Genomic DNA, 144,179 nt, shown 5'->3' on the forward strand with positions numbered 1-144,179 from the left:
TCTTTATTTGAGGTACAAGAATCATCACAAAAGCCTGGGCTGTGATTGAATGTCAGGTTTTTTCACAGGTCAGTTTCAGATGTTAGACTCTACCCAAACCCGACATGCATATATTAATTATTCAGAGAGAGAGAGACCCGATCCTCAGGGGACCCCACGCAGAACCAGACCCGACCACCTGAGCAGACCAAGGCCTAATCCCACCCTCACACACTCACAGACTTTGAAGTGTGCTACCGCTAAGTCTCCGAGGACTTAGGGCTATCCCACTGTTTGATTTGATTTTTTTTTAAAAGCATATATTAATTAACATAAACAAAACAACATAAATAACAAGAATATGCAAGAGAGACTTAAAGCCTAGAAGGCTTATCACGGATTTCTCCCAGTTATAAATTGGAGCAAATCAAAAAGTCCCTGCTTATGGATAATATAAAATTATATACACAGAAAAAAAACTAAGAAAACAAAGACAAAATATAAATATATATATGTATCCACACAAAACAATCACACTAAAATACACAAATATCTCAAAAAACATTAACCTCAATGTCAGTTCTAGGTTTTCACGTTTTTTAAACACAGAGAGGTACTGTCTTGGAAGCTGATTTACATAATCCCACAATATGGGTCCTTTACATTTTATGGAAAATTGACTGAGACATGTTTTGACACGGGGAACGTGAAGGTGACTCGACTGTCTGGATTCATATGAATGACGATCTGAATTAAAATGAAAATAATCCCAGAGAAATTTAGGCAATCTGGCAATCTCTGATGAACGGCTTTGTAAATAAACACACGTTTGAAGTCTGTTAATGTTAAATATGGACAAAATATTTCAGCTGTCGAAGTCTATGAGGGCTCTCTCATAGACTTTATCAGCTCTTAATGCACACTCTGCAGACATTTGCCTGAGGGAATTACCCACAGCTCAGAGCGTTGTGACGTTAAACACCGGGTTACCAGGGGAACCCCAGAAGCATTTTTCAAAAAAAAGGTCCACAGATCATTATTCTATATGTAAAGTTTTTTTTTTATTTTAATCACAAAGAGAAATTTATTAAATCACTACCCAAGAGCTCACATGTTCCTCTTGAACTAAATCATTAAACACACATAAAGGTACTATGGTTTTAAAACGTTAGGGAATATTTTTTCCTGAAACCTCTGATTGGACATATTTATGTTTATATTATTATTTTTCATATGTATTTGTGTCACGTTGATATGTCACAAAGTGCTGTCCCAATCCTGTTTTTACCAATCCGACCCCTTGCAGCCTCTCACACTCAAGCACTGCAGTTCACGTCAGCTCAAGTCTGCAAGGGTTCAGGGCTTAAGGCTTTAGGCGGGACATTGGGATTCATCCCAGTGTGTAGATCCACAATGTGGTCAGCCTGAACAGACCCTAATAGAGACAGAACACCGTCACCTGCAGCATCATGATGCTCTATCAGTTAATAAGCAGTAATGGTTGAAAAAAGCAGCAACATAGTTATTAAAAAGGCTAATTTATAGAAATAATTGAATGTCACGTTTGCTTGCATCAACAGTTAAATATTCTGTATCCAGTTGGGTGATTTTTCATCCATCCTTGCTTAAATATAAAGTGCTTGGGCACTAGATTCTGGTGTTGCTCATTTTTTAAGCAATATTCTGCTTTTATCAAACAAACTTTATCCTTACAGCTGCAGAGTATATTTACAATTGTTAGTTCTAATTCCTTCACCTGCAGTTATTTGTATTCATGACAAAGACGCTAACTTACCCACACCTTTCATGGATTTAAACTTGCTCCATGGGGAAGCGTTTGCTTGGGGCTTGTGCCCCAAAACTTTTTTTGTTTTAATGTCTGGCAACGCCTCTGGGTGTCTTTCCAGATTTCTTTAGCTCAGCCTCAGGCTAGACGCCTCAGGTAGACACCTCATCAAGATGAGTGACGGGGACTTGACCAACCAACAGGGAGCAGCGTGGGACTACACTCTGCTGACTAATGTCGCTGTTATAACAGAATTTTAAACTTCGACACAATACTTCTAGAAAAAAACAATACTCAATACCTCTTTCGATACCAAGACAAAAGAAAAACAGTCCTAAACACAAAATATAATTTTTTCTTGACATCCTGCTCACAGTGCTCTTACAGGAAAAGTCACTGAACACTGTCTGATTTTGTTGCAAGCCAAATTTCAGGCATGGCAACAAAGAGCGAACTGACTTGAATGAGCAAGTTTTTTGTACAGCTTTGGTACTTTGAATACTAATATTAATGGATATTGTATTTTTTTTTTTTTTTTTTTTTAAATACATGGCATTGAAAAAGTTTGTAATTATCCATGCTTTTGATGAGGGATGTTCCTGATGACTAATATTCCTGCTGATTAAACGGACATTTTAATTTAGACTAGTGGACACGTCTAAAAGTAAGAAGACACTCAGAAATTGTGCACAGTTTATTATTTGATGAGTTTAAACATTGCCTGAAAAAATCTTACGTGTATTAAGAGCCATTTGATCACATTCTTAATCGTATTTAAAATGCGGCTGGAGTGTGTGGCACTTTGCAGGGAAAATATGCATGATGCACAAGTCGATGTCAAACCTTTAATGCCAACTGTTGCATACTGGTTATGGCCTGGTGATACATAAATTATTCATGCATATTAATACAGTTTTATTCAGCGATTTTTCACAGGTACAAGTACTGCTGCAGCACCAATTAGGTGGTAACAGGTGGAGATTTGAAGTACTGCACAGTTTCATATAAACACAGTTTCAGTTACTCCAGTTGCACTTAACTTCACCTTCCACATCTCCTGTTTCCTTGTGATTGCAAATAAACAAGTAGGATTCTGGAGGTGAATTTTTTTTTAGGGGATATATTGTTGATAGTTCTTCTTATTTCCAGTTCAAAAACGGAAGAGAGCACACGGGTAATTGTTCTTGAGAAGTTATGCTGTCTGTGTGTAAAGGATTTTCTCCAGAGTGACAGCTGACGGTATAAGCCAAGACAGTATCCACATCAGGAGAGTCTATTTCATGTAGATGAAAATATTTCCTCCCTGTCATCAGCACTGATATACTTTTCTAGTTCTGTGCAATACAAGTTATCAGATCAGTGTACCAGAATACTGATTATAACTGTACTGTATTACTGGGCCTTAAGCCTCTCAAAAACTGATGCACCTTGCGCCCACAGTGGCCTTGATGCCCCACCCACACTCCCCCATCTGATTTCACTGCTTCCTCTTCTGTCTCTTTCCTGTTTTTCCCCTCTGTTGGCCTGTAGTGCTGTTATCTGTCAAGATGTTTTTGTGGTGTAAGTTGGTGCGTTTTGGAGATGCCGGTTGTAGAGATTTCATTTAATTTATTATTATACAAAAAAGTAACATTACGGATGATAAAATCACAGTTAAACAGGCCTGAATCAGTTAAAACTGGTGTACAGCAGGTTCTTAACTTCTGCAGCACATAAAAGAGAAAATCACATCATAAAATAGAGACAGATCAACAAGAAATAAAAAAGACAAACAGCAACACAGACATTAAAAGAGGAGAGGACTTATATGGTGGTTGCAAGTGTGTCCTTCCATCATATAGTGTTTATATGAAATGTGTAACAGAGGTTATTATTTCATTATAATGTGGGATCTCATTCCAGGGTTTGTAGTAAATATGAATATAGATGGGCCTTTAATCTTTTAAATTATTTTTTAGGTTGTAGAAAATCTGTAATGCTGACAAGAATAAGAATAATTGATGTTTTAAGCCTTCAGTATCTTCAACTTCAGTGTTGTGTGTTCAGTTATATAGTTTGCTCTTTTTTTTAACAGCACTTTTCAGGGCTGAACAAAAAGGACCGCTCGCTTTTGTTGAAATAATTTCTCATGTAAAATGGCAGAAAATGCTTTCTTCAGCCTCTCAAATCTGGAGATTTCCTGCTTTTCTTTATGATCATATGAAAGTAAATATTTTTGGATTGTAGACGGTTTAAGACATCACCTTGGACTTGAAAATCTTGGATGGAGATTCCTCACTATGTTCTGACATGTTATAGATGTGACGGCCATAGATTAAATATGTCCACTATCTATGTTTTTAAAGTCCCCAGTAAACAAGAACAACCTCCAAGATGCAGCCTACACACTGAAAACAGCAAATTAGCGCCTGGGACGCTAATGGTACAAATGTAAACAAGCTAACAGCTGTTACCTTTCCTTTTGCAGTGATGTAATCATTTTAATGCCAAAGTCCCGATGAATAAATGCGTCACCACACTGTTTTGCAGCAGCACCATCACGGCATCCTGGATGTTAGCCAAGATGTTTATGATTGGTTTAAAGAACTGCAAACAAGGCAGGGCGTTTTTTTCCCCTATAGTAGGATGTATATGCGTGAAGCCGAACCTTTCTCCAACGCTGAGCGCGGCGTGAAGAGAGGTCTGACTATGCAAGACTAGACTGTGCATTAATACATGTATGCAGTATCTCACACTGTTCCCTCTAATCCATCAGTAATGATGTTTATTCATGCTGGCAGCTGTGATGTTGCCTCCAGAAGTGAGCTGTGAACTGTGGATGAAGTCCAGAGCAGGAGCGACAGCGTCAGTATGTCCCATGTCTGTCAAGAGGAGGGAGTGAGGTAGATCAAGGCCAGCTGTAAACAGAAACCTACATGTTCATGATTAAAACACTGCAAATATAAATTGAAGCATGTAAGATTGAACACATTTTCCCAAAGACTGTTAATAATCAGCAGTGTAGCCATCCATTAGACAACCTGTACTCAGGTGCATTAAGTTGAAGGAGTAATAACTGTGTGTTTAAATGTAAGCTTAATATAGCATAGAGTAATGATTTTTATCTAGGGATAAGCCAATCCTTCAGATAAGTATAGGCTCAGAACTGACCTTTTATTGCATAGACAAATTAATGATAGATTTTATTGTGCATTTTATTAGGCTTGGAGCAAAAGAGAAACACTGCAGAGTAGATTTGTAAAATGCTAGTTTAGTAGGTTGGTTTTGGCTCATGAGGCAAAAGAAGTACAAGTGCAGAGCCATGCACAGAAGGATGCAATGAATCTGAACAATGCCCTTTGTCTCAGCTGTCGACGCACAGAGGATAGCAAGCACTGCATCGGATCTGATCACCGTTACTTCAGTATTACAGTTTACTCACTGTAGCTCAGCACTGTTTGTGACACAACACCAGTAATCTGACAGCCAAACTGTATGTGCCACATGTACTAGACAAGTTGAACCAACAAGCCCTCCAAATTAAACAACAAAATATGTGCTTTGTCCAAGCCCCCTAGAACTGACTCCACTGAAAAAGTGATGTTTTGTTATGTGACAACACTGTAGTTAATGTTTGGTAAGGGTTGAGCACAAGTCTGTCTTGGTTAGGTTTGGGAAACAACTTGGACTTGAGGGGGTCGGGGTAACTGGTATCGGATGAGTCCTCAGTGGGAGTTTCACATCAACCTTGGTTGGTTTGGAGTCTTGGACTTTAAAGTTAAATGCGAAACAAAATTACATCCAAAACCTTGGTCCAGCGAAAAAAGAGGTGGTCTTGGTCCAGATCAAATTGGACCATGGTTTGGTTTATTTCTAGTGTGAAAAGAAAAGATTGTTCAGACTTTCAGATCAATCACAGGAAGTTCTGGCAGGCTATTGCCAGTCCTGGAAAAAACAAAAAAAGAAAAACAGTGCAAGAAAACAAAATGAGCTGCGTTTGTACATGAGGAGTGGAGGAGACCAAATGTTTTATTGATATGTCTCCTGACATCTTTATGAAAGAATCATTATTTCACAAAAATACAGACACTTTTCGTTTAATTTCTGAGAGGATGAAAGAGAGAGGCATTGACCTGACAACACGCTGATGTCAGATGCACACCCGTCTACAAACCAATCAATTGCATGGGAGGCTATAAGGAGATGCAGCTCACGTAGGTGATGATGACGTGAGAATGTCCTGTATACGGGGCTAAAATGATTCATCAAACTAAAAATCATCAAAGCAATTTTTTTGCATCAAAGCTTGATTTAATCCATTTAACTGCATACAGTGCAGTAATAATGATCCGTGCACCACAGACTAAACCATCAGAGTGAAATAGTTTTACTGCCGCTGTTACTTTTTAAAGTAATAATTCCCATGATGCAGAGCTGCAGTGAAAAGACAAGACAGATATATGCTGTTTTACTCTGAAGCACACAAAAAGAAAAAAATATAAAAGGGAAAAAACAAGGAAAAGCAACTGATTTAAAAGCCATTGCTTTTGTCCCCATTGTGCGAAATCCAGTCGGCTGTGACTTTGGGCATTTTTCAGTGGTGTAACTGGGAAACTGGGCAAGCCTGTTGTCATAGATCGTAAGATTGCGATGTTTATTGTAACTTTGAAAGGAGCAGCAGATATCACCACTCACCAGAGCAGCTCTGTGTCTCTGCCTGTCTGTGACCTTCAGTGTTGATTTATTACCAATCTGATAGTGTTGTGGGCATTGATACTACAGAGTATAATATTATTATACTGTATGGTGTTTAATTAGCAATTATGATGTATATTTTTGTATTTTAGAATATGACAAATTTTTACACCACCTCAGAAAATATTAGTATCTCCAAGATCACAACTCTGACTGAAGTTAAAATCCAGAAGCAGAGGCTTAAATTACTCAGCTACAGAAGATTCATACTGTAGTTTAGCTTATAACTAATCTAAAAGATGATGTATGCTTGCACTGTGTGCATGGACTTGACTATGTGGCAGGCTGATACTGAAACAAAAATATTACAGGAAAGACAAAACTTGTTCCATTTTTTTTTTTTAGCATTTTGAGTATACTGTTTTATGTTAATTTATTTGATTTTTAAAATTTTAGGAGGTTCCTCATTTCACCACTAGAAGGAGCTCAAGTACCACAGTTTGAGCACCGAGGCAGAAGAGTACAGTATTGTGAAAAGTTGTACAAAAATTTTTGTAAAAAGGAAATCTATTAGCTGTACAGACTTGTCTTTATTTTATATATTTACTATTGCTCTTTAAACAAAGCAAAAGTATATGTGTGCATGTATGCATGTCTTTCTTTAGTGCACTCGCTTAACTGCAGTGTGAAAACAGTAACCTTGCCAACCCACCATCCCAATGTCAACGGATACACTACACCTTTGTATGGGAATTGATATCGGGAGAGAAGAAGTTAGATTTGCATCCCCAGTTTGTCTTTTTTAAATAGTTACATCCTTAAGAAGAATTACGCAGATCTGTCAGTCAGTCAGGAACTGATGTTGCCTGATCTGACTTTTTGATGCAAAGTAGGAGATGACTGACGAGGGGATGTCACTGTACAAATAGAGTGGGACTTCAGATGTGAATTATATGAGGTTTTATGTCCAGATCGTGATGCGTTCATGCTATCCTCTCAGAAAACATGAGCTGCCTTGGCAGGCCTCTTCCAGATGGATTTGTCTAGCAAAGGTCCTCTGTACCTCTGACTCTACATGTTTTTACGAAAGATGATGAAACATGAGATCGGCTCCAGTGAAACCCCAGAGAAACACGTGGCCCTAGAAGAGAAATCAGGTCATGTACAAGAAATGGTAGAGCTGCGCAGAGTATGACTGGCGGAGACCCATGGGCACGACATGGGGAAGGTAACTGGCATGCGTATCCTCAAAACAAAGGATGTCTGAAAAAGGGAATTTTAGGGCAATCAAGACGTGGAAGCCTCAAGGACCCATGTGAAATCCACAGCCGAAAATAATCCAGACAGGAGGCAGTGGTGCAGCTGGGAAAACAGTACAGGGATGACAGGGACAAATAGAGACATTTTTCACCAAACTCTGAGTCACATTCAGGAGACCAAAGACAAACTTATTCAGCCGCTCTTCTCCCACGTCTCTGATCTCTTACACACACACCAGAGCTGGCAAGTGCTACAGTCTACCTTTATAAGTAAATTCAAATTAAAGATCAAATTATAAGTGTTATGATCATGGTATAGCCGTGACATTATGTACTTACTTCTGAATCAGCGGTACTCTGTCCTGCTGTCCATCTCTTTATCTTATGTTTGGTTTGTCTTGCTGTATAATTCCGACCACTTTCAGCACACTTTAAACACCCACTCATTCTGTAAAGACGTATTAAAGATAAAACATAAATTGAAACACGCTTATTATTCAGCTATTCAGAGGTGAAATGAAAATGAGCAGCTTCCTGTTGTTCAGAGAGTTGACTCTCATTTATTTTTTATATATCTTTGGGTTCATCTCAAAGCAGTGTTGCTCCAGTTTAATTTAATTAGGTAGGTTGATATGAATATTCATTTATTGCTATAATAAACCCTAATGATAAAATTATTCACCGTTTTGTCTTGAAAAAAGGGATCATTTGGCAGTTCCTGTCGTATTTGTCAGATTTCATTGAGGGAAAAAATAACAGCATGTTTTTTTTTTTGTCTTGATTAACAGTGTATAAATGGACTATGCCTAATTTGTTAAACTTCAGCACGATTGTTTTGTACATGAAGCCAATGAATAGAGCAATGGGTGCTGTTGTAAAGAGGGGTGACAGAATTTCAATATTAAATTGAAAAATGATTTAAATGAGCTTTCAGTTTCCATAATCAAAATCAAAGGCAGAATCTGTGTTGCTCCCAGTATCTACTTTTGGTATCCTGGGTGTGTCCGATCTTTTTAAAGAAGAATTTGAAAATGTAAATGACAGTTGTCGTTGCAAAAACGATCAAGACTTCATAGTCTAACAATAGCATAAAAAAAGGAAGGAAATGGAAGTGTTTTTGATTGGCAGTGTCGAGGTATGATATCTAGGGATGCATGATAATATTGAAATGGCCGATAAAAGTTTTAAAATGAAATAGTATGTCTGCGGTGTGGAGGTAGAGGAAGTGTCAAAAACTGAGACAACGCTGCTATTTGCAATGATCGCTCAGTGCTGATCGTGTCAGGAGGAGCCAAGTTACGTTCCTTCATCTCTTCAAAATTAGTTCACCACCTTCAGGCCTGTCATTTCAATCATTGCGACAAATAACGGGCATCAGTGAAAACGATCCGCACTTGTTTTTTAAAAAGAAAACAATTGCCCAGTAAATGTGTACATTTTGAAAAGCTCTGTAATGTCTGCATCTACTAGTGGGTCACCCCAATAAGAGAAGGTATAATGTTAATGTAAATATAATTAACATGTTAATTACACTATAGGAGAGATCTGATGTTGATCAAGAAACACATTTCCAGAAATGTTAAACTATTCCTTTAAGTTGCAGTGCATTGAGCTCTCTCAGTCAGCATTAACTCGTCATAATTTAAGTATTTAACAAAAAACAATTGATTTATTATTCTAGTAGCTAAAACTTGAATTTGCATTTGCAATATTAATAATTTCTATAATAAAATACTGATACTTGGCGTCTATGTATCGATGCAATATTGCTACGCAAAATTTTGTGATTCTTTATTGTATTGATTTACCCCTAAACATTGTAGTAGAGTCAGTCATTGTATACCGCAAAACGCATTGTTCTGGCTACAAGCGTTACCCACCCTTTGTTCCACAATGAAATGTGTTCCTTTACATCATTTCTCAATGTTCTACATTCATAAACTATTCCCTCCCAAGTCTCAGTTCTTGACACCATTCAGGCTCAGAGGGGATGAGCCCTACACACAGAATAGCTAATACAGCTACTACCAGCTCAGAAATAGAGGAGTAATACCAGAATCCCTGTCTTGTCATTTCTCACAGGCTTAGTCTGGCTTTTATCTTTGATGTACACTGTATCCTGGTGTAATGCAGCATTCATGTCTCTTTATCCACTGTGTACCTGGGCTGACTCAGCAACAGAACATTTCTCAGTGAGATGAGGTTGTAGTTTTGATAAGGAAAAGAACCTGAAGGACATTTTTTGCCAAACACTACGTGTCCCAGGAACGGCCTTGCAAACAGTGATCGGCGACCTCAAGGCGAGTCGAGGATGAAGAGAGAGAAAACCTGGCCTCGGGGTCGGTCGTGCCTCCTCTCAGGCCCATCAGGAGTCAGTATCTCCACCGCTTGTACCACGGAAAATGTTTCTTAGCAGCCCATCGCTTTCAAATACAAAAGCTCTTTGCAACTTTTATCAGAATAAAATAATTTATATTCTCTTGACAGGAAAGCAATTCTGTGTGATTGTCAGACAGACTGTTGTATTTCAAACTGGAATAATCTGTTTGTAATAATGAGCATTCAACACCATGTCCAAAATGAATGACATAGATCAAATGAATGAACTGGAGTGATGGCTCTCTTCTCTCGACTGGCTCTGTTTTCTTCACCCCCCTGAAAAAAAGATGTTAAAGGGATAGTTTTGATTATTTCATGTGGGGTTGTATGACGTACGTGTCAGTGTGTTACCTACAGTACATGGTAATCATGGTACGGCCCCGGTTAGGAGAAGCAGAGAGGGGAACCAGCATGGAAGCTAAGCAAAAGTCCACCTAAAAAAAATCACTTTAAGCATATGCTATAATAAGATGACTTTGCCGTCAGACTGCCTTTTCTGACAGGAAACCGCCGTTATACAAGCCAAACATCGCTCTCTCAAAACCAAACTCCATAGACAAAATCAGTCATTTCACCTTGCAGACCACAGGAGTTGGTGGGCTACCGCTGCCTCCATCAGTCGGCTTCTCACACAATAACACAAACAAAGTGACTCATTTAGGCAGCGGTGGTCGAGGATCCTCTGCAGTGAAATGAGTGATTTCGCATATGGAGTTTGATTGGTTTGGAGACAGCGATATTTGACATATTTAACGCAATTTCCCATCAGAAAACTATGTTTGACTGCAAAATAAAGCAGCGAAAGTATTCCAAATAAATTGTACACTTAAACTGATATGATTTTTTTTAGGTGGACCCCTTTTAGGTGGATAAAATATATTTTCTGCTGATGCTGCACAGCAGGACGTTGCTTAGCTTAGCTGGTACTCATCTCTGCAGTGTACTTACTGCCATCTTATGTAGTTAATACACTTAGTATAGATAAGTACCTCATACAACCCACTTCAGAAAGTCCGAACTATCCCTTTCACAGGATATAATCATGGACACTTAATTGAATGAAAAAAGTACAAACAAGAAGGCAAATAACAGTCATATTTACTGCAAGGTTTACACTCAGTGTAATAAAATGCTCATTTGGAATAGTTGTAAATGTAATTTTTTATAATTTATTGTAACTCCAAACAAAAATAATTTCTACAAAAAATATTCAAATAATGTCATATAATATTGATACGTGGATGATATCTTTTCTCTCTCTCTCTTTTTAGATTTCTCATAAGTTAAATTCTGTTAAATTCTGCTTCCTGAATACTGTGTGAAGATTAAATCTCGCTAAGTGTGGCAACAATCACTCATTCCTATAACAACCATAATAGTGACTATTTTTTTTTTAAATAATTTGTAACCCCCTTGATATTATATAATATGTATAATCTCAGCGACTGTTAGTGGGCACATTAGATACAATGACTGAAGATATAATTTTAAAAAAATGCAGCAGAAATAGAATAAATGTCAAATCAAGTCTCATCTTTTGAGAAGAAATGAAACCTGGTTAATACACTATTTAGGCCTCAGCAGCAGGATCAAAACGCGCACCTCGCCTCCCGACCCGTCCGTCGTCGTGCCGACATGTCTGAGTCTGACCACAGTCACACGTCGGCCTTCAGTCTAACGGAGGCGAGATCCTTAACTCAAGAAAAAACAAAAAAAGAAAACAAAAAAAGAAAAGGTCCTTGTGGTTACAACAGCCATTCCCTTTGAAGTGAAACAGTGGTGATTTAAGTGTTTTATGCTTTTTGGTTTGATGCACATTGCTCCAGCCCAGGAATAAAGGGAACAGTGGTTGGTATGATTTTTTTTTCCCCCTTCGTCTGCATCTCCATTCTTTGAGGTCGTTCCCCTTGTTTTCTTGGGTTTGTCCTTCTCACACCTGAGCACACACTCAGTATCGTAACAGTCCTGTGAGGTGTGTGTGTGTATGTGTGTTTGGGGCTAGTTAGTGTTATGTGAGTGTGTGCGCTTTTGTGCAGCCGTGTGTGTTCGTCGGGTCCATGACTGGGGTCGGCCCCTCTCCTGCTCTGGGTCACCCGTCGCCTCACGCACACACACATATACACACACTCCTTGGTCTGAGGGGGGGGGGGTATTTCGTGGCTCAGTGGGGAGTTAACGTGGCCAGCAGGTGGGCTAGCAGAGTGCAGAGCAGCAGGGTGGCCGTGGTGGGGTGCAGGGAAGAGGCGGCGTTGCAGTCCTTGCCCGCCTCGCAGCGGGAGTGTTGGCACAGTACCCCCTTAAACTCTGGAGGACAGATGCACTTCTGGTTCTGGTAGCATGTTCCTCCGTTCTGGCACAGGAGCATCTCCTCGTCACAAACGTTGGCTGCGAGAAAGAGTGGCAAAGGGAGAAGCAGAGGGAAAGAGTGAGAGTGATGGAATTGCAGAGGTAAGGCGAACGAGAGATGGAGGAGTTGTGAATAAAGAGGGCACAGCAAAGTGACAGAGTGACAGGCGGTAAAAGGATAGTGGGGGAGTAAAGTGCACAAAGAGGGAAGAAAGACGTATTGGCAAAGAGAAAGACAGGTGAGGCGAGATAAGGGGGGGGCGATGTTAGAAAAAGCATGATGGGAAACAGAGATATGGGGTGAGGAGAAGAATTCAGGGCAGAAAGAACAAAGTAGAAAAGAAAGCAGGAGGAAGGAAAGAGGAAAGATAAATTCTCTACGCTTTGCCTCAGGGACAACAACAGGTAACACCTGCCTTTTTTTGTTTCTGCAGCCCCTTTCTCTGTCTGTTTTTCTTAAGCCTGCACTTTCTCGGGGTCAAGTTTAAACCATTGTCTCAAACACAGCAGAAAATACTCATCGTGTGTGATATTTCTTAAGTAATGATCGGAGGAACAAATAGCATAATTAAAATGCTATAAAAGGCATTAGGAGAAACATGGAGGTAGTTGTAGTGCACAAGATTCTTGACCTAAAAATGTTCTGAGAGGAAATAGAGAGGATCAGGCTTCCATGACAGGAAATAATTACACAAGGTAATGTTCTTTATCACACCAATAATATTGGCGTAGTTGCATGTGAATATTTGGAGTAAAATGTCAAATTTAAAACATATTGTGCTACTATTTACTACGATATGTCCCGTATAATAAATAAACCCACCGTCAAAATGCATGCCTGTGGAGGTTTAATAGATGTATGTGTGTGTTCGTGTAGGTGGGGCCCCTGACTAGATGTTAGATGGTAGAGGAAGGCGATTCCCTGTAATGGGGTTAAGGAGTGACAGGGTCATCAATTAAAGGAGCAGCTGATGCCGCTAATGAGCTACATGATCTATTCCCATGGGAGTAAAGAAAACGTCGGGGGATGCAGAAGCTAAGTGGCACGGTGCACTCACAAAGGTCATAGAAGGCTACATTTGTTCACCGCTGGATTTTTTGACACGAATCCACCAAAACATCAGTCTCCTCGTACTCACCGAAACAACCTTGTTTCCAGTAGTATCCCGGCAGACAGTCGTCACACTTGGGCCCTGTGGCGCCGTCTTTACACTGGCAGAAGCCCGTGCCGTTACACCGGTCGTGAACGGAACCCATCTGGTTGCAGTTGCACTCTGAAAGACAAGAGTGGTGGAGGAAAAAGAGATGTTATTTTAAAATGTCTTAATAATTTTGGGGGGATTTGACCAGTTTTTAGAGTTTTATAAAGGAAATTACAAATTATTTCACAGTTTTACTTTGCTGTCAGATGGCCTTTTCGGACAGGAAACTGCTGTTGTATGAGGCAAATATAACTCTCTCCAAACTCTATAGGCGAAATCAGTGATTTTACCTTACAGAACACCGGAGTTGCAGGTCTGCTGTTGACTCGATGTGTTAGTTTGATTAAGTTTTGGTCTGATTTCTGTGTTTTAAAAGGTTAGTTCAGATTCATCAAAGTCACCTAATAACACGCAGGTCAAGGCAGCGGTAGACCATCAGCTGCCATGTTTTGGAAGTAACATTAGCGATTTTGCCTCTAGTGTGGTTGCTTTGGAGAGAGTGATACTTGGCGTGTATATATAAGTGTTTTTCTGTTAGAAAAGGCCGTCTGACGGCAAAGTAAAGTGGTGAAAATATCATTAATGTAGCGTACGCTTGAACTGATAATGATTTTTGTGGTTGACATTTTTAAGTGGCTAAAATACTTTTGTTTCTCACTCTCGTCCACAGCAGTACATTGCTGTAGCTACTCCTCTCTGCTTCTCTAAACTGGTGGTGTGCCGACTATTGATAAGTACCAAATAATAAAATAATCTGAACTCTCCCGTTTAGTTTAGCCAAAAATGTGTGCTTTTGTATTTAAACCACTCTTTTTGTTATTGAAGCCCTGCTACAATACTGTGCCTGTAAGGTGGCGTTTCTCCAAACTACAGAGATGTTCCAAGATGCTGCAAAAATTCAGACCTGCAATTTCAAGCCTTTTCAGCCTAAATTATTTTTTTGTTTTGCCCATCATGTACCCTCATGGTGAAAATTTAGATGCAAAGGCCCTCCTGCCTATTTTTTTTTCATGTAAAACTCACAGATGCTGTTCAAACTAAAAGCTACTGCACATTTTTATCATGTTAGAAGAGCCATTGTATTCCAGTCATTTTTCTCTTGTACGTTTTGTTTTTAAAACAATCTTTCAATAAATTCACTGTCAACGATATAAAAAAACCCACCTACAGTATCATACAGTACTGGGAAAACAGTGGCCCTTCTGCCATCTAAACAGAACAATACAATGACAGATGTCCCGTGTCAGAAAGTACTGTATATATCAGATGTTGTTTGGGAAACTAATCCCGTCTAAATAGGACTGGAAGTTCTTTGATCACAGAGTATCTCCTTTCACAGGCAGGTAGAATAAGCGCAGGGAACATTGTGGTGATTCGAACAATGAGGGTGATACAGAAGTGTTTTTGTTGTGCTGCATAAAGAAACAAACTTAAGTTTACTCTGTTTAAATGAGGGATAAACAATATGCATGTGTATAATATCTTTAGCACCACAGTGACACGCTCTCCCTTTATCGAAAAACATTTTAGCTCATGCAGTTTTGATATTGCACTTGATCATTTTGCAATATTATTTGAAATCTTCATCATTCAGATGGTCGCAAACTCATGTTTATTCTCAGAAACAGCCTGAACTCTGCCTTCCTAACAATAACTTGTTGATATGCTCAAACATATTTTGGTCGTGTTGAAAGGCTAACTGCTTACTGAGTCAGTCTGAGATAGATTTACCTCCCTAGAGTTTTCCTCTTTCACACAAGATGACATTCACTTTGTAATTTTTTTTTTCCACATAAATTACTCTCATTTCTGCAAGTAATTATCATTACAAATACACATATTTATAGAAGCTGACTGATATCCAGATCAGTGATGGTTGGTAGCAGATCAGAGATGGTAAGAAACTGCGTATTTGCATCGCATTTGTCAGTCAGTTGATGATGAACCAAAGTTTCTCTAGTGATTTGATGCAAGCCGAGAGCTCGTCTTTCACTTTAACCCAAGATCAAATTAACTCATTTACTAAAAAATGCATGATAAAAAATTCATAGCAGTGAACAAGCCAAGAGGCCGAGATGACACAAGCACAGCAATGCGGTTGGTATCCGTGTGTTTGTGGGTCATGTGCATTAATAATACTGGGATTGTGTGTGAGCTGCTGAGATTGAATGTTTGTGAAGAACACATAACTGTGTAAAATGTGTGCGCAGATGCATTAGTGTTTGGTCTCTCGCTCCGGAGACGCTGGCGTGAACTGATTTCTGTTGCCATGCTCGGTGTGCCAGTGTGCTGGCAGACGAGCTAATGGGGCCTTATTTGTGCTGACTCCAAGGCCTGGCCCCGTGTGCGCCCCAACCGTGGTGAGTTTACCCTCCAACCCCCTGCAGTCCACCTACAGATGGATCCAAATAAACACCATATTTTAGCTCCACAGCTATGCAAATGGAGTGACCTCTTATTAGGACGCGCCCTTAATAAGACTGAGTTTAAAAAGAGAAGATACTCTTCGCGAGCAGACAAACTATGTATGTCACTGTCCATAAAGAGTGTCTATTTACAGTAGAGTCAGAAAATACGAGACCCGCGGTATGTTTTTCTTTTTTTGGCTCTGTGATACAGCATATTGGATTTGAAATGAAGTGTTGACTTTCAGCTTTAAGGGTGCTTGAGGGTGTTTGCATCAGTATTAGGTGAACAGTGTTGGACTTCTAAACCCTTTTATCACGCTCAATGATACCCCTGGATTGAGGACAATGCAGCACGGCAGTAACCATTCAAAGTGTTATTATCAAGGGTGCTGCGATCAGGATTTTTGATCACTGATCACTGGAAGCAGTATTGGTCGATACTGATAGCTGATTATAGGGTTTGTTTAAGGCTTTCTATTGTGGAGATTATTTATGTATTTAAATGAACAATATGTAACAAAGATGAGTACAATCTGAAGCCATAGACTTTATATTAAATCATATGAAATCCCACACAATCCCACACTACAGGTTGATCAGCTGTTTGTAAATGTCAGTTGTCTATCAGTGTAAAGTTAGGCTCTTTATCCCGAAAAGAAAAGCCCACTGCTCTGAAAATACACACTCTGGAGTCTGAGTTCAGTGGCTGCTCTGTTAGCATACTGCTCAGTTTAACCGTTAAAATCATCCTCTTAAAAGATTTTTAATGATTTATTACAACTCATAAACAGAAACGCACTAATTCGGTGAACATTCGGCATTAATTTGAACTCTGAACGGGGAAATGAATCAATAACACAAGTATTTCAAGTGTTTCCTCAATCTCTAATGGCATATCATCATGATCATTTTATATTTTATTACAGTAAATACAGTAAATATATCTTAGATTCCTCCTTTAACTATTCTTAACAGCATTGTATGTGAAGTGTATGAGCATAAAACGACTTGAGAAATTACAGATGCACTTGTGGGACCTGTTTTACAGGAACATCTCTGAGCTGTTAACAATTTGTTAAGTTGTTTTTTTTTAATCTATGTAGAAGTCTTTTGTAGCACTGAATGTGTTATTGGTATCTTTTTAGGATCAAAATATTCAAATTACTGTAGCGAAAAACAAGAAAGTAATGGCAGATGTATGTCTATGTATTTCAAACAAGGAAAACAAGGAACATAAGGTGCACCTGAATGCACCATGCAGTCCTGTCCCTGTGTGTGTGTGTGTGTGTGTGTGTGTGTGTGTGTGTGTGTGTGTGTGTGTGTGTGTGTGTTAATCTCTGACACAGACAGCAGAGGACAGAGCGAGCGTCACCAAAACCTGGACTCTCAGCATAGTTGTTTACGACATGACTATTTTATTGCAGACATTCATCCAGCAGTGTGTGGAGCAGCCCTCTGAGAATTTACACACCAAACAGAAAATTCACCTGCATTTGGCGCTTGGTCGGTATTAATTCTTCGGACCACGCTGTTTTGTCATCTGATCGGCTTTTCTGATTAGCATAATTATGTACAAACAATTTAAATTCCATAGATCGACGCACTGAAGCCAAAAAGTTCCCCGAACAAATGAGAGGTGAAGATTGCCAAAAAATAAAATAAAATATTGATTAGAGCAGCTTTAAACTTAGGTCAACATGTCCAATTTCTTTCTGTTACCTTAAGTTATGGGATAGTGGATAAATAGAGCCACGATTAATTACTTCACTGTTCAGCAGATGAAGTTAAAAACAGTCGACTTTACTCTCATAGTCATCGTTTCATTTCAAATCCCATTTGCTGGAGTCCAGAGCCAACAAAACAAATGTGTTTTATAAAAGTGCCTGGAAAGTAGCTCTGTAGTTGAAGAAACATTTGGTAAAAATTACGCTTGGGAAATAAAACAATGCTTCTATGTATCGACATGAGAAACTTTATCAATAGCAATAAGAAAGTTGTTAAATAAAATGTTTGATAGTTTCGCTTAAACACATTTTAATTCTATTACCTGTGTGCTTTGATAAGTTAAGTAGTGAAATTAAAAATAAAGTTCATAAATTTCATATCTTAATTAAATATTATCAATACTTAACTGTGATAATATAAATTTTTTTTATTGTATGCATGTATTTGAGTTTCAACTTTCATTCATAGACTATGTTAATTTGGTCACTTCAACATCTGAGTAGTAGTAAGCGTGAATTTTAAAAGCATTAACAACTCCAGCACCTCCTTGTCAATCATACATGACCCACACACACACACACACACACACACACACCGTCCCCCTCCTCACACTCTCTTCACCCCCCTGTAGACTGACCGATGCAGACGCTCTCATCATCCAGTTCGGCCGAGGCGTTGCGGAAGTATCCCAGTCTGCAGTGTTGGCAGTTCTGGCCCCTGGTGTTGTGCTTGCAGCTGACGCACGTGACGATGTTCAGGTAGTCGATGTAGCTGCAGCGGTTGGAGTGGCCATAGCACTCACAGTCTGAAAGAAAAGAGACACATTTAAGTTTCTTTGAATAGACGGGGGGCGTAGTTAAAGTTGAAATCTAAAATGTTGGATAGGATGTTTTTTTTTTTTTTAAGCATCCTCACAGGATTCCTCAGTGACAGCAGGAAATGATAAACGACTTGCACTAACAGATACATCTTAAAGTTTTAGTCTCGCACGTCAGTGAACAAATGAATGACTCTGAGTGTGTTTTATGACTCGCCTTTCTGACTCTATATTGGTTCAATAAAGACAAACCACTCCCTCTCCGTTCCTGCACTCACAGGGTTGCTGAGTCTGCTTCACTGGGCTTCACTGATTGCTGATGGGAATTCCACTATCCTGTGTGTAGGTGCGTGCGTACGTGTGTGTGTGTGTGTATACATGCTTGTTAGTGTATATGCGCGAGTGCAGGCATGTTAATTGTGTCTGGGAATTTAATTTTATTACAGCGTGAGTAGATTATAAGCTACAGAATCATAACCAAGGGAGTTCTAGATGAGTGATACAGTCCTGTAGGTGTTTCCAGGCTGCACCTGACACCATAAAATCCATCCGACCCTGCTTAACCCCACAGAAAACCTCTAATGCCTCTCCTCTCTTCGCTCTGTTTGCTCTTCATTTCCACAGCCTTAAATTCTCTTTCATAAAGCGCTGCACAATCAGAGCTCTTAATTAAATTTTCTCTTTGTAATTCATGAATTATCTGAGAGGATTTGATTGCAGGTTTTACTCTACACGCTTGGTACGCTTGATAAATTAAGACCTCTTCCAAATTTCACACCCTAAAACCCTAAGCTGAAAAAAAAGAAGAAGAAAAAAACAGAGAATGGCAGAAGACCTTTGTATAATTTTCCCACAGAGAGAGAAATGAAAGCCTGATATCATTTACTGTAGGACCTGCATTGTGCGGAGGGGTGCAGTGAGAGGTGGAGGGGTGTTGCTCTACATTCTCGCTACGATTATCTTGGCTGAGGCTGGTACCTAATTAAGGTTTTATTAAGCTTTAGAAGTTGGCTGCAATAGTGTGCTGCAAGGCATCACTGTCCTCTAAAGAGGCGTTTACCAGGCATGTTTATGCAAATACACATTTAAATGCACATTAAAAAGTCGGAGTTTAGCTGTTTAATCAGCCGTCACATTATTATTTTATTATTGTTTGGTTGATGATGCCAGCTGAAATATTAATGAGCTGGTTTAAAGGAAGCCAGCACGAGGAGCACCGTAAAGTGCCTCTCTCAGCACTGAGGGAACCATGCTAGCAGTGGGGGAAGAACTGCCTAATTAAATATAAATGGCCAATTACTCCACAGACTAGAGAGGCAATGGGACATTGTTTCACAAATTAACGTTACGAGTCAAGATGCTGCTTTATTGGTGTTTATCAATTGTGAATTGTTAACGGTGAAAGGCGGTTACATTGAGAGAGAAAGCTTCAGAGAGCCTGTGAGGTTGGATGAAATAATGGTATATTTTGCTAACAAGCCTCCTTTCTAAAACCGATGAACAGGAGTGTCAGTCGTTTGATGGTTTAATATGAATTTAAAGTCCAAACCCTTACCTTGATCGTGCACATAAAGCAAACACAACCACGAGGGAGGCGGGGATGCATCGGGAAAGAATGAGCAGAATGGAAAAACATAAAACATGCAGCAGGAGGAAATTTTCCACAGGTTTTCTACTTGAATAAAACAGCATCCAAATGACAGAAAGAGTTTGCAATCCACTGAATCTGAACCAAAGAATCCAGAGGATTTAACCAAGCCCGAGTCTCTCGCCTGTACATTCACACAGCGTGCCGCTCGTGTTGATCTCTTACCTTTGAAATCATCATATATGATCCCAAACAACTGTCTGGCCTGGGGCTCTCCTGAGATCAAGAGTTTCAGAAGTCCTTGGGGGATGAAGGAATCTCTGTTTAAGATTTGTCTACCACATCATTCACTGCTCTACATTCACCTACAGCACTATACCTTCACAGAGCTAGAGCAGGTACAGCCTATACATGTAGGTCACTATTAGAACTACAGAGGCGGATGGGATTCCCGCTAGAGTCTACCTTAAAGACGGGGGTTGCTTTGTTCTATAAAGCTGGCATAATCTCCACCTAGTGCAGTGTTTCTTAACTGGTTGAACAGAATCCAAAAGTCATCCTCAAGATTTTATGAGAGTCTGTTTGCACAGAACTACTGTTGTGCTGCACCTGACTCAGAGTTTTCAAGTGAAATCTGATTTGACAGCTTGATATTTTTTACTATTTTTTAAAGCACAATAATACATTTTAGGATTAATACACAGAATAATTGTGAAAACACACCAAAAAGATGAAATTGAAAGTTAATTCTTGACCTCAGGAAGAGCAGCAGCCGTCGTGGTGAGATTAGAAGCTGTTCTGGAGCTTTTGATCTTCTGAGAAGAAGATCACCAACTGCTGTTTCCAAGGTCAAGAATTAACTCTCACTCTCAACTTTTAAGCCAACATGGAACGAGAAGTCCTCAGAGTAGTCAGAAAAACACAAGGGATGCCGCCGTGAGGATTTTCTCGCTGGTTAATAAACTTCTGACAACACCAGTGTCACCGGTTACACTGGACAGATGTTAAAGTAGCTACTGTGATCTTTAACTTAGACCTGTAGATCTTCCCCTTACTTTAAACAAAATGCTAAGAGCGTTGGTTCATTATTTTGTGTCGAGTTGCCAGGTCTCCCAAACATCTTGTTTGTCTTGAAGATACCCCAAGTGGACCCGAACTTTAGACTTAGAAAAAGCATTGAAAACTGTTAAACTCTGCAGCCTGAGGAGAAGAAATGTCAGTTTGAAGATTCAAAAAAGAAAATGACTCAACTGTGGGCTCAAATGATTCAAATCACCACATTTAATGGAGCTATAAACGCAATACTGTGTTACCCATTAACCTCACCATGATAAATGTTGGGTCCCACTGCGCAACCAGTTATGAATCACTGTGCTATTATACCGCATGTTCAGATTTTTACCTTTCTTTTTCTCTCTTTCTCTTTCTCTCTCTTCTTCATCCTCTTTCCCAAGAGTGTGCTTCGGGGTCTCATGTCTCCCTCTTTCCCACTCAGGTTTTTCAAAGACGTGGTTGACTACAAAGGAGGAACAACTCGCAAATCAATCCATATTGACGTTTCGCAGATTATCTCAGGCTGTTTTACCAAACAGCAACTACTGACAAGACAACAACATCCAGCCTTTGGTGAGTTAGATCCTATTCACGTATATTCTAATGTAATTGACTTGTATAAAATGCGCAAGGGTACTTAAAAGACTAAAGACCTAGATTTAAAATCAGTTGTCCGGTTAAAACTCATATTCTGAACACAGCAAATAACATCGTGTTTAGTTCAAGAGCATTTTCAATGTCAAATTAATCTTTTTACAGTCTGTTTTTTTATTTCTTGCCCTACGGTGTCAGTTGTTTTCTCATCTAAACACAAGGCGCAACAGTTGGTACCAAATTAAGATGTAGCCTTATAGCGTATGTTGACTGACAAGCTATCATGTAGTTAGAGATAAATTTAGATACATTTGTTGTTCCCACTTTCCATTTTTCACTGCGTGCAGCAAACTTTAAATACGTGGTGAGAGTTTATCTGCTGCATATTTACAGCACCACAAATAATCTACTGTATATAGCAACTGTAACACTGCCGCTACAAAAGAGACGCTCCTCTCGCTGTGTGCTCACCTCCGTGTCCATGTGAGGTCGTTGTTCTGTGGCCGTGGGTCTCATGTCCGTGTCCCTCAAAATGATGGGAGACTGAAACACCACAATTGTCAGTGACCATAAGAAGCAGTAATCTGAGGTCTATTTTATGAGAAGATTGCCGCCACTTTGTGCAGAGCTTTCAGCTGTTCTTTCTGTGTGCTCCTCCCCGTGCACAGACGAGGTTGTTCTGTGTCCATGGGTCTCGTGTCTCTGTCCCTCAGACTTGTGGAGGACTGTCACAGCACAATTGCCATTTGCCGATCAAGCGAATACATTCTCTATGCTCTTTTTCTCAGCAGTCTAAGCAATAGTGAGTGATACAGTTACAGAACTGGTCGGGGAGTGTAGAAGTGACTATCTCTAAATGAGTAGGCGAGTTAAATACTACATTCTCCAGATTCTCTGCAGGGCGTGGATGTATAGATAGATAAAGAGGAATTGTCGGAGGCAAGGGCCCTCTTCTTACCTATGAAGGTCGCTCAATGGCGCATGAAGCCAAAAAAGCCAGTCCCCACGTTAAAGAAACTACTCCGATGAATCCATTTACCAGAGACTTCTTTTGACTAATTTATTGGCTGTCTTCTGGTAATCATGCTGCTCCTCTAGACTTTCCAAATGTTATAAAACTGAATAGATCAAATGCTGATAGTGAAATTAGATGTTAGCTAGGGTTGTGACATTCAAAAAACTTGCCCAAAGCAAGCAAAATGTTGATATAGTAAATCCAGCAACTCACTTTCCTGACTGGGCAAGTATGGAAAAAAATTAGCCATAGAATTTTTCTGATAATTAATTGATGGTTTAAGTAATTTTTCATTTCCTGCCTTTCTCCATGCATTATCATATTATACTTAAAATTTGATTTTTTGTAGAGGAGCAAGTAAAAACTGACATTGGGCAACTACATTTCTGACCCACTTGCCTGACTGAACAAGTGCAAAAACCAGAAGCTTAGCAAGCATGTGGGAGAAAGTAGCAGATACCTTTTCTTTCTGTATGCCCGTGTTCCCCGTGCCCCGATGAGGATGTTGTTTTGTGGCCATGAGTCTCGTGGCCATGAGCCCCATGTCCATGAGTTTCATGTCCATGTCCCTCAGACTTGTGGGAGACTGAAACACCACAATTGTCATCAACATAAGAATCAAAGATATTTCTCTGCTGTTTCTGGTTTTCAGTGGGCATTTTGTGCTGTACAGTGAATTACAAAGTTTAAACTGTGGTGGAAGTTTGTCTATCACTACAGTAGGACTATAAAACTACAAGGATGTACCTTTATGCCCCTCCTCCCCTCTTTTCTGCCCGTGTCCAGATGAGTGGCCATGAGTCTCATGTCCATGTCCCTCGAAATTGTGGGAGACTAACAAACCACAACCGTGAATGACATAAGTGCAAATATGAGGTATATTTTATGATACTATATATGACGACAACAAGATACCTGTCCTTTCAGCTTTTCTTTCCTCCCCATGTGCAGATGAAGTTGTGTGGCCATGTGTCTCATGTCCATGTCCCTCAGACTTGTGGGAGACTGAAACACCACAATCATCATGAACATAAACAGCAAAAATATCTTCTGAGGTGTATTGTTTCCTCAACTACCCAAACAATGACGCTGTGATGCCTAGTGCCAAATTATGGTTTGGCTTTACAGCCTCGACTGACTGAAAGGCCATCATGTCACTGAGGAGACAAATTTAAATACACTTCTCCTTTTTTCAGTTTTTAGGGGCCCGTTTTTTCACTACAAGCTGTCAAGTTCAAGTTGCCGTAAAAGTTTAGCGCTGCATCATAAACTTAAGTATCTACAAGAACATTGGCAGGATACCTCTCCCCTCCCTATGCTCCTCCTTGTGCTTTTCCACCTCATGCCCAGAGGTTGTTTTGTGGCCGTTAGTCTCATGTCTATGTCCCTCTGACTTATGGGAGACTGAAACACCATAATTAAGGTTGACATAGCAATAGTAATAATCTTTATAAGCCAACTGGAAAGTTGTACTACATATTTCCATCACTACATGTTAACTACGGTTAGCCACAGCTATACTACGGTACATATAAGGATATACCTGCATGCTGCTCCCCGTGCCCAGATGATGATGTTGTTTTGTGGCCGTGAGTCTCATGTCCGTGTCCGCCAAGATTATGGGAGACTGAAACACCACGGTATTATTATCACAACAATCTAAAAGCTGTTTTGAAGGGCCCGTCTTTGCTACAAGTTGCTATGTTTTTTCTCTGTAATCTTTCAAGTTTAGCACATGGTTAAAGTTTATCTACCGCACATTTCCACCACTGCAGGTTAACTACCGTCAGCCACAGCTACCAGTACAATACACATAATGATATACCTGTATGCTCCCCGTGCCCAGATGATGTTGTTGTTTTGTGGCCGTGAGTCTCATGTCCGTGTCCGCCAAGATTATGGGAGACTGAAATACCACAGTTGTCATTATCACGGGAATCTAAAATGTATATATGTTATCTGCTGTTTCCACTTTTTAGAAGCTCATGTTTTATTCTCTGTAATCTTCCAAGTTTAACACATGGTGAAAGCTTATCTGCCGTATATTTTCACCACTACAGGTTAACTACAGTTAGCCAAAGCTATCAGTACAATGCATATAATGATATACCTGTATGCTCCCCGTGCCCAGATGATGTTGTTGTTTTGTGGCCGTGAGTGTCATGTCCGTGTCCGCCAAAATTATGGGAGACTGAAACACCACAACTGTCATTATCACAACAATCAGAAATTTAGGTACATTTTCTGCTGTTTGCAGTTTTCAGAGGCTTTTTTCACTTTTTGCACTACGCTGCCGAGTGTAACTTGTGGAAGTACTGCACCTTCCCAACACCACAACGTAACTACAGTTAGCCTACAACCACAGTACATATAAGGATATACCTGCATGCTCCCCGTGCCCAGATGAGGATGCCGCTCTGTGGCCGTGACTCTCATGCCCGTGTCCGTGTCCCTCAGAATTATGGGAGACTGAAACACCACAGCTGTCATTGTCACAGCAACCAAAATCTTTGATGATTTTCTGCTGTTTTCAGTTTTTTACGCGTGGTAAACACCGTCCAGCATCAACTAAAGTCAGCAGCAGTCTTCCTCTTTGCATCACTGACAACAGTGACATCACAAAGGACATGATGCCATTTCAAATATGATAATATGATTCATCTTTACCACCACTGCAGGTTAACTACAGTTGGGCTACGTGCTTGGAAGGGGAGAGTGATGCAAAGAAGTTTTTGTAATTTGCACACTCACCACTAGATGTCACTAAATGCTACACACTTGTTCCCTTAAGTTGCCAAGTTTAATTCATTGTTAAAGTTTACCGACTACATATTTCCATCACTACATGTCAACTACCCACTACATGCATATAATGTTATACCTTTATGCTCATGCTGCCTTTCCTCCCCATGTCCAGATGAGGTTGCTGTTTTGTGGCCATGAGTCTCATGTCCGTGTCCGTCAAAATTATGGGACACTGAAACACCACGATATTATTATCACAACAATTTAAAAGCTGTTTTGAAGGGCCCGTCTTTGCTACAAGTTGCTAAGTTTAACTCAAAGTGAAAGTTTAATCTACTGCATTTTTCCATCACTGCATGTCACCTACAGTTATCAGCAGCTACCACTACAGTACATATAAGGATATACCTTTGTGCTCCTCCTGCCTTTCCTCTCCATGTCCTGATGAGGTTGTTTTGTGGCCATGAAGCTCATGTCCATGTCCATGTCCGTGTCCATTAAGATCATGGGACACTGAAACACCACGATCATCAATGATGTAAATAATAAAACTTGCAGTAACACTATGTCACTGATATTGCTGTCAAATTAAAATAGACTATTTTGCTACTGAAAAGACAAATTTATTGTCTTTTTCTGTTTCATATTGTCAGTTTTCAGTGGCCCATTTCTCACTCTAAGTTGCCATGTTTAACTTGTGTCAGTACATGTTAACTACAGTCACCCACAGCCACCACTACAGTATGGATATACCTTGATGCTCCTGCTTGTCCTCACTGTGTCCAGATGAGGTTGTTGTTTTGTGACTGTCGTGTCCATGACTCTCATGTCCATGACTCCCATGTCCATGACTTTCATGTCCGTGACTCACATGACCATGACTCTCGTGTCCATGACTCTCATGTCCATGACTTTGATGTCCATGACTCTCATGTCCATGACTCTCATGTCCCTGACTTAAATGTCCGTGACTCCCTTGTCCATGACTCCCTTGTCCGTGACTCTCATGTCCCTGACTTAAATGTCCGTGACTCTCATGTCCATGACTTTCATGTCCTTGACTCTCATGTCCCTGGCTTAAATGTCCATGACTTTGATGTCCATGACTCTCATGTCCATTAGTTGCATGTCCATTACTTTGATGTCCATGACTCTCATGTCCGTGACTCTCATGTCCATGAGTTTCATGTCCATGAGTTTCATGTCCATGACTTTGATGTCCATGACTCTCATGTCCTTGACTTAAATGTCCGTGACTCTCATGTCCATGACTTTGCTGTCCATGATTCTCATGTCCCTGACTTAACTGTCCGTGACTCTCATGTCCATGACTTTGATGCCCATGACTCTCATGTCCTTGACTTTGATGTCCATGACTCTCATGTCCTTGACTTTGATGTCCATGACTCTCATGTCCCTGACTTAAATGTCCATGGTTCTCATGTCCATGACTTTGATGTCCATGACTCTCATGTCCATGACTTTGATGTCCATGACTCTCATGTCCTTGACTTAAATGTCCATGACTCTCATGTCCATGACTCTCATGTCCTTGACTTAAATGTCCATGACTCTCATGTCCATGCCCCTCAGACTTGTGGGAGACTGAAACACCACAATTATCAATATATTTCTGCACATCTGTGAAGTAAACTACTGTACATAAATCTACATATATTACAAAAGAAGACTATACTCTCCTCGACTACAGACAGAAGTTGTACCTGTGTCCTCAGTTTTTCTCTCTTTATGCTCCTCCTCTCTTTTCTCCCCGTGTTCAGATGAGGCTTTGTGGCCATGAGTCTCATGTCCGTGTCCCTCAGACTTGTGGGAGACTGTCACACCACAATCATCATTGACATTTCAAGCAAAAGCACCTAGGAAGTTTAATTTTATAAGTACTTTTCTCAGCAATCTAAGCAACATGCTTATTGTTTTTCTCACTTGATACATTACGTTTGTGGGCGACTGACACACCACAGTATAATCCCTGTCAAAAGCAAAGGCAGCAAGCAAGCAAAAACTTACATTTTTCTATAATTTTTATTTTTCTAATTTTCAAAGGCACGCATCTTGCGGTCACTTGCTAAGTTTATCTACTGCATACAGGCAAACTACAGTAAGCCGCAGCCACCACTACAGCACAGTCTATAAGGATATACCTTTATGCTCCTCCTGCCTTTCCTCTCCGTGGCCAGATAAGGTTGTTTTGTGGCCATGACTCTCATGACCATGACTCTCATGTCCGTGTCCCTCAGACTTGTGGGAGACTGAAACACCATAATTGTTATTGAATAATAAAACAACAAAAATATCTCATGGTCTATATTTTATATGCAATTTTTTAAAAATTGTGTATTATGCTACAAAAGAGACCAATTTAGATACAATTTGTGTTTCACATTTTTAGGCGCCAGTTTTTGGTGCAAGTAGCCATATTTAAACACTACAGTAAAGATATACCTGTATGTTTCTCCTCCTCCCCTTTCTGCTCATGCTCAGATGAGATTGTTGTTTTGTGGCCGTGTGTTTCATGTACGTGTCCCTCAGATGTGTGGGAAACTGCAACACCACAATTGCGATTGAAAAAACAAGCAAAAACTTCCATTTATATTTTCAAACATGCTTCTCCTGTCTTTGTCCTTTTCTTTAGTCACTCTATACCAAATTTAGATTCAGCTTTATAATTTTCAGACAAAACAAGGTACATTTCTGTTGTTTCTGGTCAAGCTAACTTACTTACATACAAGGTCAGGTAAACCTTTATGCTCCTCCTCATGTCTTTCTGCCCCGTGCCCAGATGAGGTTGTTGTTTTGTGACCATGAGTCTCATGTCCATGTCCCTCAGGCATGTGGGAGACTGACACACCGCGTATTTCATTGACACAGCAAGCAAAAATTTAGATAATTTTTTTCAGCTTTTCATGGGACAACTGCTGTGAGTTTGCAATTTCCAACACTACTGTACATGATAGCTACACTTAGCTACAACTACAGTAGATATACCTTTATGCTCCTCGTGCTCAGATGAGCTTGGTGTTTTGTGGCCATGGGTCTCATGTCCATGTCCCTCAGACATGTGGGGGACTAAAACACCACAATCTTTATTAACATTTACAAGCAAAACTGTTGACACATTTCTGCTATTTCTGGCCTTTCTGCACTGTGAGCTGCAAAGTTTAGCTCGAGGAAAGTGTACCTACTACATATTTATTGTGCCACAAGTAAACCACAGAATGTAAATCTTGGAGAACATTGTCTCCACTACATATAAATAGATACCTTTGCTTTCAGCTTTTCTTTCCTCCCCGTGTTCAGATGAGGTTGTTGTTATGTGGCCGTGGGACTCATGTCCGTGTCCATCAGACTTGTGGGAGACTGAAATTGACATTAAAATATCAAGCAAAAGACTATTTATATTTCTGACGTGTTTTAATTTCTGTCTACTGCATCTGCAGAAGTAAACTACTGTATATAAATCTACATATATCGTTGCAGATTTTCTCTCCACCACTACGCATACAAGAAATACCTGTGTGCTCAGATAAAGTTGCTGTCTTGTGGCCATGCGTCTCATGTCCGTGTCCCTCAGAGTTGTGGGAAACTGAAACGCCACAATTTCATTAAATTAACAAGCAAAAATCAGTATATATATCTGCCATGTTTTCCTGTGAGCTGCCAAGATTACTTGTGCAAGTAAACGTCAGTATTTAAATCTACACTGTAGTGCTCAGTTTATCCTTCTTCTCCTTCCTTTTCTCTCTGCTCAGATGAGGATCTGTGGCCTTTGCTTTCAAGAGCTAATTTTTGCTATGAGCTACCAGGTTTAACTTACTCTGAAAGTTCATAGTGCATATTTCTATCACTACAGTTAAATACAGTTGCCACTACAGCACACACAAGTAGGGATGTAACAGTAAAAGTCTGCATTGAAAATTAAATTGCGACCTTAAACTTAAAAAGTTAAATTGAATTGTGGATTCAGAGGATTGTGACAACCTTAATTAAAAAAAAACAAAAAAAAAAAAACACTTGAAAATGTTCTTAATTAAATAATAAATCTGAGTGCAGCATTTGTTGTTAGTATAAAATTTGTTTTTCCTTGTAACTTCTTCCATGATTTAGGCATGTGCAAAAAAATGCCAATGAATGCTTATATTATGAACATCATATGTAAAACAAAAACAATGCAACAGTTTGTATAGTCTTAATTGCTATTTGTGATATTCAATATATTGTTACATCCCTACATATAAGGATATACCTTTATGCTCCTCCCTTTTCTCCCCGTGCCCAGATGAGGTTGCTGTTGTGTGGCCATGACTCTCATGCCCGTGCCCCTCAGACTTGTGGGAAACTGTCACACCGCAATCATTATTGACACATCAAGCCAAAACATCTTATGGTATACATGTTTATATTTTTTTATATTTTTTTATTTTTTCCCCTTCAGCTTCAGTCATTGTCTGAGATAAAAATACGACACTGCTGTCGGTGCCAAAATTATGATTTAGTTGTGTCGCTTATGTTGACTGACAGACTATCATGTCAGTGAAGAGATAAATTTAGATAGACTTCTGCTGTTTTAAATTTTTAAGATTTCACTGTGAGCTGTCAGGTTTAACTCATAATAAGTTTAGTAAGTGTATCTACCACTGCATATTTACTGCACCAAAAGTAAACTACAGTGTATAAATCTACATCTATCTCTCTTGCCACTACTACTACTAAAAAAATACCTGTTTCCTCAGTTATTCTTTCTTTTTCCTCCTCCTCCACCCTTTTCTTCCCGTGCTCGGATGAGGTTTGGCGGCCATGATCGCCATGTATGTGTCCCTCAGAGTTGTGGGAAACTGTCACACCGCAGTCGTTGTTAACACAACAAAAACACACATCATTTGAAGAATATTACATGCTCTCCCCTCCGCAACCTGAACAATGAGAACTTTATAATTAGGCTGATACTGCAGTGGGTAAAGTAAAGATTACTGATATCGTCTGCCTTTCTCTCCCTTCTCCCCCCGTCTTCCTCCGGGACCTTGTTTTCCTTTCCTCTTCCTTTTTCTGCTCTCTGTCAGATAGTGGATTGCCCCATCAGGGGCCTCAGCCCTGGGCTTGGGAAAAAGCTGTGAGAGTCAGAGAGGCTTGAGAAACTCCTTCATCGCTACACTTCCACTCTGGATGTGAAAGAAATGACATGCACTTCCTTTTATCTGAATGTCATGAAGTTTTCTCACTGACACTGCGTATGTGCTTCCTCCTTTGTTCCCTCCCATAATAGAGAAAGATGTGCGCTGATTTTTGTTCTGTATTTACTGGTGTTGTCACAATACCAAAATTCTGACTTTGATACCAATACCAAGTTTAGTAGAATGATACTTGATACCAGAACAATACCGAAGACAGAAACAATGCTAGTGCGATACTCGTTACCTAACAGATCAGACACTACATGACCGCCGCTGTTTTAAAGTGGCGTATCTTTCACTGGTAGCCCTACAACCTGACATGCCACATGGTTTGTTACACAGAACCGTTGGGGAAGTAGTCCTTAAAAACTGTTAGGAAAAGTAGAGGCATATTCAAAAAACACTTGACAGGTCACTGGATGAACCATCTGTCTATTACGTCTAACGCAGCCAATCATATAAACGCTTCCATGGACGATTCTTGCAGTTTTCACACCTAGAATCACGCCCATAGTTGCCAGTAATTCCTTCTAGGATGCTGATTAGCTGCACTTCAGGTGCGGACGCAAACGGATAACTTGAAGCCTGGCAAGACGGATTCTCGTGTGATCTTATGATCTCATGAATCCAGCTGCCTTACAAGATACGCCTGCATATATATACATGAAGTTTGTGCAGGTCCTCAGCTGCAAAAATGCTATTTAATAAAAAAAAAATTAATCACTAGTAGATTGGCCTGTTACAAGGTATAATAGCCAAGAGTTTGAATTTTTTAAAATATATTTTCCAACTGTGGTTGAAGAGTAAAAATCCCCTCAAAATATGGCGTTGTTCCACTTCTCAAGAATGAGTGAATAATAATAATAAATAATCGTAGCGGAATAGTATTGTATTTGCAGATATCCAAATTCAGATATCAGAATGAGATTGGAACTGAGAAAAAGTGGATCAGTACATCTCCAGTATTTACCAAAAATATCAATATTCATAGGATACTATATTCTGTCTTGTGTTATAGTAACATCTTCTCATGGGTTTTGGGATTTAATGTTCTCTCTGGTGCTGCTCTCACACAAAACATGCCGAATCAATATAGGTACTAGAGACAGCTTAGCACACACACATCCTGCTTTTACTGCATTTTTAATTGTCTCTTGCTCAAATTTTCCCTTTTTCTCTGCGTGTTCCACTTTCCCAGAGGGCATTATGCCATTCCCAAGATCCTTTGCTTCAAGTTTTTAGGGCTACATGAAAGAGGAGAGATGTGAAACTAGTTCAGTTTATGGATCAAGCCTCCACTTTCTTTTTTACCTTTCCGTTTACTGCAACACAGGCACAATTCAATAAATCAAGACTCCACAATCGTCCTCATAGAGATCCTTACTAAAAATACAGATAACCAATCACATGAAGCGACCACACCGCGCACGTCATTGAGGGACTAATGATCACCAACACCGCTAGAGAATACAGTGCTGCATGCCTCCATCTGTGTTTTCCCTTGAGGGGTTTTTGTACAGGCGATGTACGTCTCCAGTTATTCTTCTTCAGAGAGGGGCATCCTGCAAGCATCCTGCTCCCCTGCGGAGCGTCCCCCTCCAGGCTATCTCCCGCCCACTCGCTCCCCCCCCTCCATCCCTCCTCCCCCCTCCCCTCCCTGGGGCTCCAGTGAGACAGGACGCCGGCAGCTGTTCTCACAGCACCCTGGACCATTTCACACTACTGGCATCATGCCATCATTACATCTCATCAAAGTAACCCCTGCCTACCTCTACTCGTGTCCGACTCTGGCCCCACTAGACCTGCTCTCTCACACATCTGTCACGGCTGCACACACACACACACACGTGCATGCACATGCTGGCTGGAACAAAAAAAAAGGGCTCTCTTGTGGGAAAAGCAGGATTCTGAATCATGGTTGTTTCAGAGGCTGATGTAGCACAGCAGTGAGCATAAATGCATTTAATCTCAGTAACCCATGCTGCCTTGGGGGTAGGAGTGATTCGAACTGTTCTTGGCATTAATCTCAATCAGTTCAGCCCGAACCATCAGACGCTGGCAGCCAGAGCGTTCGGGGTTCCCGCCTGCTCTACGCTGACTGAAAGAAGGGACCTCAAAGACCACGTGATCCTTTTAGTATCTTGACACTTCTGACACAGTGAGTCAGCTGAGGCTAATGTTAGGGGATGTTTTGGGCTTAGTCCTGATTCTGTCTCTCCTGTCACCTCCTCATATCTTTTACTTCACCCTCATTCTGTGGCTGATGCTCCGCAGTCCTCTTAATGTCTCTAAATGATGCAAAGACAATGTCAGCTGAACTCTCACAAACCTACTGTCAGTGCTCACACACACACGTGTTCTTTTTTTAATCTCTCTAATAGGGCTGCACAATTAATCAAATAATAATCAGGATTTTATCTTCCCACATTAAATTAACATGATCGACTGCGATACTTGAAATGCAGGCTCTGCTCATAGAAAACTCTGCTACCATATCAGATCCAGTGCTTCCTAAACTAACAGCCAGCCGCCCTGCAGAAGCAGCCAGTGCAAGGTTGACTGTTGCTAGAAGCCACAATAACTAGGTTTAGAGTTGATGTTTAGCTGTCAGCTGTCAAAAGTAAATGCCGAGAAATGCACAGGAAAACTCAAAGGATGCAGAGAGGAGAGCAAAAACAGCAGAGGCCTCACTCCAAACCAGTCTGTTCTGCTTGAGCTCGGTAACCGGAACCAGAACCATTATTGGTGAATGTTATAGGCCGAATAACTATGTTAGAGACAGTTAGGTCATGGAAAAACAGTATTGGATGTTTTTAAAACTTAACAGAATTTTAATTATTTAGGAAAATTTACCGCCCCCCCCCCCCCCCCCCCCCCCCGCACACAAATCACACATTGTGTACAACAGAGAGCAGAAGAGCCAGTCCCTCAACACGTATCATCATGCGTTATTTTGAATTATTTCAGATTTAGGGCAAGTGATGTTAAGCAAGAACAAATCATACGTAAAGAGTATATGAGACTTGTGTCCGTGCTGTAAAGCAACACAGCTAACTTGTTCAGCCACCTGAAAAAAAACACAGCACAAACTGCAGTAAGGTGAATGCACGAATGCCAAGAAGAATAAAGCTGCTAATGTTACATCACTGAATCCCCATCCTTTTCAGACATCCACAACAGCACCCATCTAAAGCATATGAATGTCACACAGCATGACAGTGAGAGCAGTGCTCTGGTGATTTAATTATGGGTATGAAGCTTTGGTGCAATTTTATTTATATTTTGCTTCTCAGAGATGAACTCTGAATAAAGGCAGTCTTATTTTGATGCACAGATTTTTACATTAGCAGGAATGCAGCTCAACATGGAAGCGAAAGTAGTGCTTTGTTTATTTAAAAGTTAAAGTTCAATAAAAAAAAGTTTGCCCATATAATCGTGATCTCAGTATTGATCAAATAATCGTGAATATCATCTCGGCTTTGATCGTGCAGCCCTGCTCTCTACCCCTTCAGAACTGCTTCCCACTCACTCACTCCACATTAACTAGATTTCACTGCCACTACCTAAATCGAATAAGCGTCTCTGACATGTGATATGATGCTGAACAACATAAGATTATGATAGCTTGTGTATATGACCATGTTAGTGACTTTCACCTCCTGAAAATTGCCCATTTCAGAGGGGTTCCGCACCATAAAAACCATCACGCTGGCTGGAAATGAAAATGATCTCCTGATTCTAAATTAGATTATTCTATTTTCTGGCAGCTACTCTACTCTATATCTACTGTCATCTAGAGCTATGGGTGTGCCTTACCTCCTGTCTCACTATGCCTCAGCTCTGAGTGTTTCTCCTCAGTTTCGACCAGGTTTGTGTGATGGTGACCGTGAGTCTGCTGATGGAGGACAGACTCTACCGTGATTGAGTTGTGATGATGATGATGATGATGATGATCAACAGCCAAATGATGTGTGGGCTCCTTGTGAGACAGATGTGAATGTTCAGGGATTGTTTCTGAGGGTGTCAGGGAAAGTCTGTGCTCCTCTGATGGAGAGGATGCAGAAGGAAGGAGAACCTTTGCTGTATCAGGAAGTGTGTCAGGTGCTCCCATGGGTGCCGGCGGATGCTCAGACAAAGGGCTGGTGGGTAACACATTGTCTGTTAGCGAGGTCGAGCTGGTTTCTGCTGGTGGAGCTCTGGTGTCTGTTGCATCAGGTGCATGAGGACAGAGAATGTAAATGCAATGAGGAATGAGCAGGCTAAGACATTAGCATAAGAGATGCTGCCTCAGATTGTTTATCCAAAGAAAGCTTTCCTCTCCGAGCTTTCCTTTTTTTCCATCAAATGTGCACATAGACACACACAGGCGTGCACGCTGATACCCGCAGAAGTGAGAACGCACAATGAAAGTGTGATTTCACACTGCTGAGATAGGCTAAACTCAAAAGCTGTTCCACAACCCTTTCAGTGCTGGAGAATTGTGTTTTTTCTGCAAAACACAGTGACTGTTAAAGGTGTGACTATTGTTAATATGCTTGTGCAAATGAAATCACACACTGTTTGTCAAAGTGTATTACTCTGTTTTACACTTACAATGTTGTGTATGGACGTGTCCATATGTGTTTGCACATACTCAATTTTGTCATCTCTAAATCTGAGAGATGAAACGAACGCTGAAACGTGATGGAAATGTTCATCTCTCACCCTCACAATGGCAATGAATCAATTACTGCTCTATAGAGAGAGTACTATACAGTGGGAGTATATACCGAGTTTATGTATTCAGACATAATATGAATACATAAAAACCCCTGGTATAAATTTCCCGGTTTAAAATGTTCTGATGTCCTGCCTAATCATCACACTATTCCCCCTAATGTGAATCTAAAATGGTTCGGTGGCTACATTTTTATTCAACAGTTAGTTAATGAGAGAAAATAACATAATTGTAATGCTAGACATCCAGCTTTGTGGCTGCAGCACTCTTCTTTGTGAGGTTTTTATGCACTGCACAAGACAGTGTGTCGCACAGTGTGCATTCACTCCATTCACTTGTCCGATAATAACTGATGATAAAGATTCACAGGCAGTTACAACGGGTATCTGACCATCTGATTTGTTTTGGTCATTGATCTACGATTGTTACTGAAAGAAATAGTTCAGATTAATTGATGTGGGGTCCAAGCATGGAACCTAACCAATACAAGCTGCAAAATGTATTTTAGTAACCCAAAAAAATCAATATCATGTTAAGTCTATGCTGTATTTAGAATATTTTCACTGCTTTACCTTGCCGTCAGGCATCCTTTTCTGATCAGAAACTGCCTTTAAATGAACCAAATATCATTCTTTCTTTCATTCATTCTTTCCCTCAACCAAACTGCTTTTATAAAAACTTTTACCTCGCAGAACATGGAAGTTGCTGATCTACCACTGCCTCGATCTGTTGGTTTGTTTGTGTTATTGTGTGACTTCAGTTAATCCGAAGTAACCCTTTTAAATAGCAGTAAGTAAAACAATAACACAAACAAACTAACCCTTGTTCTGAAAGGAGTTTGGTTGGTTTGTCAGTAAGCTTAAGTGTGAATCTCCAAACTCTGGACGTGTCGACTGCCATCTACTGTACTGTGACTACTGATAGGTACATCATACAACCCTGCATCAAATAATCTTGAACTATCCCTTTAAAGCATATGATGTGAACAAGACCAACTACATAAAAGTGTCCTGTAAAACATTGTTGGTGTTATTTATTTATTTTTTTAGATCTTTTTGACAAAAAGCGTATCATAAAACTCATTCCACATCCGAATGACTGTGTAATAAAACTAGTTGAAATCATTCTGCTCCCTGAAGGACAGTGGGTTGTCCGCCTCCATAGTAAAGTATATATTTTTTATTAAACTAGACAGTTGGAAAGCAGAGATGGAGAAAGTGTCCACCGTGCAGGGGAAAGAGGGATCTGGCAGGCTTTAATCTCAGGCTAGCAGGGGATTTGGGGTCCTGGGTTTTTGTAAGCTCTAACATCATCAATAAAAGCAGGAGTTTACATAACTTTTATACCATCCTACTCATCTTTTCTAGTATAATCACACTGCAGTCATGACTAAATCACATTGCACACAAAAAGTCTCACACTACCTCGTTTGCAAGTGCCTACCTTCACTTAGATCATAATGATGAGGGTGTATAAAGTTGAAATGTGAGTTTCCAACCTCAGAAACAGAACCGCTGGAGGGAATGGACTCTGTGTGTGAAAATAAAAAGCGGGGGCAAGGTCTTTAGTGTCATTTTCAGCCATGAAACAGCGCCATCGCTCCCTCATGCAATGCATCTAAGCTGATTCATTACATAATCCCGTGACATGTGCCTGTCTATCTGTACAGATGGACCCGCTAACTGTCCCATGACACACTCTCCGGCACACACACACGCTCACCCACTTTAGCGAGCGCACACAGTGTTGGTTCATGTGCATTCCCAGCTCGGACACATTTTCAGGTGTCTTCCACACAAATGCATTTGCATTTAATGAGATCATTTGTCACTTGCATTAATGTTAGCCTGAGAAATGATAACAATAATGTTTAATGCCACCTGTCAGTCTTAGCATTCTCATCATTTATTACCGGAGTGCTAGACATTGATTTAGCTCCACACTAATGAAGCCATTGTGATTCAGGACCAGTTAACGTTTGCCAGAACACCTAATGGCGGCGGAGCGAGTGACAGCATGGACGTTATTAATATGTCACATGATTTTCCAGACATGATCCAATCTCTCTCAGTCCAAGTTCAGTCTTCATAAAAATGCAAGCACTGTGAAAAATCATACAGGAATTTAGTGGAATCAACTAATCCTCTCTAATTCACTTAAAGTAAATACACACATCTTTTTTTTTATCAAGTTAATTAAACTTAAAATTTCTAGGATTTACATTCAGAACACCTGTAAACACTTAGAAACATGAGTTCTTCTAACTTCTAAGTCTTATGGCTTGAAATGAGTCGAATGAATGTACTGTTCAGAGTTCAATCAACTCATTAAATTACCTTCCTTTAGAAACACGATCAGCTTATTAGTAGACTTCCCAGCATACATTGCTCGAGAATCGCACAATATGTAAATTTTAGGTCTCTCACATTAAAACTAGGGCTGAAAAATTAATCGAAAAGTAATTGGATTTGAAATATAAGCCTACTGCACTTTTAAATTGTTGAAGGCGAACTGTAGGTGGAAATACCACTTTGAATTACATGTTGTACTGCAGAGATATCCTGGCCCAAACATCATATTCTACAGACTTAAATAAACACCGCTGTTTGGTACAGGTCCCCACCAAAATCACACCATAATCATTTTAACAAGTTATTCAATGAAAATGAGAATAATGACTTAGAAAACATCATTCTCTCAAAATAATAACAGACATAGTTTGGTGAAGTCTTGAAGTGTTGCGGGATCATCAGAGCTGTTAAACAACCATCATAGCTTATGAAAATCTCTCAGACATGACTCAGGCAGAGATGATGTTCATGGGTGAAGTAATGTATTAAAGTTTTATTCCTGCTACATTCATGCTGGCTTCTTTCCTTCCTCACTCTCTGACGCATCGACACATCCGGACACATCCTGTTTTTTCCTTGAAGTTATAGCAGATAGCTGCTATCTAGCGGTGGCTAGCAGGAAACACACTGTTACCTTCAATAAATCACAGATTTCTTCACTGTGTTAGAAATAAAAAATATTCTTCAATACATATCAGTTCTGAATATTTGAAATAATTTCACTACTCTTTTTTTTCCCACAATATCAATACACCAGGACCAGCCAGTCCCTCTTCCCTCCGACTGCAGCAGAAGCTTTTCGCAAGCGGCATTAACTAAAAACACTTAAGTCAAGGACTGTAAAATCAGTCACACTCTCTGTGACTGTGTGAATATTAAATGTCAACTACTGCAGTAACTACTGCCACTGTAATAACACACTAAAATCACACCAACTGTGTGTTCACAGTAATACAAGGCAAGCCTGCAAAGGAAAACTGGAACAAACCCCTAAGTTGAGAATACAACATAAATAAATTTTTTGATTTTCTAATTGTAGGGTTCTAACAGTTTGTGGTATCAAAAATTGTAATGAATATCAATATTTTTCAAAGTATTATATCACAGTTAGAAATTCTAGTACCATGACAACACTATAACATATTTTGAGGCAACTCGTACACTAACTTTTTTTTAGTTAAACAAGATAAACTATTTTTCTTACAGTGAGGATTTCAATAGAGTTGAGGGTTGTGCACAGTAGGGCTGAACAATTAATCGCAAGATTATTGAAATTGCAGTATAGCCAAGTGCAGTTACCAAATCACAGAACCCTGCGGTTATTTGATAAAGGAAAAATATGCAACAAAACAGCATTATAATGAAGTACTGAAGTGGTGCAGAGATGCTCTGGCCTAAAAATCTTGTTCTGCAGATGTAAGAAAACATGTTTATTTGGTACAGACCCCAACATTTTTTTGTCTCAGTGAAAATGAAAATTGTATCACGTATCACAACCACAATTTTAGTCAACATAATCACAATATGACTTTTTTTTTTTACCACATCACGCAGCCATCATGCACAGATAGGATTGTACTTGGGCCACTGGATGATCCAGTGTAGTACATCCCCAGTGTGTGTCTGCATGTGTCTGCTAGCACTGTATCTCTATCTGTGTGCAGCCCTGGGATCTGATGTTGAATGAAGAGATGAGGTAGGGTCACGTGGGGTCACGCTGGCCGGTAGATGTATGACTGGGTTTTAGGATTTAGGTTCCTCTGACCCTCCTCTTCCCCTCCCCCCTCCGCCAAACGCCCATCTGTCCAGCTGACCAATGGGCTGCGCGCTCTCTGGATCAGACTCTCTCACCAATAGATCGCTAATCCTCATCTGAGCATGCTCAGTGACTTAACTGGGGCAGGGACATGACAAAGGGTGCAACTACTCTGATGTGCTGTCCAACCTATAGGTCCACTGTGATGTTTGTAAGGATGTTTGCTTCAGGAGCACAGACTACAGTCAAAAACTTATTATTGATCTTAATATAAAATCCCATAATACATACCTAAGATGGGATTTACATTTTTCAAACTCCTGGAAAAAGTAATAATACTGAAAACACGGTTTATATAATCAACTTGTATGTGGATGAAAAATGGAGAAATAAAATCCCAGGCTGCTTTAACACTTTTCTGCACAGTTCACAGATAAAGTGAACATTTTCTGTATATGTACTGCTGCTATTAATATCTAAAAATAACGTACAGGCTTTGAATGCATCTTTCTATGCGGCTGAGAGTCAGAGGAGATAACCGAGATTACAGATAACTAACATGGTAAAGTGATCTAGTTATTAATGTCACAGGACCTTCAGCCACACGATACGATAAAACCTGTGTGTGTGTGTGTGTGTGTGTGTGTGTGTGTGTGTGTGTGTGTGTGTGTGTGTGTGTCACCGTGTGCACGTACTAACAGTAGTGGCGGCCGCTCTGTGAGAACGGAACCTAAGACCTCAGATCCCCGGGAGGAAAAGGAGGGGATGAAGATGATTTATGGGTTTCACTGAACTGCACCATATGCCCACCATAAATCTACACATACACACATGCGCACATACCCAAACACACACACGCACACATGCACACACACACACACACACACACAGATAACAAGGGTTTGCTCACATCAGGGTCAGGTTCAAGCCAAATACACTTCTCTAAACCTGAGGTAAAAAAAGACAGGAAGACTCTACAGTGGTATGATTTTTCTTTCTCGTGTCCCAGAAGTGCAACTGAGCCGTCGATATGTCTGCACTGTTTTTTTTTTATGTAATATATATATTTCACAAATTATGTGAATTAATAGTAAATAATTTCATAATTTAGAAGTAGGGGAATCCGTGAATTAAATGTTAATAGTTTTGTCAATGGACGTTCCAACACCATTTTTTACTTCCCGGTACTGATTCCTATACCCGAACCTTTGGCCGATAGCAAGAACTGATCCTATATATTGTTATTATTTTTTAACAGCTGTGAACTACTAACCCTGTATGGATTTAACATGATTGATATTATTGTTCTGCAGCCTGGTTCAGGTTAGAAAGTTCTGGCATATGAGACGATGCTGCAGGGTCCCGTTTCGAGGCTCAGTATCAGATTGGTGCATGTACTCACTGATACCCGTTTCAGCATTTTAGGGAGCATCAGAGGTATTCTTGATACTGTTATCTTAACAAGAAACAGGTTATATCAGAATTAATGATGAATGATTTAAAAAATATGTCTAATTGTGATTATTTTGACTGATATGGTAATTGTGATATGATTTGCGATATGAGGGAATGATAATTTTAACATAATTATTCTCATTTTCATTGAAAAGCTTAATAAAATGATTATAAGGTTGGATTTTCCTTGAGCTCTAATCTCAATAACACTTTTTTTTTTAATTATTTGATTAAATCTGCAATGATTATTCAATTAATCCATTAGCTGATTGTCAGAAAATGAATCAGCGACAATTTGTGTGATAAAATAATTCATTTTTCACATTAAATAGATGAAAATTCACTGGTTTCAGCTGCTTAAATGTCATTTTTTCTGGTTTTCTTAGTTGAATATCTTTAGGTCTTTGGGGCTGTTGATGAGACGAACCAAAAACTGGACACCAAAAAAAAAAAAAAAGAAGAAGAAGAAAAATCTGTAGATTATTCAGGGGTTCCCAAACTTTTTCATGTCAAGGACTTCCACATTGGAGGCACATTAGACTACAGATCCCACACATTTTGTCTTAAGGTTTCCTCTCTGAGTATTTTTTTCTCTTAATTTTAATGTTTAAACATAATAACATCTTCATACTCATGCAATGATCAAACTAGGATCACTATAAATTACAATAAATTTCTTCTTTTGGTGCAACTTGCAAAAAATGTTACTTCTCTGTTGCTGAGGTTTGAAATTTCCTGGATAAACTGACAATAATTGTGAGTTGCAGCCTCATTACAGAATTTAAATGATCTGTTTACTGTAAAGTTAAACTAAATGTCTACATGTGATGTTCTGTGACGTTTTTGTCCTTTGCAGCAGTGGAAACAAAGGACTGTAACTCTGTTTATACAACGTTAAAGCTCCTGTCAGCTCCTCCTAAATCACAGATAATCAGTGAATTCTTTGACTTCCCCACTGATGTAAGCCAAACAACAAAAGTGCTGCGCTGTTCAACAAAAGCTCTTAATGGATTTCCTTCAGACGAAAAAAAAAGTCTGACGACATCACAGCGGTGCCGAAATCCCAGCTCCTCCCACGTCCTAAGTGCTTTTCTGGTGGAACATGAGAGGTCCGCTGCCTACCAAGATGGCAGGTTTAAATTTAGCATGAGGGCGAGCCGAGGTTTGAGGTCCACTTTACTGTACATTCAAGAGGCTGACAGAATCTGTTCGCATCCGTCCTGGGTTGTTTAAAGTCAGTCAGTCAGAACAAATAAAGTCTGACTGTCCATATAGTTTGACACGCTCTCACTCAGGACAGGACAGCCCACGTCTGACATTAACGTCAGAGACACGTACGGCCGCGGAAACAGTCAATGTACATCTGAAGACCTCCAGTAAGCTGCAGGATGAATTATGTATGATATATACACACACAGAGAGACACAAACACACTGCTTGTCGGTCCCTATGAGCGCATCCACATCCACACACTTTCACTATGCGACTAGTCTCCACTAGACTGCTGCTGTATCGTTTGATCAGCTGTGAAAGAAGTGGTGAGAGAAGTATTCAGATCCTTTACTCAAGTAAAAGTAACCATACAAATGCACCAGTACAAGCATTCAAAAGTTTACTACTACAGGGAGTTTTTTAACTAGTTATGAAACAGTTTCAATTTAATACCGATGCTTCTATAAGAACTACATAAGTAGACGACACCGTCAGCGATGAGATTATTTATTTCTATGTAGTTATTCTTCATGTCACCCGATCAGACTCTATGAAATATTATAAAACATTGGCTATGGGAGTGGAAACACTATCACTTTTGTCCACAGAGATCTCCAAAATCAACAAAATATGAACATTTCTTGTGGTAGGTAGCATCGAAACTATGAGTTGGCAAATTATTACTAAGGAATTTCCCTATAAGCAGTGTTTTATTGTTACATTGCTGGTCAAGGTGGAGATAATTTATCTTCCTCATTATCATATTAACTTTTTCACTACAAAAGTTTTTTTCTAATATCACATTTTTTCTCAAAATAGTAAGTCAAATAGTCAGTCCTGTAAAAAAAAACTTTTAATGTGTTTACTACAAAAATCAACGGTCTGAAATGTGCTTATAGGCTGAGGGGACTGATATCACTTTCACATCTGTCTATGTGAAGCTAAAGCCAGCAGTCGCTTAGCTTAACTTTGCTGGAACTAGACTGGCAGCAGCTAGCCTGGCTCTGTTCAACAGTAACAAAAACACCCTACCAGTACCTCTAAAATTAACAAATCAATATGTAGTTTTTGGGGGGTTTTTTGAGTGTAAAAATCAGCAATTAGTTACTCTGTTTTTTGCGCTGCATATCTTGGCTTAGAGTGGAGACACATGATTTTTGTATGGATTAAACAAACAAAATATAACATGTAATTAGTGAGTTTTAGAGGGGCTGGCAGGGGGATTTTGCTACCTTTGGACGGAGCCAGGCTAGCGGTTTTCTCCTTGTTTCCAGTCTTTGTGTTAATCCAAGCTAAACAGCTGCTGGCTGTAGTTTCATATTTGATGTGCAGACACGAGAGCAGTATCAATCTTCTCATCTAACTCTCAGCAGGAAAGCTGAAACTATTCCCCAAACATTTTTTTGAAGAAATTTTCTAGAAATAGTGGTGAGAATCTAGGAAGGAGACAGAATGAGGGCAAAAGGACACCTTATTCTTTAAAATTCATGAAACCAGTTGACTTCTATTGAAATCATGTCACTCAGGGACGGGTGTCCTTTAAGAAATTACGATATTAGCACCTTTAAAATGATACCAAGTGCCCTTTTTCTCCTACATTTTCTACATGACTGGAATCATTCCTGAAATAATTCTACTGCATTTTATGCATTTATTTTTATCAGATGTCACAGGTGTGTAGTATGTCTGTACTTTACAATATTGTGACGGCATCTTGGCACGCTGCACTGCCAACTGTGTCAAATGCACCACGCTCAGCTCCACCATACCACAGACTATATGGTTCGTAGCCGCTGCGGCAGCGGGCCAATCACATGTCATATTAAAGTGAGGAACGCTTGTGGTGATTGGCTGTAAGCAAAACCATAGAAATAGCTATTTTTATTTCTAGATCTTGGTGCAAAAAAGGATCAAATGCGGGTTTGACTGTAGGATGCTACTTGAGACTGGGTTATCTCAACCCTAATGTCACTGCAGTGGCAGATGTTTTGACATGTGTCAAGAAAATAAGACTTTGAGGACAAAATCTACTCCGTAAGATGGATATTTCTGCAGTGTTGACACATGTAGGACATTTATCTAGTAACTACAGCTAACTGGTTTATCTAGTAACTACAGCACATACAGAGCAGTGGAGTAAATAGATCTCAAGAGCGTACAGTATTCAGCAAATCTACTTAGTTACTTTCTACCTCTGGCTATGGCTAAATCTACTTTTCCGCACCTTCCTGTGGGGCTCTGGAGCGCTCATGGGTAACAGCCGGAGGCCGTTCAGCTTCTGAAATGGTTGTGGCGCCCTCTGCTTCACCTTCAGGTTCACCCTGTGTTTCACCTTCACCTTCAGTTTCACCCTCAGCTCCGCCCCCTGTCTCATCCTTTCTCATCGTGTCAGTTGATGTTGAGGCTATTCAGCGAGACAGGTAAAAAAAAAAAATCTTGATCAACAAACAGAAGCTGAGTCGTGAGAACCTGAAACTGAACCTCTAAACTCATTATCACCCCATTAGCAATCGTGATTCTTTTCTTTGGTGAATCATACCCATTATTTTTCCACACAATTGTATCTAATTGTGAGAGGAGACCTTTTAAGAGCAGACTTCTGCAGTGCAGTCCAATTGCTCAGTCTATCCATGCATCAGCCTTTTACTGTCCGGCCATGTGGAGAAAAGCCCAGTGCTGTCAGGGTTGATGTTGCCACTTTGCCGATCGTTTCTGTCTAACAGCTCGGAGGCTGAGAGCCTCTCCACAGAGAGAATCCCTAATCAAATTCCCTTTTATTCCTGCCTCCCTGAGCTCCTCACCCAGAATCACACTGCATTACAACACACTAACATATGCCAACAGCCTTCTCCCCCATTCCTCTCGCTTTCTGTCTCTTTTCTTTCCCTCTCCCTCAGCTCAGCTTTGGTACTCCCATCCACCGCCCATCCTCACCCTCATTCCTCCCTTTCTTCAATCCATCAGCAGCGCTGTCTTTAGTCTAAATAAGAAAAGCAGAACTGTGGAAGAATTCCTCCTGTGCAGGTTAGTGTGATGTGCTGTGATGAAAGGACATGGCGACAGAGAGGCCTATTAATAATGAAGCACACAGGGCCCAAGCTGCCGCACCGCGAGAGGAGACGCAGGAAAAAGAGAGATGACTGACTAGAGAGCCGACCGAACATCACAGGAGAGAGAGGAGAGTTTAGGAGACGTACAGAAGGCGAGATATGGGGTTGAAACTTAAAATTTCAAAAAACAATGCAACAGAAAGGGAAGGGGAGACAATATAGGAAGAGGGAGTGGAAAACCACCTCTTCTGCTTTGCTTTGCATTATTACTTACTAGAACCGGAGTTTGCTCCAGCAATGGTACCTGAAAGAGAATGAGAAAAGGAAGAGGAGATGAGAACTTGTTTATTTATGTATTCAATTTGCCTAAAGACTTGACTCTGCCTCATTCATCAGACTCAGGTGGCAGAGAGATCTTAAGAGCTGCTCTGCAGAAATAAGGGCTTGTTGTGGACCACCTCTCAATGTCCTGGAGTAATTACTGGCTCTGAACTGCCTCCCCCATCTTAATCTGACCTGAGAGGTGGAGGTGAACCAGTACTTTGTAACTGTACTTGAGTTTTAAGGTATCTGTACTTTACCTGAGTATTTATTTTTCTGACAACTTTTTACTATTACTTCCTTTATTTTAACGCAAATATCTGTGCTTTCTGCTTCTTACATTTTCAGGCTCGTTACTTTAGTTTTTTTTTCTGGCATTTAATTGCAACTATTAATTATTTTTAGTTTGTATCACTGTGTGCTGCAACACAAAAAATGTAACAGGATGAAAACGACATAAAACACGCAACAAAACGAAACTGACTTAAAAGATGTAACAAGAACAAAATGATGTAACAAATAAGTGTGAGATGTAACAAGACAAAAAGATGTTAACATGACAAAACAGACTTAACAAAACAGAAAAGCAAAAAACGATGCAAAAGACGCAAGACGAAAACGGCGTCAAAGATGTAACGAGACGAAAACGATGTAAAAGATGTAACAACATCAAAACAACACAACAGACATAACAATGTAACAAAAAAGCACGACTAAAAAGATGTAACAAGACAAAAATGACATAAAACACATAACAAGATGTAAAAGATGAAAAAAGAAGTTAATACGACAAAAATGACATAAAAGGTGTAACAATACAAAACCGACGTGAAAAACATGAACTACGTAAAAGACATAATGTGATGTTATAACAAAAAGGATGTAACAAGACAAAACAGCCATAGAAGACTGCTTTTTACTTACTACTTACTTTAAATACATTTCAGAGCCTCTGCTTTTACTTGAGTGAAGAATTTGAATCAGTACCTTTACTTTTACCTTTTATTTTTATACAACTATCTGTATTTCTACTTGAGTAAATAATGTGTGTACTTTGACCACCTCTGTACTCTTCCCAAATTCAGAGGTCCTCATCATATATGCACGTTTTAAGAGAGCGCTACCACTTCGCCACACTCGGATCAAAAACTTTTTGCCTTTCTTGCATATTTCCTGAGATTGTATTTATAGTTAGCCTAGCTCGGCATGCATAATGCAATCTGCAGAGACCGAACTGTTTCGTGAGCCCTGGCCATTTTGTGTAGCATTTCAACCAAGCAAGTTGCAAACATTTTAATTTTTAAATTCCACTAATGGGATTCAGGGGTTTAAAAGGGTGGTAATGGGCTCTGAAGGTGTGTGTCAGTACCATTAGAACTGGGTCAGAAACAACAGCATGTTTTTAAAAAAAAGGGCTGACAATAGAGCCATTCACTGCGATGTGTGTGCAGGTACAGGTGTGTGTGAGTTTGTGTCTCTCCCACTCTGTGCATGTAAGTGCGCGTGTGTTTGTTTGAAAGGAGAAAAACTCGGGAGGGGCTGCCCTAGATTATTATTTTATCATAGCTAGCTACTGTAGCTGGCTACACTCTCCAAGAGGATTTCCCCCCCACGCACTCCCTCGTCGTTACACCGCTCTGATCTGCTCTCTGCACCCAGGTGACGGCAAGTCAGAGAGCTCAGCCTCGCCATCGCGTTCGCTCAACTCGCTCCCTTGATCCTGCTTTACATTCAGGACCTCAGTGTGATGAGAAAAGCTTTACGTTCATCAATCAAGAATGCTGGAGATTGAAATAAACTGCATTGACGCCGCAGGAGAGTCTGGGATCATTACAGTAGCAAAAATGAGAGTAGAATGAGGGAGCAAAAGGGAATAAAGAGAATATGAACAATTAAGAAATAAAAATGTTACTGTCAGAATAAAGTTGACGAATCTTTGCTACTGTGTCGTGACCAGAGAGGTGCAGACCAGCTTACAGGACCAGTTTACTGGCCGTGAACAGAGGTTAAGGTAGGATTTAATCCCATTCTATGCTCTCTTGTTAGCTTTTGTTGTGCACTTTAGTGGAGCTATCAGCTGACAGGACACAGAGCTAGCACAACATTCACTGGGTTAAATTACCAGAAATAACAGCTAACAAAACACTATAGTAAGACAAAAGTAGCTGGATGAACACATCAACAACAACGTCAGCTAACAGGGAAAGCAGTAAATGGGAACAAGACAGCTCATTTAACTGAGTATCTTACATGTTCACAAATAAATATTATTTATATTAATGAAGTGAAAAGCATCACTCATCTCTATGAAGCGTTTTAGCATCATTCAGATCATTGTTTTGGTTTTATGACTCACAACTTTACTGTTTTGGTTCACTCTAACTGCTCTCAACATTGTTCCGGCTTATTTCAGTAACACAAATTTCACTGACAACAACAGACAAAGTTAGCAACTAGCAGGCTAATGTAGCCAACGATTTAGCAGCAAAAGAGACAGATATTTCTGGCGATGGTGGAGACCAAAACATAAAAGGTGGACAGAGACACAACTTCAAATCAGCACTAATGTTCCTCCGTATCTGATGTGTAAATAAATAACTTTTAACCTAACAGGTTTGCCACAAACACTTTAAAAGGTGATAATATATTACAGTTGTGTTTGCAGCTTGTTGGGTTACCCCCAAGTGACCAAAAAAGTAATTAAGGCATAAGGCTCTGTTTTAAAAGCAGGGACTCGTTTCAATTATTCGCTTTCTTGCCAAGGGTTGGATGAAAAGAGATTCCACTTTCATGTCTTCATGTTAAATATTAAGCAGCTGAGCAGCTGGTTAGCTTATCTTAGCATAAAGACTGGAAACAGGGTGAAAGGCTAGCCTGGTTCTTCTCAACACAAACAAAATCTGTCTACCAGCACCTCTAAAACTCCCTAATTAATACAATTTATCTGATTTGTTTAATCCAGTGGCTCTCAAACTGTGGGGCATAGAGCCACTGCAGGTATGGATGACAAGGGGAGTAAAACTACGCTGAATGAATATGATTTATGTAGGGAAAATAAACAAGAGTTTGATGGTGGTACTGAACTTTATTTCACAAAAATTCAACTTGTAGTCTATTTTTATTAGTTTCTTCCCCTACCATGTTTAATGAAACATGGGGCATGACAGAAAAGTCAGAGAGCCACTGGTTTAATCCCGACTAAAACCTAAGTGTAAAAATGGAAATTTGCCTTTTTAAATGGGGTTGTGCGCTGGACTATTTCAGGGTTTTAATCAGTTGTCAGACAGCCAGAAAAGAATGCAAGGAGACACGAGATATAAGATGCTAATTAATTAGCTTCATAGGTGCTGGCAGTCGAATTTTGTCACCTTTTGACAGAGGCAGGCCAGCTGTTTCCCCCTGTTTACAGTGTTTGTTTTAACCTGAGGTAACCAGCTGTTGGCATCTTCTAAACTGATCGTACAAACATGAGAGTGATATCAATCTTTTAATCTAAGTCTCAACAAGAAGGCAGAGAAAAAAAGCTTTTATTTTAAAGGCAGAATAAATCCTCCTAAATGTGCAGCAGTGTCTGGGGATTTATGCCCCTCCCGGGACTCATCTCCTGTCTGTAGTATTTCGTGGCAACAATTGTAACTTAGATCAATTAATATTCAAAGTCAAGCATAATACAGTAAAACAAACCGACAGACGTCCGTAGCTAAAGCATATGAAAGATGTCAGCAGCATTGGCTCTAACTGTGTGTCAGATTGATGGGTTGGATCATCACATTAGGAACAGATAAACATGTTCTGGCTACGTACAGGTGTTGGGGGTTCCGTTGGGTGTTGGCAGGTAGGAACCAGCCTTCCAGGACTTGGCTTTGAAGCCCTTCCTGCAGCGCTGGCAGTCCTGGCCCGTGGTGTTGTGTTCACACTGGCACTGGAGGTTCCCATCCTGCAGCAGGCACTGGGAGGCGTGGAGGTTACACTTACACCTTTAAAACAAATGAGAACAGACAGATGACATAGGTGAGATGCGATGATGTGAAGCGGGAAGTGAAAGTTGTAATCACCTACTGGTTGTCAGCGTTGTGTTAATTATCCTAGATATTATAGAACTTTTTTTACACCAAGAAAAAAAGAGACAAGTGAAAGTACTGACTGTTGAAAGACTGGTGCAGAGATGGGACATGGTGAATTGCGTTATAGCAATAAATGTAAAATAAGATGAAACAAGATTAAGGTCTTAGAAATCATGCATTGTACTTTGTTCTTTACTGAGCAGGTGCTGTAATTTACACCGACAAAGAGGGAGTAAAAGTAAGAGAACCTTTTGCAAAAATGTTTCGGAGAACAGAAATGAGAGTTGAAACATACTCAGAAAGACGGATGTGATGCATTCAAAATTAATTGGCTGAAAAGACGTTTAGATAAAGAAAAATATCACAGTTACTATGTTAAGTTTACTATGTTGAGTGTAATTTTTTTGGTCTCGAATTCAGTTCTCTCTCAGAAGTCACTGGCAGAGCTACAGCAGGCATTTCTATTTTGATGTTTGCCAATGCAGTTTGTACAGTTGCCAGTCCATCTGATTCTGTCTCATTTCATTTCACCAGCAGCTTTACAATCTACACCCTAACTGATTAAAATGTCAAAACTGAACCGAAGTGTCTTCACAAAATGCGAAAAGATTTACTGAATGTAGAACGCTGAAACTGTTAATCTATTTATCAAGTTGTCAATTCACAGAAAATTATTTGGCTGCTATTTTAATCAGCTGATAAATTCATAAAGAAAATAATCAGTAGTTGCAGGCCTTACTTGATTTTTAATATTATTGCAACCAAATAGTGTTAGTAGTTTTGGTGTCATTTTTGATTTTTGAGTTTATTCCATCATTCATTAAAGAGGAATTTCATTTTCATACAAAATATAAATGACATCTGAATATTGCATGTTGCTTTTCCTCTATCTAAATGATTCTTGAGCACTGGAAAAAATACATCAGGATGCAAAAAAAAACCCTGCAGATCTGCAAATCTATTTATCCACTTTCCATCCAAAACCACCATTTGGGAACAAATTGTTGTTTACAATTACTGCCTGTGAAATTCAAGTGTCTGAGTGTGTGTGTGTGTGTGTGTGTGTGTGTGTGCATAAACATAATATGTGCAAATGCATGTGCACAGTGCGACCTCAGCAGAGGGCAGGGCCCAGGTGGGCTGATCCAGAGGTTGAAGTTCTGCCGGGAAGGAAATGAGGATCTTAAGGACACTCCGCAGCTACAACTTCAAATTACAGCCTTTTCCAGATGAGCGACTGGACTCCAATCCAGTTTGTTCCACTGGAGTGAACAGCTATCCGTCTGCATCAAATATTCAAAGAATGGCCCCTGTATTCTGGCGAGATGACTGCTTCAATCTTCTTTCCTCACACTAATCTGCACTTTCTCATCAGTTTTTTTGTTTGTTTTTTTTTTTTTTTTTGGTTTATGCTGTCAGCCTATCAACCTCAACCCTCGTTTCACATTACTTTACATACAGAATAACGATGACTGAAACTTAGGAACACGCGGTAAGTTTCACGGGGAAAAAAATGGAGACACTCAATCATGTTGAGTTGTGTCTTATATCACATTGTTGCTATCAGTCCTATAAATTACCCACGTTTCCCTCTGATCACCTGGACGAGCTGACAGGACGTACCAGGGAGAATCCATCCACCGACAAGGCCTTGTTTCCTGCATGCTTTCTGAAGGACACGAGCTGTCCACTTAGCGAAGAGGGAAATTGAACATCTCTTTTTCATGGAGAAAATAGAGAGTGAGTGTGTGTGAAATGAGACAGGTGTGTGTGTATACGTGTGTGTGTGTGTGTGTGTGTGTATTTCTGCTCCGTGTGATTGTGATGCATTTGTCTGAGCGCGGCGATGACAGACAACAGATCAGAGAAGCAGAGGCACGGTGACTAATGCCTGTGTTGAGTGACTGACAGCGCCGAACGTATCACTGCTTCTCATCTCCTGCATCTTCGGTGATAAATCTCATCTGTCTCATCTTAAAAGTGGAAGCGCCGCTGAGTGCAGGATCTAAAAGTTGTAGTTTAAAATCAATACTGAGGAACGGAGTGATTTTCGAGGTATGCTGCCGTGGAGTTTGTGTCTCGCAGGCCTAATGGCTGCAGCGCACAAGAGGAAATGGCCTCCCTCTTGTCAATTATCTGGACAGTTGACATACACTGAGGTTAAAGCCTGAATGAGTAGATGCGTCTGGATCCATTGATTGAATGTCACTTATTTCCTAATATCATGGGGATAGTTTGGATTATTTGAAGTAGGATTGTATGAAGTAGTTACTGATAGTCAGTGTATCTACAGTAGATGGTGGTCGGCACGCCCCACTTTGAAGGTGAAGCAGGAGTACCTGTGTAGCGCCAATGACAGGGTCAGCAGCCAAACGTAATTTAGCGACTTAAAGAACTTCAAATCATGCCAAGTGTGCGCTATATTTAGAATCTGTCTCTGCTTCACCTCTCTGTGAGGCAGCCTTTTCTGACAGGAAACTGTCATTATATAAGCCAAATCTCTCCTTTCTCTCTCTCTCTCTCTCTCTCTCTCTCTCTCTCTCTCTCTCTCTCTCTCTCTCTCTCTCTCTCTCTCTCTCTCTCCCTCCAAACCAAACAAGCTCCATCGGAAAAATCTGTAATTTTATCTCGCAGAGCAAATTCACTAACAAACTGCCAGGGGTAGACCAGCAACTCTAATGCTCTGCAGGGTAAAATTATCGTTTTGGCCAATGGAGTCTGGTGGCTTTGGAGATATTTTTTGGCACATAGAATAGCGGTTTGACAATAAGGTAAGGTGCTGATAATATTGGAAATTAGCATAGACTTAAACTGATATTGATTTTTTTAGGTGGGTCTTTTTAGGTGACTGAAGCTCCTTTTCCATACACGTGCTGGCTTGGTTCAATTCAGTTTGACTCGCCTGGCAGGGATTTGAATCTCCATTACAACAGGGCTTGAAGGTGTCTTTTAACCAATATGTGCTTCTCTTGAGTCAAGCTTTTGTAAATATATTTTGTGGATTATTTCATCTCATTTTCAGTAAAGTCGCCACAATAAAGGTTGTTATTTCAAATCTTCATTATTAAGCAGCAAAACATTGTGGTTTTCATCAGAAGTGATTTAACACGATTCCTGAAAGTGAACATGGAACAGTAAAATAAAGCAGATACCTGAAAGTGCAAACAGCGACGCAGGAGAGAAACTAAATATCAGTCCACATAGATTAAGTTAGAAGCTGCAAGAGTACTGAGAGTTGGATACAGAGACTTTTAGTGTCTTTTTGTCTGCTGTCCTGCACAGACATGAGTTGTCTCTGGAATGGAAATGGGAATGCAAATTTGTCTCTGCGGCCAAAAGTGACAATGGAAAAAGCCCATGAGCCTGTCCACAGTAGCACATAGCAGTAGCTTCTGTGGTGGCACTCTTCTTCTCCAAACTGGGGGTGAATCGGCTGCCATTTACTGTCAGTTACACACTGACTATCGATAAGCATCTTATACAACCCCACTTCAAATAGCCTGAACTATTCTATTCACTAGATCTGGTGCTAATTTATTCATTAAAGCTAAATTTTGAGTCGCACAGCCTTGCAAGTTAAAACTTTATGGACGCTCTATCCCCTTGACCTGCTTTTTTGACTCCTGCCACATAGTACAGCCCAGGAAGACCATGAGTACTTCTTGCCTTGCACTCCTTCCGCACGAATGATGTGACACTCCGACTTTTCAAGTGCCGTGTCTCTTTAGCTATCTCTCTTACGGATGACAGCTTGCACTGGGATTTCTCCCGATCCCTTTCTTCAGTCCCTCCACACACAAATAATACATGGGCACAGTCATATGTTAATGTGCAAGATGTCTGCCTTCACTGCAAAGTCATCAAAGTGGGAGTAGCTGCTCTGAGCTGAAGGAAGTTAAGACGGGACAGCTGGATCCATCACAACCCTGTCTATTTACTCAGAGAGAGAGAGAGAGAGAGGAATGATGAAATGAGAGAAGGTGAGTGGAGAGAAAGACAAAGAAGGGCAAGAGAAAGCTGGGTGAGACAGAGAGTCTAGCAGCAGAAGGGAATAAGTGATTCAAATGTATTCCAGTCTACATTAGAAACCACACACCCAAGGTGGTGTTTTAATTAGCTGGTGTAATTATGGGTCAATACTTCTGTTTATCAGTCTGTTGAGGACTGTCCTCTCAAGAAAACACAGAGTCTCAGTCGTTTCAGCAAATGTTTAGTTTGTACAATCAAGCTACAAAGTCCTCTAGTGGCCAATGGGTTATGATTCCTGTCTTTTGGGAGCAGAAGAGAAAGCTGAGAGATGTTATTGTAGAGCCACAGAGGTAAAAGGTCTGGTTGGACACATGGATATTATATCAATACTGTGATATGAGACTAGATGCTGTTATACCCTAATACTGTGTAAGAGTAATTTTCTGAACTTACCAGCCTGTTCCAGCTCTTCCCACACTCAGCCATTATATCCACATTACTGATGATTATTTACCAAAAGTTTCATTGTGTTGATTTTTTGTGAATGCACCATTTTTTTTTTACCCCCTGCCCTAACTACTTTATATATTGTTGGGAAACTCTACAGGAATGCACCATATTCTTTAAGATCATCATACAGTTTGCACTATTGAGAAGTTACAGTATGTTGTTTTAGAGAAAATATCTACATCAAGATATATATCATATAATGTGGAATAGCTTAAAAATGTTGAGATATTATTTATAAGACGTATTGTCCAGCCCTAGTTGGATTGATGGATCAACAAAACATCTGATTTTAACACTGGTGACTGCAGTTTGTTTCCAGTTTCCTACCGACAGTCAGTTTTTCTTTCCTGAACCATAACAAAGCAGTTATTTTGACCAAAAACATAATCTTCTGTAGCCAAGTAGTTTTGGCACAAAAACCTAACTGAACCTTACCCATAACAGTGTATCCATTTGAAAAATAACATAACATAATAATATAACAGCCTAAAAACTGCCTACATTTGTGTCAAGGGCGTGGACCAGACCTGGGAAAAATATGATCCGGCCCATTGAAAGGTTCCATGTGGCCCACAAGGCCATCACGAGCACTTGGAAATATTGCAACTAAAATCAAATAGGGACAGACAATATTTTATTATTGGGCCTTTATTCTGAAAGGGGTCAGTACTGTGTTCATTGGTGATGATAATGGACTGTATCTTTGCTCAGTCAATGCCGTAGGTCCATGTTGTGGGACAAAACATGAGAGCTCCTTAAACGTAAAGCCAAAGCATCTTTATCGCAGGCTGGCTGCAGTATAGGTCATAGATCCTGCCTCCCCAATAAGTAGGACGTGGGCCAAAATAAAACATCAAAGCACACGTCAAATAGATTTTTCACAAACATCGTTTTGGTCATTTTAGGTAGTTCTTATTGTGCTTATGTTTGTTCAAGTGTTCAGTGTCCTGTTATTTGATGATATAAAAATGATTTTCATGTCGTGACAGCTGAGTAAACTCTCATGGCTCCAACGCTGATCACTACTGCACAGACTCTGGCTCCACATTATGTCACCAGCGCAAGATGGCAGCGCTTATATCTGGGATATTTTGGTTTCAGTTTTGTACAGTGGGAGGAAGTGGAGCCATGGAGTTTATCTTTTATTTATGTCAGTGCTTGCAGCCTGTAACCAGTTTTTCATGGCATACAATAATACTTCAACTTCTTTATTCTGCCAACAAAAATAATAAGCCTATGATTCCATCACATGGCAATTTGGAAACAATGACCAACATTAAAAGAGCAACATTGTGCCCCATGCCCAACAGTTCTGACTAGTTCATTATTAGAGATTCAGGTATTATTAGAACCTTATATCACAGTTGTGTCTGCCCCCCTCAATTTATCATATGGCCCTCTGTGAAAAATAATTGCCCATCCCTGACATGGACCAACATTGTATTTTGTTTAATTTGGAGGACTTGTCTTGGAGAAGCAGCAGTAGTACTGGTTTAGGAAGCTAAACAATGTCCTGGTGTGGACAGAGTCAGCAGCAAAACGTGTTTTAGCCACTGAAAAAAAGGTCCACCCATGTCAGACAACCTTTTCTAACAGGAAACCAAATATAAGCCAAATATCGCTCTCTTCTAAACAACCAGACACCACTGGCAACAACAGTAAATTTACATTACACAGCATGGGAGCTGCTGGTCTACCGCTGCCTCGACCTGTTAGTTTGTTTGTGTTATTGTGTGATTTCAGTGAATCCTAACTAATCCTTTAAAATACCAAAGTCACACTGTGTGGTACAAGAAGTCACACTTTGTGGACTGAAAAAAAAACCCCTGCAACAATTATGTTTCCTCCAAAACGTATGGCAAAACCATTTAGTAGGACATGAAAGGAACTTTTTGAGACATCAGATCATGCAACATCAAATATGTATTACCTACACATCTGCATGCTCATGCTAGGTTTTGCATCAGTCGGTGATCTGTAGTAATTATTTGATAGTTAGAAGTCCATCTGTGTCTGCGTGTTTCTCTGTCCACTTTCCTCACAGTCTGCCTCTGTGAAGTCATGTCGACTCTGTGTATTTAATGATACGAGGGCTGCCTGTTTTAGACAGCCGAGACGCAGCAATTAGGGGAATAAATAATAAGAAAGATAAACAAACATCAAGGGGGAGTCATGTGGTGGCAGAGCCTGAGAAAGCAGCTGGAAGCAGCAGTTAATGGGGCTTTATCTGTCTCTTTACTGTAGTCGACGCCTATTCCTCTATTCCCCTCCGGGGACACAGCTATCACTGCCTCTCTTTTATTCTCTGTTTTGCTCTCTCCTCCCACTGTATTTTTTACTTTTGCTCCCAAATTTCATCCACTGTAACCGTTCCAGTCCTTCAGTCTTATTCTTTCACTCGTCCTCTCTGATTTCCCATTTTATCCTCCATCTCTTTCTGTCTTTTCTTTCCCCTTTCTGTGTTTCACCCTCTTAGCTCCTTTGCTACTGCCCGCTGCACCAGTGCTCACTGAGGAGTGCATTGGGTAAATTGGGTTGTGGACATGTGTTTGAGAGGAGTGGGTGGAGGGGAAAATAGGGGGATACGCACGATGCGGGGGGCTGAGCAGTCAGTACAGCGGGGAGTAGGGCAGTTGTGTCAAAGCCCTGACAGTCCGCCTGCCTCTCCGACTACGGTGGTGAGGCTCGGGGAGGAGGAGCAGGAGGAGGGTCCGCATTGACGTGCTCTAACCTGTGATGACAGACCGCATCGATGCGGCTCTGACCCAGCAGGAGATCTCCCTCCTCCTCTGCTCTGTGTTCGATCAGCCGTCACTGAGAAGGCCCACTCGCTACTCGCAACAGCTTCCTCCCCTGATACCACAAAACACACAACCTGCTGGAGTAATAGTGGAGTGAGAGCCTAATGGGCGATGAGTGTCAGTGCTTTAGTCAGGGAGAGAAAGACTTAACACCCAAACCGGGGCTGACTGATGACAGGGAGGTCCACGCACAAATGCTGGAGACAAATAGCAGGAAAATGGACAGGAAATTACAGCATGATCCAATAAAATACATTAGCCCCACCTTTGTGAAGTGCATAATAAAAAAAGTTTTGAGGCTGTACTTTGTGATGGACACAGTCCTTTTTCATTCATTCTTCATTTTCAGGCCAAGAGGAGCAATTCCTCAAAATTCAAAAATGAGTACGGCAGTCCAAATAGTGAGTTGGAGCCATAAACTGTATATTAAATAGATTGAAATCCTATTTAATGTATGATCTATGGTTGAAGCGAGTTGTTTCGCGGGGTGGAGGGGTGGGGATATATCGGCAATTGCTGGTTGATGAGCTGACGTGTCCAGTAGGGAAACTTTAACTAATCGGCCCCAACTGAAAAATGTATTTTGCTTACTGTTACTTCACTTGGATGCTTGACCTTCACTGTGCAGAAGGATGTATGCGCAGACCAGTACTCATGTGTAGTGTTGCCAGATTGGACTGTTTTGAGCTGCATTATCTGGGTTAAAATGGGCTTGGACAGTTAGACAGAATTTGGACTGTTTTTTAAATACATTGAGCATTACAGTACATTTAAAAACATATACATGAGATCTAGCGCTGCCTCAACCTGCATTAATTAATGTTAAAACACAGAAGTCAAACAATAACACACTATCAAACACAAACTCAATTCCTAAAACTTGAAAAATGGTCTAAACAGCAAAACTAGCTGTTTTTGAACCATTCCTCCAAATGTTGGATGATGATGTTTCCAGATGTGTACTTATAGGAGCATGATTTCCTGACACCACAACTAATTAGAAAACCACTCATGTTCCAGTTTGCAACACAAGTGTGGAAACTGGAAAACTTCAGTGCACATACACTGAGGATGGAAATTGCAGTGAATTCAAACTTTTAAAATGAACATTTCTGCATATTCTGTGTTTTTCAATGAGGGAGAAGGTGTAGATTTTGTACTTTTTTGAGGAAGAACTATATCAGACATAAATTATTAATCAAAGCAGAGTGTTTTTTATGTCTTAAAACATGTCTGGAAGTAATATTTAACTGTGTTCATAAATTAACATCTGATTGGTGGAGGGCTGCCCGCAGAAAAGCAGAGCCATCCAACACTGGCGAAACGGGAAGCGATCAAGCGAGGAGTGGGTGTAGCGTGAAGCCGGGATCATTGATCAGCAGCACGCCTTATTGGCTTCTTCTGAAGTCTTTATCACCACGTCCCCTCCCACTTCCTCCCCCGCCTCGCCTCGTAAATTCAGAGCAGCTAATTGGACATGACTGCGTTTATGTTCCAGCTTCATAAATTTCTTTCTCTGAAAGGAGAGGATCGATTTTCCTCGAGCGCAGCCTCCCATAGCAGAGGAGTCTCTTCAAATATTCCCTCCACCTTTTTTTCCCCCTCCTCCCCTCCACCATCCGTCCTTTCCCTCACATGTGTGCTCCCTCTCACTCCCCCCAGACTAAACAGGTAATCTATAACCGACCTCCCCTGCAATCATGTGGTGAGCCGGGACTACAGCACGCCTCTCTTCATAACCACAATGGTTCCTTCACACATTTCTATCAACGCCTCTCACTCTCCTCTCATTAACAACACAACTGATGACACTTTTCAAATAAATCACTCCACCCAGGCTCACTATCTGTCATTATGTAACTGAAGTTGTTGACAGGAAAATATTTTAGATACATTTCCTGCCTCGGCCCTCTCATCCCGTCTCTCCCTCCTCCTTGTAGGCACATCCCAAAAGCCACTTTCTACTGGAGCATCTGAGGGAGCTGAGGGGACTGTGTGTAAAACTGTAGTTTACCAAACTACTAACCACCTCACAATGAGAAATAGTTAAACTACATCTTAACTATTCTAAAAAATATTTAGTTTGTCAAACTAAAATGTCTTTCAGAAAGTAGTCCGAGTACATCGCAGGAAATGATCACAGTCTGAGTCTAGAATCTCAGGAAAGTGTAGGCGTGTTTGATTTAGGGACAAGGACAGGCCAATCCCCCCTTAGGCAGCCCGAGGATGTGTTTTAAACGTATAATCTGCATCATTTTGTTGGTATTTGACGTTGTGATGTGTTTATGTACAGCTTGGACAAATCCTACTGAGCTACCTTTGGAATCAGGAAAATGCTAAATTTCTCAGAAACTCATAGTATTTGATCACAGACATCTTGAGCACAAATCACAGGTGATTTTAATCAAATGGCAGGTAATTGTCATTAAATGACAACCACCTCAGCCAATGAGCTGTGGCATTGTGCCATATTGTGTGGCAAACTAAAATGACTTTTTAAAATGACTATTTTTGAAGAATTTAATAAAAAGTATTAACTGTATTTTTGGCAAAATGGAACGTATCACTATGACACATATGATTCCAATGAATAATGTCCATTGAGAAACATGCATTTACAGAGGAGTACAAAGGACTGATAGAGAGCTGAACATGTTGTCAATTCACCATTTTATCCACATTATACATCTGTGTAAAATTTCCTCACAATCACCGTATCAATTAGTTATGGCCAAAAACATGTTTTGTTTGAGTTTGAAGAAATTCCATCCAGGCGTTCTTGAGATATTGCGTTACAGGAACAACTTGACTGTGAAGTCACAGTGACCTTGACCTTTGACCTAATCAATTTATGCTTGAGTCCAAGTTTGAAGAAATTCTGTCAAGGTCTTCATGAGATATCACATTCACAAGAAAAGCATGGATGGACAGATGCATGGACAGCCTAAAGACATACGGTGCAGAGGCATGAAAATGTCAACAACACACAAACACAATGGGAATTCCCATCACTAACAGAAATTAGCATTTCGAATTTTATCTTAACAAATGGATCCAAACTCAAAATACTGCTACCACCTGGAAGATACACTGTGTAACAGGAGAGAGCTGCTCATTTATATTTAATTTACTGTTCAATACATGAGGAGCAGGAACAGTTAGATACAACACTCTACTTCAAAAAGTAGATACTTTTTATACATTCTGTTGTACATTTTATTTAACACTTTTATGTGTAGTTATGCTCCGGGTTTTGAAAGGTTTTCAAATTCAATTTCACAACTGAAGAATGTTAATTTAATTGCTCACATTTGTGTTATGTGGGGCTTTCAGGGGCTCTATTAAATTTGACCTAACATATTATTTATTATTTTCTTTTGGCACCGGCTTGATGAGCAGAAAAACTGTTTTAAAAAGTATTTAATTTGCTTTTCTTGTATGCAGTATGGCAACGATAGTACTGAAACAGATCTCAAAAAATGACTGAAGTGATGTGCATCGTTTCTGGGAATATATATGAATCATGACATACAGTTTATCAAAGTGAATGATTCACAACATTCCCGTGGTCTAGTGTTAAAAAAAACATCGAATCAGCACCCAAGTATCGCGATAGTATTGAGATAAGTGTATCATCCCAGCCCTAGTTTGTAATTAGGGATTTAAATGTAGTTAAACTACCATGCAGCCACTGTAAATTGCACTAGTTATTTAACTACACCCCGACACAGTTTTTTGTTGTCTCCCATTCTTTCTAACAAACACACGTACATGCATACTGTACATGCACTGATACGTTCAATGTCAAGAGGTCACTGTATATTTTTAGCCTCAAAAAAAAAGAAAAAAAAAGATGAGTGAAATGTCCAGCAAAAAGACATCTTAAATTATTCACAGCGCGAGAATGACCTTGATTGTCTTTGCAATCCACACCCTGTGTGTGTTTGTAGTGTGTGTGTGTGTGTGTGTGTGTGTCTCTGTACTATGCGGTGTGTGAGGATGTGTGACCTCCCTGGTGTGTATGTGGGATGATTCATTATATTACCACAGTTTGCTCTGTTTGAGTTAAAAAGTGTCTTTTAGTTTGTGATTTTTGTACTAGATAGAGAGAGAGACATCGAGGGAGAGAGATATTGTGTGTGACTAAGCGTATGAGTAAATTATTTACACAGGATACAGTAAATGGCTATTGCGTGCATGCCCAGCCGGCGCTCAGGCCCGAGAGCCGCTCTCTGATTGGTTGGTTGTGGTCGTGTCAAAAGCAGCAGGCACAGGCAGGCCCACTTTGAGCTACCTGCTCTCTCAAGTATGTACTGTATGCACAGAGGCAAATAACTAAATAATGGAGCCTGGGCACATCCTGTTCTGCAGTCCAGACCTCAGAGGAATGCTCTCATGAGCACAGCAGAGAGACTGTGTGTGTGTGAGAGAGAGAGAGAGAGAGAGAGAGAGAGCTATATATTGGAGCAGTTCAGGTGTGGGTTACATGCCAGCTGTGTAACAGTTTTTGCTGGCCTTTCAAACTGTGGGAGTAATTAATGTTCAGCTTTCATAGGATTTTGTCACCCTGGCTGTTTCCAGTGATACTTTGTTTATGAGGATAAGACCCCATTTGTAAATAACTTCCTTCCTCAGTTAACTGGTTTTAAAAAGTGGGTTGATGATGGTTACTTGTCTTTATTTGAAGGGGATTAGGAACTCCACACCTGATTTATACTGTAAATGTGTTAAGATTTGAGGCCCCATTATTGATTATATCAGTAAGCAAATCAATTTGGCTGCAACAAAGTTGTGTATCTTCATTTATGCCTACAGTGTGGCTTTATTTACACTTTATTAAAACAAAGTGTCTATTTGCACTGGGGTTGGGTGATTGAACAAATATATCGCCTATAGGTGATGGGGTGAATAAATCGTCAGCTGGTTTCATTGGGTGATTTTATTTTTTTTTCACTCTCATCCAGCGGTACAGTACACAGCTCAACCAGAGCCGAATGCTTTGAGCTGGGTGAGGACTGAGAGGAAAACAGCCTCCAGAACCAGACTCTTGAAACATCTAACACACTGAATTAAGGATTTATTTCCACCAAACCAGAGGTAGTGAGATTTCAGTAGGTGCAGGGTTGTATTTTTCTGTTAAATAAGGAAAATAAGTGTGAGAACGTTTAATTTCTTGACACTTGGACAAGGTGAGCTTACATAGGTTAAGTCACATAGTGAACTCGCCTCTCATACACATTTCTCAGCTGAGACCAGCCAGCTGCCAATCTCTCCAGTCGTCAGCCAATCGTTGACGGTGGCCAGCAGGACTCCAGTGAGAATAGTTGTCAGCTATTTACACCTGGTCCAATGATTTAGCAATGAAAAGTCCATATAGAAGAGGGTTGTAGTTGATGAATGGGTCAAACACTTTCGCCCAGGAGACTGGGGTTCAAGTTCTGTGTGACTCCTGGACTCTAATAGTGTCTGCCTGATTTAAAAAAATCATACTCACTGTACATCCACACACTGTGACAAAGTACACGTCCAGCTTGAGTGAACATTTGCATCACAGCAGCTACGGAGACGATGCATGGATTGTTATTTGCTACTCGCCTTTTTTTTTAAATTTAGTTTCAGGCCTGTACATATGGTGTGTCTTGTTTGTATTTTTGAATATTCTTGCTCTAAAAGTTAAAAACAAAGCAAAAAAACAAACAAAAAAAAACAAAAAAAAAACAGTGTTTCTAAAATTTTGTCTGATTATTACAAGCAGCTGTTTTGATATCTGATCAGCTTGTTTTGTTTCACTGGCATCTGAATAAACATCCCCATTAACTAAACCCTGTATATTTTTTTGAAAGCAAGACTATCTGATCTGAACACCCACTAAGCTGTCCTGATGTTGCTGAAATCCATTTTTTTAGGTTTTATTTTTCATATGTATTCATTTTTTCCCTTTGTTTAGAATAAAGAACTGTTTCCAAATATATGGAAACTGTTTGCCAGAACAAACTGGCAAAACACAATCCTGACTTATGACTTAGTCATAAGAAATTAAAGCTGACAGAAACTAAAACAAAATACAGAATAGTTATACACATGTAAAAATCTCTACTGATCATTGCTAAAAATATGAATGTAGAACTCTGCTGGTTAAACAACCACAAACAAAGCATACAATTACACAAAATTAAATGCAATTCAATGTATTTGCATGTAAACTTGTTTTTAAACTAGCAACTGCCTCTTATTGAACAGTGTTTTATTCTGTTTTTCTGTTTGATTGATTCTGTCAGAAAAATTTTGCCTTCAATGTAAAATCAAATTCTCGTATAATATAACTGTCATTCTTTCTTCGCGAAACAAGACTTTATGTATAAACACAGTTTCATGCAGACAAGTAGTGAAGTATAAGTCCGTGCTTAGTATGCAGGTGTAAATGAAATACCCCGTGAAAGTGCCACATCAGCAGTTTCCCCTGGTTTTCTCAGCTTGTCTCTACATGATACTAATGAAATGTTATTGTCTTATGACTAACATATGCTGAATGTTATCACCCATGACTAGATGCACGCTCAAAAGTCACTGACCACTGTGATGGGTGACCCTTATTAATTCGTCCACACTAGACATATTTTACTGGCATTTGGCACTTGGCGGGTGGTAATTTAAGACTCTGCACGCCAGCATTGTAATATTCATGCCGCATGATGCAGCTTGAATGATGCAGAATGGCTGACATTGTTCTTCCTGAAGCGGCCATGTCACCGCATCTTAAGGCTCCGTCCGGCCTCACTCCATCCTGCCCTGATTGTCCTGAGATCACTATGCTGGATATTAGAGCGTAATCTCCCTGCAGAGTCTTTACTGCGGCTGAATGTGTTTTAATGAACACTACAGCAAAGAGTAACACCTGGGGAGGGAGGAAATTGGGCGTGAGTTGGAGGGGAGGACGTTATTATACATCCTCCTCTTATTTAAGATACGAGCGAGGAAGAAGAAGAAGAAGTAAAGGGAGTTCGGAGGCGATGGGAGGAATGAAAAAGTGATGAAGAGACAGAAACTCTGGGACGACATGGGGTTTGGTGGGAGGTTCTTCCTGTTGTGCAGTCCCCCACTGAGTCTCTGGACCCCCAGGGGCGATGTGGATCTTTGTAGGGTCTTTTGTGTGTGTGTGTACGTGTGTGTATATATCAGAATAAAAACTCTGGAGCGGGGAACAGAATGCACTTCTCACTGAGACAATATGCCCGCCACACGAACTGTTGAACCTCCAGACAGTCCCTCCAGGAAGTTGTGATGCTGTGATCCCAACAATTAACGCAAATTCAACCAATCCCTGTGAACTCTGAACAACCTTGCAATTTTGTCCAATCAATGCAACTTTTCTGAAAATGTGACCAATCACTGGAGCGAATTCCACCAATCAAAACATTCTTCAAACAAACGTTTTACATGCTGACTCAATGTTTTATTCTTTACTCTTTTTTTTGTATTTATATTTCTATTATCACTGTTTTGGCTGAGTTTGAGTTTCAAAAAGATTTAGCTTCTTTGTGGAGTTTGAGGAAGTTTCACTTCTTCATTTACAAATAAAGCATATTTTGTTAAACTTTTTGTAATCCTGAGCCTTTATGCTTCAGTTAATGAGAACAGTGGTTTTGTTCTCCCAGGAAGAAGTTGGCTTTGATTTTTAATGAATTATGCCAGAGGTGCCTGAATTCTTTCCTATGAAGGGCCAAAAATTAATCTTCATGGAGGGCCACGGGCAAAAAACAAATGTTAATGTTACGTAAAATTACATTATGTTAAAATGTATAATGTTTTTTAGAAAATTTTAATCTGAGATCAAAATTTAAAAAATGTAAACAACTTTTTAATCTGCTTAACTGTAGTTGTGTTTATTTGCAGAGATGATTGTTGAAAAACATTCTGGGGGCAGAAAGGAATGACAGAAAGTGCATGAAGAGAATGAAAGCAATCATTTTGCTTAATGTCATGGCAGACCAAAACAACGGGAACACAGGCCCCAAATTGGGCACCTCTGAATTACAGACAAAGAAAAAAGCAACTGTTTGTGCAGTTTTCACTTCCTCCTGCAATTTCATTGCAACAAAAAAGGAAAATGCATCACAACTTTTTAGAAAAGGTGCCGTGAAATGAGGCATTTTCAGCTGAAACAAAAGCCTGAGGAATCCTGAAGGGACTGTCTAACGTGTGAAGGCACGTTATTATGAATTAGCACGGCAACACATTTGCAAACCTGCATCTGTGGGCCTCCACCCGTCTTCACACATGCACCTAATTTTTCACACAATTACTTTACATACTGTCTCTCATTTTCTTAGCTGCAATCTAATTGCACAAAGTCTCCTAAAAGTCACTAAAGCTTACACAGGCACACACACATCTACAGCCATATATACACATACAAAAATACACATACAGCTGTTCCCGTATAGCCATGTGTGTGTATTAGTGTCTAATTCCGGTGAGAGTGTGGAGGGGAGGATGCCTGGGGAAGAAGAGTTGAGCTGGGATCAGCCAGAGGACAGGGGTTAATATAATTATCCTGCTAAAACCTTGAGACTGAAAGAACATCATTAGTCATAGCGAGAAGAGAGCCGCCCGAGGAGAGGAGGTGAGGAGAGAGGAACAGAGGAGGAGAAGGAGGGGAAGGAGGAAAGGAAAGCTTCAAAACACAACAGTGCAGTTAGTAAGACAATTAGTACAAGGACTAAAACATGGGGGTCTGTTAAAAAAAAAAACACAAAAAATTCCACAAAAAACAGAAGGGACAGTGTTTACCAGTGCTCTGAGCTGTGGCAGAAACTGCTTCGCTTATTCAGTAATTAGAATATTTTGCTTAATAACCTCACATAAATTAATTACTTCTGGTGGAATCTGATTCGTATCTGATGATACTCTTGTGCAGCAGAGGCCCAGAACTATTTTGCAATTAATGAAATGACCTCTGGTTTGTGCTTCAGTTATTGAACTTGATAGTTTTTACAAACTTTGAGTGCAGTTAGCGGCCAGCAAATGAGTTCAAGGAATATACAGCAAAAGTCTTGAAATGTGTGCCATGAGGGTGGTGAGAAAACTATATACAGCTTTGTGCCAGATTTTGGGAAGTTTGGGGAACTGTGACTGGTGACTTTGTATGATGTAAACACAACTGCCTAATTAAGATACTGTTTGGTTTATAAAATATTCAAAAAATAGTAAAAAAAAAAAAAGCAAACTTTTGTCGGCCCAAAGTGATACCTCTAAGTCACTCATTAAACCTTAAGATATTCAGTTTGCTATCGTGAAAGACAAAAGCAGCAAAACCTCATAATTGATAAGATGGAGTAAATTAATATTTGACATACTTACTGTAACAAAAAAAAAAATCAACAATTGATCGATTATCAAAATAGTAATCCATTAATTGAGTAATTATTTCAGCTCCTAATAAAACACAAATATATTTTAATTCTGGGACTCCACTGAAGTAGCTTTGCATGATTTACAGCTGAAAAAGAATCCTTATTTATCTTGCATAGTTCATCCTCAAAACAAGCTGTTTAAGCTCCTGTCTCTTGTAACTTCCCATCCTTCAAAGCCCACTTTCCTCTGATTGGCCAGCCTCTGGAAGTGTAACTTCCTCTTGCCGGTGTTCTTGACGGCATATTATGGCTAAGCTACGGCTATATGGGCCACTTAGTTTCATGTGTCCTGGCCTTGCTGTTTATAGAAACACAACTTTATAACTTAATTCACAGATTTTGGTGAAACTGTATCATATTTTATTGACAAAATAATTTAATAATTTACTCATGGACAGAAAGCTTTAGTTGTTGCTAAAGCAACTGCTAATGGCTCAGTTAGCCGAGCAGCTAGCAGTCCTCTCAGCTGATTCTGCTCTGACTTGGAGTTGTTGGAATATGGTATAAAAGTGCTTAGCTCCACCTACTGAAGAGCATGGGATGCAATCAAAAGCTCCAGAACAAGCAAGAGTTGAGATTGTTTTGTTGATTACAGTACCGTAGTAAAAGGGTTCCCAAACATTTCCCTGTCAAGGACCCCCACAATAGATGCACATTATACCATGGATAAAGATAGTACAGTCTTCATAGTCAATCGATTATCTTGTTGCTCCAACTTCCAAAAAATAGAGTAAAAGATTCACACTACAACCACTGAAGGGCCCCTTTTACTCCCTGGACCCCAGTTTGAAATCAGTCCTGGAGTCATTAATTCTCAAGTCAATATTTATTAATATAAAGTCCTTTGAGAGTTAATCTCTACGTGTAAGTTGCTCATTAATTAGCACATCCTGCTTTTTGTTCCTTGCTCATTATGTGATTCCAACTCAAAAGTTTGTGTCTTAATTCAAAGTCTCGTCAAACTGAATGATGTTCACCTTGACATCACCTGCTGTCTTGTTTAGCTGGACTGAAAACTTTCAGACTCTTGACCCTTCACACCCCACGTTGAGACGCCACTGTGGTAAAAAGTGAAGGTCCCCGACATCAAAAACTGACTGATCACAGTGTGAGCTGGTGTGTTTTCTCATTTACAGACTTATTTTTTCTGCCTCTCGCACTCAGACTCCAATCAGCGAGCTGCTTCTCCGCTCCCGTCTACATGCTAATAATGACAGGGACAGTCCCGCAGTAAAGACGCCGGTGTGTTTTTGAACACACCATGCCTGTAATAATGCTATGCTAATTAATGTGGCTGACTGAGAACAAACCATCTTTCCAAGGACACCCTCCCTCTACCTCATGTTCTCCCACTTACAATTCCCAGCATGCTTTTCAGCTTTAAAGCACGCTTGCGGTATCAAGAGATTCCCCCCTCACCAGATGCTGTGTAAGGCACAGTGCAGGCGCTGGTGGGGAGAATTCTTTATTGTATTTGTGAATTTAAAAGGATATTTATGGGATGAGTAAGAGGAGGGGGGCGGCAAGGTGGAGGAAGAAAAGAAAAAATCTATTGAAGAGAGAGGAGATGAAAAAAAGACGTTTGTCTGTGAAACAAAAGACGGGGGAATGAAAGGAAAACAGGCGAAATCGCTGACTTTAACTTTCCTCCCTTCTGAGGGGAAATAAACTGTGATTATCAAATCAGTTACAACCATTGTGTCATAAATCATCGCATATGAGAGGAACAATGACACATTCCTCATTGCGGTCCCTCAGCTTTCTGCATGCCTTTCTTTTCTGGGGAGTGCTCATGAATGATTTAAAAAGTGATCTGTTTCCGAGCCTCGGCTGCCTCGCAGGGAGATAGCTCAAGAGGGGGAGGAGTCTGAGACGGGGGTGGGAGGATCCACGCGTGAAGGTTTCCCGTCTTCCGCTTCCATGTCCTCCTCATCACACATCAAACATGGATCGTATATTTCATTCATGAGCGAAAGCGCAAAGCGTTTTTTTCTCATGAAACAGAATAGTTTTGGGGGGATACGTACGGGGAGACTACGTTGCTCTGTGCTCTGCGGTGGCCGTGTGAACTGGAGAATAATATTTACAGAGCATCGCACCTCACATCATTCATCACAAAATCACACACCCCAGCTAGTCCCATGAAACTAGGAGTTAATCCATCATCTGCCTCCCTCTTTTCTTTCTCTCCCTCTCCCCCTGATCCAGGCTTATACACCTCCCATCCTCTCACCTTCACTCCGCAAAGGACGCCAAAGAGAAAACTTTGGTGTAATTCAGAAAGAGTGGTGACAGTTTCCGACGTCAAAGTCACCCTACGTGGATAATAAAAGACACAAAAAAGACTGGAGGGGGAACAGAGGAGAAGCATCTGTTCCTCCTTGTTCTCCGGCTGAGAAGATGGACAAGCCTCGAGGCCGCAGAGATTCCTCTCTATCTGCCCTGTCATCCTCATTCATGCTTCCAGTACAACAAAAAGCCTTCAGTCAGACTTTGCCGCTGTAAGAGCCTAATTAGTCGATCCCTCAGGAGGCAAAAGTACAGATCAGGGTTACTGAAGAGACGTGTTTTCCAAGTTTAAATTAGTAAGTTGCAGTTACATTTTAAATTGTAGTTGTTGTTTCTTTTGCATAAAAATCAGTAGAGTGCTTTCTCCTCCCCTATTCTCTTAAGAGTACTCCACAGATTTAGCATTGCACTTAACTTCATTGTCAAAATCGTTGCAAAAAAAAACTAAACAGAAACAGAGATATCATTTAATTTATTCCATGCATTCTTCCTCCTTGCAAAAACCTGGTGCCTACATTACCCACAGTGCAACTCTTAAGTGTGCATTCAGGCAAAAAAAAAAAAAAAAAAACAGCCTCTGCTGCGCTGGTGGGGGCATGTTGTTTAAGGTACCGGTGAGACAATGAAATAAGATCCAGGAGGTCCAGCTGGAGTAACACAGTAATACATTTAAAGGCTTATCAGACACCCAAACATCGCTCTGTTCGTAGTACTCACAAACAGGATCTTACAACCCCAGACAGCTACAGCGGTGACGTGTGAAAGCAGCGGCGTTTCCCTCGGAGTTATCTGTTTTAGATGATGTGAGACGAGCCATAATGGCAGGAGTTGTTTCATTTAATTTTGGAGGGTATAAATTTGTTGTGCTTCACATTTACTTGCGTTTCCTTAAAGCCACTGCTTTTAAATCATTATTTAACAGTCTCAATTTAATACTGAAGCCTTTATACGTACCTACATAACAAAACAAGACCCTCCACAAGGAGACTGGCTATTTCTGTATAGTTATTGTAATTGGTTGCCACCGGGTTGGATTCTCAGTGAAAATATTTTCCCAGCCGAGGTTAAAGTCAGCAGTACGTTGACAAAAACAAAATACAACAATATATCAAAGTCTTCTGGAAATTACATTTATATACAACTAATTTGCAACAGCAAGCACATTTTGAGGGAAATGTTATGCCGACTGAAATATGTTTTCTGTTAACATAATGAGGAAATGTTGTTAATTAACATACAGTAATTGACTAGTCTCAAAAATGTTGATACTGAATGATTCAATAAATTGTTTACTGACAGCATATTTCAATTTTGCAACACACTATCCACTTGCTACTTGACACATGAGATTTATTTAGTAATATTTAACTAAAAATGGTGATCTTTCCCCACCTTAACCCGGGTGTTTTGTTGCAGGAGCCTGAAAGCAAAACCCGGACTGTGGTCTTAAATTCCTGTATCATACGTCTGCCATCCACCCCAACCACCTCTGCAAATCCATTTTGTTATATAAATGCAGTGTGTCAAGGAAACATCTGTGAATATAATCCTGGCAGGAATTGCGCTGTGACCCCAACATAATTATGAAAACAATTTTGTCCTGTATGAAAACCACTGCTTGGAGACAGGGTTGAAATATTGTCTGGTGGTTTTTGGTTTAATTTAATTAATCATAATAAGCCTGATCCAGATGTGACCCACATGGGTCAACAACAACTCACCCGTGTTTCCCATTTACATCTGTATCTGGATATACTATGTGGTTAAGGTGTAAATGTGTAGAGAACACATTGTGATTGGAGTGTGACTGGGTCCCATCTGAATTTGAAATATTGCCATCTGTGCAGATATGAGAGAAGAAGAAAGTTTACTTAGACCAGGTGTAAATGCAAAAGCCAGTGAATGTTGATATCAGGGGTAAATGGAGCTTTTCAGTAGCATCACGTCATCCAGAATTGGCCTCACCTTTTTGTTACTTTCATCGTATTCCCTAAATCAGATTTCGGAGTTTTTAGGCTTCTGGTATGATCTGACTTCCGTATAATCTCCACACATACAAGCCACAGAGCATTTATGGCGTAAACGCATGGCGATGCATTCACGTAAAACACATGACCACATTCTCAAGACAAAACTCCATCCAGCAAGTTGAAAGATCACTTAACTCTGCCTCTTCCTGCTCGGATAGGCACGTCCAGGAAGAGCCGAAAGTAGCAGCAGTAGTTAATAAGCCTCCCCTCGCTAAAAGGGATTTAAAAGTGAATGACACCTGACCACGGCATTGTTTCCACTGACCTGAGACGCACCCTGTTTGTCTTCAGCTCTGCCTAAGTCATTTATATACCCTGATCTGATCACAGTGCGGGCAGAGCCGAGATAACAGGAACGCTTATTAAAACCAGGTGTAAATGCAAAGGCCCTCAGATCAGACCAGATGCCATTATCCAGATGATGTATTCATGACTACAGTTGTGAAATTTGTGAAGCAGAAATATTCCCATTTGATGGAGAATTACAAAAGACTTCTGCTGCTCCAGCTGTCGTGATGTAACCACAAACAGACAAATAACAGCAGCTACAGAAACATGAAAGAAGCCATAAAAACCGCTTTGACTGTCCTCTCTCTGCAACATGTTAACAGACACCAGTAAAGTTTTTTTTTTTTCTGTGCCAGTCTGTTCCAGTCTGTGAGGAGCTGGAGAGCTTAAACCTCTCAGCACATTAGCAGTGTCAGCGGGGGGCCAGGATGGCTCTGAGAGGAACACAGACACACGACGGATAAATGAGTCAAGCAGGCATGAAATAACATGACCATGTAAAAACACTCTGAATATCATTAGCATTCATATGGCCTGTTATTCTGGCAGGTCTGCTCTTAACTAATTTTCACTACTGGAAAATAATTAGTTGTTGGAAAGAGACAGACAAGACTGGGCCTATCAGATGTAATGAGGGGTTAAAGCCCACACAGCTGAAGCCCTTCACTGTGTTGTACTGCGAGTAGCAGTAGTATTAGTGGTGGTATTAATACTCTACACTTTTTTTAGCCAGGCTAGAGACTGGTGGTCGAGACCACTGGCTGTATGAAGATGGATGATGTGTCTCCACTTCTTCCAACTGTACAAAAATGAAGCCAAAATGTCTATAATTTGAGCACTGCCATCTTGTGCTGGTAACGCAAGTCTGCGCAGTAGTGATCAGGGTTTCGAGCTGCAGAATCAAGGAATCCGTCCATACATGCAACTGATTCAGTTGCAAGCAGGGCTCAGCTGTCGATCATGACACAGAACTCTTTTTTTTATAGCATCAAATAACTACTTAAACTCAAACTGATCAGCAAAGTGAATTCTTCATCAGCGTGATGAGATTTACCCCAAATGACAGAAGCCATATTTGGGAAAAATTTATTTGACACATACTGTGGCTTTCATTTTGATCCATGTCCCATCCTCTAACATGGAAGGGGCGGGATTTATGACCTATACTGCAGCCAGCCACCAGGTGGTGATCAAGATGTTTTGACCTCACTGTCAGGGAGCTGTCATGTTGCCCTTCTCTACATATGTCAACGGTACAGATGTTCATGCTTCTCAGATTACGAATCCTGATGACTTCAATCATCCCATAACTTTGCCTGAAGCACCACCATGAGTGTGAAATTTGCATTTTTGTGTGAAATGTCTCAACATTTTTAATTTGAGAAATACTTTACTTCTGCTTAATGATTATCACCAAATACCTGAAAAACTAATGAAAACGCCTTAGCATGCTAGCACACTAAACATATGCATGCTATTGTCATTGTGGGCATGTTAGCAGGTGAATGTTAGCTTTTATGTCAAAGCACCATACAGAGTTGCTAGCATGGCTGTAGATTCTGAATAGGGTTTCCACCCGTGTACTGGAAGCCCGGCGGCTCCCTGCTGGGTTTGGTCATTAAGGAATATTTTGCAAATGTATTTCTAACATGAAGCAAACTCCTTTAAGTTGTGTGCCTAACATTAGTGAGTGTGCGGTCAAGAGAGCGTGTGTGAAAGTCAGTATGAATTTCTATTTGTAGGTGAATAAATGCTACAACTCCTGAAGACCCATGATAAGTTCTTATGATCAAGGTGAAGGTCGTTAGCTCCAAACTTAGCAACAACTTTGGCCCAGACTCATTTTAGGTGGACCTTTAAATTAGTCTTATTACAATTTACAATAGATATTAACTATAGAACACACTCAATTCACTTGTATGTTATTCCTCAAGAAATATATCCATAATCTGCTAAACAGTGGCACTATTGTCCAATAAATTCCCTCCAGTTTGCTCAGAAATTAATTCATACTGCTGGTACCACTAGGCTGCTACCATGGTTCATTATGTAGTCCTTTTTTTTCAAATTCTCGCTCAGTAGTTTGCAGAGGCCAATTAGGAAAAACTAACTTTCAAAAAATCAATACTTAGAGTTTTATTTAAAAGGTATTGATTGCCTAAAATGCCAATAAAGGGTTCATTTTTAATAAAGATTTAACAAACACTAATATAAATTCTGTGTGCGCAATTGTTAGTCAACATGTGAATTTTGTTTTTCACGGGGTGCATACTGGCACGTGGTTAACTTTATCAGCGGCGGTGACATCAGTGCTGTAATGTTGTACATGTGCTGAACTTTCCCTCACTTGCTCCGCTGACTGACGTAGGGGACTAAGAGGCGCTCAGACTGCATACTTGGCTTCTCTTAAATGTCATTCTCCCCCCCATCAGCCAATCAAATCAAATTGAGATGTCGGGGAGAAGAGGGCCCGATGCTGCAGCGATTACCAGCGAGGAGAGAAAAACGATGCAGACTTCGCCTTCCTCCTCATCCTGCTCCATCTCCTCCTTTCCGTCTTGGCCCTAATCCACTTAGTTGGCTCTTCCTGAGCTTACAGCCTTTCCTTTATTCCATTATAAAGACCCAACGTACGACCTGCTGCTTATTCCATTAAAAAGGCCCAAACCATGACCCCACGTCTAATCCATAATGCAGACTACAGGCTGGCCACGGCCCGCTATAGTCCACGCCACAGTCCCGTCCAGCGGGGCTGCTGACAGATAGGACAGAGGGAGCTGGCATGGAGAGATGGACGTCCAATGAATGAGGGGGAATTTGAGAGCTCCGCTTATGAGTAAAGCTTCCCGGTGAATATGATTTCACTGATGTAAATGATGATAGAGCTGAGGCTTTGCTACTCTATCTTTGATGGTTGGAGATGGCTTTCACATGGCCCATCAGTGATATGGAAATGGCCACATCTAAGAGTTGAATAGAGCCTGTAAAATGAGCATAAAGCCGGAGGCTTTCCAAACCCCAAACACCTTGGCTTAGAGTTTATATTGTAGTCAGTACTGTAGCTCATTACAGTTAACCTTGAGAGAACTTTGCAACACAAAGTGAGTGATGCTGAATCATATAAAAATATTCTATCAACTCGATCCAATTTGACTTTGCCTCTTCTCCCTCTGTTTGACCCCCCCCCCCCCCCCCCCCCAATCCTAGCTCCACCTCTGGCTGCCCTCCACTCTGAATGCCCTCTCCCAACTTGCTCAAGATCCAGTCTGCTGAGTGTTTTCATTGTGTCCGCAAATCTAAATTTACAGCCTCCCTTCCATCAAACCTAGCTTCCCTGCGTTTGCACTTAATGGCCTATCAGGTTACGTATTTATTGATAAAGCAGCACTATTTAGCCCTGAGTACCTGGCTTCCCGCATACACCTGCGCCAGCTCTTTAGAGGCCGGCCAGTCGCTCTGACAATGCAGCGTCAGATAAAAGAGACACGTCCCATGGAGATAACATCTTACACTGGTTGACGGGAAAAAAGGGGCTTGTTTTGCTGTCTCCGTCCAGGCTGAACCCACGTCATTAAGAACAGTTAACTAATAATAATTACTTTTAGCTGAGTTCAGCCAGAGGGCCACAGCTAGAGGCCTGCTGGGGACATACAATACGGCCAGGAAGTGACTACAACCCTCTCTCCATCGATAACACCAGCATATCTCATTACCGTGGCGACCTGCGGTACACTGCCACTCGGTCTTGATCATATAAAACCCATTTCAGTGCGCCGTCCCCGCTGGAGCACCAGCGGAGAGGAATATTCATTATTCAAATTTTAAGCATTGGAAATCCCAATATGTTACTAAGGCCAGATGAGATGAGATGAAATAGCTTAGCCTTTTGTCCAGGGAACATTGACTAATCGTCTCGCTCCCCCAAAATCAATTTCCCAGCCGTAAGCATCAGACACTCCTGATTGTACTGTACTGTTGAAGACCCCCCACCACTATCACCTAATACTCCTGCTGGCTGCCCAGAATAACTTATTGATTAGTGATTATGTTACGGGAGGCGTGGGTGCCCGGGGGCGGAAGACGGACTGGCCTCAGTCATCTCCACAGGGCTAAATTTGGGTCCTCTTGTTACCAGATCCAGCACATACTGACACTATCACCAGCTGTCACCAAGCCTGCTCTCTGGAGGAGGAGAGAGATTAAAGGGATAGTTTGCGTTATTTGTTGTGGGGTTGTATGTGGTACTTGATAGTCAGTGTGTCACCTACAAAAGATGCTTCCAGTTTGGAGAAGCAGAGAGGAGTATCAGTATGGAAGCTAAGCAATGAACTGTTGTGGACAGGGTCAACAACAAAACTTTGCCATTTAAGGTTCACCCACTTAAAAAAAAAAAATCTGTTTAAGTGTACACTATATTTTGTGGGAGTGTGACAGTTTAAGACAAGTCAAGACTGAAATGAGCTAAATCGCAAAAAGTGAAATCTAAAGCAGGATAGGAGATTCCCCCTATAAAAGCTATAAGAGCTTTCATTGAGCCTCAATTGCTACAGTTACCTATCAGGTATCTCAATGTTTCCATGGGTAACGTTTTATCTGTGGAAAGTAACGTTTCACATAGCTGCACATAATTTTTCACAAGTCAATGCGATGGTAGCAAAATGTTTTATCACACTTGACAGAATGTAGCTTATCTTTTTAAAATAAAGTTCAAATCAAAAAATGTATTCAAATCCTTAAAATCAAAAGTCTAATTGGATTGTGGATTTTGAGAATCTTGAAACCCCTACCATTTAGAATTATTTAATTGCTTTACCATGCCGTCGGACGACCTTTTCCGACACTTCTGGAAATTTAAGTTTTATTACTTGTTCACTCACTCGCTCCCTGCCACCGGACTCCGTTTGTAAAAACAGTCATTTTACCTTGCTGAACATGGGCATTGCTGGTCCACTGCTGCCTTAATTGGTTAGTTTCTTTGTGTTGTTATGTGACCTTTAAAACACTAAAGTCACAAAATAACACAAACTAACAAACAGATTGTGGTAGCAGTAGTCCAGCAACTCCTGTGGTCTGCAAGGTAAAATGTCTGATTTTGTCCATGGAGTTTGGTTTGTTTAGAGAGAGTGGTATTTGGCTTTTATAACAGGGGTTTCCCATCAGAAAAGGCTGTCCGACACCAAAGTGAAAGTATTCTAAATATAGCAAACACTTAAAAAGCTCCACCTAAAAAATAAATATAATTTTAAGTGACTAAAAGATGTTTTGTTGCTGACCCTGTCCACATCAGTACCTCGCTTAGTTTCCATGCTGGTTCTCCTCTCTGCTTCACCAAACTGGGGGTGTGCCGACCATGCCGATCTACTGTGGGCAGACATACACTGACTATCAATAAGTACAACCCTACATCAGATAATCTGAACTATTACTTTAAGAATATGTTCTGGAAGTATAAATATGAGGAGAAATTTTTGAGAACTCACAGTGTTTCGAGCAAAGCGGCACAGCAGGGAATTTGAGACGGATGATAAATTCTTAGATGTAGTGCACTCGTGGACTACTAAATAAAGAAATAAGCACAAATATTTCAAAACATGGATGGCTGATTATTAAATTTGCTGGTTGTGTTGGAGGTTCTGGCGTGGTGATGGACTGTTTCACCCCCGGGGCATTGGGCTGATCTCTGCCTCGCTCTCTGATTCTGTGCTGAGCCTGAAAAGTGGCTGTGATCAATACCTGCAGGCCCTTTCCACAGTGCCAGAGGGCTGTTTGTGTGTGTGTGCGCGTGTGGTGTGTGTGTGTGCTGTGTGCTGTGTCAGCATCCACTCAGGACTTCATCAAACACCCCCTCATACCTCGACTAGTACACACATAAAACGCCCACATCGGCCAACGGCCCTCACAAACAGTCGCTCATTTTCACTTTCCCCCATCTCACCCTCCACTACCCCCATCGCACACACTCACAAACACACACACACACACACACACACACATAAATTCATGCCTCCTTCCTCACATTCCACGCCATCCCGACGAGGATGTTAAATACCATTCAAATGTCAGCCTGCCGTATTGATTGGAATGATAATTCTGAAAGGTAGGAGAGATGGCTTGTTGATGCTAAGCAGGCGCGTGACGGCGCGAGCATCCTTCACTGTCACAAAGTTGCCATGTAAGGGTTCCCGGCTCCCCCAGCAGAATGTGGATGGCGGTTTACGTTAGACCACCGAGGCCGCGTGTTTCTGTCATTAATCATTGTCCTCACAGGCCGCTGACAGGCAGACCGGGATTCATGTCGAGAGAGATAGGGTCATTTTGAAACGCCCTCGGATCACAGTGAGCGAGTGTGTGAGTCCAGAGGGGATGTTTGTTCATCACCAGGTGGTTTTCCTTTAAATACAGTGTGCCACGTTTGAGGAAAGACATGATTAATAGCATGAATCGCTAAGCATGTCTCTTCATATTGATTTGTTTTGACAGATTGAATGTTATCGTGCAGCACCTGATTCTATCAACAACCGACACGTTAATAACGCTTACTCAATTTGGACAAACTGGTAGCATTTTGTCTTTTATGTGTAAAAAGGCATTATTTTAAGGTAGATTATTATCAGCCTACCTAGTCTATAAAAAGACATGCTTTACACTTTTCCACCCAGTGGTACCTATTTTACCCATGGACATAGTTTCAGTTTTATCTGCTGATGTTTTCAGATATCCAATTCTGCTGCTACTGTAATATAAGAAGGTGACTAGAATCGGAAGAGCGTTATATCTGGAAAAAAAATGACACTTGGAAATTGTGATAAAGACTATTCACTAAGCACTAAGTCCTGCTGAAAAAAATAGCTCCTATGAGCTCCAGAATAAGCCTTAATGTGGGGAACATTTTAGTTTTGTTGGCTTTAAAGAGCCTTTATATTGTGTGATAATAATGTCCATTCATTGCATGTCACAATATGTAAGATGGGTCTATAAAAGGTCTAATAAAATCTGTTTGCCTGTATTTTATCAATCCGAGGCATGCCAGATTGTGTGATGAATGTGTGGAGAATCATTCTTAAGGTTGTGAAAAGTATTGATACTTCATACTCTGTCAATGCCATGCATTTAAAATGATGCACAAATCAAATGTATCGTACATAAAGCAAAAGTGCTCATTGAAGACCTCTGTTCAGTTCAGTCTTTACTGTCTGGCCTCAGATTGGCTTGCCACATTGCAAAAGCAGACAGTGTTCAGTGACTTCATATATCAGCAGTGTGTGGAAGTTGTTATTGAAGTTTAAAATGTATAGAGAGCAGAGTCATCAGGTCACATGCTTTATGTTTTGAAAATGCAGTGAAAGTATCATCAAGCTTTCACACCACTGTAAGGTTTTCTTTGCCAGAGTCACACGAACTTCTCGTTTGTTTCGCCTTTATCGTTTTTGTTTGTGTTGAGCCTAGACGTGATTCAGAAACAGTGCTTTCCACAGTGTAGGCAGCCAGTGCATTCAGCGTAATTTCATTAAGGATTCTGATGGGTTGGTTTGTAGACGTGGGTCGTAGCAGCAGTCACACTGTGGGAATTTGGTCCTAATTTTCTAAAACTTTTTCTCTGTCTTTGGTTGCCAAAACTCTAAGTCTGCCGTTGGTGTATTAGTCTCATAGTGGGATCTAAGGCAACTGTTTTGGCTTGATTTTTACCATGTTTCTCTCATGATCGTCAGCTTTTGTCTCAATATCCCAAAATCAAACAGTGTAAATGGGTCTTTGGGGAAAATGTGGGAGATTCAAGAATGCAGTGAGATTTTCACACAACATGATTATAATTTAGCTGAATAAGATATCTCTCATTTCTTCATTGTGTTTGGTAATAATTATTTTATCTTGTCCAGACCAGTTAATCAGGCCTCTACATTATGAAATATAATGTTTTCTATTTTGAAATAAATTTTCTATCGATCAGAAAATTGTTAGTTAGCTGGAGATCATTCACAGTGATCCTGCTACTCATGAATGTGGTTTTAATGTGGTTTATTTCTCAATCAGTGACATTTAAAAGTTATTCGGTAGTTTATTAAATGTCATTTTGTCATTGCCAATCATTCTGAACCTCTGACCTTAAATGAAAAAATCAGATACAGACATTTTGAGTTAAAGATTATACAGTCCATTTTGTCCCAGGTGAATTCTTTTTTTTTATGTTAAAATGAGTAAACGTATAAATGCATCCATTTAAAAATGTGCATCCTTAATAAAGTCAACATAGACCCTCACCTGGCAGGTACCTCGATGTTGGAGATGGCGTAGAAGTACTTGAGCAGGTTGTCTCTCTGGACGTAGGTTCCTCCGAGGGCAGGCCTGAGAAGCCTCAACCTAAGGTTGGTGAAGGTGAAGAAGTCCCTCAATCCCTTCATACTTTCCATGCGAGTGTACAGGCTGTCCATGTTCTGTAGCCGCAGTCCCGCAAACACAGCAAAGCGCGCCCGCACCTCGAACTTGACGTTCTTGTCGTTCTTGGAGCCGACCCAGCGTGAGTACTGCTCGGTGCAGATGACCCGCGTGATGTTGGTGGGTGAAAGGTCACGTACGCGCTTTGGCGGCATGTTGAATGCGTCCATGCAGTCGTCAGCGTAGAACTGGTATGGCTGCCAGGAGCGTCCGTGGTCCATGGACTTATCCATTACCATGATGGTGGGACGGCCATACTCAAAGGTAATCTGGATGTCGTCTGTGAGCTCTAGACTCTTGTTCCATGACATGGTGATGTTGGCCAACAGGGGCTCCGGGTGGCGTCTCCATGTGACCGTCTGCCAGTACGTGATTAGGCCATTACGTTCACGGTCCTGCATCAGCTGAGGAGGGTGAGCCAAGTCTGGGTTAGAGGCGTCACACTCATCGCTGCACAGGTACGGGTTCTCCTAAAAGAGAAAAAAAGAGACGCAGCAGCAAAACATCAGTCAGGGTTTGAGAATGAATCATCTGACAGTAGCCTTTAGATCGGGGGTTCCCAATCTTTTTCAGCTCGAGACCCAAAATAGAAATTTGCTGTCTTCCTGTAACCCAAAATACATCATGAATAGCCTTAACAGCAGTAATAGACTAACAAGGGGCCACAGAGCACAGTTCAGCTTTGGGCTTCAACTCTCAGGTTCCCCTCAGGGTTCAATGATATTTTTTTTTTCTTGACCATTTCGGCAAATGTGTCAGAAATCTACTTGCCTTAAGTCAATTTTAACTTGTCCATCTGACAACAAACTGTTACACCTTACTGTTGAGCCCTGCCTCTACTTATTGTGTACGTGTCCTGTTGTGTTTAGTAGCCGTCAGGTGCAGAGAAATCAAAGTACTTCAATGCCAGAATATGAGCTGGCCTCAGGCTTGCTTATTAGTTTGTGGTAGTTTTAGTGAACACAATGCAAACTGATAATAATTGAAGCAGAGCCTCAAGATTGGTTGACAGAGCAGGAGTCGGCTTAATGCCCTAACTATTTCAGTTTATAATGTGTTTTGAGGGTGCATAGTCCCCCACAGAAATTGCAATTAATCAAATTACTACAAAGTAATTGCCACACAGTAATCATGGGGCCTTTGTGGTCCCTGGGGCAGTTGCCTGATTTGCCCATTTGGTAATCCAGCCTGACACAGACTTCGTCAAAATGTAAATTCAGCTAAAATGTCTCAATTGATGAGAAAGCAAATTGTCTTGCAGCCAGTTATTTTGCTCGGTTTCTCAGTCAAGGCAACTGAAAAATCTCCTCCTAATCTTCCTCCAGGTAAAGTATGGATGTTCCCCTTTATGTGATCATATATCAGGACTGATACTTTTTCTTCTGTGCCTGTGACTCCACAAAAAAACGTCCATATTGTTCCCACAAAGGCTGGTGTGCCTCTAAAGGAGGAGTGCCTTCAACTCCTCGCCAAGAGGGACAGCCTGCTTAAAAGTAAACTTGCCAAACAACACACAACAGGAAGTGTGAAGGTCAAGAGGATCGTGCATCATCACTGTCTTTGCATAGACAGCAGAGTGCCGCTGCACTTTTAACTCCAGAGAATTGATCCTCCTCTTCTAGCGATGCCAAGACTTTCAAGCCGCGGTCTCTCTACAGAACTCAGAAGTCAACGGGATTATTCACACTCCCTCACAGAGGAGTGCGGGCCTCTTTTTACCTGCCTTTCACTCTCTGTTAGGAGATTTCAGGCCGCTCGTCGTCCTTTTCTCCCAAGAAGACAGTTTCATTATCTGCTTATTCAGGTTTCTGCATTTCCATGATCCCAAAAAATGCCTGGTCCTGTACTTCCCCCTGACCTACATCGAGAGTTTTCACAGCCCTCCACCAAACTTCAGATCAACTTTCAAAATATCCAGATCCCAGAATCTCTAATTCCACAGTCGCAGGCTCGTCATATGGAGACATTTGCAGACATTTCAGTCAAATTGATGTAGTTTACTGTTGTAAGCCAGTTGTCTGACATCCACATCACCACAGAAGTTAAATATTTGCACAGAGAAATCCCAGAGATCCTCGCAGTCGTCTCTCCTGGTGCTTAATTTGCAAAATGCAGCTGTAACGCTGTTTAGATTGTATCACGTTCAGAAGGCTCCGCATGCCCCCAGGATGTACTAATTAGACTGATAAAGGGTTATTATTTTCTCCCATACTTAGTCACAGTCATCCAATTTATCAAAAGGGTCATTATTTGTATTATTTAAGCAAGTATTCATCATACACAGCCACTGGCTTGTTTTATGATTCTTTACTGTAAATATCTGGAGCATTACTTTGACTCCATCAAGTCTTCTGCTGTAAAACACAAGACATACATTTTCAGGGCTGCAATGAACAGTTATTTTCAACAATATATATCTCAACATGCAAATGTTCTCTAAAATAACAAACCATAAATTCTCAAATAGTGATGAGCTTATAGAATATGATGTATTGCTGTAGATTAAAGTACACCACAGTGTATTAAGTAGGGATATGTTACCTTGCGAGGCAACTAGATTCAAGTTATCTGTTTGTGTCTACACCAAAAGTAGTGCGGCCAATCAGAGCCTAGAAGGGATAACTGGCAGGGACAGCCGTGGTTTTAGGTGTGACGACAGCGAGAAGCGTACATTGAAGCGACTCGTCTCAAACAAAGAATGGCAGCTCCTGAAGAGGTTAGTGTAGATACTGCGATAGCATCAGTTGTGTATTATGATCTGATTGGTTGAAGTTGGCCCATGTTGGACATGACAGACAGATGGTTCATCCCATCACCTGCCAAGTGTTTTTTGAAAGTGCGTGCCCTTTTCCAAACAAACCATCTGGCATGATACGAGATATTTGGGACATGGACAAAATCAAATATTTGTCTCTTATGTTCATATGTTCATCCCATTTTTGTGAATATCTCAAGAACGCTTCAGCAGAATTTCTCAAAATTCGGCACAAACGTTCAGTTGGACTCAAGGACGAAATGATAATTGGAGGACAAAGATCAAGGTATCAGTGACCTCATGTCCAGCTCCATTCTTGTGAATGCAAAATCACAGGAACACATGGATGGAGTTAACTTTAGATTTGATACCAACGTCCACTCAAGGATGAACAGATTAGGTCAAAGGTCAAGGTCAGTGTGACCTCATACAACATGTTTTTAGCAAAACAAACAAACAAAAAAAAAAACATGTTACCCTAAAAGAAGACAGCATGTTTCTCACTGGACATTATTCACTCCAGTCAGATATCTAATATTGTGATAACTTCCATTTTGCCAAAAAATACCCTTAATGACTTTTATTAATTTACTTTAAAGACATGGATGTAAACAGCAGCTTGACTGGCTGGCAGAGACATACAACTGTCAGTTTCTTAAAAAAAAGACTCAAAATGATTAACCGATTATCAAAATAGTTGGTGATTAATTTAATAGCTGACAAATAATTGATTAATTGTATAATCTTTGCAGCTCAGTGCATTTTATTTAGCTGCAGACTGCATTTCAAACCTCCTTCCCTGTTTTCTCCACTTGTGGTAACTGATTAAATTTTATAGCCGATGTTATCTTTCTTTTATTTAATGGAAATCCAATAGTCTTTCTGAATTTTACTGCATTCTGCTTAACAAGCTCTTGATGGAGTGCAGAGCATGTCTTAAAATATCCTTCTTTTTTTCTCCCACCTCCACCTCCTCTTCCTCTCCTCCTTCCTCTCTCCTTTCTTTCTTCTTTGTTGTGTTCCTTTATAGTTTTTGCTCTTAGTGTTATTACCACTTCTAATTGCAGTGTTTAAGACTGCGACCAGCTCATCTTGAAATGCTGTTTGGTAAGGTAATTATGGAAATTATGTTGACAACAATAACTACAGAAGCAGATTTACTTCAGTGATTATTTTTGGAATATTTTTAGATATTTGAATAATATATGACAAAGAACAAATGACAAACAGTAGGACATTAGACAAGAAGCAAAGTAGGCGAAGTGAGAACTCAAATCTAAGCCCCAGTGACATGTGACAAACAAATGAATAACAGGAGCAAATTATAGAGTTTACATACTCCTCTTTTTCTCTGTTAGTCATATAAACACATTCTGCAGTACATTTTTACATAAAACAAATCCTGTTGAACTTTGTAGTTAGTTTGGTGTGCCACTGACTTTAACAGAGCACTGAGGGCCCTTTATTTTTTATTTATCAAACTATATAAAAAAAAAAAAAATTACGCTCAAGGATGCTTGAAACAGCCAATTTAGGAATAAAAAAGTTCTTGCCTGAAAGTGAAAAATAAGACATTTATAAAGTGAGTCACTCCTCACAGCAAAGATTCATAGTAGCATTTAAGAGTTACTATGAGTTTAAGTGATCACATGACTGATCACATGTAAAATACTCTTTCAATACCATGTTTGAAACGATAGTATCCATTAATTATAGTATTGTACCAAAGCTATACAAAAAAAAAAAAAGCTCTTTCAAGGCCTCTGTTCAGTTCAGTTTTTATTGCCCTGCCTGAAATTTGGCTTGCAGCAAAACCAGACAGTGTTCAGTGACTTTTGTGCAAGTTGTTCATCAATAAAAAGAAAAAGAGTAATCCTATTTTGTGTGCCCAGGACTTTTTTTTTCTTTTTTCCATGGTATTGAAAGATGCATCAAGTATGACTTTTTTTTAATACCTTTATTCTATCATAGTTTAAAATTCAGTTTCAATCAGGACAAATCTAATCACATGTACGCTCAGAGAGGAAACAGGATGATAAGGATTTACCTTACATCTGCCCCTTACAAGTTACTCTATCAATATCTTAATGTGTTTTTAATTTCAGTTCATCAGTAGCAATGAGCATAAATCTAATATTTTTATAATATATAAACAGGGATTCATAAAAAGGGATTAAATAATAGGAAATTATTTGAAATAGACAGGAAATAAACTTAAGTGGGAGAGAAATATGGGGTACCACATTTATGAATAAAACAACAGTTAAAGGAATAGTATGCAACATTTTCCTAATAAAAAACAACGTACAGACTCATGTAAACATAATCCCTTTCAGTCATCACTTATGACCCAGTAGAAGTGTGAGGTGGTGGCTGTATCTGCAGACACTTTGTCCTCTGCCTGTATTTTCTTATTCTCTTATTATAAAATCAACATCAGCTTTATTCTTGTTGTTTGCGCTCCTTATAAACACAAAACTAAATAAAAGTTTTGTAACATTATACAGTTAACACGCTAACATCTGTCTCATCTGGGTTCTTATCCAATCTAAGTGGTCTCTGTAGCTCTGTAGCATTTTAAAGTCCAACGGAGTTTGATAAATAGCTCTTAGTTACTTTTACCTTTCACTTATGTCCCACATTAAGCAGTTCGATAAATATAGATAATTTTAAAACATCTAACTGATGTGCCTGTTCCTTTTTATCTATCATTAAAATCACAGAATGTCTTAATGGGGCGGGTAAATTGACAAAAATCCTGGCATCATAGAATGAAATGTGTTATGCAAATTTATAGTTACTCTGATGAGTGTGATGCATAAAATTAACTCTCCAAAATTGCAGCCTACTTTGGCATTTATCAAATTATAGCTACTGAATGACTAAGATGAATTACACAAATATAAAATAGTAATATAATGGTATGTTGCAACTGTTTTAAGTTCAGGACAGCAGAGTTTGATTGCATGATGACTTTTATGCGATATTCCCTAAAATCTGCAGTAGCTTTCAAGGATCAAACACTTACCCCCTGTAGACTTTAAATATGGCTGTAAATAGTTTGTAGTTTTATCCTAGTAGTGCAGTCAGCAGGAGGCTTTAACATGCAGTAACCAATGCACATGTCATGCGTGGGGATTGAGATGCAAGTTGTGTATTTGGCCATATTTTGCGTGGAGACGAGTGTTTGTCACATACTGAGCAAACAGATGGAGATGAAGAAGTGGCTTTAGAAGTTTCTTAATACTTTTAATGAACACGAATTCAAGCTGACCAAACTTTCGACTGCCACCTTTTCAAGCCGACAAAAGCTGATTGTTCAATACTGTGAAGATTCTGGGCGAAGTATCAGCAGTTTCTTCTTTATGATGCAAGCTCTAACTTGAAACCAATGCTGCATAATATCGATGTACTGTGCAAGCACAGATCGTGTGTCACCGCTTCGTCTCAGACGTTCCCTCACTTTTTCACGTCTGTTGCCAAGAAGCTGCATCTGCCGACGGTTCAGCCTTTTGAATAAAGTCATTGGACTGTACCAAGGGAAAGTGAGCAGTCAGTCAAATCCACTCTAGTGGTCTAATAACAAAAGCAAAAGTTACCATCCTGCGAGGCCGACATTATAAATCATCTGATTTATGGTGACAACGCAGAGTAGGAAAACTCCAAACATAAGCAAACGCTGAGCCGGTGCTGAGGGAAGCTGTACGGCACAGAAGATCCTATACGGGATCATAATGCATGTGAAGACACAGAAGTGAAACTACAGTGTCTGTTCACCAAAAAAAAAAAAAAAAAAAAAACTGCTGATAATCTATCTCTCTCCCTCCTCACTGGAACGACACAGTAGCATTGTTCTCGATCTGATAACCCAATTATCTCCCTCACACTGACTCAGATAGAGATCACTGTCAGCGCAAACACACTTAGGATGATAATCTACAACGCTCATAAACAACTGCAACCGGAACAGGTAATGAGAATTAGATGAAGGAGGTTATAGGGAAAGTCAGTAGCTACTTTAAAGGAATATTTAGGATTTTTTTTTTTGAAGTGGGCTGTATGAGATATATTCCCATAGTCAGTGTATCGCCTACAGTAGATGATGGTCAGCCCCTCGGTTTGGAGAAGCAATGTAAATTAAATGTTTGTAAATCATATTAGGGTTGGACGATAAAATTCTTCAACCGGCCACCATCGACCCTGCAACAGACGGTCGCCATTATAGTTGTGCTTGTTTCGGTTGAGAGATGTATATGCCTCGGAGCTCACAAAATGTCAAGAAGAGAAACCTCAACAGGCAGAAACTCACCAAAACCACCTTGGTCAGTCTCTCCACTGTTATAACAATCGCTAACTCTGGATTAGTTGGAATAAATCCTCAGTTCACAGAGTTAGATGTGAAGATACTTTGGCTCCACAGGCTGTTTTCCTGTCATTCGTCCTCCAGCTCCGTGGGTGTGCATTGTTCTGCTAAATGAGAATGTGTCATGGAACAGTAGCTGTCACTCATGAAGACCATTAAATTATCAAAATAAAATGTCAGAAATCAGCAATGGACTCAGCCAATCGGCAATAGCCGTTACATACGACCAATCACCAAACCCTAAATTGTATCGCTCGCTCTAAAGCAGCCAGATTTTTTTGATAAAACCAGTAATTTTACCTCACAGAAAACAGAAGTTGCCGGTCTACCGCTGCCCTGCGACTTTGGTGAATCCGAACTAACTTTTAAAACACAAAAGTTACAAAATAACACAAATGAACTAAACAATCAAGGCACCGGTAGACTAGCAAGTTCTGTTTTTCTGTGAAGTAATTTCCCCAATGGAGTCAGATTTAGCAAAGCTAAAGTGACATTCGGCTTATATGATGGCAATTTCCTGTTGAAAAAGTCTGTCTGACTGAGTTAAAACTGTGAAAATATTCAGTTTCTTTAGGTTGGCCTTTTTTCAGGTGTCTAAAAAACATTTGCTGCTGACCCTGTCTAAAGCAGTAAATTGCTCAGCTCAATGTTTTTCAAATGGGGGTTGCAGGGGATACTTGAGATTTTTTTTTATAAATACTAGTCATGCATAATTCCTAATATAATTATACTACAAAAAATGTAAATATGTGTTCAATTAAACCATGTTTTGTATTTAATATTCCTATTTTCAGGGCAGTCATTGCCGAAAATGGTCAACTGCTGAAAAACCTCACAGAAAAAGAAAGTAACAAATGTAATCACGTTCACTGTGAGCAGGAAGCAAGTTTTCATATTGACTGGAAGACAGAAATCAAGAAAACAGACTTGTGGTTGAAACATAGCAGTAATGCAGCTAAAAACAAGGAGAAGTAAGTGAAAAAGAGCAAAAACAAAGGCAGTCAGTATCAGGAAGAATAGTTTTAATGGGATTTACTTCAACGAGCTGATACTGATGGCACAACGGTGTGTGTGAGGTACCTCTTTATGTAGCCTTGGTTTTTTTTTCCTGCCAAAAATGTTTTGCACTGTTCAGGGAGAACTCGAGGATCCAAACGCTGGACATTACTGAAAAAAGTTTGAGAGCCACCGGTGTGTAATTTGTGCTCCTGCTGTTTCTCCAAACTGGGGACGTGTTGACCACCATCTACCGCAGGTAATTCACTGACTATGGATAAGCACCTCATATAACTCCACTTCAAAAAAAATCTCTTTTCATGGAAAGCTCAGTATAGTGTAGTGGCCCTCCTGCTCCTGTAACCCTCCATCACTGTATCTCCTGACCTCAGCCCAGACACACGTTTATACACATGAGACTGGATTAGTAGGCTGTTGTTCTGGGAATGACCCCTCGACCTACAAATCCTATTGAAAAGTGATCTCACTGTCACACTGTCCCAGATACAACACGTCCAACGCCATATACAGTGGGTTCGTTTGTGACAGCAGTATTTATATGTCTAGGAGAGAGTATGTGTGAATCTGCAAACTAGAGAAGAAGCAAGGATGAATACGATATTTTTTATGTCTTGTTGCCTCTTGGTTGATTTGAGTGTTGGGTCAAAAAACTGTTGCGGTTCGTGAGTGTGCTCTGACCTCTCTGAGCCCATTAGGATTAGAGTAGAGGTGATACGTACTGTAATGTAGGCTGGAAGATTTTTTTTTTTTTTTTTCATCCCTCTATGAGAGACTTACGGGCGAGGTTATGTTTAAGCCCTTTGTGTGGCCTGTCCTCCTTATCCCACTCTGCCTCCTGCCACTGCTCTGCCCCGGCCCAGTATATATCCATGCCAGGATACACACATACCCACAAACACCCGCAAACACACTCTCGCACACACAAACATGCACACACAGATCCCGGCCAACTGCTGCGGCAGGTGGCCCGCGCTGCTAAGCCCCTCCAGCAATTATCCTCGCTGGGATCCTGTCTCCACGACAACAGCCGCCATGATGCCCCTGTCGATGAGTGACTTCCTTGTTTTTCGCTTGTGGGATAACAATGTGGTTCCAAACACTCACTAATAACTCCTCGAGTGCTAAAGTTTGACGCGTGTTACGGCTACGAGGACTGAGTGTGGAAAAAAAAAAAAATCTTCCAAAAGCATCAGTTTAGAAGGGAGTTGTTTCACTGTTTGAACACGGCAGCAGCATTAAAATATTAAAGGGGCAGTTTAAATTTTTTTTCAGGGGGGGTTGTGTGAACTATTCATCCATAGTCAGTGTAGATGGTGGTCAACATGCCCCCACTTTGGAGAAACAGCAGAAGCACTGGTGCAGGAAGCTAAGCAATGTGTTGCTGTAGATCAGCTCAGAAACAAACACTATATTTAGAATATTTTCACTGCTTTACCTTACCATCAGACAGCCTTTTCAGGTGGAAAATCGGGACCAAATAATCCAAATATTAAGGCTGGGATGATATGCTTATCTCCCGATTCGGTACACAATAAGGTGCCAGCTAATTGTGATTTGTTTGCTTTTTTAATACTACACCATTAGAAAAGGTTTAACCATGCACTTCTAAAAGCTACATATCTTGACTGATGTTTCTAAAAACAGTGTACATCACATGTCAGTCAGTATTTCTTTATAGTTTTCTTCATAGTATAATTGCTATGCGGCATATAAAAGTAGTAAACTAAATACTTTTTTAATAAAACTGATACAGTTAGTTGTCTCTGCTCAGGCAGTTAGTGCCATAAGGAAGTAATAATAAAAAATAATAAATGAAATAAGGCCAAAATGAATAGAGCCCATGGCTGTATTTCCAAACACATTTGGAATTTCAAAAGGTTGCTGTGGCCCTTTAGTGTGGAGAGTTGAAGCCAGAGTATCCGATTGAGTTATCAATATAAAGCCTGCAGCTATTTGTTCATCTTCACAGGACAGAGGAACTAAAAACATGCCTGAAAATATGAGCACGTGTTTTGTTTTATGTCAGGCATGTGAAGTAAAACGGATCCGTTTGTTAGGATAATGTTACTGCACTTGTGATGGTAAACGTTGTTAGTGTGTTGATTCCAATTCCTGTTATATGTTAGCATCAAGCTGATGGATGAAATGCTAGTTGTTTATATTGATTGGCCAATTTAAAAGTATTTTATATAAATATCGCTCTTTCCAGACCAACCGGACTCCATGGGCAAAATCAGTAATTTAACCTTGCAGAAAAGGGGAGCTGATTCCCCACCACCGCCTCGAACAATTAGTTTGTTTTAATTGTTGTGCAAGGCGTAAAAATACTGATTTCTCCTAAGGACTCGCTTTTGAAAGAGCAATATTTAGCTTATTTGGGTATTTTATGGCAAAGTGGCAAAACCTTTTTTAAGTGGCTAAAATACCTTTTCTTCCTGAGCCTGTCTACAGCAGTGTATTGCTTAGCTTACTTGCTGGTACCCCTTTCTGCTTCTCCTACCTGTGGATGTGCTGACTGGCATCTACTGTAGCTGATACACAGATGAGTACCTTATACAACCCCACTTAAAAAAAATCTGAACTATCCCTTTAATGGTTGCCTACAGAAATAGCAAGCTGCTGTTATGCATTCACACAGAAATGAAGCATGAAGAAAACTGTGCTCTAGCTCTTCCTTCGCTTTTATGACCATTTCTGTCCCCCTCGAAATATTTTGTGTCATCTCCTTGCCCTCTCCCTCGTCTTTATTTCTTCCTCCACTTATAGAAGTTTCTAAGCTCTATTGCCAGCAAGGGGAATAAAAGTAGGGACACACTCTCAGAGAACACAATTTATTTTGTTTTGGAGAAACATCAAATGAAATGACCCTCCCATTAAAAAGGCCACTGAGGGGAAGAGAAAGGGATATTGCTTTTTCACTTATAACGTTAATCTTTTATTTTGGCGGAGGTTTTTCCATCATACTGGAGATTCCTGTTAAGATGTGAAGATGGTGTGTGAGTGTTACCTGAAAAGTATGTGTGTGTATAAGTGAAATACACGAATAGAATTACAAGTCATTTACCTGCCTTTTACTTTAATTACCTGAAAAAGTGATTATCCGCTCCAAAAATGTCTCACCAAGTACCAAACAGCAGTCGGCAAGTGTAAATGTGTCTTAGGTGCGTGTGTTTGCGTGGGCGGGTGTTGTTTATGTCTGTGTGTGTGCGTGCAAGCAAGCAAAAGTAAATGTTTACTGTAGGCATGTGTGATTGTGCTGGAGGAGGAGAGAAGAAGGACAGAGCGGGGACACCATGCCGCTCCAAAGCAGCAGCACGGCTTGTCCCGCTCAGATCACCACAGTCGGACCAGGACGAGTTATATTAGGAACTTGTCTGAGACTTCAGGTGATACTTACAGCTGAGACACTGAAAGAACAGAATCTCAGCGAGGGTTTCTGTTTTTTTTTCCTTAAAGTGCACTGATGAGGTGAATTCAGGTAAAAGCTATTATGTTTTATTGATGTCTGTTATTAAATCTAAACCAATCACAAAAGAGGCGACATTGATAAAAAAGAGGCAGACGAGCTGGAAAAAGGATTTTAAGCTTTGAGACAACTGCATTGGGAATTGTGCAACAGATCTTTATATTATTTTGTGTTTTATGTGTTTCTTAAAGGGATTTTGTAGATTTTTTTGAAGAAGGGTTGTGTGAGGTTCTTACCCAGAACCTTCCAGTACCAGCATGGAAGTTAAACAATGCACTGCTGTGGACAGGATCAGAAACAAAATGTATTTTAGCCTCTTAAAAAAGGAACACCTTAAAAAATCAATATCCATTTAAGTGTGCACTATATTTAGGATTACTTTCACAGCTTTACTTTGCCATCAGACAGCCTTTTCTGATGTCAAACTGCCGTTATACCCATTAAATATTGCTCTCTCCAAACCAACCAAATTCCATACACAAAATCAGTAATTTTACCCTGCAGAAACAAAGAGTTGCTGGTCTACCCATGCATCCATCTGTTAGTTTATTTGTGTTATTGTGTGACTTCTGCGCTTTAAAAACTTTGTTCAGATTCAACAAAGTCACACAATAACACAAACAAACCACCAGGCTGAGGTAGTTCTATACCTGCCATTCCCATGTTATGTGAAGTAAAATTAACAATTTCGCCTATGGAGTTTGGTTGATTTGAAAAGTGTGATATTTCCCTTATTTGATGGCGGTTTCCCATCAGAAAAGGCTGCCTGATGGCAAAGTGAAGCTGTGAAAATGTTCTAAATATTGCCTACATTTAAACTGATACTGATAAATACTGCTAAAATATGTTTATGCGCTGACCCTGTCCATAGCAATACATCGCTTAGCTTCCTATAACAGTACTCCTGCTGCTTCTCCAAACTGAGGGCATGCTGACCTTAATCTACTGTAGGTAATACACTGACTGGATAAGTGCCTCATACAACCCCATTTCAAATAATCCGAACTATTCCTTTACTCCATTTAGCATGGCACTTCTGTAACACTGTCAGATTCATACTGGCCAGTTTAAAAAAAAAGGATCAAAATTGATGCAGCACAGCCAGAGATATTGTCTTTTTTTCATTCCACACAGTCTTCTTCATTGTCAAAACCTGCTGCTTACATTACCCACAATGCAACTCAACCCCTGACAGTTCAAACAGCGATTCAGGTGTGTTATGCCAGCAGTGGCTAATCTAGCCTTGAGCCACTAGCCTCAAGCAGAAGGCTACAGAGGTCTGGTAACATCACTTGTTTCTAACTCCAGACCCCCTGATGTTTTTCAGTTTCAAACTTGTAGTCTTCAGACTTCACACAGTTCCCTCTGGAGCCAAAAGAGGCTTTATACATTTTTTTTTAACTTACACAGTGCTACTCCCCAAGACCTGTAAACAGACTTTGATGTGTAAACCAGCATACTGTACGCCCTCTTTAATTGAGGAGCCGTGTTAGAGATTTTAAAGGGAAATTCTAGTATTTGTCAGCATGGCTGTTACCATATTTTAGTTGTAGACTTGGGCAGTATAAAGGTATTTCAATACCATCTTAAATACAGATGCTCCTCTTTCTATTAATTGATAGGGAGATGCTGTATTGTAGTGCACAGCTTTCGCCACCAGGGTGTCAAGGTCTGTGGTATGAAGTTACAGGACTAAATACTAAACCATGAAGAAAAATGCTTCTGTTTCGGATTATTTTCCATTCAGTCCTGACGATAAAGGAAAGATAACAAACACTGCAAACTACTGACTGGTCAGTTGCATTTTGTTGTGAGTGTGTAACTTCAGTGAGCATGATTAGAGCCCTTTTACACAAATACAGATATAATACCCCAGTGGCAGAAATTACATACTGTGTGTTTAAATCAACAGAAATCAAACTGTTGTCTGACTAAAAGTAAACAGAAAGTATCCCTTTATAAGTCCGTGCTGAAAAGTATTTGAGAGGATTTCTGTTGCCTTTAAGATTCGGCCCCAATTAAGATTCTTCTTAAAGCCCACATTTCTACCCCTACTGCACTGTAGAAATTTGGAGAATGTGAACTACACAAAGAACAACCTTAATAGTGGCAAAGAGTGTGAGTCTCACAGCTTTCCACACAACAGAAATCCACTCAGAAACCTGTCTACAGGCTCTTCCAGGGGACGTCTTTCTGTCTGGATGTTTGAGATGGATTCTGTTGCATTGAAGTTTTGCTGGAAAGCAAAGAGGCCTGCGCTCCTCTTCCTTGTCTGTATTTCCCAAAAGTCTTCAACGGAGGTGGTGAGTAAAAATGTTATCCTGAACAGCAGTCATAAGGGACACAAATATGATAATAACCAAGTTGGGAAGTTTCCCTTTAAAGGATCACTCAAGTGTTGTGGCTAGTCTAACTGTCTCCCACACACAATACATGATACATATGGTGTCTTGTCTCCAAGCAGCCATCAGTCCTGAGATCCTGAGACAAGGCGGTTCACCTCAGGCTGTCTAAGCCCCTGCAGCCAATCCCTCTTAGTCTCACCTCGCTGAGAGATAAATCTCACTTATAACCATCCCCCCGTTCTGCCAACACATCTAAACACACTCTGATCACTTTCAACTGTGTCCTAATGGGGAAGCAAGCCATGCCATTACATCACTGCACCCTCCCCCACCTCCCGCGTTCATACAGTCACTCTTTCTGTCGCTCTGTCTGTTTCTTCCTCTCCGTTCCCTTCGTTAATTATGCCCTGCGCCGTCGAACCTGCTCACACTGTGCCCAAAATTCACCTCCAAGGGTGTATTATTAGGACACTGGCCACCTGGGCTAGCTTTTACCCCAGGGAGGTGCATCAGGAATGGCCCACTGCTGGGTGCGAGTGGCCCTTTTTGCGTGGCCTTGATGGCCCACTGCTGGGCAGGGCAGGCCAGCCGGGCCTGGCAGGGCTACACTGGGCAGGGAGGATGAAGTATGGCCATAGGCCCAGACTGGGAAGCACTGATCCACGCTACCAGCTGCCATCTTCCTCCCCTTCCTGCATGCTCCCCTTCCGCTGCTGCGCGGCTTCTCTCTCCTCTCATGTCTATTTTTAGAGCTGGCTGGTTCCTACCTTCTAAAACGGGCAAATGTGTTGTGGAACAGGAAGGTGTGTGTTTTTTTGTTTTGTTTTTGTCTTTCTAAGACATACTACCGCGCGCTGTCGGCCAACTCATGCACATGTTTCACACACCCCTGCTGGTGCCCATTAACGTCACCGCACACTGTACATTCCTGTACACACACATCCCATTTGCATTCGGCTGCTCTCTGTTCTCGGCCCCAAGAGAGATGGCTGATTGAAGGTTTTCGGTTCCAAACCAAAAAAGCGAAATAACAAACAACAGGCACGGCAAGACCTTTTTGAATGCAGCATTTTTATATCGACAGTGTGTGTACTACTGTGGAGCTGTGGTCTGATTTCATCTTTCTGCTTAGCTAAGCTTGGATCTTCCTCACCTCTCCCTCATCATTAGCTATCCCCCTCTGCAACACACCCACCTCAGCCCCCCTCAAACCTCCTCCTAACTCCATCATCCTCAACTGCGAGCTGAGACTCTATAGTAGCTATCATACGGAGAAACTACAAAGCAACTACTGAAGCTCCTAACACAGCGCTAGTGACAGTAGCATCTTTGTCAAAGTGCTGGAAGCCCGTCATGTTGAAAGAAGCCAACATGCTGGCCTGTTTGGCTGAGGAGAAAGGATGCTGCATTCCCAGAAAACAAGAGAGATAAATAGAGTGGAAAAAATGCATCCCTGTGGAGATGGAGGGACCAAAAACTACTGTAAACCAATGCAAGCAGGAAAAGCTACAGTATGCCTCAACATCAAAACCCCTGAAAAAGTGAATTCTCCCATAGTTTTTAGGAACACACTGTAGCTCTCATAGGGTGAGAGCAGGGGGAAAAAAATTATTTTGCATCTTCTTCCGCAGTATGTCTCAAGTCTTATTAAGGATGAGCAGCTCTGCGCACTGGGTGATGCAGTCTTTTTTTTTTTTTTTTTCCAGTGCCCTGACTTTCCCTTGACTTGTGGGATTGCTGAATGAGTGAATGTAAATGTACACCAATTAGATAAGAAACTGGCTTTTCTGTAAAGCTGCCAAATCCGGGGGCAAGAGGAAGAGGGGAAAAAAATGCTGCTTGCCTGAAAATAAATGATCTGTATACCAATAACCCTCAACTAATACTCAGCTGGCAGGTCCAAAGGAAAGACAGAGGAGATCTAATGGCCTTGATCCCCTGCTGAAGTGAGTCTAGATTATGGCTGCCACTAATGAATATTGTCAGTATCGATTAATCTGCAGATTATGTTCATAATTAATCGTTCAGTTCATAAAATGCAAGCGTGAACCAACGATGACATCACCCATTGGTTCTTGGAGTGGGTGGGTGACGTACTGCGACTTGAGCGGTGCTCAGTTTTGGATAGTCCATTCAGCAGGAAAATAATGGCGGCATTCCTTGTCACAAAGTTTCTCATGTTACAGCTAAACAGTGCACTAACGTATATTTGTAAAAACATTTTAAGCAAGAAATAGGCAATGCAGTAACAGAATATTGATTCGTATTTGAGCCCTGGGTGTTGCACTGGACAGCCTCACTGAGAATTACCTGTCAATCACACAGTAGGCCCGCCCTCAGGCAAACTATTCTGATGAGAATTTGCTGTTAGAAGTAAAATATTTCTCTCTCCAAAACAACCAAACTCCATGTCATGTTACCTCGCAGAACACAGGAGCTGCTGGTCTCCCGTTGCCTCAATTTGTTAGGTTATTTCTGTTACTGTGTGACTTTGGTGTTTTAAAGGATTAGTTTGGAATCGGAGTCTCACAATAACTCAGATAAACTAATAGATTGAAGCAGCAGTAAAACAGCAACTCCTGTGTTCAGCAAAGTTAAACTACTGATTTTGCCTGTGGAGTTTGGCTGGTTTGGAGAGAGCAATGTTTGGGTTATATAACAGTGGTATCCCGTAGGAAAAGACTGTTTCACAGAAAAGTAAAGCAGTGAAAATATTCTAAATATAGTGTACACTACAAACTGATATAGATTTTTTTAGTGGATATTTTTTAAGTGGTTAAAATATGGTTTGTTTCTGACCCCGTCCACAGCAGATCGTTGCTTATCTTCCATACTAGTCTGTGCTTCTCCAAACTGGGGCATGCCGACCACCATGTACTGTAGGTAATACGCTGACTGTGAATAAGAACTTTATACGACCCCACTTATACTAAATAATCCAAACCATCCCTTTAATCCAAAATACCTAATTTAGATGAAAGCAAAAATATGGATTATTACTTACCAGAAAAGCAATTTAATTTGCTCAATAGGACCTTAATTGCCAAAAATTAGTCACATTATTATCTAGTAACAGTATTAAACCTACTCTGCTCTCTCATTATGAAGGAATTTGAGTCTGACATTCCTCGCTTCTTGAGTAAACTTTCATCTTGCAGCTCCTTCACTTTCTAAATCCTTCAGCTATAGTGCACTAGGGGGGCTGGTACAATTCCCAGCCACAGACGACCTGAGGAGAACCAGAACTTTCCACCATAGAGACCCCGTCCGATGTAAAAGTGCTGACTAAGACCAGGCTCCTTCCTGTCCCGCCCTCTATACCCCTCTACCTCTTCTCCCTCTCTCATCAGTCTTAGCAGCGCACTCTGGATCCACGGGATGGAGCAACACCGGCTAACCCTTGTAAGGAAGCCCATTAAGGAGCCCATCAATATTTCATCATTGCTCACTCAGAAACACAGTTATAGAAGTTTCCAGGCCGGGGCCATTAGGGGGCAGACGTCAATACGTTATGGCAGCGAGCATCTCTCTTCACTTCTGCCCCCCACTTCTCTTGCCTCTGTCCGTCTCCCATCTCGATAGAAGTCATCGGAGAGGCTTTCTAAAGACGACAGTGGTTTCCGCTACGTCTACATTAAACAAATCATTAACCATTAGGTATCCGAGGAGCATAATATCCTTTCCTGCTCCTGTCAAATAACCCCCCCAAGTACTGTTATTAGTCTCCTACCTCAGGAAGGGACAGAGACTGAGGTGGAGGGTGGTTTGTAAAACCTGTCTTAAAGTCTCTAGTCAATCAGATTAGGGGAGACCGGGGGCAATTGTAACAATCAGAAACAAGCTAGAGTGATGACACTTTTTTCTCTGGAGGAGCAGGATCAATACGCCCCAGCAGGAGTTTTCAGCAAAATAAATGGCAGTAATAATGACTTTATTTGTATAGCACTTTTTCTAAAAACTGGGTTTACAAAGTGCTTTACACAAAATACCAAAAAAATACAACAAAACAGCTGATTTTGGATGTGCATTATTTTTCTTCCCCTGTCTAAAGTTTAGATGACTGCGAATTTAAGCTTACATCAACTTTATCGGTAGGTTATTGCTTAAAAACTAACAGGAACAAACTATACTAATATACGTATTGCTAGCTAGCAAACAAGATTTTATAATGGCTGCAAGACTGGCGGTCATAGAGCCCTCAGCGTGATGATGTTTAATGTCCATGACGACCCCTGTAATCTCATTTAGCCACTTATTAGCAATTACCAGTTTGAAGACAAGTAAAAACTTCAAAATTCAAAGAGCTGTGTTAACCACAGACCTTATTTCAGGAAAATAATGAAAGACTCATTCAAACCCCTGATCTTCATGGCCAATGTAAGCACCTTGTTTGTTCATATCAATAAATTTAATTGTAAAATTACTTTTAACTCAAATAATTAAAATCTAGTTACCACTAGAATAGTTGCCTAGTCTTCCAGCAAAAATATAAATGAACTTTTGCCTTTGCCTACTTTTGCTAAATGATTAATTGGATTGAATAATTTCTTAAGAAAAAAAAACAGTACAAATTCTCTGATTCCAGCTTCTTAAATGTGAATATTTTTTTAACTTCTCTATCACAGAAAATTGAATGTCTTTGGGTTTTGAACAAAACAGGACGTTAGGACGTCACCTTGGGCTTTGATCCAAATTTTTCACTTTGTTTGTCATTTTATGGACCAAACAACTAATCGATACATCAAGAAAGTAACTGATAGATTAATCGACAATGAAAATAATCATTACTTGCAGCCCTTAACGTTATCCGATACTGCAGCAGTAAAGTGTGCACTTTGAGGCGTGCTTTTATTTAACATACAGTGGGTTAATAATATGTGTTACAGTTGCCCCCAACCACTGTTGCAGTTGCCCCATCAAGGTTGTAATTGTAACTCTCTGACCTCCTGCATTAAATTTAATGTTATAGTCTTGCTTTATTAGTGACAGTATATCAATTGCGGTATTAGTTAGTGCAGACATATATGCTTTTTATATCAAAGATGACTTGTGTATTTCAAGTAGTCTGTGAGATATGAAGGAAAATGTATAAATGTTACAGTTACCCCCGGCCTCCCCTACAAACACCTCATTAACAGCATGACATGATAATGTGATGTCGACACTCTCTCCGGAGACACTTTTTGTGAGATTTTGACTCATGGCTGTTGAGACGGGTCTGACACCTTCAGTTCTGGCCAACTCAGTGAGCGGACACTCGCAGCGGTGTGGTGGGGCGATTATCAAGAGGACGAACTTGCTGTCTCACACACACAGTGAGTCAAATCTTATGAGTCAAATATAAAACTTTCCACTGAAGAGGCTTAATTGCAGTCTTCTTAGGAATTACAATGATTTTATAACCCTTATTTCAAATTATTACACTCGCATTAGTCGGGATGGGAACTAGCCTGCAGGCTAAAAGTGTGTTAAATATTGCTGGAGCAGACATTTTAACGAGTTTTCCTCCAGCTCACCCTTCAGTGTCCTTGGAACTAAAAAGGTCCCGTTATATGCATTTTTACTGGGGGAAATGCGAGGTCCTCTCGATTCAGACCGGATCCCAGGCTGCCAAGTCCACGCTAATGTAAACAACACCTCCGGACCTCTCTGAGGGAGGTCGAGCCAAGCCAAGTCATCGCACTTATGTCATCCCTTTCAGATCCCTATAGCTTTTATAGTGTGAATCCTGCTCTGACTTAACACCTTTTTCTGTGTGTCATTACTTTTCACTGTTGTCACTATTCAGCTTAATTGCATGACCCTGTGATCTTGTTGATTTTCAGAATAATAGTTTGTGACTTTTTACACTTGTAACTAAATTTTAATGAAGATCTGCAACAATTAGTTGATTAATCGATTAGTTGTCAAACTATTAAATTAATCACTGACTGTTCTGGTAATCGATCCATTGTTTTGAGTAGAGGCCAACGGATGCTGGATTTTTGGAGCTGATACAGATGCCAATATTAGGTAGTAAAATGTTTCTGACATCAGTATATACAGCCAATACTATTTAAACAGAAAATAACATACAGAATATAGAAAATATATATAAACACGTATTTTTGCAATGGTTCTGCAGTGGGTAACTATGGAATGGAGGTAGGATATTGTATAGTTTTATAAGATTGTCCAAAATCATGCCAGGGCAGTGAAACAGTAAACTTTCACTGGTGTTTTTAATAATTAGGAATATCTATAAGTTTAAAAAAAAACACAAAAAGCAAAATATATGTATATATTAACCCAGAATTTAGAAAAATAAAGCTAAAAAATAAAAATGGTCTGTATCTATTCTCTGAAAAAAAAGTCTTCATAAGGACAACATATATGTCCGTACTGATATTGACCGATATAGATACAATAGGCCAATATCAAGCTGATAATATTGGTTGACTGATATATCGGTCAGACTCTACTTTTCACTCCTGTCACTAAAAAATGTCTAAATCATCTGATCTGAGCTTCTCAAATGGTAATATTTTTGGGTGTCTTTGGTCATCTATGACAATAATCAATTAAAGCCAAACCGATATATCAGTCAGATGATATCATCAGCTCAATACTGGCCTGGCACAGCTACAGCAGATTGCATTTTCGTTTGTTTGTTGGTTTGTTTGTTTTAAGCAGTACCCTATGCATATTTTCTCCTATTTCTTAATTCAAGCTGCTCTGTTTGTGTTTTATTCTTTTTACTCCCTAATATCTGTATCGACATCGACTCTCTGAAAATCCAGTATCGGTCCAGCTCTGAAACAGAATATCTTTGGGCTGCTGACAAAACAAGACATTTGAGGGCGTCAGCTTTGGATTTGGGAAAAACTGATCAACATTTTTCACCATTTCCTGACAGTTTATTCACCAAATAACTAATCGATTAACTAAGAAAATAATCAATGGATTATGAAAATAACTGACAGTTGCAGCCCTGCTTTAATGAAGACCAACCGACGTTTTCTCCTGTTGATTTTTGAATCTCATTCTTTGGACATCACATACAGACGTTCTGAATTTGCAACAGCAAAATAATGAGAAAATAAGGAAACACTGGCAGTTTTTCTGCAGATACAAACATCACCACACACTTCTAGTGGGTCGTTAGTGATGACTGAAATGTTTATATAAATCTGTACATTATTTTTTTTAGGAGAATGATGTATAACGTGCCTTTAAATTAATCTCAAACTATTCTGATAATTGACTAATCATGTTGAATTATTTATTAAGATTCTCTGATTTCTCCTTCTTGTATGTGAATACTTTGTGGTAAGCTGAGTATCCTTGGGTTGTGGACAAAACAAGACAGTTGAGGATGACACCTTGGGCCTTGGGGAACACGGCAACCACCACACACTTCTGTGGGTCACAAGTGACGACTTAGAGGCATTTTGTTTGTATGGGTCTGAACATCGTTTTTAAGGAAAATGTTGCATATTATGCCTTTAAGTTACCACCAAAGTTATAAAGGAAGGCCCGACATGAACTCACCAGCGTGCAGAACCTCTCGGGCGGGTTCCCACACGTGATCCCGGGCGGGTCCACCTTGATTCGCATGTAGTCTTTCATGGACGCGGGTTTGGGCTGGCACGCGTAATGCTCCCACACCGAGCCCTCATCCGTGCTCACCAGGGACTTGCACAGTTCGTACTGGCCCAGCGTGGAGGCCAAGCAGCGCAGCAGCAGCACAAACACGGCCTGGAGGAGCATGGCAGGCTGGGAGGAGGGTGATGGTGGTGGTGTTTGGAGCGGGGTCCGGCGCGGGGTGAGGGGGCCACGGAGCTCAGAGGAGGGGTGAAGCGCATGGAGCGGTGATCATGAGGAAACAGTGGACATTCCTACCACCATACTGCTCTGTGTGGATACTGCGTGGATGGAGAGGGAGGGCGCGGGGGGTAAAACTGACACAACTTTCGCTCAGGGTCTCTTCACAAATATCGACGGCCCCCAGAGAGCCGAGGCGAGAGGGACGCGCTCTTGTTTTGACGGCTGGCTTCCTGAGGTGAACGGGCGGAGGGTGGAGAGGCGGATAATGTGACAGAGATGGATCTCGGCATGCACTTTAACCATAGTGTTGCTGGGAGTTGGGGTGGGAGACGTTAACGCGTGTCCTGCATGTATCAGAGAGCGGTGTCCTGCGGAGGGACAGTGGAGCAGGTCGGGGAGGATGAAGGAGAGGCTGCTGCGTCTTCAGGTACATCCATTGGACGGGTTGCACTTGCCGGGATCCTGTGATTGTCCTGGGGAAGAGATTAGGGCAATAGGGCGTTAATGTGATGAGCAATCAATTCATCTTACTGTAAATGCAAGGCTATATTCCAGAGCTCAAGCTGAGATGAAATCTACCCTGCATGTTGTTTCTCTTTTGCATGAATAAACGTTTAACGTCGCTCTTTGAAATATACATGCGAACGGGCGGGTTGCGCTCTTATTTTGTAGTATAATTAACTTCTTAATTAGGCTGTAGTAATTGGTGGTAATTTAGCTTGGAAAGTGTGAAAACATCTCATTCATCTTCAGATTATATGAGGAGAACTTTTAAGTGAAAGCGTGCCACAGCAAGTTAGTCAAAGGCATAATATGCAATATTTTCCTTAAAAAAAAAAGAATGTATGAACTTTGAATCATCACTCGTGACCCACTAGAAGTGTGTGTTGGTTGTATCTGCAGACACCCTTCTCTCTACATGTATGTCTCATTATTTTTCAGTGCTCGGGAGGCTTTACCAGCTTAAAGCGTCTGTATTTGACGTCATGGGAATCAGACAAATTATTAAACTGTCTTTCTGGTGCGTTTACGAACAGCTCTGGAAAAAAAAATCTATTCAATCTACATTGAAGTTTGGTTAAAACCTGCTTCTACAATCTGCGATGCAATCAGCGATATTTATATGAAGAGTTGGGTTTTACACATTAAAAAGTTGCACATTAAAACGCAGTGAAAGGCGCCGCATCGTGTGGACAACCTTGTGCGTAAAAACACGTGCTGCTGCCCGGTGTGTGCAAGAGTTGTAATAGCCCCTATAGCTCTCCGAGAGCAGGCTACAGATGTTTTTGAAATAACTGCACTGCCAAGAAGATTCATCATAAAGAGTTATTTAATGGCTTATATGTCACATTTTCTTAAAATATAGGAAAATGCGCAAAATGGGAGAAAATTACGCAAAATCAACTTGTTTTTGAATCAAGTGTCATATTCTTGGCCTTTTCATTATTCCACTATACTTCACTGTTTTTATGGATGCAATAATGAACTTTAAGCCTGTCAAACTGCACTGGAAGTCAGTTAATTTCACCATAATTCTATTTTAAACTGAATACATGAATAAATGCATAAATGTGGGTGACATTTTTTGCGGCGTCGTGCCCTCATTGATCATAATCCGACTGTCATCCCGCACTGACACAAGCCTGGTCCTTATGCACAACCTGTCCCATGGACTCTGACTTTGTTCAGTTGTCAAAGCTATTTCCCGGTTCTGACAGTCTTTGTAGGGGTGTGTCACTCTCTACAGTAGTGCATCCCACCGCGCAGCATCGCTCACACTACATATATATTGTATTTTCGCACAGTAATGCTTGATTTCGTGTGTAAAACAGTGCAAATTGAGCTGAAAGTCCTGTCTGATGATCCTGGAGTGCTCCGGGTATATGGTGTGCAACTCTCGCTGCAGACTTCAAAGAGATAAATAGCAAAAAATGCATCGTGTTGCGAGATTAAATCAGATACTTACTTCTAACACGCATCCGTGGACAGCTCAGCACTTTGGAGTACGTGCACGTCCCCTCCTCTTTAGGCTTAAAAAAAGAAGAAGATCCCCCTCCGATCATCCACTGTACTCCGCCGCGGTCCTCCTCCTCACTGTACTCCCGTTATAATGTGCCTGCCTGCCCCGGCCCGGCTCGCTGTTTGTTTGTGCCGATACTTTTTTTATGATCACACCGTGGATGGCTGCATGCGCACGGCAGATCGGTGTCCTAGATCTGGAAACGGCTGTGGAAAAAAAGAGGACTGAAATCCAGCGTCAAGGAGTATCAAAAGTATAAAATATTGACTTTGAGGAAAAGGCTTGTGCCCGCCCTTCTTCCCCTCTCCTCCTCCTCCTCCTCCTCTTCCCACTTCTTTACAAGCTCGGGTTTACCCGGGATGCTCAAGGGCAGAAAGAAAGAGAGAAAAAAAGGCTTTATGGAAAATATCACCCTCCCTCCTCCCTCCTTCTCCTCCTCCCTCCCTCCCTCTCTCTCTCTCTCTCTCTCTCTAGCTCCCTCTCTGTCTCTCTCTGTGTCTCTCTCTCAGTTAATGCCCAGGCTAAATCCTTTTACCATCACTTTCAATCACTATCTGAGCTTTTATCTGCTCCAGCCCTGCTGCCTGAACCGGGGCGGTGCAACTTCCCCTCTCCTGCTCCGGCTCCAAACTGTTTCCCATCCCTGCACCAGGTCCGGTCTGCACCTTGCTTCTGGCTTAAAGGACCAGCTGGGGGAAAGTGGGACCTGGTGTTACTGTACTCTCGCCCTTAGTCTGTCCAGATGTGTAAAAAAAATCGCATACTGTACACACTGTTTGTGTGGAAGGTGAACTCACAGTTGTCCCTGCATCAAAAATGATATTTCTCGGACTCTCCTTATGGGACTTTTGGGCTAATAGTGACCTTATCTTACTTTGCTGTGTTATTTATTTGCTGTAACTCTGTCATATAACATCCCCCATAAGATCTTATTACCTTTTGCTGTGGTTTCTATAACCTGCAGTATATGTAATATTAATCATCTATAGGATTATCAGTGGATCTGAACTTATAGATTAAATAGTAAATGCCATTTAATGGTTCCATCTTGCAGCAGAGTGGTGGTGTGCTGTCTATGGTGCACCAGGACACCACATAAACTCTCATTAATCTACAACACATGTTGTCAGTATAAGCTGGGCTCAACACCATAAGAATTGCCCACTTGCCCCTTGGCAACTAAAATGTCACGTTGGGCTATTAAATTTAGCATTTAAATTAAGTAATTTTTTGTGCAAAAAATAAAAGAAAATGCTTCTTTCAGCCTTCCAAAGATTGAGATTTCTCAGCCAAACTCCTTTGAGAAAACAGTCATTTTACCTTGCAGAACACGTGAGTTGCTGGACTATCGCTGCTCTGATCAGTTTGTTTTTGTCATTGTGTGACTTTGGTGACTCCAAACTAACCTTTTTAAACACTGAAGTTACACAATAACACAAACAAACTATTTGAGGAACCAGTACACCAGCAACTTCTGTGTTCTGTGAGGTAAAATTACTGATTTTTGTCAGTGGGGTCTGGTTGGTTTGGAGAGAGTTATATTTAACAGTAAGGTAAAGCGGTGAGAATATTCTGCATGTAGCATACACTTAAACTGAAATTTTTTTTTTTGGTGGCTTAAATACCTTTTGCTGCTGATCCTGTCCACAACAGTTCGTTGCTTAGCTTCCTTCTCTGCTCCTGCTTTTCTGGGGAGCAGAGTAAGAGTAGGATTTCCAACATTTTGTAACTATTGCAGCCCTAGATTAAATATGACATTTAGACTTAAGCCCTTGTTATAATTCAATAACTGATAATTACTGAGACAATTTGTGCAAAAATTGACTTTGGGCAAGTAGATTTAATTGGCCGACTGGGTAAGTGAAATCCTTTCAATCCTGTTTAGTAGTCCATGGAGTTGCACAGCTATTCTGGTATTGTCACAAAACCAGAATTTTAAACTTAGATTGGGCACTAGTATATATAAAAAAAAAACAATACTCTATATCTCGTTCAATACCGCCAAAAGAAAGAAAAGTCCTAGACACACAAACTACGGTATTTTTTCTTTCATTTACAACCTGCACACAGAACTGAGGTTTTGAATGACTCACATTTTTTAATAGTTTATCTTGACTTTTAAACAACCATTACAGCTGATGAAAATCTATATACATAACTCAGGCATGAAATCACATTCATTGACGATGAAATATAAAAGTTTTACTCATATCACATTTTCACATTCACTGACTTCCTTCCGAACTCTCAGTACGATGTATGTATCTGGTGTATCCCTTGTTTTCCAGGAAGTTCAGCAAATAGTTAGCAATGACTAGCAAGAAATGTACATTTACCTGGTTTTAACATTGTTAGAAACATTAGGGTTAATGTAAGTACTTAATGTTTTTTTATCGATCATTAACATGATAAAGGAAGCAACTAATAAAAAAGAAGTTGAATTTTAGTGAAATAAAAGTTATCATGATGCCATCAGCAAAGTCCTGTTTATTTTGCTACATAAATCATATTCATTCAACTTATTCTCACACTATATTTCTCCTTCTGGTTATTCTTACCCCCCACATGCAGTGGCTTTATGCCCCACCAGGGAGGCCAGTCCCCCAGTCTGAGAACCACTGATCTAACCAGTTACCAGAACCCTCTCTCTATGGCAGGTAATATGAAGTGAAAGAAATCTAACAATCCTTCATCCTGCCACAGACCTGCTGCAACATCCTCAAGAGCCCCAAAGGTCCCTGCACCTAATTTTGGAAACCACTGAAGTAACTAACACCATTGTACTGCCAACACAGGAACAGATGTGTATAATCAGTTCATAGCGAGCCAGGACACTGCGATTCATGCTGCAGAGGTGAATGACATGCATTTGGGCTTACATAATTCACACCTCTGGTCACATTTCAGGTCAACAGAACAAAAAAAAAGAGGCCAAAAGACACAGGGGGCAGAGGGAGAAAGAGATGTACGATTCAGAGGAAATTATGAAGCTCTGTATGAAACACTGGCAGTACACCCAGGAGAGGATCGATAGCTTGTCCTTGCAGGGCCTTCCCAGCTCTTTTCGCATCTTTGAGATGAGCCTTAACCCTTTTTGTACTGCGCAGCCACCTCCTCCCCACCAGCTGAAAGACAAATTCCCACCACGGGGATCAATAGAGCATCACAAATATGGCATTCGCTGCTGTAACAGGCTCTTGATATAGAATAACACAGGCCTTTAATCGACGCTGCACCGGGGCAAAGGGGAGAGAAGGGGGCCTGCTGAATTTGTCAAACAGCCTCTGAGTCAAGGATGAAACGCAAACTACTGTATGTGGCATTTGTTAGAGGTGGAAAAAAGTAGCTAGGTAGCAGGCAAAGGTGGGCAATATTTCAAGTAAATGTAATAGAATTTTTCCGGTGAGAAAATAATCAGATATGTACTTTAAGAGCTTGTGTTTGTGTATTTGAAATACTGAAAATATATAATTTAATATGACATTTTATTCTCAAATGACACTTTTATCCCCAGGTTTTAACTGAAGGAAAAAAACCTTAAAATAACAGGAGAAGAAAAGAGCAATTAGCAAACAAGAAGCTCTAGATCTGAAAATGTACTGACTACCTAGAAACCACCAACACATCCTCATATTTAAATGAAAGAATAGGTTGATTCCTAGTGACTCCCAAAACGATATATATGACCAGTGGAGTACCAGCGACAGGCACACCGGACCTTAAACTGGACGTTAAGCGTGTGGTTATGTTATGAAACAATTGGAGGTCGGTATGGATTGAAATAAGTACATTATGTCTCATAAGTAAGGTCATTATGAAACCTGACTTTAACTTAAAACTTAAAATAACTCAACATTAACTTGGTTTCAGACTCTTGCGTTTGACTCACACCTCCCTTTGTGGACTTTCTTGCTTTTTATACTGATCCTCTCATAATTACTATGGCCACTAGAGGTCGCCACCTAAAAATAAACAGAAATAAGCTGCTGATACAGCCATTTTTTCTGGCGAGGAAGGGCTAAAAACCCAGCATGCAGCCCTGAACTCACTCCCTCCCACCTCAGACACATCCTGATTGGCCACTTATGAAACCTGTGATATGGGAAATTAGAAGAGCTCATGTTTTCAATGCAAGAGGTTTAAGGTCAGACCCATATTGAAGATAGCAAAAATGTGATAAGAATGTTGCGAATGCATTTTGGTATTTCTCAATTACAAAAATTAAATCCATTTACCACACTAGTATTTTGTATTTATGTAAGAACTGCACATCCAAATATGAGAGTCAGAGCCATAGACTGTATCTTTAATAGATTGAAATCCTAATCTGGTAGTTGGATTTTGTTATGGACAGAGCCAGGCTGGCTGTTTCCAGCTAGCTTTTTCCGGTATTTATGCTGAGCTAAGCGAACCAGCTGCTGCTCAAGACAGTTCCATCAATTTCCTCCTTTAAATTGAACTCGTGAGCTGGTGGTTACAACATGGGAAGTTACGTGCAGGAGGAAGCGGTACACTAGCAACTAGCAACCACCCTCTCCTCCCAGGACTCGAGGAAGCTCAGGCAGGCTGTGGGATCACTGCAGTAGCACAACGTTTTAATTTGACATAGCAAGCAGTATCGAGTCCTACAGTGTAAGTTGATCAGCTGTTTATACAGTAAATATAATACAGATTTGTCCTTTAAATGCATTTGATGAGCAAGTATTTGTAACAAAGATAGTGGTGTATTTGCGCCCATCTCTGGTGGCAGGCCATATTCCACTGTCAATATCTGACTTTCAAAGGTTTTCACATTTCATTGGTTAGAATTTGAGACCTCGTGTAACAAAGTCCCGTTTTTTCCTTCTCCTCCTTCCTTGTTTGGCGTGAGTGATTTAAAGCAGATAGAGGTTCATCAGTGATTCAGCGCTGGTCAGAGGGTGTCAGCCGTGCTGGAAACATGACTTAGTGTGATTAAGCTCCAAACGTTTATTTCACAAATGGATAAGGATTACATGTGTAGGCAGTGAAGCTGATTGCATTTGGTTTCAGCCTCTTTGATGATTTACTGCTCTGTGCTTTTTAACAAAACATCATATTCAGCCAACTCCACATTTTCCACATGTATATGTGCTTTTACACTTTGCTAAATTCACTTGAATGTGCATCAATAAGCTGATAGAAATGTCAACCCTCAACATGATGAATGAGTGATACTGCATTTTGGAATTCAATTATGTCTAACTAAATAAGAGCATCAATAACAATAGAACAGCCTGTCCTGGCTAATAGACCTGTACACACTCCTCTATGGAGCACAACAGGGCATTGCAGCATTCATTTCCTGCAACGCTGTTAGTGACTTGGCCATGCTGTGTAAAATTAGACATCCCTTTGAAAACTGACTCAATTCTGAACCGGCTGCATGTGAATATTATATAATTCGTGTGATTTATTTTATATAGAAATCTGCTCTGTGAATCATTCAGCTCCCCGGAGTGCGTTCACCGAATCTGAAAAGTTGTGTAAAACACCGAGTGTCGGTGTGTGGCAAAAATCAGATGACAAGACTCTCTGCCGTTTTTTGTCACTCTCCATCTTTCTTTATACTCTGCCTCTCTTTCACTCTCACTCTCTCCGTGTTTGTGTTTTGGCAGAGGATTGAACTGTCAGAGTAGCCTAGCTGGCAGACCTTGATAAAAAATATACCCTTCATCGTGGCAGCCTGCAGAGTTTGGACAAGGTTCAGGACAGGCCTCATCCTGCCTCTCTTCCTCCCTCTCTTCCTCCCTCTCTCTCTGTCTCTCCCCCCCGTTTCTCTCCCTATTCGCTGTAAGAATGACGTAAAAGTCGACCTGTGCGGGAGTCACGCTCTCCCATAAATCAGTTTGGGAACTTTGGGAAGGCCCCAAACAAGTTGTGCATTATCAGAAATAATTTATCTATCTGTCGTGAAAGGCTCTGACCAGATGGCCAGGCTGGTCACACACACACACACACACACACACACACACACACACACACACACACACACACACACACACACACACACACACACAGTCACACACACACTGTACAATACACACTTTTCTGTTTGTACAAGCTCTTTAAAAGATGTAACTCCTGAGAATATTGTCTAAAAGATGGATATACTTAAAGGGTAATTCCACTGATTTTACACATCCAAGTCTGTTTACAGATGTTACTCCAAGTACAAGAGTGCTAAAAGCCTGGGAACCAGGTGAATCTGTCAGCCTGTTTCATTTGCTGTGGCAGATACGTCTGGTAGAGCCAGACAATATATATATATATATATATATATATATATATATATATATATATATATATATATATATATATATATATATATATATGGGTGAACCTATATTATTGGCCTAGCACAGCTGTGTCCATGTGTATGTTGCCAGATTATTTATTTTTTTTACAGAACAGAATTCTGATTGTTTTTAGCATATTTTTAAAATTTTATAGGCAATTTTTTCTGTGTATATGATCATTTTCCTTAATTCAAGTTACTCTTTTTGTTTTTTACCTATAGTTATGTATAATTACTAGCACTTGGGAAAGTTCACTGTTTCAGTGATTGGATTTCACATATATTAAACATACAGCATATCAGCCAAAGTATCAAATGGAATTTTTTAACTCCCTACTGTTACACAGTACCTCACACAGATTTTTTTTTTTACTGGGATTGTGAATTAGTCTGGCGATGCCCAGCTAGAGTCACACTGTATATGCGAAAAAAGTTGAGTCAGCATCAATCAGGGCTGAAGACTACAAGTTTGAAGATGAAAAAATCTGCAGGTGTGGATTTAGACAGGAGTGAACTTACCAGACCTCTGTAGCTGCTCCTCATCTCTGCATGAGGCTAACAACTCGAGACTACATTAGCCGCTGCTAACATAGCACACCTGAATCTCCAACCGAACTGTCTGCAGTCAAGATACGTTGCTGGTGATGTAGGCCCCAGATTAAACACAAGAAAGAAGAATAAGAGAATAATAATAATAAGAAGAAAAGGTGATATCTCTGATTCTGCTCCACCAAATCTTACGTTTATGTAAGCCTGTAAGAGAACTCATCTCATGTTTTTTTTTTTTCAAATATTCCCTAATTTCCTTAGAGATTCAACTTGATAAATGAACATTTTTAACATTAATAGTTCATCTGATGAAGAAACACTCAAATATAAATACTGTGAATATTTGCCCTTCTTTCATGTATTTTATAAAACTTTAAATTGCCGTCATTTCCAACATTTCAAGACCTTTTGTTCCTTCTTTGGTGAGAAAGCCTCACAGACTACAGAACACCTGTCACTATGATCATATGATGTTCTTTAAACAACCAGATGGGTCCTTCAGAAAATGAATGAACACACACACACAAGCATGCACACACACACACCAATCATGGTCTCCTAGCAACTCCTAGTTAGTGATCCTACCTTGGGAGTGATGCTCTTTTCACTTAGATCAGGTGTTTGCCCACTGGGGAAACCAGAAATAACCTTGGAGTGACCCTGAAACACAGACATATTTCACCTCATCCCCACAAACCACATCTAACCCCTTTTACCTAGTCAAGCCCCCGAAAAACATCAACACCACAAGCATTTTTCTTTCCGTTATATTTCCCCATGTTAGTTTGGCTCTGCGTTAATAGACCTTTAGGTTGACCTCTCTGGTCCTGAGAAGTCTAATGGGTGGACGTGGATGTGGGTTCCAAAAGGGTTCTTTCTGAAGTGCAGAGGTTCTACCCAGAACCATTTGCTTCTGAAGAACCCTTTTGTTGAAGAAAGGATTCATCAAGGGTTCTATGTAAGACTAAGGGATCAATTAAGAACCCTTTTCACCCAAAAAACCCTTTTTTGAAGGAATGATTCTTCAAGGATTGTTGAGCTCCTTAAAGAACTCTTTTGTCAGAGGTTATACCAAAATATAAAAGGGTTCTTGGTAGAATCCCCTGGGTCATTTCTAGATCCGCCCCTTGCTCCCAAATAAGCTCTGTTTCTCAAACCGGTTCCATTCAAGATTTTTGGAACCTTGGGACCCTTTTTCACTAAATAAGCTCTGGTTCTTGAACCAGTTCTGTTTATGATTGTTGGAACTTGGTGCCATCTAGTGAACCAGTCCATGTTTCCACCGGTGAGTGGGGCCATTGAAATCAAGGATGTCATCAACAGAGGGTGTTGCACCATGCAAAAGAACCTCCCAGGGAAAACCTGCCATTTTTTTTGGTTCCAGTTGGGAACCTACTTTTTCGAGCTCTGAACGACTTCACTTTTGGTGGAAATGCTTGGAATGGTTCAAAATTAGGTGCTTGAACTGGAACGGGGCCGGCGCCATGTTGGTAGATGAAACTTTCGTCAGAAGGTTCTCAGTTGAAACCCCAGGGTGGTCTCTTTTTAGCAACCTTAGAAGGTGTAAAGATTCTGGATTGAACCCTTAGGGCCCTTTACCAACAAATAATCTGTGGTACTTGAATGAGTACTTGAAGATTTTTGTGAGCCTTGGTCTATCTAGTGAACCAGCCTGTGTTTCCACCCGCTTTGAGTTTTAGTTCCATGTTGGTGACAAAGGCATGAATAAAATTTTTAGAAACCTTTCACAGATGGTTCCAGGTATAACCCCTGTATGTTGAGTTCAAGGTAGACCTCCTTTATAAAAGGTTCCTCTAAGCAGGTCTTCCAAAAGGGTTCCTCTACGGGGACAAAACGACGAAAACCCCTTTTTGGTTCTAGTTAGCGCCTTTTTTTTTCTAAGGGTGTAAAGGTTCCAAAAGAAGTGGTCTGTAATGAGGAGAAATAAAACCTAAGGGCTCGTGCTTCTACATCACATATCAGTCACTTTATAAGGAGGGAGGACAAGCCGCCGACTCTGAGATTTAACAGCATCTGCGGAGGGCCCAGTTGGTGTCCCGTCCCACACTGGGCCGGCAGCAGAAACACTAATCTACTGTGGTGTGTGTGTGTGTGTGTGTGTGTGTTTGTGTGTGAGAGGGATAGAGCATACAAAAGAGGCTTTGTTTATATTCATTTTGTGTGCAGCGTTCCAGGGGTGTGGAAGGTGAATCCATGTGTGAGGTGCGCTACATTTGTGTGCGTATGTGTGTGCAGATGCTGTACAGTATGTGTGTGTGTGTAATGGCCTCTTTTCTCAGCCGCGGCATGACTGAACCTCCTCAGTGTCCCTGTGTGATCCAGTGATCGATGCAAACCTCTGGAGGTGCCTTTCACACGCACACATGCACACGCACACACACACAGACAGACACAGACACAGTTGTGTTTCTGTCACCTCAGAGGACATTACATAGACTTACATTTATTTTCTGGAGAACTGCCCTTAACCTACTCATACCAACTACCTAACCCTAACCCTGACCTAAAAACTAACTTTACCCTAACCCAAGTCTTCACCCTAAAATTTAACCCTTTACGATATGGGGATTTATGAGTAATACACTTTCAGATGCACACACACAGTTGTGCTTCCATCAGTTCAGAGGACATTACATTGGCATACATATTCCTGAAGACTTACCCTAACCCCAGTCTAACCTTACTCTAAATTTAACCCAAGTCTTCACCCTAAAATTGAATGTATTACCTAATGAGAGCTTGCATGTTGTCCCCACAAGGAAGGTGAGTCCTCACAATGTGAGGGTGTAAACAGATCTATTTCCCCACATCATGAGTCTGCATTCACACACTCATGCGCACGCACACACGCACACACACACACACACACACACACACACACACACACACACACACACACACACAGAGAGAGCTCTGCTTCCATCACATCAGAGGACCTACATATAACTACGACTTGGCTAACCCTAGTCTTTCATAGCCAGACCTCCCTGCACGGTGCTCAGCTCTGGAGGTCTGTCTCCACGTGTACACATTCTAGTATAGGGGAAAAAACACCCTGCTTTGTCTGCATTTCTTTAAACCAATCACAAATGTCTTAGTAAGCTACGGATGATGCGATGGTGCTTCTGCAGAACGGTGTCGAGGGGAACTTGTCTTGGTGAAACATTTGCACATCGGGAGGTGAGCTCTGGCATTAAAATGACAACATCACTGCAAAAGAAAAGGTAACAGCTGTTACCTTGTTTAAATTTGTACCATTAGTGTCTCAGGTGCTAATTTGCTTTTGCAGATTTCAGCATGTAGGTTGCAACTAGGAGGTTATTCTTGTTTCCTGAAGACATTTACAACATAGATAGGGTAGATAGATAGTGTGCATCCAGTTCATCTTAAAATTTAATGATTTACGGTAAGGGGACTTGCCTGTCTCCACAATACGAGTGTGTAAACAGATTCGTGTGAATAATACACATCCAGATGCACACACACAGTTGTGTTTCCATCAGTTCAGAGGACATTACATTACACACACACCTCACTTCACTCTCCGCTCTTCAACACTGTGAAGTGCCAGTTGCCACTGAAGGTTACGGTAACAAACCCCACTTCTCACATGGATCAATCCGTTAGTCATTCACTTCCTCATCGCTCCTCGCTCACTCACTCATCTGCTCGCTCTTCTATCACGTCACCAAATGTAACACCAGTCTTACCATCGCCAGCACCTCCAGTGGGCTAAATATCACATGACGACATGACTGATGCAGTCACTCGAACACTCGTTCTGCTCACTTACTCATTCATGCATTGAGTGAATGAGTGAGCTCATTGTTCACTGACTGATTCAGCTCATTCACTCACTCTCTCATTAGTCAGCAGCTCTGGGATTTAATGTCTGGTTTACATATGTGGAAGGTTGCAGTGCTGAGGAGGGCGGTTTCTTGAAGAGTATTTGAGTGTGTGTTGTTGTCATGTTCGTGTGACTGCTGTACAAGACTTAAACTGTTTATGTGAACAGAGTGGAAGTGTGGTCGAAAGTGTTTTTTAAGGGCATTTTCATTATTTTATTTATTTATTGTTTGTTTCGTTTTATATCATTCTGTTGCTTTCCTTCTTTATGCATACAAATCCTTCAAACTTTCAAATTTTAGTTGCCGTACGTATATTTTAGCATCAAAAAAGGTATTTCTCAAGCCTGTCTAAAAAATATTTTCCCATATAAACCCCCTATCCCACCTAACTGTGCTTCTTTGTGACTGAGTCAAGCCTTCTGTGAGAGCCGACATCAGTGCTTTTTGCTAAAGGCTGATTCCGCGTCTCCAGTTGAGATAAAGAATGCAGATGGAGCCACCCTTTAAAAGGTTGGACAGTTTACTCCCTCGAGATTTGGGGGTATTTCATTAGATACTATATACAGTGGTGAACTAGAGATGTCTGAGGGGCAGGGGCAAAAAAAAATAAAAAGGGAACCAGCTGCATGTGGTGAAGCACAGATACACAAAAACTGGGGATGCATTTATTGTGAAACAGTTCCAACCTCTTTTATAGAGTGGCACAGCCTGCATGGCACTGCATCGCTTTATAATGTCTTCTTGCACACTGGGCCACCATAGAGGGCACCTTATTATGTTTTATCTAACAGAGGGGCATGTAAAAGGTGACTTCTGCTGTTCTTTTTCCCAACATTGGGAAAACATGAGGGGCGTTTGCCCCATACCCTCCCCTCCTCCACGTTTTCACTCTATCATCTGCTAATTCTTGTTAAATTACCTTTACTCACAGGAGGACTTAATTGCTCAATTTCAAATTCAAAATTGGCGGAGGCATACAAGCACAAAGCAGTAATTCTAGTTAAGCACTTATGCAAATTATGAAATATAAAATTATGCAAAATGCACCCCAATTCAAGTCAGTCAAGCTGCAACGTGAATGAATGTCACCGTCAATTCACAATGAGAAAAATATAGTGATTTTGTTGTGTGTAACTGAAGTTACAGAGCATCGTGGGAAAATAGTGTCTACAACAATACTAACAGCAGCCTCAAGAATCTGTTGTTTGTTTGACTTTTTTGAGGACACTCTGCCTCTCTCTGCCTTGCCGTATGACGCTGCATTTAGAAAGGTAAATTGTCTTTCTTCACTGACAAAAAACTGTTCACCCATTAGGCCAGGAATATACTTCTGTTCTGTTTAATTTGTGTTCACGTATACATCGGGGTACATTTGCAAATGCATCATTAAAAGTAAGTATACCTCCAGTCTTACTCACATAGACATATTGAGCTCTTTTGGGTGAAATCAATAGGAAAGATCAGTAAAGATCAATTTCAAACCTTTATCTAGGACAGTGAGATTTGACCAATATCATGTCAAACTGCAGTTCATTCTATATCCAGATAATAATACATATCACAGTGTAACAGTTTCTGTAAATTGAATGAATAGTTTATATGAAATGATCACATGGCCTTTATCCCCTTTCACCTTTGTGATTTGGTGGGTAAAAGCCTTTTGCAGTATCTGAGTCTTAAGTGTGTTTTGAGCACTTAACTGTACTTTTGTGGCTGTCATCTATAGACTCTCTGTTTGGCATGATTCTTGTGTGGTAAAGAGGTTAGTAGTGTTTGGTTTTGTTAACAAACCACGTCCAAGGACAGAAAAAAGTCCATCTTTTACGGATGAACTCCTTGTTTTGTCTTGCTTGGTCACAGTCCTTCTTCTGTTTGTAATTACCCCGTTCTGTGTTTTGTTCACTCTTTTCCATGTTTGCCTGTGTTGAAATATGTGAAATACAGTGGAATTATTTTGACTTTTAGTCCCTAGCAGGGGTCATGTTATAAAAACATTGGATCTCACATTTCCCATGATGCAGCCACGCCATTTTAAACTTGAAAGAGCCACACAGAGGACAAAATACAATACGTGAAGTAGTATTTCACGTGAGTAATAAGTTGACTTTACCATGTAAGAAAAGTGGAATCAGCGAAGTGGTCTTTTAATGACCCTTTCTGACAGACTAAGTCACGGGAGACTTATGTTTATTTCATGCAGTTTTGAATTAGAAATGAACTCATTAGGTCTGAAATACTATATATATCATAATTTTTGTATATTTCCCTCTGTCCATGCTCTTGAAGACGTGACGTGACAGTCGGAAAGACCTCAAAATGAGATTTCAGGCAAGAAGGGGGGTGGGAAATCCTGATTTAACACTTTAAACTTTTATTGACTCTTTCCTTTTTATGGTGGTGTTTATTGATTTATTTTAACAGTCATTACAGCAGCGCGACATTAAGTGGTTTTATATTCAGTGTGAATGTAAATGGAAATATTGAATTGCGAAAGTTCATGTAACCAAAGATGAACACATTATTTGCCATGTGCGAGCGTAGCCACTTATATGCCACTTCAGATTTATAGCTCAGGCTTAGCAGCGAATTAAAGTCAGGTCTAGAGGAGGATAAAAGATTTACAGTCTATTCACCAGAATGGTCTGCTAACAGTCGTTCAGCCTACTCACACCATTATATCCTTCATTAAATGAGCTGTAGAGGAGAGAATGAGATTTATTCTGCTGCTCTCGGGGCAAAAGGGGCACAGTCTCTTCTTCAGACTGACGCTCCGTGTTGACATTGGGGAGGATAAATCCAGCAGGATCAATACCAGCTTTTCGTCTCATTGATTTGCTCATACAACCTCGCCCTCGTCCCACCCAGAGGTTCTTCCTCCACGCTGACCCCTCTCCGTCACCTGTGGACGCCGTTCATTCATCTATCTACATATAGTGCCTATCCATTTCACCCACTGGAGACTGTGACATTGTACGGTGAGAGCAGCTTTTAAAGGTCTCATGATGTCATGAACTCCTCCAATCAAGACAGAAAACACAACAAGTCCTCGAAATTAAACGCCAAAACATGATTGTCCTTACAGATGTAAATATTTTCTGATCTGGCACCCCTATTGGCACGGCAGAAATGTTTGTCAGTGCCTTCCAAAACCTTTTCACCATTTAAAAATATAAAATGAGAGTTTTATGATCTTACACCGCTAATGGCTAGTTAGGGTTCTCACACAAGTTCTTGCCGTTACTTGACCAAAAAGACATGACAGACTACACAATGGTCCCTGAACAATCATAGCGCGTCTTTCACGATGTGCAAGATGTCACTGAGAAGAAGATGCCAGGGACTGACTTCCAGGAACAAGACCAAGCAGTCTGTATGATTATTGGCTGTCTTTTGTTCGGGAAAATCTAAAAAAAAAGTAGAAAAAATATGACCTTTCCTCTGTTCATAGCTGTGCAGTGTTTAATATTAAGTTGTGGATGGCAAAAAAAAAATCCTAACATGCAAGTCTTTCTGATGTGTCTCAGATATGGCATTGGTCGTCGTTCACTACGGTACACTACACGGGATAAAAGTATCAACGGTCGCGCCCGACGCCCATCATTGTTCTCGACATTCTTTCAGGTCCTTCTGTTATCGGGATGATACTGTGAAGTCTGACTTGGAGGGTGGCACTGGAGTCGATTTTCACTCCTGTCCCATCCCAAGCCCATGATGGAGTTAAAAAAAATAATTCATGTCCCGTCCTGATCTTGCAAGAATGACTGCTGTCTCATCTAGTTCCTGTTCCTGCAACTAACCAGCAACCCGCCACCAGAGCAGACAGGAGAGAATAAAAAAGACAACAGAACAACTAGCATCATGTTAAAAACAAAGAAATTAGTGTTTAATCATATTAGAACTTCATATTTATACATGAAAACATCCTGTCCTGTCTTAATCATGTGATGATTCCCATAGAAATCCCCAAAAATGAGTCATCATGGTTACAATAATAACCACTTGGGTGGGTAAGGTTTGGGAACAACCACAGTCATGGTTAAAAGAAACCAACGCTGACTGTCTGCAGGAAGTGGGAAACTAATGGCGGCCCTCCTTGTTAAAGTCCAATGTTTTATTGACCCACTTCTCCCTCTGTGACTTTGTGGTTCTAGAATAACATTGCACTACTTCCTCTTTTCCTCCTGATGTATAAGGATCACTTAAACTTAAACATTTGTTGTTTTGGGGCTTTTGCTGAACTGATGCTGTCATTTTCTTGGGGAGAACAGCAGAAAACCTGCTGCGTACACTGAATTTGAGACCTCATGATTTCTAAAAGGTTTGTCTGATCTTCTGATCTCTAATGATGACAGGGATTCTTACCTGAAAAAAATTTTGCTAATCTGTCAGTATTACCACCTTCAGACAGTTCAATATGATTTAATGACGAGTGTAAATGCTGTCTCGGGGTGACATTTCTTTCATTATTGAGATTGTCGTTGTGAGTTTTTTCTTTTTATGATTGAAAGCCAGTAGGAGCTGAGCAGGAAGACGGCCACTCTGACCTTTCACTGCAGCGGTGTTTTGTTTCCATCACTCGACCCAACGGTGGTCTTTGTTTATTTCTGTCCTTCCTCGGGGGTAAATAAGACCCCGCTTTGCCAGAGAGGAGCTTGGGTAATGAGGCTTGTGTCTTTGGAAGCTCTACATCCAACAGGTCACAGGTCAGCCTCAGAGATACAGGAGAAATGGATATGAGGTTTGAGGAGGCTATTCTTATTATATTTAATACAAGTGTGTGTGTGTGTGTGTGTGTGTCATGTCCTGTAATAATATCCATGACCACTGGTATAATCAATGCACAAAAGAACATTTTTATAAAACAAAATAATAAAACCAACACAAGCAAAATGTTAGAAAACAAACTAGCAAGAATTCAAACACGACACGACACAAAACAAATCAATAAAATTCGAAATATGACAAGAATAATGGTGGGTTTTTATAAATTTTCTGCATTGCTTTTCAGGCTTAAAACTACACAGGAAACAGAACAATAAGAGTTCCTTAGTGTACTGTTTAAGTGGCGGCATATTTTTTTCCTCAGAAACACATGTAAACAATATACTTATGATATTTTGTGAGAGATATTCAAACCTTGTCTCTGACTTTGTGAAGCCTTCAAAGGAGACATACATAATTCCCCCGTCAAAATGAGACGTAAACAACTCTTCATCTGACTGCTGTTTCTCTCTCCATGCACTTCCTCAGGTGATTATTCGGCAGTGAAAACAAACTTGAATATTATATTCCACTTCTGTCATAGTCTGCTGATAAACCTTACGCACTGGACCTTTTAACTTATTTGTATTTTGTATTTTACAAGCTTTATAAATTCACAAACTCTGTGGAAGATAAAAATAACCACCTGACTCTGTGGTTCCCCTCAGATCCACAGAGCATTTTAACGTCTTTCAGCTTTGTTTTGGTTTTCCAGCTTCACTATTTCAGCTCACCCTCATCAACCACATATCCAACAGTTGTTTTCAGCAAAAAAAAGTCAGTCATACTAACTTTATGGTGATAATATATCAGTGTTGCTCTTAGATCTTGGTCAGCTGCCCCCATTTTTGTGTTTTTTCTAAACAAATTAATTAATTAACTAGCTAATTAACTAACTAAACCAGGGGTGTCAAACTCGCTTTCATCCCGGACCGCAGGAAAAATAATGGCAGGCAGACATTCAAGACTATTAAACTATTTCTCAAAAATATGAAATATACAAAGTAAAAGACAAAGAAAACATTCTGGCTTGTCAAGTGTATACAGTACAGTATTCACACCACATCTCTCATTAAATCTCCGTCTCTCTGCATCAACTTTTCTTTTCTTTGAATTTTGCACAGCTGATATTGTGAACATGAACAGATACAAGTGCCACCGCTGGAAACGGCTATTTGATATTGAGACGCTATCTGGTGTGTGCTGACATTCTAGGAGATGTTGTTTATGGACACTGTTCCTCCATAACACATCACTGAATTATGTTGCACTACTCATTTGGGGGTGTTTGTAAATGTTGAAAATAAATAAATAAATAATTGTGGGGGGGAAAAAAAGAACTGTATTGCGCAAATTATATTATTAGCAAGCTCTCGTGGGCCACATGAAATGAGGTGGCGGGCCAGCTTTGGCCCGCAGGCCTTTGGTTTGTCATGTGTGTGATAAACACTATCACTGTCAAGCGGTACAGCAGTATCTGCTGCCCTTCCACCAGACTACAAAACAGCTTCTTTCCTCAGATCGCGAGACTCTTAAATTCATCCTCGGTACTCAACCATGAACTTGGTGAGTAGTTCCCATATTAAACTGCTCACAACAAGGTGTGTGGGTTACCTTGAGGAACTGAGTCACGGTTTTAGGAAACTGACACCGGTTTTGAATTTTAAATTTTTGCTGCTTTGAGCCTCACAGGCCCTGTGCTATTTAGTCCCATTACATTGTGCAGAAGACAGACATCTCTACAGCTGATATCTCCAAAACTCTGCACCAAAAAAAATATAGATGGATAAACAACATGACAGACCAGGAGAAAAATAAGCATTTCTGATTTAAGCTAATACTACAATTCCATACTGTAGGCTCATTAAAACCACTGATATCCTATTTGGTTTTGTTTATTTTAAAAATTACCAGTTGAAAATAAAGTAAATAGCATTTGCACTCTGAAAATTTGCATCATACATCGATGGGGAATGTTCAGTTCGACTTTCCATTTGATTTTATACACAAATGGTTTGGCTGGATGTTGTGTTTTGTAGTTTGTGGCCTGACCATGCAGTGTTTTGGGGCCTTTTGCTTTTTTGTCTGCATCAAAGGCCTTTAAACATCTCTGTGAACAAACATCAGCAGCAGCTCATCAGGACCCAGTGCCACCAGTTACAGTCTGTGATGGAAGCTCTGCTAATTACCATCAGACCCAGCACCCTACAGTAGCTGTACGCTGCTGCGGTTCAGCGTGCGACTTCGGTACAGACAAAAGGTTTCGCAGGATTTAAAAGCATTTCTTTTGCCCCTGTCTGATATCCCGCTTATTAGACCCAGACAAAGAACATTGATTCTCACGCAATTATTTTTTCCGCTCCACCACAACTGGATGATTTGCTTCATGCTTTTAAAGTCTGTCTGCTGGGGTCATGGCCTGTCAGTGTGTGATGTGTCTTCCTGTGCATGATTGAGCATGTGTGGTGTGTGCATGTTTTATACAGCATGTGCAGTTCCCCATATGTAGCTTCACTTCTCTGTGCTTTCACTTTATCCTGTGTTGTTTCTATACGAGTACAGTCTGCGCTCATGCATCCGCACGTATACTTTGATCAGTCGGAAGCTTTTTTTAGAGCAGCATTGGAGTTTTTTCCCACAGTATGCAGACTTCGGGGTGATGGGGCAGAGGTTGTGGGTGTCAGTAGGAGTACCTCTCCTGTCCACTCAGGATGGGAACGAAGCAGGTAGTGGGCGGAGGTCTGGCCAGAGATTAGCCCTCCTCTGTCTGAGTGATCCCAGGACTGCAGCAAAGGCAGGGCCGGCCTCTCCTCTGCAGCTCCCCACGTAGCCGTTAATGTAAACACGATCAATATGTTTGTTGTGAGACTTGCACAACTAAAACGAGAGAATGAAACCACGGAGCCAAGAGGTCGGGATCTTTCCTCATCCTCACTGTCTTTCTATAAACCATCACATCTCCATGTCCTTGTTTGGAATGTATGCACCACATTGTGTGCTTCGGGTGTCTAAATAATTCTGTTTAAACACCATTAAAAGTGTCTGCCTGGCTCCCGAGCAGCAGCAACCACTATACCAGAGTTCTGAAGCAATGCAGAAGTACATGAAGTCCAGTTCCCCTAATGACTGCTGGATGCTGTTTTAAAGAAAACTGAGACTATTTTAAAGTGAGGAGAAAACTTCAGGAAATTCTCCCTCACTAAGAAGTCAATAACAGGAAAAACCGTGTCTTCTTATTTTCTGACTTTTTATATATTATGTCATATTACTGTCCTTTTCTAAACATATGTAGTTAATCACATAACACACTGTTGAATTAAGTTATGCTCCAAGGCAGAAGTTTTAGTTGTTTGTGCACTTCAGCGAACGTAAAGACATTGAATGACAGCTTTTTGAGCATCCAATCAAGACGTCCCATCATGGTTTTAAAACAGTAACAGAAGGAAAGTTGTGACTACATCCTGGACGTTACCTTGCTGGGAGCTGGACGTCCTTCCTGGGCGTCTTAGCAACATGAAAATATGTTGTTACCACAAATGGGACTATTTTGCTGTTCTGCTAATGTTTATGATGTGCATTCAGCAGCTGTATACATACTAAAAACTAAAAATATAAAGTCATCTAAGTCTAAAACTTAGCATGACTTTGGTTTCACACGGGACTCAGTCTCTGAGTGAAAGTCCTGTATTTGACCTGCTCCCAACAAACATGTTGTCCCTCTTTATACTACATTACCTGACTTTCTGTCCGAAAACCCTGAAGGCCGTCTTCTCCCATGTTAGATCAAAGACGACGTGGACAAAGACTTTTGGCTCAGGCTTAAAAAGATGGAACAGGAATATAACTTTCATGTATATATACATAAATGGCATGAGCATGGTTTTAAAACATGTGCATAGAGTCGATGTGTGGCCATCTGATTGCAGCCATTTCACAACCAAATCCACTGTCAGTCAAATACCAATATGTACAAAAAATGACATATATTTGCTTTTTCATTGCGCTAATATAATTAATATTTCCTGGTTTGTAAAAGATGGTCTGATTGGACCATTACTGGACGTGGAAGTGTGATTTTAAATCAGTTTTTCTTCCTTACCTCTGCAACACAACCCAGAAGCTCACATTTCACTTCATCCCTTTATAGTACAGAGTGAGTGAACACTTGCATCACACTAACATTAAATACCAATACAAGCTTAATTTGTCCAACTTTAATCATGGGGTTCATACTTGAGATGTGGAAGTGGTTTCTGCAGGTTTCAACAAGTTAAATATAAAACAAGACTATTATGAATGCAATTTAAGACATGTTTCATTTTCATACTGGCGAAAACACGTGCATAGTGTGCATTAGTGGTTATTAAATGTTTGTTTTGTTTTGTAGTTGTTACAGCGTCAGTCAATACAATTTTTACCAACTTTCACCAACCTTCACCAACTTTATAAAAGTTACAGTTACTTCATACTTCAACCAGTATTTAATACATAAAAAAATTAAATTCAGATTATTAGATATTAGACTTTTTTAAAGACCTGTAAAACCCCTGTGTGATGGCTGTGGCCCAGCTGGGATGATGTAGCTGGCATCTGGCTAGTTGCTAACTGCTACATGAGTGACTGAACAGTTGCGCTAACTGCGTTGATTGTAGCAGCCCCAAGGAAATAGACTGGTCAGAAACTTAATGTCCTGTCCTCTCACTTGTGTTTCTATCAGAGAACTCCTCTGGAATGCCTCTACACATAGCAAACTTTACCTTGTTGCCCCAAATTTGATTTTCTAGCTGGTGATAAGCCAAATTCCACGCTTTAGAAATCCCTAGTCATTGCACCTTTGCTCAGACCTCTACTGCTTTTCTAATTTATGTGTTATTTAAGTTTGCATTTGTAATTAGAAAGGTCATTTGACACCTGTCCTCCCTCTTCTTCTCATTTCCCATCAGTCTGCAGCTGCTCTTCTTTGACTTGCATGCAGTTCTGATAACCTTTCACCCGGACGAGTTTTGAGCAGTTTAATGGCACGCTTTTCTGTCGTTGAGGGAGACCGCAATTCATATTTCATAAGCATTTCACTGTTGTGTCACTTCTGTAGCTCTGCGCTCAAGTTCACAGGATTTTTTTTTTTTTTTTTTACCAAGAGAAAATCTTCTTTTGAAGGTTGGAAGCATATTTGAACCTTTAATTCTCTGCAAGGTTAGGTTGGCTGTTATTCATCCAGCATACCAGTTTCTGCATCTGAGTATTAATATTCTGTCTGTTCTCAAAATAAAAAAAAGGTAATAAATTTCCTGAGGATTTTTCATCCTTATTTCCTGTTTTTAGTTAACAGTTATTAATACACTTGTGGCTTTTGCTTGTTTTAAACTTCCCAACTTAAAATCGACAGAACAGAAGAATTTAATCCTCTCGTGCTTCGAGTTCTGTATGTTGAACGGTCACAGCTGGTCTGTCGTCTCTCCTGCCACTCCTGGTTTTGCTGCCTGTCTCGGTCATTCCTCACCTGTCCACCAGATGCCCTCGGTGTGCTCCCCTGTCCGTCACACCTGTGTCCCGTCCCTAATCAGCTGTGATCTGCTGCCTGCCTTCACAGCTGCTCCTCGTCTCCAATTAGCGTCCCAGCTTTTCCTCCTGTTGCCTGTACGCTGCTGGAAATCTGTTTCCTGACATGTGTCACCTGTTGTCTTCCACCGTCCGCATGAACTTCCTTTAATCCTCCCAGACTATCTGCATTCAGTGGAACTGGAATATGATGTACGGTGTATTGACTAAACTGCCTTTTTTGCATACAGTGTGTGTTTTTTTATTTTTGTGCTTTCATAACTGGAATGGAAATTTAAAATTACGATATACACACCAACTATCTAACGAGCCACAACAATTAGTTGATTACTTGATCAAAAGAAAGTTTGTTGCAGACTATATTGTAAGCTGTTTTCAAGCAGCAATGTCAAACATTTGCTGATTCCAGCCTCTTAAATGTGAGGATTTGTTGCTTTTCGTCCTAATTTTTCTTTATATAATAGGAGAGTTGAAGTGAGGACTGGAAAAGGGGAGAGAAAGGGACGGAAAGACATGCAGCAAAGGGTTGCAGGCAGGGGTTGAACCCACGGCAGCTGCTGCGCACACCAACCATCTGAGCTACCAGGCCACCTTTCTTTATCAGTTTTATTTTTAATAAATGAAGAGTCTTTGGGTTTTGGACTGATGGTTAGAGAAAAGATGCAGTTTGAAGACACCACTGTTGGGCTTTTTCTTTTTTTTTTTTAACATTTTGCAGGCTAAATGATTAATCAGTTAATGGTGAAAGTAACTGGCAGATTAATTGATAATGAAAACTAAAAGAGTGCACTCAGTAGAATGAAGATCTCTGCCAGGCATCCGAAAAAGAATATTTCGATGTAACCCGCTTTGTAATCACTTTGTCATAATTAGCATAGGAATTTTTGCATTATGGCAAAAAAACATGTTTTGTTAGGTCACAGCAACCATGACCTTTAACCACCAGAAATGTCAACAGAGCATCCTTGAGTCCAAGTGAAATTTTCTGAAAACATTCATGAGATATTGTGAAATATTCACAAGAATGACATGACCCTAAAAGGTAATGCATCTGGTCACATCTGTCCCTGATAAAAAAAAAAAAACCTTCAAAAATTCTGAATCACAGAGGCCCGTCTGTATACAGTCATAAAAAATATGCTTAAGAGTCTCAAGTGATCACATGATGATAATAATCATTAGTTGCAGCCTCAGTTGCTGCTAAGCCTCTTGGAGACTGACAGTGATATGTAGTCACGATTTGCACATACCTACACTGTCATTAGAAGAGGTTTCAGAATAAGTGGAAGCACTGTTGTGGGTGTGAGGTCTCTAATTGAAGCGAAGACATCACGCCCACAACTGCTAACAGACATTTCTAAGACATATCAGTGTGTTAAACACAGGTGTAAGTAATTATGTGCCAGCTCCAGGACCCTGCTACTGTATTGTGCTTGTTTTTTCACTCACATGCTCACTATATTATCACACTGAAATGAAGCTGCCATTGTTGATGTTATTATTCACACCCGTGACAGGTCACTGTGTGAAGGGTCTGTTATGCAATAGATTCAACCCTGGGAAAAAAAAATCAGTGTTTTTCGCTGCATAATCAATTTTTACCCAGATGTTCACTTTTTCCCCTTATTATCGAATAATTAAACTTGTTTTTTTAAAGTATTTTATAAAGCAGATATTTTGACTTTTCTTAGCAAGAGGAGCACAGGTGTAAGTAATAACATTAATTATGGCTCCACTGTGTTAAATTGTCACAGACAGCCAGCATAGTGAGCATTAATGCATAAAAGCAGGATGCTAAAACTGAATGGAATGCAGCCATCATTAATGTTAGTAACTGTATCTGTGCTTTTCCCGCTATCGCATTCAAAATGTCAGTTGTGAAACAGGCCAGTTAATGAGCTTTGTTTTCAAAAAGGCAAACAATGAGTGAACATGTGTAAAGTAAAAAGAACATAAGAAAAAGCTTTTGAATGCACCTGCAGGGAGATTTTTAAAGGACTGTGTGGGTGTGTTTCTGTACATTTCCTCACAGTGCTTTGCAGAGACTGTGACATTTATTGACATTTCCGTGGCTCTTCTGTTGGTTTTCTTATAGCTCTCAAAGTGGGACAACATGCATCTTTTACATTTTTATTAAATGTACATTGGTGACTTCATATACTGTGTTTACCAACAATGGTTTTACAAACTCTTCCTGAGCCCATGTATTCTGTATACACATGTATCCTGTATACATTCATGTACTTTACAAAGTGGTAAACCTCGCCCCATCCTTGCTTGTAAACTGCTGAGCCCTTCGCAGACGCCCCTTTCATAACCTATCATGATACTGATACCTGTTACCAATAAACCCGGTTAACTGTGGATTGTTCCAAACAGGTGTTTCTTTTACTGCACAACTTTCACAGTCTTTCGTTGGCCCTGTCCCAACTTTTTTGCAAAGTAATGCTGGCATCAACTTCAGATTAAGCTTATATTTACATAACAATCAATGAAGTTGATGAGGTAAGCATTAAATGTATTGTTTTTGTACTGTTTTCAGTTGAGTATATGGCAAAAAGGATTAGCAAATAATCACATTCTGTTTTATTTATGTTTTACACAGCATCCCAAGTTTTTTCAGAATGTGGGTTATACAATAATTCCCAACACAGATAAACAGCAGAGCAGTAATACAACAGTATTATCAGTAGTGGAAATACAGACGCTGCAGCCAATTCTGATTAAAACTGGCTTGTGTACTCGCCTATGTACATCATGACAGAAGATTGTCTTGGTTTCTGTCTTTATGTCCTCCTTTTATGTCCTTCATTTTTATCTGTTGCCTTCAAATGGGACTCGTGAGCTTGTGGTTAGGACACGAGAGGCTGTGTACTCGATATGCTTGGTGTCCAAGTGGTTAAGTCATGCCAACACCGCTGCTGGGCAACGGCAACATGGATGCCAAAACTGTTGGTGTTGAAAAGCCACCGAGGCTAACGATTTAGCAAGCTATCGAGCAGGTAACATAATGCAGGAAATCCAAAGGCATAATGAAAAGATGAGGCATTATTACGTTTCCTAACAGGAGGAGACATGAACGGGCAAGTGGACATCAGATCATTTCAGTTTTTCCTAATGATGTCCTAACCTACTCCATGCATCAGTGAACAGGCAGAGTGACGTGTCACTTGCCCCAGTTTTGCACAATTGTTTCACCTCCAGTTTGTTTTCTTTGGTCAGAATCAACATTGATGTCCTTGACTTTTCTCTGTTGGGTAAATTAATCAACTGGTCAAAATATATCGTCAATGTTATTAAGTGCTGTAAGATAAAATATATAATGGTGTCTGTTGTTTATGCAAAGAGGGTGCGCTGCTTAGACTTCAGTGGTGTGCACACTTGCCAATAAAACTCATCAACTTGTCTTGGTCAGCCATGTTTTATGTTTACTTTTGGGGCTGTGCACCGGGGCTGCTTTGAAGTCAGAAGCATGAAATTTCAACCGGGAAATTCTGACCTTCGATGCTGGAACTCGGCATGGTTTACAAGGTTGAGATGCAGCAGCACATGATCCACAGCACCCTTTTCATCTGGATATCCTTGGAAGCAAAACAGCAGCTGTTGGGAATTACATATAGAAAAAAACTGTCCTCCAACCATAAAGAAACAAGGCTGACGTAAGAAATGTGTGACGGGTTGGCTGTGGATACTATATTGATACTGAACACTCACTCTTTTCATCACAAGCTGCACCACTGCAGCATTGCTCGTAGTATATCTGAACAGTTTGTCACGATCCATCTGCTTGAGTTCACTAGGGAGCGGAGTAGCTGTTGTTGGAATAGTAAACCTGCTGTAAGTTTGACTGTGTGCCTGCAGTGCATGATCTCTCCAGGTGAGCAAAACCCCTTAAAGAAATCTTGCATTATGGCCTGAGCATCACCATTAAAGACAACATAACTGAGAAAATGAAAGGGTTTAACATGTTTTCCATGATGTGTGACTATTCTTGAGCAAGTTTCTGTAAATTGTATTTAACAGCACACTGATATGAACTGAAACCAATGCATTAGAGAACTTTATTTAGGGCTCGAGGCCAATTAGTTTTGACAGTTCCAAGGCCCCTGCATTGTCCATGCTGGCTTGTTGGCATGACTTACTAGAAAAACAAGTCAAAACATCTCCTGTCTGTAAATGTCTGGACTCCAGTCAAATCTCACCCTCAGTGTGAACAGAGCGTCCCAGTGTCCCACCACAACCTCGGAGCGCCAGTCTGAGAAAGAGGAGACATATTTTCTACAGGTTGAGCTGCTTATCCATGCTCGTCCTCATGGCGTCTTGTGGGGATTGAGCTCTAACAATAGACGCTCAGAGGAATCTGATGGAGCTGTGGCACGGTCCGATCTTTGTTATGTGACTTGTGGGCCCAGGAACATTTGTTCTCCTTCATCCCTCGATATGTGTGGGATGAACAGAGCCCTCCCAGGAGAGTCCAAACCGATTGTTTGCTTCAACTCTCTCCATCTAGCTGCTTCATCCTTCACGCCATCCTTTTCTCACTCTTGCCAACCTTCTTATTTTTCTTTATCTGGTTAATCTCTGTAATCTGTCTATTTCTATTTTGTTTGATTTTGCTTTCTCTCGACTCTCCTTCCACCTCCTGTTATTACAGTTTGCCTGTAATCATGTGAGTGGAGTGTGTACAGAAACACACCCACACGAGCAAAATAATGAGCGTTGACATACTCGCACATAACACGGGGCTGCTTTTAAGCAGGAGTGTTGAAATAAGTGTTATTACATGCCTACCTTCCCTGGAAGACTTGCGTGAAGTTGAAAAAACTGAAACCTCGAGCTAAAATCTGGAGCTGTTTGTAGCCATGCTAACAGAGTAGCTAAAGTGTAGTAATGTTGGTCAGTAAGCTAACTGGTTGAGTTCGGTTCGGTGGCACTCGACTTGTGTGTGTCAAGTGACTTTCATTTTGTGAGACGCTTCAGGGATGTCATGTGACATACGAAACACGACGTGGTCCCCAAATATGGCTCATCCTAAACCTAACCAAGTAGTTTTTTGTGCCTAAACCTACCCAGGCTGTGGCAGTTTCACAGCATTAATCACATGTTAAAAAGGCTTTCTGTCTGTATCAGATACGTTGTGTCGTTGGTATGTGACAAGTTAACACTGGACAGATCCTTCCTTTATAGGTAGATGATGTTGCTACAGTGCCACCCATTGGCCAAATGGCACCAAACAACAATTACCCAAAATTTGAAGGAGGAGTTAAGCAAAAACAGATGCTCCAAATTGCATCTGGTGCCAAATTGCACCAAATCCAGCATTACACTCCCATGGATCCCCGGCAGGACACCCACCAATGTTAAGATAATCAAATAAATTATTCTCAAGATGTATGAATGTTAGATGATTGCGTAAGTGCTCGTCTTTTTATTCCCATCAGCCTCAGCTGTACTTTGTATTTAGTCCTGATTAACAGATGACAATTCTAATACACTAAACTAGAATAGTAAACCTGGTAATAATTACCTGCTAAACATCAGCAGGTTAACATTGTCACTAGGAGCAAGGGTATCCTTTAATTCAAGGCACCACTGTGACTAGGCAAAGCCTCTAAGAGCCACTTGTGTATATACAGTATAATACATTTATTTATTTATTTCCTTGTTAATTTATCCATCAGACACGACCATTACCACGGTCCCAAAAAGGATGCAAACCCATTTTAACTGCAATAAAACTAAATTTGGGAAACCAAATTTGCTGTCGGTTAGGAAAGGCTTCCAAAATCAAGTCCAAAATGTGTCCCCAATCACAGTACAAGACAGAAACACACACACATACAAACACACCATTGCTAAGCCAGTGACATTCCTCCGTGCACGCGGTCTCCCTCCAGAGTCACTAGATCACTGTCGGATTAGCCCCCTATTTCCCTGCAGGCTGTTGGGGTGCCCCGAGTGTGTCTGTATTTTTCATTGCGTGTGCGTATTTGTGTGTGTGTGTGTGCACAGGAAAGCTTGTGAGTGAAATGGCAGGGAACATGGTGATTAACACTGGATGTGTGTTTGCTCCCGGCGCTGGCACAGTCATAGGGAAGTGCTGAGCCGTGTAAGCACCTGCTTTATTCCCCCCCAGTGAGACGACAGAATAAAGACATCAAGCGCACCCCTGCAACCCCCCTCCCCACCCGTCCGCCTCTTCCCCTTCACACTCTTGCATACGTATACACAAATATACACACACTGAGGTCTAAGTCTGAGCAGTGAATACTCGAGCTGAATCTCTGCCAGCCAGGACGACCATATTGGACCTGTGGCTGCACCATCTTTCCAAATGTGACCCCCCACTGCTGGCGGAGTTAAGCTGGAACGGAACTGTTGTACCTCCATTACTTAGATCTACGGTTGACTCTGTTCCGGCTCTGTCTGCCACTGGTCCTTGGACCCAACCAGCAAACTTCAGATCACAGTGCCTGAATCTTTGGCTCGTCTTGTGGAGTTTGGCAGGGTGTTTTAAGGAATGGGAGTTTGAATCAAACAAAACAAGCTGAGAGGAAAACACAGAAATCCTGTAGGGACGCCTCATACCAAGTAAAAAGAAAGTGGTGGAAGAAGAAGAAGGAGAAGGGAGAACTGGAGGAGAGAGGGGGGTTTAGTAGCATGTATTAAGTGCCGATGTTGGTGCTGAATAGCAACTTGTCTTTAATTTTGCAGGATATACAATTTTTGATAATTGTATATCCAGGCCGAATTTGTTTTTTTTATTCATTTCTTTATACATTTGGCCATTTGAACTGAAATTTTAATATACTTCTTCTCAATTATCTTGACCCAGGTCAAGATAATTGCTTTCAGTGTGGGGGACTCCGGGTCCAGGTGCAGCTTACGTAAAGGTGACCACATAAGAGACCTTGCTTGAACAGTTGCTGAGTCATGACAGATAATAAACTATGACGGTCTAGACGCCAGGAACCAGATAATAAGCATTATTTTTATGACAGGTTTGTGTCTTGTAACACGTGTGACTCCCCTCCCACTATCTTGGAGGCTGTCCAGGCCAACTACAGTGGGTAATAGACCTTTTTCATAGCAGCCATATTGGTGTTTCACAGCATGTTGTTAAGGACATCTTCCATTTAGTGTACAGCCTGAGCCTTTCCAGTGAGCTAATGTGCATGATATCAGCACCCTGACTCTGTGGTAATACCTGTGTTTAGCCGACTACTTCATGTCAAAATGACTTGGCTGACTTGGGAGGGTCGTCGGGCTATAAAGGCTTGACTGTGTGGTTCCAGTTTATATCCATTTCTGATCATTGGGCCTCATGCATGAATGTTTTCTTACTTTTCTCTCATTACATTTGACAGATGATGTTAAAGAAACAAAACTGAAATTACACTGAAGGACAGCGAAAAGAAAAAGGAAGCTTTTAACAGACATGGAGGAGCACATTGGAGTTTCATTAGAGTGATTTAGAGTGGTGTCTCTGTCACAGACAAATTATTTGGACATTTATTCAATGGATTTTTACCTTTTGAAGAAGGGCAACTGATGTGGAGATGGTGCCTTGATGCGCACAGGAGTACATTGGATTTATCTGGTCTGCTGAGCAGCAGTATGTCAAGTGAATGGACTGTGGTATTAATTGGAGAAGTTTGGGGAGTCCACAGTGCATTTATGATGTCTGGAGCTGCCCTTGTGCGTGTATGTTTGGGAGTAATCCAGCTTAAGATATGTCAGACTCTCTCTGGAAGGCCTGGAAAGTGACAGTGGTGAATATCTACAGATTAGGTGGATTATATTGTTTTGTCTCTGATCTGAAGTTGAGGCTCCAGAACGGCACACAGGTTTCAAAGAATCTGTCTGAGGAGCCTAATCATCTTCTGGAGTATACATTTAAAATTATGAAATGAATAAATAGTTGTATAACATTTCATTAATTTCATGTTCATTATTACTATTTCAAAGCACAAAATGCGGGTTGACTTTTGTGAATACTGGCTTAAGTGGTTAAGGGCACTCTTAAATTTTGTTCTAGCAGACGGGAAATATTAAAGTATTAAGTTCTTAAATTGTTTGCACAAACAAGTTAAGATCAAATCCATGAACGATTCATGCATGAGGCCCGTTGTCTTTTTGTTTACGCCTTCAACACTGCCATAGCACATTAGCAACACACCTCTGTGCCACTGATTTATCCACTACATTGTTGATTTTTGTTACCCTTTGTTTTAATAAATTACTCTTGGTTTAGGCAACGTTGACTCCTTACTTGTCACGTTTCCAGAGCGAGGTTGCAACAAATTGTTTTTTCTCTTAAAGGAGCACTACATCGATTTCATTTAAACCCACCGATTACCACCTGATGATGATATTACCTCTTGGGGTAACAGCCAATGTTTTGAGGCTCCCGGTGTAACCAGAAGAAATCCAGATAATGGATATCCAGGCCAAGACTTCCTCTTCCATGCGTCGGTCAACGGTAACAGTCCAATTATCAACAAATGCGAGTATGGAGTTGGAGCTGAGAGACAATGTCTTCAACTGGATTGTTTCACAAGTGGCCGGTTTCTTATGATGCTGATGAATTTTAAGAGAAAAAAGCTAAATCGTCATCAGATGAAGCCCACTCAAACATGATTAGTCAGTACTACTCAGACTACAAACAGCCTACAGATGGAAACCAGAATACCTCCAAATAAAAACAAAATCAATGCTGCAGAACCAGAGATATCACCTTTTTTATTTCATGCTTCCAACCATGAAGAACATGAGTAAAAGCTCAAGTCAAAGCAAAAGGGGTCTACTAGACTAGCAGTCGATGCAATTTAGATGCAACTGTGTTGGAAAATATGCCATCCAAGCCTAAATCTTAAGTATAGCTATTGCTGAAGTCGTGTGTGTGTCCCTATTTGATTAGTTAGCTTAAAGACTAAATATATCTTTTGTTTATGGACTACAGTTCTGGTTTAAGCACAGATAATCCTGTCAAATCTGTGTTTGGAAAGAAATTTCTGTCTATTTCAACCTGGCGTTTCCAATAAATTTGGCCACCAGTACTTGCCACCTCTGTGGTCGAGATTCAGGGAAGCAAAAACTGTGGCAAGCTGCATAAGCCTCTTAGAAGTTTCCAAATAAACATGATTTCTGCATTAATCATTTCAAATGCTTTTGTCTGAGCCTGACCAAAAGTAAACACAGAGAGTAGCTGCCTGGAATGGCCATTACGGCTAGCTGCATAGCTAATCTACATCCCTGCATCCATATTCATCTCTGAACGCCGCTTTGTTTACATGCGTGAGGCTGACTTTCGCTGCAGTGTTATTGTCCTCTAAGGACACTCTCCCAGGGTAAAGTACATGAAATGATTCATGTAAAAAAAAACATGTTTATCAAGGAAGTATTGTAGTCAGCTGGGACTTTTTCGCAGTTGTTTTTTTCTTCACATTTTCTTCCTATTCAGTCAGACTATCATCTGCTGGGCAGACTTCAGAAGCCTCCTGACCCTCAGGTTTGGCCTTAATGTCTTGCAAGGCCAGTGAGGCTGTGGTAGCATCTGGTGCCTGGGCTGCACAAAACAGATGATTGTGAAAGCCTGTAACTTTACCTGCATGCTATTTAAAACTGCAGTACTACAGGGAGGCAACATAAAGGCTTCAGTTTAATCGTTCTGTATAGTATCATTGCAGCCTGTGTATAGCAGACCTCTGATGTCAATAAGCTCTTTCTGAGAACACACAAGGAACTTTTTAAATCCTAACTGATAAAGGAACTTGCTATTGATTGTGTTTAAAGGAATACAATATGTTTACTGTCTTTTTTGCTGAGAGTTAAATTAGAAGACTGATACTATTCTTGCGTACCTGAACATCAGGCTGCAGTGTTTCAGTGCCTTCGCTGGTTAAATGTTTCAAGTACTTCACCTCTGACCCAAAGCATCGCTGATGGTGTGGTCGGGTGCAGTCAGAAGTGGACCTTAAAACCACACCCGACAGTCACGGTGTTCTGACATACTGTTCAACATCACTGCAGCAAGATGAAAAGATAAATCACTGCTGGTCTGCAAAAGCAAGATGTTCAGGGAGTGTTGTGTTACTCTTTATATAGTTGAGAGTCAGTTAGCTTAGCATAGCATAAAAACTGAAAACATAGGGAAACAGCTGGCCTAGCTGTGACCAAAGTTCAAAAATTACAAGAGCACGCGTCCGAACAAGTTCTCCCCGTCCACCCCTCAGTGGACTTAAACGTAATGTTTGAGTTTTTTATTGAAAGACTCTACACATACTATAGAGCAGAAGAAGAAGCAGTGGGACCACAGAGCCAGGGGACCAACTCCAGAATGGCTTTGTCCAAACTGGGATTTGAACCCATACCTCAGTTTTTTAGTTGAATCTCATTGTAATTAGTTAATTAGAGGTGCTGGTAGGTGGAAGGACAAGGGTTGAAAATTACTAATAGCAATAAACTCTCTACGTAACACATCAGTTCCATGCTCTGTGTTGGAACTATATTAAATTGCATTGTCTCTATCAAATAAAATTCAAATAAATAAAAAAATACCTTTTGAAGAAGGCCAGGCAAACTGTTTCCCTGTTCCCCATCATTATTTAATTACCAAAATGGTGAACTGTTCCTTTAATTCTATGAATCTTGTCAGAGAGTCAAAAAAAGGCATTATCATTCTTCAAAATTAGCAACTGCAGCTCTGTTCTTCGGAGAGTTTCACTTTACTTTACGGTATTAAAGGTGCTATAACTAAGATTTTACACTCCCACTGCACAAAATTACCATAATATACAGTATACGTGCAGCGGGATAATACTGCTATATCACACCCTTATTAAATAAAGATCTATTACAAATTCTACTTAACCTGAAATATATTGCTTTATCTTTTTTCCTTCATCCTTCATCCTTCTCTGTTTATTTTTGGTGCACAGATGTGTGAGACTGCACAAACTGAATTGTTGAACTGCAGGTTATGTGACATGCTGAGCAGAGCTCTGTGCAGAAGCGCTGACAGTGACAGGGTCTAGCGGTGATACCGGGGCACTGGAGGTCTCTCAAGTGTCGCCGAGAGCTATGGCCACATAATTTGATATAGCTGCAGTGGTGAGAATGAAAGGGGAAAAAAAAAAAACACAAACAGCAACCTTTAATTATGCTGCCCCGTCTACTTTCTCGAGGTCAGTAAATCTCATCATTTAGTGGACAAGACTTTCAAGAGTTCATTTATCAGACTAATTCTACGAGGGGCTAAGAGCAGAGTTTTTGATCAACCTTCTCCCCGTTTGCCTCCTCGCTCTTTAATCAAACCTAAGATCTTCCTTCACCTCAGATCTCCCTTCGTGACACTTCTTCAAGGGTTAATTTGCCAACAGCCATCACCAGACGCGTCAGTCTGTAGTCAAATGATCTCCCTCGCACGGAAACGGTGCTTAAAATTCACTCCGTCTCCCCTGTCAATCACCGGTGGCTGCATCAGATCAGAGTTTTGTCTGAGCGGAGACTGAACTTGGTGGAGATCAGTGGTGTCAGAGAATTCCCCTGGCCTCCCTCCATCCCCAGAAGGTCACTTTGCCGCAGGCTCTCTTTTCCTTTCTTTTGGCTCGAAGAGTTGCGGGAAAGCTAATGTGGCCGACTAATGAGAGGGAGAAAGACAGGGGAGAGGGGGCAAGGGGGGGAAAAAAACACGGCAAGCGGCGATTAGCTTCAGATTTTTTCGATTTAAAATGTTAATCTGTTGTCTAAAGTTGAACTCAGTGTTGTACAGTTTGTGGCAGAGGACCAGCGATCTCTCTGTGTTACTAAGCAGCAGAACATGTTCTGCCACCGTCGCTGTTTGTGAGGCTTTTTTTTGTCCTGAAAGCTGATCAAAAGCTGTTTATTCGCCTGCATGTGGATATGTGTGTGTGTGTGTGTGTGTGTGTGTGTGTGTGTGTGTGTGTGTGTGTGTGTGTATTGTGGCGCCACTGTGCAGATTTCATCTTCATCTTTGTGTGTGTACTCACTTGTATGTTTGTTTCTGCATTTGCACACACACACATTTCTCTCTGTCACTACTGGCTTTAATCATCTGTAGAGCGAGGCCACGGGCAGAAGTCAGTGGTGACCCTCCCACGCTTATTCAGTGTGTGTGTGTGTGTATGTGTGTGTTTGTGTGTGTCTTTATGCATCGTTCCCCCTTGTGTTGCAGTCCTGCTTCTCTGCTAATGACCCAGCAAAGCACCTTAATGACAAGGAACACACACTCCCTGCTGTTCTGCGAGCCACAACTAATAAGTTGGTCAGTCAAACACAGAAAGCACTGTAACCTTGCTGAAGACAAAAAAACAGAAATCAGCGAGAGCACGGCGAAGCATGAGCTGCAACGAGCCAATCAGATCCTTCACAGCGCCGGCGTCGAGTGAAGAAATCACTCAGATCTTGCTCGGCTCTTTGATGGGCGTGTGGGGAGAGGCGGGGTGCGAGGGGCGCCGCTGCATGAAGACGAGAGCGGATAGTAAAATCAGAATTTGTTTGTTTATCTTTTACTGCTAATTCCTCATTAAAACCAGTCAGAGGCAGCAGGGGCCCTTTGATAAGAAGCAGCACAGTGTTTGCTTTACTTCTCTGAGCTCTGTCATCTGTGAGGCCCACTGTGTGAGTTGGCTGCAGTCACCAAGAGACTGTGTTGATTTACCTTATTTAAAATGTATCGTTTTCATACCTCCTTCATGATTATTTAGCCCGGCTAACTGTTTACTCAGTTATAATCTGGTGAATCAGACTTCGTTATCAAACAGCACCTTGAAACACTGTTCGTGTAATTGCTCCGATGCTTTGGCATGTACGTGTGTGTGTGTGTGTGTGTGTGTGTGTGTGTGTAGGATACAGTGTGTGTGTGTGTGTGTGTGCGCAGCCCACACACTTAACTCTACACGTTCACTCATGGAAATAAAGGTGCTAACTAGAACCGTACAGGTTTCTTTGGGATGTCCCCCACAGGAGAACCCTTTTTGTTTTTTATGAATGTTCCCCTTGGACCCCTTTCGCAGCATTTTACCAAGAACCCAACATAGGGTCATACCTAAAATCATTCATGAGAACCGTTCATGAGAGGTTCTACAGAGAACCCTTCTGTGGTGTAAAGGTTCAAAAATCTTTCCACCCACTAAGGGTGCTAACAAGAACCCACCCAGTGGGCTCTACTGAGAACTTTTTTATATTTCAAGGGTTTTATCTAGAACCCACCCAAGGAGACTCTAACAAGAATCTTATTATATGCCAATGGTTTCATCTAGATCCCACCCCAGGGGTTCTACTGAGAACCTCTTTATGCTCCAAGGGTTTTATCTGGAACTCGCCTAGGGGGTTCCACAGATAATCTTTTTCTATACCAATGGTTTCATTTAGAACTCACCTGGGGGGTTCTGTTGAGAACCCTTTTACATTCCAAGGGTTTTACCTAGAAGCCATCAGGGGGTTCTACTGAGAACCATATTATATGCCAATGGTTTCATCTAGCTCCTACCCCAGGGGTTCTACCAAGAACCTCTTTACATTCAAAGGGTTTTATCTGGAACTCACCCAGGGGGTTCCACCTAGAATCTTTTTCGATAGCAATGGATTCATGTAGACTTCACCCAGGGGGTTCTATTGAGAACCCTTTTATATTCCAAGGGTTTTATCGAATCCACTTTATATATCATGGTACAAAGAACTCTTGATGAAAGAGTTCCTTAAAGAACTCTTTCTTCCAAAAGGGGTTCTTAATGGGTCTTACAGCAGCCTTTCACTATGGGCCTAATCTTAGTCTTACAAAGAACCCTTTATGAACCCTTTCTTCAAAACAGGGATCTCCAGATGAAAGTGATTCTGGATAGAACCTCAGCCGCCCAGGAAGAACCCTTTTTGGAACCCTTATTTCTAAGAGTGTGTGTAACGAGGGCTGTATTGTATTTAAAGACAAGTCTGTATTTCATAGGTCATTTCCCTGCGCTCCTCCAGAGCACGGTCCCCGGACGGCGTCCGTCTGAAGCCGAGATTGACTTCAGCTCATTTTTCAATTCTGCCTCGTGTTCAGGTTTTAATAAAGCCAGTCGAAGGGTTTGGAGAATTAGGGGGCTGCCGGGGTGGAGGCGGCGGAGAGGGGGAGGTGTGGGGGTGGCGGTGTGAAAGGCACTAATTCCAGCATCGCTTGGTCCTGGTTTGGGATCTCATTAGTGCCGTGTTGCACTGTCACACACACGCGTCCACTTGCTCAATCATAGCCAGCAAAGACCTGTTTAAATCCAAAATGAGTTTCTGGCTACAAAGTCTGATTTATGGGGGGTTCGACCTCGGAAATACCACAGACCTTCATCTCACTCCCCCCATTTTTTATGTTTGGAGATTGTTTGTTTGTTCTTTTTTTCCGCTCGGCTTTGTCTTTCTCTCTATTCCCCGCTCTTTTTTCTATTATTTGAACAACTTATGGATTTCTTTCCTTCTTCTGCTTCCTCATAAATAAAATCTGGATGAAAACATCAGACCGATCTTTCAGTATTAAATAAAAAAAGTAGATAAAAACAATATTTTCTCACTTACTTACATAATCTAGATCAGTGGTTCCCAAGCTGGCATTCTTGGGAATCTCTAACAGGTCCCAGGATAAAATCTGAAGGGCCAACAGATGATGAAAAGGGAAAAAAAAAATCAGCACAGATGAATGTTTCTCTGACTTTGCTCATTTCTTTTTTGAAATACTGGATAGTTTCAGCTCCTCAGGTCTCTAAAAAATTACACAACTTTAGAAGAAAAATCCCTATTTGGTCAAACAGCTCACAACTCATTATCTACTTCTTTTTTTTAAGCTTGTGGCCCCTTAAAATGAAGAAACGTCTCTGTGCGACAGGTCACAAGCTAAAAAAAAAGAGTGGATAATCCACAGAAAGCACCGTCAACAGTTTTCAGTACAGTGATACTCAAAAGTACAGTGATTCAACACTGTAAATGCCATTTTGCTCGCTCAACTTAAAAACTTCTTGTAAACAGCTTGTGCAGAAAACTTTTTGAATGCACAGTAAATAATTTTGAGCTGGTTCAACTTAAAAATGTAGTTTAACTGAACTGCACCTGCACTTCAAGAAATAAACATTGCTTTGACTCATTTCACTTAATTGTGTACAAAGAAATAATAAGTTGGTAAAAACACAGGAACTTCAGGCAGTGTTATGTGAAGAAAGCAAGACATTTTGTGTTCAGCATTACATTGCAACTCTTGTTGTAATAATGTGTTTTTGTCACATTAAGCGAACACAAATTATTTGTTTTATTGAACAAAAAACTTCATGTCATATGAGCATAATAACACCAAGTACTTATTTTTGCAACCATCTTTGAGTTCACTTAGCTATTAGAATATTTCCTCAAGTGCACAGTGTGTGTCGTTAATTGGTTTTGAACTATAGCCTCTATTTGCTTCATAAATATTAGTAAGATGAACTCGAAAATCAAAACTTGTTGAGTTAAATTTAAAAAAATGTCAGTCTTACAAGGGGTGAGTTTTTGTGTCTTGTGAACATAAAAGTTTCATGTTATTTTGACAGTCGTGAACTTTTTCTGGGGGAAATTTAGCGTCATGAATTAAGCGAGACGTGAATTCATTCACAGCAGCCAGGACACTTTGCCTGAGGTATGTTTCAGTTCGTGCAGCACTGCAGGTCAATTTTATTGGGACGGCAGCAGGCATATTAAAGGCAGAAATCTCAGAACCGTAGAAATAAAACCAGAACAAGTCTTTTGTTGTTGTTGTTGTTGCAGTTTTTTTAATCATAATTTTAGTAAACAGTAAAAAGTCATACAGGAGGGTGGTGGAATCAAATCTTTTCTGATTAATTTAACATAAATATACAACTTTTATCTTCAAGTTCATTAAACAACAAAACAAAAACACATTTTTGAGTATTTATTTTCAGAACACTTCAGAACGTCCTTATCCAATTTGATGTCTTTTGACTTGAAATGAGTTGAATTAATGCACCTTACAGAGTTTAATCAACTCGTTAAATTAAGTTTCTAAAGAAAGATGAGCAGCATATTAGCAGACGTCCCAACATGCACTGCTTCTTTTCAGAATTGAATGATGGTTAGTGTTGAATTCTTGAAATTTCATAAATTCAGGGGGAGGAGTTTCACATATTGTCTCTCGGCCAATTCTGGGATAAAGCAGCTCCAACAGGAGCATTTGCAGCTGGAGTTTCTAATATGAAATTAAAAACTGACTCTTCAAACTGAAAAAATTGTAATAATCCTCAGGGTGACTGAACATTTGAGTCAACATTATATCTTAACCATACTGAACATGTTTTAATGTCAGTTAATTATTTGACTAGACAGGTTGAAGAATCATCACAAAATTACTTCAAATCGTCTTAAAATTTTAAGGCAGACTGGACAGTAACTTTTTAAAGTGAAAACAAAGTTTATTTTACAGTGAACCTGGTGAACCTTCATCCTTAGTTTCTACTTCATTATTGTTACATGTTGAAATGTTTGTACAGTAGCAGTTGTTTGTTTTCCCAAAATTTTTCTTGCCATTTCATCATTTAAAATATGCAGAATATCGACAATGCTTATGCAACACATGCACCATCTTAAAAACATAAAGAAGCAAGACAGTGAAGACATTCCACTGCAAGCTTGTCAAATTCATATTAATAAGATGAGCGGGGTTATTTGGCTCTCACTGTGAACATGATCTGCAGCTCAAACCATGAAACAGCCTCTCATTTGGCCCTCTCTACTGTAACTGTGTGTACCTACAGTATCTCATTTCCCTGTGCACCAGTATAACTCCACACTCTCATGAAGGGCCCTGACTATCCTCTAAATCCGCCAGGGTTTGATCATTAGGACGTACAGGAGGAATCAATCCGGTGAGTGAATTCACATCACATACACCTCCAGCTCTCATCAAATGACCTTGACTGCTGCCGCCGCCGCCGGCATCGCTTGGTTTTTAGATGAGAGGCTAAGTATGATAGTAAGATGTGTGATGTGCAGATGAAGTATAGTGCTGCACATTAGCAGGGTTCGAAGAGGTAAATTCAAGCGGGCTAATGAATGTGCCATGCTGACTAATTTAAAGTTCAGCTCCCACGTAAAGGTAATGAGAGCCGCTGCACAGCAGCCTTTCACTACGGGCCTGAGTCGCTGATTTGAGGTTAGACATCTGCAGTGTGTGTGTGCGTGTGTGAGGGTGTCTCAGAGCTGTTAGTTAACAGTGTAGTTCACCGCGCTCGGGTCCTGATGGTGATTACCTCTGCCTGGTCTCCTGCGTCAGCTCCCAGAATGCAGCAGAGGCCTCATCCCCCAGACATATGGAATTACAAAGCGGAGCAACATTTGCACGTGCTGTCACCTCGCCGAATGCATTCGCTGTCACAGTGCTCCTGCCAGCTCGGCAGCTTTGTTAACATCTTTGCGTACTGTACTACACTAGCCCCCTTATCCATATGCGGCAATAAAACGTGTGTCACCTGCGTGTGACAGAGATATTTTTGTAGGTGGAGACACGATCTCCGTAGCCAGCAGTTCTTGAGAATGCAGGTGGTTCGGATGGTGGAGATGAATGTTCTTCAGACTGGGGCAAATGTCGCTGTTACACAACTGAAGAGTAATAACTGCGATGAGGGCCAACTCTTTTTTTTTTCCCTCCTCTGCTGCTCTGTGCAGGAGACTGGGCAGAGTTTCAAAGCCTCCTCTTTTCTCACTCTGACTCAGTCGGAAGGAGAGAGAAGAAAAAAAGTGTCCTTCTCCCACATTCACACAGGAAATTCATCATTCTGTTTTCTGTATGTGGACTGAAAGATTCCAGGAGTGAAAGACTATTGTCTCCTGTGTTCAGAGCGCCGTCACTCCTTGCATGTCAGGCCCATCATCCCTAAACTGTTCACACGCAAAAACACACATGCACCTACACTGCTTGACTTTCCCTTGAGCCTCTGATGCCTTTTGACTGCTGTGTATTCAAAGCACAAGTTTATCTGTGCATGTTCCCTTCTTATTTATTCACCTTGTAATTTATTTATCCGCAATTTTGTTTTTTGAGTACATGATTCACGGCTCCGGAGCCGAGAACATGCATGCTGCAGCAAGATGTCGGGTTCATTTTAACTAGGCTCATTAGCTGCAGAAGGCGGCACCGGTTAATTAAAATAATTCCCTGTTATCGCGGCTGCTTTGGTCAGCCAAACGATACCGGGGGACTGCTATGCAGCACAGACTGCTCTCGCTTGGCGAACGGCGCTCCTCGACCACAGCTAGCACCTAATTAGCGCTGGAGGAGGAATATTTTACCGCGAATTAACATGCCGCGCTTCGGCCTGTGCTCTAATTGACGAGCCTCATCTGAGGGCCGGTGGAAGACTGCGGCTGTACGGCGGCTCAACTCAAGCGCAGGAGAGAGAAACACGCATAGAATGTTTAACCATTTCATAATTAGTGGGAATCAAAAAGATGCTTGTTTAGTGGCGGACTTAAGTTCATTTTCATGGGTGTTGCGTACTCGCTCCGAGGAGGGCCCCCCTGTGTTCTCCCATGACCTCCGCTGCACTCGTCCCAGCATGAAAGCAGGTGGGGATGTTACGTAGGTTAGAGGGCAACGGTGGTAAATATCCTATAATCCATGTTCAGATCAAAACTCAAAGGTCCAGTCTAATGAAAGCATTTGGACGAGCTATAATCCAGAGTAATAGGAAGGGATCCCACAAACACTCTGCTCATCAAGTCACTCTGTTGAATAACATTAAAACCCAAACAACCTTCAAAATACATATTTAAAACCCTGGGGGTAAGCTTTCGCACATGGCTAAGCCAACAGGCAGTGTTTTGAAAGAAAATTTAACCACACTAATATCTGATTTCTTGCTGGGCGGCAGGATAGTTGCTGTTGCAGGTTGTTTACATGACTGTGGACTTCAAGGACACAGTTTTTCAGGTTTTCCTGAGCTCACATGCCTGTACGTACATTGATAGAGTTATCGTTTGATGCAGGTGTCCCGTCCGTACTGGCCTTGAGGAGATTTCATGATAATGTAAGAGATGAGGGACACAAACTTAAAATCAAATTGATTAAGTTGTACAGGGCTTCAGCAGCCGGACTAAATGAATATCTTTTAAAGCCTATAAAAGTTTTTTTTTGTTTGTTTGTTTTTTTTTTAACAGGTTACTGTCCCTCCACTGTAGCTCACTATGAAAACACTGTCCAGGGAAGCACACACACATTGTGCGTGTGACACCTGTAGTTACTGATGGCGACAGCAAATGTGATATAATACTCCAGGTCAACAAAACAAACTATTGTGGTTTTAATAAAGAAGTCAGGGAATAATTGTGCTGTTCACAGGCTCATGCTGCGTGCAGCATAAAATCTGATCAGTCAGAATGATGGTAAAAGGACGAGTGAAAGGAGTTAAAAGGAGTCAGAGTTGGGAATGTGCAGCTTCTCCTCCTGCAGCTCACTGCGGCTGCTCTTTCTTCTTCAGTTACTCCCTGCAATATTTCAAACTGATCTGAAAATGCTGAAAACAACGTCTTGTTATGTAGCTGCATTTTTATTGACTGATAGCAACAATCTCAGCTCACTGACAAACTCGTTGCATTTCCTGTGACTACTTCATAATAAAAGTCAGCTCATGTTTCATCCACTAAATGTTTTTAATGTGGAGCTGCAGCAGTGGGAAATATTCAATTCGCATTAGCAGTAACTTAAAGCTATAATATAAAATGTCTAAAAACATTACATATGAAATATATTTTGTTGTGTTCTTACATTATCCCAAATGTTTCCAACAGTCAAATTCAAATGCAGAAAAATCAGTTACTTATTCAAGCTAGCTGTTGCTAGCTAGTTGCTATGACTTCCAGGAAAACACAGGATACGTCAGAGGGTGAGGAAGGAAGACAGCCAAC

General features: G+C 40.6%; 1 protein-coding gene across 1 annotated transcript; it reads right to left on the bottom strand.

The window, feature by feature from the left end:
• Positions 1-11,157: 11,157 nt before the first annotated feature.
• Positions 11,158-103,499, bottom strand: ntng2b (netrin g2b). The gene is given in 26 exon segments (XM_084746654.1): positions 11,158-12,462; positions 13,563-13,697; positions 18,396-18,563; positions 20,389-20,463; positions 21,566-21,679; positions 22,282-22,353; positions 22,440-22,535; positions 23,286-23,504; positions 23,573-23,659; positions 23,741-23,897; positions 24,355-24,452; positions 24,651-24,731; positions 24,936-25,016; positions 25,208-25,294; positions 27,262-27,429; positions 28,314-28,488; positions 28,804-28,844; positions 28,847-28,948; positions 30,310-30,423; positions 34,576-34,974; positions 36,917-37,006; positions 45,575-45,604; positions 49,426-49,598; positions 79,245-79,888; positions 100,895-101,643; positions 103,137-103,499. Coding segments are annotated over 25 exon segments (3,849 nt in total). The 5' UTR covers positions 101,114-101,643; positions 103,137-103,499; the 3' UTR covers positions 11,158-12,238.
• Positions 103,500-144,179: the final 40,680 nt, after the last annotated feature.

The sequence above is a fragment of the Lutjanus erythropterus genome, chromosome 20, assembly GCF_056507025.1.
Source record: "Lutjanus erythropterus isolate fLutEry1 chromosome 20, fLutEry1.hap2, whole genome shotgun sequence".
In the NCBI taxonomy this organism is placed as follows: Eukaryota; Metazoa; Chordata; class Actinopteri; order Lutjaniformes; family Lutjanidae; genus Lutjanus; species Lutjanus erythropterus.